The sequence below is a fragment of the Tachyglossus aculeatus genome, chromosome 11 (genome assembly GCF_015852505.1).
Source record: "Tachyglossus aculeatus isolate mTacAcu1 chromosome 11, mTacAcu1.pri, whole genome shotgun sequence".
Taxonomy (NCBI): Eukaryota; Metazoa; Chordata; class Mammalia; order Monotremata; family Tachyglossidae; genus Tachyglossus; species Tachyglossus aculeatus.
In genome coordinates, this window is record NC_052076.1 from 27655861 (window position 1) to 27799194 (window position 143334).

General features: G+C 48.9%; 4 protein-coding genes and 2 non-coding genes across 6 annotated transcripts; 4 read left to right on the forward strand and 2 right to left on the reverse strand.

Moving 5' to 3' along the window:
• The first annotated feature begins 16272 nt into the window (after nt 1-16272).
• On the forward strand, nt 16273-36827 carry PHOSPHO1 (phosphoethanolamine/phosphocholine phosphatase 1). Its single transcript, XM_038754161.1, has 3 exons — nt 16273-16425; nt 33181-33278; nt 35095-36827. The coding sequence occupies exons 2-3, from the start codon at nt 33234-33236 to the stop codon at nt 35851-35853; spliced, it is 804 nt and encodes a 267-aa protein (XP_038610089.1). The 5' UTR covers nt 16273-16425; nt 33181-33233; the 3' UTR covers nt 35854-36827.
• Nucleotides 36828-38971: 2144 nt separating this feature from the next.
• ABI3 (ABI family member 3) lies at nt 38972-56886 on the reverse strand. Its single transcript, XM_038754047.1, has 8 exons — nt 56770-56886; nt 49065-49232; nt 46590-46766; nt 44383-44468; nt 43119-43214; nt 42659-42846; nt 40817-40984; nt 38972-39312 (listed from the first exon to the last, which is right to left on the reverse strand). The coding sequence occupies exons 1-8, from the start codon at nt 56884-56886 to the stop codon at nt 39152-39154; spliced, it is 1161 nt and encodes a 386-aa protein (XP_038609975.1). The 3' UTR covers nt 38972-39151.
• Nucleotides 56887-57437: 551 nt separating this feature from the next.
• Nucleotides 57438-68741, forward strand: GNGT2 (G protein subunit gamma transducin 2). Its single transcript, XM_038754723.1, has 3 exons — nt 57438-57461; nt 63597-63686; nt 68439-68741. Exons 2-3 carry the CDS (start codon nt 63603-63605, stop codon nt 68562-68564), a joined length of 210 nt encoding a protein of 69 aa, XP_038610651.1. The 5' UTR covers nt 57438-57461; nt 63597-63602; the 3' UTR covers nt 68565-68741.
• A 10077-nt stretch (nt 68742-78818) lies between these two features.
• Nucleotides 78819-78890, reverse strand: TRNAQ-UUG. The gene has a single exon. It is a non-coding gene; the product is annotated as a tRNA-Gln (tRNA).
• Nucleotides 78891-80239: 1349 nt separating this feature from the next.
• Nucleotides 80240-133575, forward strand: B4GALNT2 (beta-1,4-N-acetyl-galactosaminyltransferase 2). Its single transcript, XM_038754226.1, has 12 exons — nt 80240-80281; nt 91764-91882; nt 116431-116667; nt 117644-117781; nt 119040-119146; nt 119642-119679; nt 122957-123137; nt 124210-124296; nt 126576-126763; nt 127981-128121; nt 128674-128893; nt 132794-133575. Exons 2-12 carry the CDS (start codon nt 91833-91835, stop codon nt 133003-133005), a joined length of 1599 nt encoding a protein of 532 aa, XP_038610154.1. The 5' UTR covers nt 80240-80281; nt 91764-91832; the 3' UTR covers nt 133006-133575.
• Nucleotides 133576-139126: 5551 nt separating this feature from the next.
• LOC119935289 lies at nt 139127-139264 on the forward strand. The gene has a single exon (XR_005453175.1). It is a non-coding gene; the product is annotated as a small nucleolar RNA SNORA7 (small nucleolar RNA).
• Nucleotides 139265-143334: the final 4070 nt, after the last annotated feature.

Genomic DNA, 143334 nt, shown 5'->3' on the forward strand with positions numbered 1-143334 from the left:
CCCTTGCACCTCTGTCTGGACAGAAGCAGAGCAGGAGTTCAGAGGAGGCCTATCGGTCCAGCCTGCCCCGTGGGGCTCTTCATTCAATCGTATTTATTGAGCGCCTACCGTCATAATAATAATTGTTAGATTTAAGCACTTCCTATGGGTCAGACACTGCTCTAGATACAAGCAAAATGGATTGGATACAGTCCCTTTCCCATGTGGGGCTCACCGTCTCAATCCCCATTTTACAGATGACGGAACTGAGGCCCAGAGAATAATAATAAAAATGATTATATTTGTTAAGTGCTTACTCTGTGCCAAGCACTGTTCTAAGCATAAGGGTAGGTAACAAGGTAATCAGGTCGGACACAGTCCCTGTCCCACATGAGGCTCACACTCTCGAGCCCCATTTTACAGATGAGGGAACTGAGGCCCAGAGAATAATAATAAAAATGATTATATGTGTTAAGTGCTTACTCTGTGCCAAGCACTGTTCTAAGCATAAGGGTAGGTAACAAGGTAATCAGGTCGGACACAGTCCCTGTCCCACATGAGGCTCACACTCTCGATCCCCATTTTACAGATGAGAGAACTGAGGCCCAGAGAAGTGAAGCGACTTGCCCAAGGTCACACAGCAGACATGTGGCTGAGCTGGAATTGGAACCCATGATCTTCTGACTCCCAGCCTGGTGCTCTATTCTCTACGTCATGCTGCTCCTCATCCGCTACTGTGTTCAGAGCACTGTACTGAGCGCTTGAGAGAGTATAATGCAACAGTAGACAGATTCCCTGCCCACGACAAGCTTCCAGTCCAGAGGGGGAGAGTGGCCAAGCTCTACTTGTTTCTCCAAGAAGGTCCCAGAGCCTCGGGCACAGCCCCCAGCCCTGAGTTGAGACCTTGCAGATGCCAAGCTGGGATTGGGGCTGGGCTGAGTTAGGGCTTGGGTTAATTGGGGTTGGGCTGGAGCTGGTCAGAGCTCGTGGGAGAAGCAGCATGGCTCAGTGGATAGAGCATGAGTCTGGGAGTCGGAAGGTCCTGGGTTCTAATTCCGGCTCCACCACTAGTCTGCTGTGTGACCTTGGGCAAGTTACTTCACTTCTCTGGGCCTCAGTGACCTCATCGATCAAATGGGGATGAAGACTGCGAGCCCTTTGTGGGAAGGGACTGTGTCCAACTTGATTACCTTCTATCTACCCCAGCGCTTAGAACGGTGCCTGGCACATAGTAAGCGCTTAACAAATACCATTATTATTGTTATTATTATTATTATTATTAAATTGGGGTTGGGCTGGGCTGGACTGGCTTAAGGTTTGGGTTAAACTGGGGTTGGGTCAGGGCTTGGGTTAAATTGGGGTTGGGATGTACTGAACAGCATGGCTCAGTGGAAAGAGCCTGGGCTTTGGAGTCAGAAGTCATTTTAGACTGTGAGCCCACTGTTGGGTAGGGACTGTCTCTATATGTTGCCAATTTGTACTTCCCAAGCGCTTAGTACAGTGCTCTGCACCCAGTAAGCGCTCAATAAATACAATTGATGATGATGATGATGGGTTCACATCCCGGCTCTGCCACATGTCAGCTGTGTGACTTTGGGCAAGTCACTTCACTTCTCTGGGCCTCAATTCCCTCATCTGTCAAACGGGGATTAGGACTGTGAGCCGCCCAGTGGGACAACCCGATCAGCTTGCAACCTCCCCAGCGCTTAGAGCAGTGCTTTGCACATAGTAAGCGCTTAATAAATGCCATTATTATTATTATTATCATTACTGGCCTGGCCTGGGCTGGGGCTGTACCCTCCTCTGGCCCCGGTTCCCCCCGGTTAAGGCCACCCAGCCCCAGCCAGCGAGGTCAATGAGGGACAGGCTGGTTTACGGATGCCGGCAGTGCCCGCCGGGGCCTGGATCGGGCTCCTCGGGTCCCGGGGGGACGTGCGGCCACCGCTTGGCTCTTCCTGCTAAACAAACACGGAAACCGGGCACGGCATCCCCCCGGGGCTGCCAGGCGACGGGCCGAGGAGCACGGATGGTCTCCCGGCTCAGGCTGGGTCACGGCAGCGGGGAGCGTGTGGGCGTGGGCATTGTGTACCCCTGAGTGGCAGGATGTTGTGTGTGCCTGCTTGTCTGACTGTGCTCATGTGTGCGCGTGAGGAGCAGCGTGGTCTGGTGGATAGCACAAGAGTCTGGGAATCAGAAGGACCTGGGTTCTAATCCTGGCCCCGCCACTTGTCTGCTGTGTGACCTTGGGCAAATCACTTCACTTCCCTGTGCCTCATTTACCTCATCTGCAAAATGGGGATTGAGACTGTGAGCCCCCTGTGGGACTTGGACTGTGTCCAACCAGCTTTGCAGGGAAGCGGCGTGGCTCTGTGGAAAGAGAGCCTTTTAGACTGTGAGCCCGCTGTTGGGTAGGGACTGTCTCTATATGTTGCCAACTTGGACTTCCCGAGCGCTTAGTACAGTGCTCTGCACACAGTAAGTGCTCAATAAATATGATTGATGATGATGATGATGCAAGAGCCCGGGCTTGGGAGTCGGAGGTCATGGGTTCTAATCCCGGCTCCGCCACATGTCTGTTGTGTGAGCTTGGGTGAATCACTTAACTTCTCTGAGCCTCAGTTACCTCATCTGGTTAAGACTGTGATCCCCACGTGGGACAACCTGATCACCTTGTATCCCCCCAGCACTTAGAACAGTGCTTCACACATAGTAAGCGCTTAACAAATGCCATCATTATTATCATTATCTGCCCCAGTGCTTAGTGCAGTGCCTGGCACATAGTAAGCACTTAACAAATACCACAATTATTGTTATTACTCTTATGTGCTTGAGTGTATGCCTGCTTATGTGTGTGTGCTTAGGTGCATGAAAAGCAGTGTGGTCTAGGAGACAGACCCCAGATCTGCAATCAATCAATCAATCAATTGTATTTATTGAGCGCTTACTGTATGCAGAGCACTGTTCTAAGCACTTGGGAAGTACAAGCGCTCTATATGTTTGGCAACATATAGAGACAGTCCCTACCCAACAGTGGGCTCACAGTCTAGAAGGGGGAGACAGAGAACAAAACCAAACATACTAACAAAATAAAATAAATAGAATAGATATGTGCAAGTGAAATAAATAAATAACTAGAGTAATAAATATGTACAAACATGTATACATATATACAGGTGCTGTGGGGAAGGGAAGGAGGTAAGATGGGGGGATGGAGAGGGGGACGAGGGAGAGAGGAAGGAAGGGGCTCAGTCTGGGAAGGCCTCCTGGAGGAGGTGAGCTCAGTAAATCAGAAGGATCTGGGTTCTAATCCCAGCTCCACCACTTGTCTGCTGAGAGACCTTGGTCGAGTCATTTCAGTTCTCTGGGCCTCACTTACCTCATCTGCAAAATGGAGATTAAGACTAGGAGCCCCACGTGGAACATGTCTTGGGTCCAACCTGATTAGCTCGTTTCTACCCCGGGAACATAGTAAACCCTTAACAAATACCATGAAAAAAAGAAAAACGTGCTTGTGGGTGTGTTTGCTCGTTTGTGTGCCTGGGGCACTGAGTGCATATTTACATGTCTGTGAGTCAGGTGTATGCGTGTATGGGTGTCGGTCAGCCTGCGTGTACCTGTGAGTGTTGGTTGTGTTGTGTGTGTGCGCGCATGCATTTGCATTCCCCTCCCGACAGCACCTATATATATGTATATATGTTTGTATGTATTTATTACTCTATTTAATTTGTATGTATTTATTATATTTATTTTATTTTGTTAATTGTTTTGTTGTCTGTCTCCCCCTTCTAGACTGTGAGCCCACTGTTGGGTAGGGACCGTCTCTATATGTTGCCAACTTGTACTTCCCAAGCCCTTAGTACAGTTCTCTGCACACAGTAAGCGCTCAATAAATACGATTGATGATGATGTGAGCCAACTGTTGGGTAGGGACCGTCTCTATATGTTGCCAACTTGTACTTCCCAAGCGCTTAGTACAGTGCCCTGCACACAGTAAGTGCTCAATAAATATGATTGAATGAATAGTGTGTATATATAGGCCTGTTTGTGGGGAGTGTGTATTTAGGACATGTGTGCATATGTGGCACACAAATGTGCATGCCTGTGTGCGTTCATACCCAACTGTGTATGCATGCTTGTGTGTTTGCTGTTATAGTGTACTCTCCCAAGAGTTTAGTTCAGAATTTTGCACACAATAAGCGCTCAATAAATACAGTTGAATGAAATGAATGCCTCTTAGACTGTGAGCGCACTGTTGGGTAGGGACTGTCTCTATGTGTTGCCAACTTGTACTTCCCAAGTGCTTAGTACAGTGCTCTGCACACAGTAAGCCCTCAATAAATACGATTGATGATTGATGATGATGAGTGCGTATCCAAATACAACGGCCATTTTTTCATTTGTTTTCCTCCAGTACAAACATCTGCTGTTCTTGGCCCCGGGGGCCGGCAGCCCGGCCCAGTCTGGGCCGGGAGTTCAGACGGTTGGTGGCCGAGCAGACTTATCTCTTCAGCTCCACTTTCTGACTGCCTGGGGGGGCCTCCCACCCACAGGCCATCCTTCCTTGTGCTTCAGCCCTCCATCCAGGATGCCCTCCCCTCCTTCCCCCCTGACCAAGGAAGTGACAGAGATCCTCACTCTTGGGAACCCATCTCATAATAACAACAACAACAACAATAATAAGAATAATAAGAATAATAATAATAATAATAGTATTTCTTAAGCAGGAACCCATCTCATAATAATAATAATAATAATAATAATAGTATTTCTTAAGCACTTACTGTGTGCCAGACACTACTGAGCACTGCGGTGGATACAAACAAATCAGGCTGGACACAGTCCCTGTTCATTCATTCATTCATTCAATCGTATTTATTGAGTGCTTACTGTGTGCACAGCGCTTGGGAAGTACACGTTGGCAACGTATAGAGACGGTCCCTACCCTGTTCCACGTAGGGCCCGCAGTCACAATCCCCATTTTGCAGATGAGGAAACTGGGGCCCGGAGAAGCGAAGTGAATGGTCCAAGGTCTGCACACAGTCAGCGCTTAATAAATACGATTGAATAAGGTCAAACAGCAGACAATCAATCAATCAATCAATCGTATTAAGCGCTTACTGTGTGCAGAGCACTGTACTAAGCGCTTGGGAAGTACAAGTTGGCAACATATAGAGACAGTCCCTACCCAACAGTGGGCTCACAGACAAGTGGCAGAGTCAGGATTAGAACCCAAGATGTTCCAACTCCCAGGCCCGTGCTCCATCCGCTAAGCCATGCTGCTTCTCAGGGAGGCTCTGAGTTGTGGTACGGTCCCCCCAGCCTGGGATAAACTTGGGGGTCCCGGGACTCTCTTGCCACCACTCCGGTGGGGCCACCTCACCTTGCCCCGGTGGAGAGTCAGGGGCTGGAGATGTGGGGAAGGGGTGGGGGCAGGGGGGCAGCTGGGCACGGCTGCTGGGCCTCAGGGCTCGGGCCTCTCCCCGCTCTCCCCGGGCTCAGAACCACCAGCTCCAAGATAGCCATCTGCGGCTGCAGAAAATGACCAGCTGGAGCAGCCCCTCCCTCGCCCACACCCACAGCCTTCTCATCTCCGTCCCGGCTCCCTTTCTATCTCAGGCAACCGGGCACCAATTACAGGGTCCTGCAGCCCCACAGATACCAATTAGGCCCCTGCCTCGGCCCGAAACCAAGATACACCTAAACGGGGGCCGAGTCCTTCCCAGACTGAGCCCCTTCCTTCCTCTCCCCCTCGTCCCCGTCTCCACCCCCCCCATCTTACCTCCTTCCCTTCCCCACAGCACCTGTATATATGTATATATGTTTGTACATATTTATTACTCTATTTATTTATTTTACTTGTACATATCTATTCTATTTATTTTATTTTGTTAGTATGTTTGGTTTTGTTCTCTGTCTCCCCCTTTTAGACTGTGAGCCCACTGTTGGGTAGGGACTGTCTCTATATGTTGCCAACTTGGACTTCCCAAGTGCTTAGTACAGTGCTCTGCACACAGTAAGTGCTCAATGAATACAATTGATTGATTGACTGACCCTGCACAGACGATCCAACACCCCGGTCTCTCCCCTCTCCATCCCTGACTTTCCCCCAGTGACTCAGCAAGGACCATCCAATACCCCTGACTCTCCCCTCTCCAACCCTCAGTTTCCCCCCCGTGACTCAACACGGGCCATCCCACACCCCAGATTCTCCCTTTCCCATCCCTGACTCTCCCCCAGTGACCTAACATGGATCATTCAACACCCCTAACTCTTCCCTTACCATCTCTGACTCTCCCCCACAGTGACCCAGCATGGATCTCTCTACCCACCCCATACCCTTCTAGTGTTCCCAGTTGCCCAGCTTCCCGTGGGCATAGACTCCCTGTGCTCCCACCCCACTGGAGGAAGACATATTTCCTGCTGCTTACATTGAACCTGCCACTCTCCATCCCCAGTGGGGGCCCACATGCCATGGTGGGTAGAATTTGGGGAGCAGCAATTCCCCACTCAATCCTGCCCATCCCCTTCCTGGATCAGGAATCTCCAACTCCATCAATCAATCAATTGGTCAGTAAAATTTATTGAGTACTCACTGTGTGCAGAACACTGTATTTAGCATTTGGGAGAGTACAGTATAACAGAATTGGTAGCCACGTTCTGTGCCCACAAGGGGCTTACAGTCTAAAAGGGGAGACATTATTATTACTAATAATATTAATGATATTTAAGTGCTTACTATAGTAATAATAATTACGGTACTTCTTAAGCACTTACTATGTGCCAAGCACTGTTCTAAATGCTGGGGTACCTCATCTGTAAAATGGGGATTAAGACTGAGCCCCACGTGGGTCAACCTGATCACCTTGTATCCTCCCCGGCGCTTAGAACAGTGCTTGGCATATTGTAAGCGCTTAATAAATGCCATCATCATCATCATTATTATTACAAGCACTGAGAAGCAGCGTGGCTCAGTGGAAAGAGCACGGGCTTTGGAGTCAGAGGTCATGGGTTTGAATCCTGGCTCTGCCACATGTCTGCTGTGTGACCTTGGGCAAGTCACTTCACTTCTCTGAGCCTCAGTTCCCTCATCTGTAAAAATGGGGATTAGGACTGTGAGCCCCACGTGGGACAACTTGATCACATTGTATCCTCCCCAGTGCTTAGAACAGTGCTTTGCACATAGTAAGCGCTTAACAAATGCCATCATTACTATTACAAACATCGCTGAAGAGAGAGGGAGCTGGGGAAAAGGGGACTTAATCAGGGAAGGCCTCTTGGAGGAGGTGTGCTTTTAATCAATCCATCCATCGTATTTATTGACTGCTTACTGGGTGCAGAACACTGTACTAAGCCCTTGGGAGAGTACAACGCAACAGTATAACAGTACAACACATTCCCTGCCCACAACAAGCTTACAGTCTAGAGGGGGATATTGCTCTTTGACCTTAGGCAAATCACTTCACTTCTCCGTGCCTCGGTTTCCTCCATTGTAAAATGGGGATTCCAGGCCTGGTCCCCCATCCTATTTTGACTGTGAGCCCCAAGTGGCAGAGGGACTGGGCCCCACTCATTCATTCATTCAATCGTATTTATTGAGTGCTTACTGTGTGCCGAGCACTGTACTAAGCGCTTGGGAAGTGCAAGTTGGCAACATATAAAGACGGTCCCTTCTCAAAAAAGGGTTCACAGTCTAGAAGGGGGAGACAGACAACAGAACAAACCAAGTAGACAGGTGTCAAAAGTCGTCAGAACAAATAGAATTAAAGCTACATGCATATCATTAACAAAATTAATCGAATAGTAAATATGTACAAGCGGGAATCAAGTCTCCCAGCCGGGTCCATGCCCCCGGGCCTGTCCAGGGACCTTGGACTGACTCGATTCCAGCTCTGCTGGGTGGCTTTGGGCAAATCACTCAGCCTCTGGGAATCCGGTAGGCGAGCGGGGAAGGGGAGGATGGTTGTAAGCAGGGAGGCCCAAGGGACCCAGGAATGTTCCCGATCTGTTCCGAACGTGCTCAAAGACAAAGGGGCTTTTGGATTGTCTGCACGATCCTCGATCCCCCGTTTCTCTCCTGCCCCAGACAAGTCACATTTTTGGCAGCTGTGATCATGTCTGGGCTGTCTTCGCCTCTAATCTCAGCCAAGAGCTGCAGATTTCTTCTCTCCCTCCTCCTCCCCCCACCTCCTCCATCCGGTCCCCTCTCAGGGCTCCTGGGCTTTTTTTTAAAAAAATGGCATTTATTAAGCGCTTACTATGTGCAAAGCACTGTTCTAAGAGCTGGGGAGGTTACAAGGTGGTCAGGTTGTCCCACGGGGGGGGCTCACAGTCTTCATCCCCATTTTACAGATGAGGTAACTGAGGCCCAGAGAAGTTAAGTGACTTGCCCAAAGTCACACAGCTGACAATTGGCGGAGCCGGGGTTTGAACCCATGACCTCTGACTCCAAATCCCATGCTCTTTCCACTGATTCCAGTGCCTTCCCCCAGGTTCCCTTAACTGGGCCTTGCAGGTATGTATCATTTAAATATCCTCCCCAATCAGGACACAGGGAACACCGGATTATTATTATTATTAATAATAATAATAATAATGGCATTTATTAAGCGCTTACTATGTGCAAAACACTGTTCTAAGAGCTGGGGAGGTTACAAGGTGATCAGGTTGTCCCACGGCGGGCTCACAGTCTTCATCCCCATTTTACAGATGAGGTAACTGAGGCACAGAGAAGTGAAGTGACTTGCCCAAAGTCACACAGCTAACAATTGGCGGAGCCAAGGTTTGAACCCATGACCTCTGACTCCAAATCCTGTGCTCTTTCCACTGATTCCAGTGCCTTCCCCCAGGTTCCCTTAACTGGGCCTTGCAGAAATATATCATTTAAATATCCTCCCCAGTCAGGGCACAGGGAACACCAGATTATTATTAATAATAATTATAATTGTATTAAGTGCTTACTGTGTACCAGGCACCATACTAAGCGCTGTGGTGGATACAAGCAAACCGGGTTGGACACGGTCCCTGTCCCGCATGGGACTCACAGTCTCCATCCCCATTTTGCAGAAGAGTTAACTGAGGCCCAGAGAAGTGAAGTGACTTGCCCAAGATCAGCCGGCAGACAAGTGGTGGAGCTGGGATTAGAATTTATGACCTTCTACTTCCCAGGCCTGTGCTCTGACCACTATGCCACACTGCTTCTGATATCTCCTGCCAAGCGGCCAAGGGACTTTGAGTAGAGCTGGACAGCCGCAAAGTTGCCCCCAGGCCTGAGCTCCGACCCCCACTAGACTGTAAACTCGTTGTGGGCAGGGGATTGTCACACTGTACTCTCCCAAGCGCTTAGTACAGCACTCTGCACACAGTAAGCGCTCATAAATACGACTGTCTGACTGACTCCGGCCAGATTCTGTCCCCGGGGATAGGGTCACTCTCTTGTTCCTGTGGGTGGACAGGAAGGCGTGGCAGGCCAAAGTTTCCAAGCCATAATCCCAGAAGGCCAGACCGGAAGTGCAGCAGGGTGGATTTAGGTGAGTCACGAGGAAGAACTGCCCAGCACAGCCCGGGCTTTGGAGTCAGAGGTCATGGGTTCAAATCCCGGCTCCACCAACTGTCAGCTGTGTGACTTTGGGCAAGTCACTTACCTCAACTGCGAAATGGGGATTAAAATTGTGAGCCCCTCACGGGACAACCTGATCACCTTGTAACCTCCCCAGTGCTTAGAACAGTGCTTTGCACATAGTAAGCGCTTAACAAATACCACCACCATCATCATTATTATTATTATTATTATTATTATCCAGGGGTGTGCCCCAGGGAAGGTAGTGCCCCTCTTTTCCCATGGGCAGGCAGGGGGATGGATCATCATCATCAATTGTATTTATTGAGCGCTTACTATGTGCAGAGCACTGTACTAAGCGCTTGGGAAGTACAAATTGGCAACATATAGAGACAGTCCCTACCCAACAGTGGGCTCACAGTCTAAAAGGGGGAGACAGAGAACAAAACCAAACATGCTAACAAAATAAAAGAAATAGAATAGATATGTACAAGTAAAATAAATAAATAAATAGAGTAATAAATATGTACAAACATATATACATATATACAGGTGCTGTGGGGAAGGGAAGGAGGTAAGATGGGGGGGATGAGTTGGCAGTGATGGCACAGAGTCCGGGGTTTACGCAGTTGGCACCTGACTGGCACTGGCCTCACTCCTCTCCTCCAGGGCAGGAGGCCCACTGCCGGGCCTCCCATTCATTCATTCATTCATTCATTCATTCATTCATTCATTCAATCGTATTTAATGAGCACTTACTGTGTGTCGAACACTGTCTTAAACACTTGGGAGAGTTGAATACAACAACAAACCAACACATTCCCTAGACTGTGAGCTCGTTGTGGGTTTATCGCTGTATTACACTTTCCCAAGCGCTTAGTCCAGTGCTCTGCACACAGTAAGCGCTCAATAAATACTATTGAATGAATTCCCTAACTACTACAAGTTTACAGTCTAGAGGGGGAGACAGATATTAACATAAGTACATAAATGATAGATCTGGACATAAGTGCTGTGGGGCTGGGAGGGGGGCATGAATAAAGGGAGCGAGTCAGGGAGATGCAGGAGGGAGTGGGAGAAGAGGAAGGGAGGGCTTTCATTCATTCAGTCGTATTTATTGAGCACTTACCGTGTGCCAATCCCTGTACTAAATGCTCCGGAGAGTAGAATTCAACAACAGACACATTCCCTGCCCACAACAAGCGCGGGTAAGCCCCTGGCTCATTCATTCGTTCAGTTATATTTATTGAGAAGCAGCATGGCGTAGTTGATAAAACACAGTCCTGGGAGTCAAAGGTCATGGGTTCTAATCCCAGCTCCACCACCTGTCTGCTGCATGACCTTGGGTAAGTCCCTTCACTTCTCTGGGCTTCAGTTCCCTCATCTGGAAAAATGGGGATTGGCCCTGTGAGCCCCATCTGTATATATGTTTGTACATATTTATTACTCTATTTATTTTACCTGTACATATCTATTCTATTTATTTTATTTTGTTAGTATGTTTGGTTTTGTTGTCTGTCTCCCCCTTTTAGACTGTGAGCCCACTGTTGGGTAGGGACTGTATATGTTGCCAACTTGGACTTCCCAAGCGCTTGGTACAGTGCTCTGCACACAGTAAGCGCTCAATAAATACGATTGATTGATTGATTGATTGGGACAGGCACTGTAACTCAGATCTATCCTAGCTTTCAGAACAGTGCTTGGCACATAGCGCTAAACAAGGACCAGAATTATTACGATTATTATTGAGCGCTTACTGCGTGCCAAGCACTGTACTGCTTGTTTTGATGTCCTGCACTAGACTGTAAGTAAGTTGTGGGGAGGGACTGTCTCTCTTTATTGCTGGATTGTACTTTCGAAGCACTTAATCCAGTGTTCTTCACGCAGTAAGCGCTCAATAAATACGATCGAAAACGAAGCAGCGTGGCTCAGTGGCAAGAGCCCGGGCTTGGGAGTCAGAGGTCATGGGTTCTAATCCCGGCCCTGCCACATCAGCTGTGTGACTTTGAGCAAGTCACTTAACTTCCCTGTACCTCAGTGACCTCATATCAGTGCTTAGAACAGTGCTTGGCACACAGTAAGCGCTTAATAAATGCCATCATCGTCATTATTATTATTATCTGTAAAATGGGATAATCTGTAAAATTATCTCATTTTAAAAAATTGAGAAGCATTTGCAAAATTGAGAAGCAGCATGGCTTAATGGAAAGAGCCTGGACTTGGGAGTCGGAGAACTCTCTGGGTTCTAATCCCGGGTCTGCCACTTGTGAGCTGTGTGACTTTGGGCAAGCCACTTAACTTCTCTGTGCCTCAGTTCCCTCATTTGTAAAATGGGGATTAAGACTGTGAGCCCCATGTGGGACAACCTGATTACCTTGTATCTCCCCCAGTGCTTAGAACAGTGCTTGGCACATAGTAAGCGCTTAACAAATATTATTATTATTATTAATACAATGGGGATTAAGACTGCGAGCCCCTTGTCGGCCAACCTTATAACCTCGTATGTATCCCAGCGCTTAGAAGAGTGCTTGGCACATAGTAAGCGCTTAACAAATACCATCATTAGGATTATTATGAGGTTGGAATGAATAAATGGGGGTATAAGCAGCGTGGCTCAGTGGAAAGAGCACGGGCTTTGGAGTCAGAGGTCATGGGTTCGAACCCCGGCTCCACCATGTGTCTGCTGTGTGACCTTGGGCAAGTCACTTAACTTCTCAGAGCCTCAGTTACCTCATCTGTAAAATGGGGATGAAGCCTGTGAGCCCCATGCGGGACAACCCGATCACCTTGTACCCCCCCCCAGCGCTTAGAACAGTGCTTTGCACATAGTAAGCGCTTAACAAATGCCATTATTATTATTATTATTATAAGTACAATAATATAGAAAAGCTGTATGGCTCAGTGGAAAGAGCTTGGGCTTGGGAGTCAGAGGTCGTGGGTTCTAATCCTGGCTCCACCACTTGTCAGCTGTGTGACTTTGGGCAACTTACTTCACTTCTCTGTGCCTCGGTTACCTCATCTGCAATAAGGGAATTAAGACTGTGAGCCCAGTGTGGGACAACCTGATTACCTTGTATCTCCCCCAGTGTTTAAAACACTAGTTGGCACATAGTAAACAAATCCCATCATTATTATTATTATTATTATTATCATTAAAATTGTGTTAAGACTGCAAACCCCACGTGGGCCAACCTCATAACCTTGTATGTATCCCAGTGCTTAGAAGAGTGCTTGGCACATATTAAGCGCTTAACAAATGCCATCATTATTATTATTATTAAAATGGGGATTAAGACTGCAAGCCCCTCATGGGTCAACCTCGTGGCTCTGTGGAAAGAGCACGGGTTTGGGAGTCAGAGGTCATGGGTTCTAATCCCGGCTCTGCCACTTGTCAGCTGTGTGACTTTGGGCAAGTCACTCAACTTCTCTGTGCCTCAATTCCCTCATCTGTAAAATGGGGATTAAGACTGTGAGCCCCACGTGGCACAACCTGATCACCTTGTTATCCCCCCAGCGCTTAGAACAGTGCTTTGCACAAAGCGCTTAACAAATACCATCATCATCAACAGTGCTTTGCATGTAGTAAGCACTTAACAAATGCCATTATTATTATTATTATTATAACCTTGCATGTATCCCAGTGCTTAGAAGAGTGCTTGGCACATAATAAGTGCTTAACAAATATCATTATTATTATTATTATTATTATCAAAATGGGGATTAAGACTGTGAGCCCCACGTGGGCCAACCTCATAACCTTGCATGTATCCCAGTGCTTAGAAGAGTGCTTGGCACATAGTGCTTAACAAATATCATTATTATTATTATGATGATGATTAAAATGGGGATTAAGACTGCGAGCCCCAGGTGGGTCAACCTCACAACCTTGCATATATCCCAGCGCTTCGAAGAGTGCTTGGCACATAGTAAGCGCTTAACAAATAGCATCATTATTGTTATTGAAATGGGGATTAAGACAGAGAAGCAGCGTGGCTCAGTGGAAAGACCCTGGACTTTGGAGTCAGAGGTCATGGGTTCAAATTCTGGCTCCGCCACTTGTCAGCTGTGTGACTTTGGGCAAGTCACTTCACTTCTCTGGGCCTCAGTTACCTCATCTGGAAAATGGGGATGAAGACTGTGAACCCCATGTGGGACAACCTGATCACCTTGTATCCCCCCCAGCGCTTAGAACAGTGCTTTGTACATAGTAAGCGCTTAATAAACGCCATTATTATTATTTTTATTATTATTATTGTTAAGGCTGCGAGCCCCACGTGGGCCAACCTCACAACCTCGCATGTAGCCCAGTGCTTAGAAGAGTGCTTGGCACATGGTAAGCGCTTAACAAATGTCGTCATTACTGTTATTGAAAATGGGGCGTGGCTCAGTGGAAAGAGCCTGGACTTTGGAGTCAGAGGTCATGGGTTCAAATTCCGGCTCCGCCACTTGCCAGTTGTGTGACTTTGGGCAAGTCACTTAACTTCTCTGGGCCTCAGTTACCTCCTCTGGAAAATGGGGATGAAGACTGTGAGCCCCCTGTGGGACAACCTGATGACCTTGTATCCCCCACCCCCACCAGTGCTTAGAAGAGTGCTTGGCACATAGTAAGTGCTTAACAAATATCATCATTATTGTTATTGAAATGGGGATCAAGACTGCGAGCCCCACGTGGGCCCTCCTCACAACCTCGATCAATCAATCAATCGTATTTATTGAGCGCTTACTGTGTGCAGAGCACTGTACTAAGCGCTTGGGAAGTCCAAGTTGGCAACATATAGAGACAGTCCCTACCCAACAGTGGGCTCCCAGTCTAAAATGGGGAGACAGAGAACAAAACCAAACATACTAACAAAATAAAATAAATAGAATAGATATGTACAAGTTAAATAAATAAATAGAGTAATAAATATGTACAAACATATATACATATATCCAGGTGCTGTGGGGAAGGGAAGGAGGTAAGATGGGGGGGATGGAGAGGGGGACGAGGGGGAGAGGAAGGAAGGGGCTCAGTCTGGGAAGGCCTCCTACGATTGAATGAATGAACGAAGGGACGACGAATACGATCTGTCATCATCATCATCATCAATCGTATTTATTGAGCGCTTACCATGTGCAGAGCACTGTACTAAGCGCATGGGAAGTACAAATCATCATCATCATCAATCGTATTGAGCGCTTACTATGTGCAGAGCACTGTACTAAGCGCTTGGGAAGTACAAATTGGCAACACACAGAGACAGTCCCTACCCAACAGTGGGCTTGCAGTCTAAAAGGGGGAGACAGAGAACAAGACCAAACATACTAACAAAATAAAAGAAATAGAATAGATATGTACAAGTAAAATAGAGTAATGAATATGTACAAACATATATCCATATATACAGGTGCTGTGGGGAAGGGAAGGAGGTAAGATGGGGGGGATGGGGAGGGGGACGAGGGGGAGAGGAGGGAAGGGGCTCAGTCTGGGAAGGCCTGCTACGATTGAATGAATGAATGAATGAAGGGACGATGAATACGATCTGTCATCATCATCATCATCAATCGTATTTATTGAGCGCTTACTATGTGCAGAGCACTGTACTAAGCGCTTGGGAAGTACAAATTGGCAACACATAGAGACAGTCCCTACCCAACAGTGGGCTCCCAGTCTAAAAGGGGGAGACAGAGAACAAGACCAAATATACTAACAAAATAAAAGAAATAGAATAGATATGTACAAGTAAAATAGAGTAATGAATCTGTACAAACATATATCCATATATACAGGTGCTGTGGGGAAGGGAAGGAGGTAAGATGGGGGGGATGGGGAGGGGGACGAGGGGGAGAGGAGGGAAGGGGCTCAGTCTGGGAAGGCCTGCTACGATTGAATGAATGAATGAATGAAGGGACGATGAATACGATCTGTCATCATCATCATCATCAATCGTATTTATTGAGCGCTTACTATGTGCAGAGCACTGTACTAAGCGCTTGGGAAGTACAAATTGGCAACACATAGAGACAGTCCCTACCCAACAGTGGGCTCCCAGTCTAAAAGGGGGAGACAGAGAACAAGACCAAATATACTAACAAAATAAAAGAAATAGAATAGATATGTACAAGTAAAATAGAGTAATGAATCTGTACAAACATATATCCATATGTACAGGTGCTGTGGGGAAGGGAAGGAGGTAAGATGGGGGGGATGGGGGGGGGGGCCGCGGGGGAGAGGAGGGAAGGGGCTCAGTCTGGGAAGGCCTGCTACGATTGAATGAATGAATGAATGAAGGGACGACGAATACGATCTGTCATCATCATCATCATCAATCGTATTTATTGAGCGCTTACTATGTGCAGAGCACTGTACTAGGCGCTTGGGAAGTACAAACTGGCAACACATAGAGACAGTCCCTACCCAACAGTGGGCTCCCAGTCTAAAAGGGGGAGACAGAGAACAAGACCAAACATACTAACAAAATAAATAAATAAATCAATAGAGTAATAAATATGTACAAACACATATCCATATATACAGGTGCTGTGGGGAAGGGAAGGAGGTAAGATGGGGGGGGGGGGACGGAGAGGGGTGGGGGTCCCCCGGGGGTGGGTCCCGGGGGTGGGGGGTCCCCCGGGGGGCGGGTCCTGCGGGCCCGGGATTGGCTGCGGCCCTTGTGACGTGCGGACACTGCGGTGGCTCTGGTGCAGCGGCCGCTGCAGCCCCGGCCCATGCTCCGGGCTCCCGGACACCGGGCTCCCCCGGCCTCCCCGGGCTCCGGACACCTGGAGGAGGGGACGCAGCCGGGCGGGGCCCGGGGGTCGCCCAGGCCGGGGCTCACCCCCCCCCCCCTCAGACCCCCGGCTCCTCCACCGTCCCCAAGCCCCCCAGAGCCTTCGCACCCGAGCCGCATGTGAGTGGGGGGGACTGGGGGGCGGCTGGGGGGGGCTCCAGGGACGGACAGTTGCGTAGGGACTGGCTCTATGTGTTGCCAACTTGTACTTCCCAAGCGCTTGCTGCACACAGTAAGCGCTCAATCAATACGATTGATTGATTGATTGATGGATGAGCCCACTATTGGGTAGGGACTGTCTCTCTATGTTGCCAATTTGTACTACCCAAGCGCTTAGTACAGTGCTCTGCACACAGTAAGCGCTCAATCAATACAATTGATGATGATGATGATGATGTGTTGCCAACTTGTACTTCCCAAGCGCTTAGTACAGTGCTCTACACACAGTAAGCGCTCAATCAATACGACTGATGATGATGATGATGATGATGTGTTGCCAACTTGTACTTCCCAAGCGCTTAGTACAGTGCTCTGCACACGGTAAGCGCTCAATCAATACGATTGATGATGCTGATGTGTTGCCAACTTGTACTTCCCAAGCGCTTAGTACAGTGCTCTGCACACGGTAAGCGCTCAATCAATACGATTGATGATGATGATGATGATGTGTTGCCAACTTGTACTTCCCAAGCGCTTAGTACAGTGCTCTGCACACAGTAAGCGCTCAATCAATACGATTGATGATGATGATGATGATGATGGGTTGCCAACTTGGACTTCCCAAGTGCTTAGTACAGTGCTCTGCACACAGTAGGCGCTCAATCAATACAATTGATGATGATGATGATGATGATGTGCTGCTAACTTGTACTTCCCAAGCGCTTAGTACAGTGCTCTGCACACAGTAAGCACTCAATCAATACGACTGATGATGATGATGATGATGATGTGTTGCCAACTTGTACTTCCCAAGCGCTTAGTACAGTGCTCTACACACAGTAAGCGCTCAATAAATACGATTGATGATGATGATGATGATGTGTTGCCAACTTGTACTTCCCAAGCGCTTAGTACAGTGCCCTGCACACAGTAAGCGCTCAATCAATACGATTGATGATGATGATGATGTGTTGCCAACTTGTACTTCCCAAGCTCTTAGTACAGTGCTCTGCACACAGTAGGCGCTCAATCAATACGATTGATGATGATGATGATGATGTGTTGCCAACTTGTACTTCCCAAGCGCTTAGTACAGTGCTCTACACACAGTAAGCGCTCAATCAATACGACTGATGATGATGATGATGATGATGTGTTGCCAACTTGTACTTCCCAAGCGCTTAGTACAGTGCTCTGCACACGGTAAGCGCTCAATCAATACGATTGATGATGCTGATGTGTTGCCAACTTGTACTTCCCAAGCGCTTAGTACAGTGCTCTGCACACGGTAAGCGCTCAATCAATACGATTGATGATGATGATGATGATGTGTTGCCAACTTGTACTTCCCAAGCGCTTAGTACAGTGCTCTACACACAGTAAGCGCTCAATCAATACGACTGATGATGATGATGATGATGATGTGTTGCCAACTTGTACTTCCCAAGCGCTTAGTAGAGTGCTCTGCACACGGTAAGCGCTCAATCAATACGATTGATGATGCTGATGTGTTGCCAACTTGTACTTCCCAAGCGCTTAGTACAGTGCTCTGCACACGGTAAGCGCTCAATCAATACGATTGATGATGATGATGATGATGTGTTGCCAACTTGTACTTCCCAAGCGCTTAGTACAGTGCTCTGCACACAGTAAGCGCTCAATCAATACGATTGATGATGATGATGATGATGATGTGTTGCCAACTTGGACTTCCCAAGTGCTTAGTACAGTGCTCTGCACACAATAGGCGCTCAATCAATACAATTGATGATGATGATGATGATGATGTGCTGCTAACTTGTACTTCCCAAGCGCTTAGTACAGTGCTCTGCACACAGTAAGCGCTCAATCAATACGACTGATGATGATGATGATGATGATGTGTTGCCAACTTGTACTTCCCAAGCGCTTAGTACAGTGCTCTACACATAGTAAGCGCTCAATAAATACGATTGATGATGATGATGATGATGTGTTGCCAACTTGTACTTCCCAAGCGCTTAGTACAGTGCTCTGCACACAGTAAGCGCTCAATCAATACGATTGATGATGATGATGATGATGATGTGTTGCCAACTTGGACTTCCCAAGTGCTTAGTACAGTGCTCTGCACACAGTAGGCGCTCAATCAATAATTGATGATGATGATGATGATGATGTGCTGCTAACTTGTACTTCCCAAGCGCTTAGTACAGTGCTCTGCACACAGTAAGCGCTCAATCAATACGACTGATGATGATGATGATGATGATGTGTTGCCAACTTGTACTTCCCAAGCGCTTAGTACAGTGCTCTACACATAGTAAGCGCTCAATAAATACGATTGATGATGATGATGATGATGTGTTGCCAACTTGTACTTCCCAAGCGCTTAGTACAGTGCCCTGCACACAGTAAGCGCTCAATCAATACGATTGATGATGATGATGATGATGATGTGTTGCCAACTTGTACTTCCCAAGCTCTTAGTACAGTGCTCTGCACACAGTAGGCGCTCAATCAATACGATTGATGATGATGATGATGATGTGTTGCCAACTTGTACTTCCCAAGCGCTTAGTACAGTGCTCTGCACACAGTAAGCGCTCAATCAATACGATTGATGATGATGATGCATTGCCAACTTGTACTTCCCAAGCGCTTAGTACAGTGCTCTGCACACAGTAAGCGCTCAATCAGTACGATTGATGATGATGATTGATTGATTGACAGCACCCTAAGAGGTCAGCACGGGGCTGAGGACCGGCGTCCGGTCCTTCCGACGCCCCCTCCCCTCCCCGACCCCCGGCCCACTTTGTAAATCAGGGGTCGGTGCCCGTCATCATCATCATGATGGTATTGGTGAAGCGCTTACTCTGTGCCGAGCACTGTTCGGAGCGCTGGGGGAGATGCAAGGTCATCAGGTTGGCCCACGCGGGGCTCGCGGTCTTCATCCCCATTTGACAGATGAGGTAGTTGAGGCCCCGAGGTAATAATAATGCTGGTATTTGTGAAGCGCTTACTATGTGCCAAACACTGTTCTAAGCGCTGGGGGAGATGCAAGGTCATCAGGTTGGCCCACGTGGGGCTCGCGGTCTTCATCCCCATTTGACAGACGAGGTAGTTGAGGCCCCGAGGTAAGAGTAATGATGGTATTTGTGAAGCGCTTACTGTGTACCAAGCACTGTTCTAAGCGCTGGGGAAGATAGAAGCAAATCAGGTTGGCCCACGTGGGGCTCACGGTCTTCATCCCCATTTGACAGACGAGGTAGTTGAGGCCCCGAGGTAATAATAATGGTGGTATTTGTGAAGCGCTTACTATGTGCAAAGCACTGTTCTAGGCACTGGGGAAGATAGAAGCAAATCAGAGTGGCCAACGTGGGACTCACAGTCTTCATCCCCATTTGACAGATGAGGTAGTTGAGACCCCGAGGTAATAATAATGATGGTATTTGTGAAGCTCTTACTATGTGCCAGACACTGTACTAAGCACTGGGGAGGAGACAAGCAAATCCAGTTGGACGCAGTCCCTGTCCTGCATAGGGCTCACAGTCTTAATCCCCATTTTCCAGATGAGGGAACTGAGGCCCAGAGAAGCGAAACGACTTGCCCAAGGCCACACAGCAGACCAGGGATGGGGTCGGGATTAGAACCCATGACCTTCTGACTCCCAGGCCCACTCTCTGTCCACTCTGTCAGTGGCTTGCCCAAGGTCACGCAGCAGACAAGTGGCGGGGTCGGAATTAGAACCCGGAATTAAGAGAAGCGGCGTGGCGCAGTGGAAAGAGCTCGGGCTTTGGAGTCAGAGGTCATGGGTTCAAATCCCGGCTCCACCAATTGTCAGCTGTGTGACTTTGGGGATGTCACTTCACTTCTCTGGGCCTCAGTTACCACATCTGTAAAATGGGGATTAAGACTGCAAGCCCCCCCACGGGACAACCTGATGACCTTGTAACTTCCCCCCCTTCTAGACTGTGAGCCCACTGTTGAGTATATGTTGCCAGCTTGTACTTCCCAAGTGCCTAGTACAGTGCTCAGCACACAGTAAGCGCTCAATAAATACGAATGATTGATTCCCCAGTGCTTAGTACAGTGCTTTGCGCATAGTAAGCGCTTAACAAATGCCACTATTATTATTATTATTATTATTATTAACCCATATCCTCCGACTCCCAAGGCGGGGCTCTTGCCACTAGGCCAAGCTGCTTGATGTCCTTCTGGGCTGGGCCCGCTCCAGAAACTCTCCAGTTCAGCCGCAGCTAAAAATACTCCCCGTTCCGCCCGCCTCGACCTCCCTGATCCCACTGCAGACGTCCTGGCCTGACCCGGCCCGGCCCGGCCCGGCCCGGCCCGGCCCTGTCCACCCGGGCCCGGCCTGCTGCTGCCAGGGACGGGGAGAGGGGAGAGGGGGCACACAGAGGGGATACTGGTAGTTCCCACATCATCATCATCATCACCATCAGTCGTATTTATTGAGCGCTTACTATGTGCAAAGCACTGTACTAAGCGCTTGGGAAGTACAAGTTGGCACCACATAGAGACAGTCCCTACCCAACAGTGGGCTCACAGTCTAAAAGGGGGAGACAGAGAACAAAACCAAACATATTAACAAAATAAAATCAATAGAATAGATATGTATAAGTAAATAAATGAATAAATAGAGTAATAAATATGTACAAACATATATACATATATACAGGTGCTGTGGGGAAGGGAAGGAGGTAAGAAGGGTCCTCACCTTGCACAAAGTGGGTGGCGGGTGGGCTCTGGCTCTTCCGGACCTTCAGGAGAAGCAGCGTGGCATAGTGCACAGGCTTGAGAGCCAGAAAGTCATGGGTTCCTAATCCCGACCCCGCCACTTTTTTTTTAATGACATTTATTAAGCGCTTACTATGTTCAAAGTTCTAAGCGCTGGGCAGGTTACAAGGTGATCAGGTTGTCGGCTCACAGTCTTAAATCCCCATTTTCCAGATGGGGTCACTGAGGCACAGAGAATCAATCAATCAATCAATCGTATTTATTGAGCGCTTACTGTGTGCAGAGCACTGTACTAAGTGCTTGGGAAGTACAAGTTGGCAACATATAGAGACAGTCCCTACCCAACAGTGGGCTCACAGTCTAGAAGGGGGAGACAGAGGACAAAACCAAACATACTAACAAAATGAAATAAATAGAATAGATATGTACAAGTAAAATAAATAAATAAATAGAGTAATAAATATGTACAAACATATATGCATATATACAGGTGCTGGGGGGAAGGGAAGGAGGTAAGATGGGGGGACGGAGAGGGGGACGAGGGGGAGAGGAAGGAAGGGGCTCAGTCTGGGAAGGCCTCCTGCTGACTTGCCTTAAATCACACAGCTGACACGTGGCAGAGCCGGGATTTGAACCTGTGACCTCTGCCTCCAAAGCCCTTTGGCTCAATGGAAAGAGCCCGGGCTTTGGAGGCAGAGGTCATGGGTTCGAATGCCGACTCCCCCACGTGTCTGCCGTGTGACCTTGGGCAAGTCACTTAACTTCTCTGAGCCTCAGTGACCTCATCTGGAAAATGGGGATTAAGACTGTGAGCCCCACGTGGGACAATTTAATCACCTTGTTTCCCCCCCCAGCGCTTAGAACAGTGCTCTGCACATAGTAAGCGCTTAACAAATGCCATTATTATTATTATTATTATTATTATTTCCACTGAGCCACTCTGTTTCACCTGTCTGCTGGGTGATCTTGGGCAAGTCGCTTCACTTCTCTGGGCCTCAGTTACCCCTTCTGGAAAATGGAGATTGGGACAGGGACTATGTCCAACTCGATTGGCTTGTGTCCAACCCAGCTCTTAGTGCAGTGCCTGGTACATAGTAAGCGCTTAACAAATACCGTCATTACTATTATTAGGAGACCATCCCCCCCGACCTCCTGCCACCTGGCTCGGCTCCAGCATCCTCCTGGATCCCGAGGTCCCGAGGCAGCAGCTGGGAATTTCCCACAAGACCCTGGGGAGCGGGCCAGGAGGGACATCATTCATTCAATCATATTTATTGAGCACTTACTGTGTGCAGAGCACTGTACTAAGCACTTGGAAAGTACAATTTGGCAACAAATAGAGACAATCCCTACCCAACAATGGGCTCGCGATCTAGACGCTGTACTAAGCGCTGGGGTGGATACAAGCAAATCGGGTTGGACACAGGGGGTTGGGCGTGGAGGGGCTAGACTATAGAGAGGGCTGGGCTGCAGCAGACCTGGATTCTGGCCCCAACGCTGCTCCTGATGTGCTGGGTGACCTAGAGTCACTCACCTGACCTATCTGGGCCTCACTGTCATCATTCATCCAGTGTCCTGGGGCTCACTTCTAGACTATGAGCCCGCTGTTGGGTAGGGACTGTCTCTATGTGTTGCCGACTTGTATTTCCCAAGCGCTTAGTACAGTGCTCTGCACACAGTAAGCGCTCAATAAATACGATTGATTGAGAATCAAAGAGGCGGGGGTGGGAAGAAATTTGAACTCCTGGGGAAAGAGGAGGGGGGAAAGGTAGGTAGCAGCAGAGAGGCAAGAAGCCGGAGTCGGGGGAAGGAAGGTATTTCCTTCCTTCATTCATTTAGTCGTATTTATTGAGCGCTTACTGTGTGCGGAGCACTGTACTAAGTGCTTGGAAAGTACGATTTGGCAACAGATGGAGACAATCCCTGCCCAACAACGGGCTCACAGTCTAGAAGGGAGAAAAAGGATTTCCTGGCAGAGAGAATCCGCCCCACGCCTAGGCGCTTAGCACAGTGTTCTGCACACAGTAAGCGCACAATAAATATGATTGAATGAATGAATGACAGATCCGGACTTAAATCTGGGGTTGATTCCGGCCAACAACCGACCGGCTCTACCCCATCCCGTGGCCGAGACCCCCAGGGATCTGCTGGATCTCGGATTGGAATTGGGAAGGTGGAGATTTGGGGGGCGAAGGGTACCTCCCGGCTCTCCCTCCCCAGGGGGAAACACTGGCACAGAGGAATTAGAACTCAGAGCCCCGTCTGCCTCCAGGTGAGGAGCCTAGTTCAGAGGGTCAGCCTGGGGGACGGGGAGGGTAAACCGAGGGAGTGGTTACCAAGCGTGTCCTATTTGCCTGTCTAGACACCTAACTGTTTTGTTTTGTTGTCTGTCTCCCCCTTCTAGACTGTGAGCCCGTTGTTGGGTAGGGACTGTCTCCATACGTTGCGGAGTTGGACTTCCCAAGCGCTTAGTACAGTGCTCTTCACACAGTAAGCGCTCAATAAATACGATTGAATGAATGAATGAAAGTGTCCCACCTACTCAGGAAAGGGGCTGAGGGTCCTGCCCAGCCTCTTGGGTTGGGGGAGGGGGAAAGGGGGTCACAGAGGCCCCCAGGAAGTGTCACTAGGACCCGACTTCTTCAAGGACTCCTGTTGCCTTGTGGCCAGCCAGAATAATAATAATAATAATAATAATAATAATAATAATAATAATAATAATATTTGTTAAGTGCTTACTATGTGCCAAGCACTGTTCTAAGCACTGGGGTGGATACAAGCCACCTGATGTCCCTTCGGCCTCACCCGGCCACCCGCAGAGAATCCCCCCCACCCCCAAGTGACATCCCGAGAGGGCAGGGACTGTCTCTCTTTATTGCTGTATTGCACTTTCCCAAGCGCTTAGTCCAGTGATCTGCACACAGTAAGCGCTCAATAAGTAGGATTCATTCATTCAGTCGTATTTATTGAGCGCTTACTGTGTGCAGAGCACTGGACTTAGCGCTTGGGAAGTACAAGTCGGCGACATATAGAGACGGCCCCTACCCAACAACGGGCTCACAGTCTAGAAGGGGGAGACAGACAACAAAAAAACATGTAGACAGGTGTCAAAATCGTCAGAACAAATAGAATTAAAGCTATATGCACATCATTAACAAAATAAATACATATGTACAAGTAAAATAGAGTAATAAATCTGTACAAATACATCAATCAATCAATCAATCGTATTTATTGAGCGCTTACTGTGTGCAGAGCACTGGACTATGCGCTTGGGAAGTACAAGTCGGCGACATATAGAGACGGCCCCTACCCAACAACGGGCTCACAGTCTAGAAGGGGGAGACAAAAGACAAAACAAAACATGTAGACAGGTGTCAAAATCGTCAGAACAAATAGAATTAAAGCTATATGCACATCATTAACAAAATATATAGTAAATATGTACAAGTAAAATAGAGTAATAAATCTATACAAATATATATACAGGTGCTGTGGGGAGGGGAAGGAGGTAGGGCGGGGGGGATGGGGGAGGAGAGGAAAAAGGGGGCTCAGTGTGGGAAGGCCTCCTGGAGGAGGTGAGCTCTCAGTAGGGCTTTGAAGGGGGGAAGAGAGCTAGCTTGGCGGATGGGCAGAGGGAGGGCATTCGAGAACGAGGTACAGTGAGGATGGAATGAATTGAATGATTGAAGGAATGAGACCCTTCCTGCAGCGCTTCTCTGTGCGGGCGGATGGCCCCTGTCCAGAGCCTGGGGGCTGCGGGAGGAGGATTCGAACTCAGGACTCCCCCCTCCCGCCCGGCCTCTCACCCCAGTAGGCCTGGCGCTTCAGCTGGGCCGGAGCGACTTGGCGAGGGCGGTGGGGCAGGGAGCCTGGATTCCGGAGGTTGGGAATTTCACTCATTCATTCAATCGTATTTATTGAGCGCTTACTGTGTGCAGAGCACTGTACTAAGCGCTTGGGAAGTACAAGTTGGCAACATATGGAGACGGTCCCTACCCAACAGTGGGCTCTGGGCTCTGGGTTCTGGCGGCCTCTGGGCCTCGGTTTCCCCGCCTGGACCAGAAAGGCGCTGGGAGAGCCTCCTCCTTGAAGCCTTCCGGATTAGACCGATGTGGGGGCTCGGGTTTGCTTTTTCAACGGGACAGTTCCTCCCCTGACCTTTCTCCCTGATTCGCCCTGGCCTCCTGGATCTTCCAGGTCTTTCCTGGCCCTTCCCGGTCTTTCCCGGCCCTTCCCGGTCTTTCCCGGCCCTTCCCGGCCCTTCAGCAAGGCTTAGTGGCAAGAACAAGGCCTTGGAAGCCAGAGGACAGGACTCCTAATCCCAACTCCGCCACTTATCTGCTGGGTGGCCTTGGGCGAGCCACTTCACTTCTCTGCGCCTCAGTTCCCCCATCTGGAAAATGGGGATTAAGAGTGTGAGCCCCACGTGGGACAACCTGATGACCTTGTATCTACCCCAGCGCTTAGAACAGTGCTTGGCACATATTAAGCACTTAACAAATAATAATAATAATGTTGGTCTTTGTTAAGCGCTTATTATGTGCAAAGCACTGTTCTAAGCGCTGGGGGGAACACAAGGAGATGAGGTTGTCCCACGTGGGGCTCACAGTCTTAATCCCCATTTTACAGATGAGGGAACTGAGGCACAGAGAAGTGAAGTGACCTGCCCAAGGTCACACAGCAGACATGTGGGGGAGGCGGGATTCGAACCCATGACCTCTGACTCCCAAGCCTGCGCTCTTTCCACTGAGCCACGCTGCTTCTCTAATAATAACAATTATAATAATAATAAGACTGTGAACCCCACGTGGGACAACCTGATTACCTTGTATCTCCCCCAGCGCTTAGAACTGTGCTTGGCACATAGTAAGAGCTTAGCAAATATAATAATAATAAATAAGACTGAGCCCCACGTGGGACAACCTGATTACCTTGTATCTCCCCCAGCGCTTAGAACTGTGCTTGGCACATAGTAAGAGCTTAGCAAATACAATAATAATAATAATAATAAATAAGACTGAGCCCCACGTGGGACAACCTGCTTACCTTGTATCTTCCCCAGTGCTTAGAACTGTGCTTGGCACATAGTAAGAGCTTAGCAAATATAAGAATAATAATAATAATAAATAAGACTGAGCCCCACGTGGGACAACCTGATTACCTTGTATCTCCCCCAGCACTTAGAACTGTGCTTGGCACATAGTAAGAGCTTAGCAAATATAATAATAATAATAATAAATAAGACTGAGCCCCACGTGGGACAACCTGATTACCTTGTATCTCCCCCAGTACTTAGAACTGTGCTTGGCACATAGTAAGTGCTTGGCAAATATAATAATAATAAATAATAATATAATAATGTAATATAATAATAATAATGATAATAATAAATATATATAAATATAATAATAATAAATAAGACTAAGCCCCACGTGGGACAACCTGATTACCTTGTATCTCCCCCAGCGCTTAGAACTGTGCTTGGCCCATAGTAAGTGCTTGGCAAATATAATAATAATAAATAATAATATAATAATAATATAATAAATATATATAAATATAATAATAATAAATAAGACTAAGCCCCACGTGGGACAACCTGATTACCTTGTATCTCCCCCAGCGCTTAGAACTCTGCTTGGCACATAGTAAGCGCTTAACAAATACCATCATTATTATTATTATCCCTTCCCTTCCCTGTCCGGGAAAGGCTCTCCCGGCGCTGACCCAGGCGTCGCCAGGAGAGCCAGGAACGTGTCGGCTCCGGTCCTGGTGCCCCCCAGGGCGACCCCCCAAGTCATTCAGCAGTCAATCAATCAATCAATCAATCGTATTTATTGAGTGCTTACTGTGTGCAGAGCACTGTACTAAGCGCTTGGGAAGTACAAGTTGGCAACATATAGAGACAGTCCCTACCCAACAGTGGGCTCACAGTCTAAAAGGGGGAGAAGCTGAGAAGCAGCGTGGCTCAGTGGAAAGAGCACGGGCTTTGGAGTCAGAGGTCATGGGTTCGAATCCCGGATCCGCCACTTGTCAGCTGTGGGACCTTGGGCAAGCCACTTAGCTTCTCTGTGCCTCAGTTACCTCATCTGAAAAATGGGATTAAGACTGTGAGCCCCACGTGGGACAACCTGATCACCATGTATCCCCCAGCGCTTAGAACAGTGCCTTGCACATAGTAAGCGCTTAATAAATGCCATTATTATTATTATAAAAGGGGAGACAGAGAACAAAACCAAACATACGAAAGCCCCCCTTTCCCTCTGTTCCTCCTCCCCTCCCCATCGACCGACTTGCTCCCTCTGCTCTACCCCCGCTCCCCACCCCACAGCACTTGTGTAAATATCTGTACATATAATTCCATTTATTAATGATGTGTATGTATTTCTAATTCTACTTATTTATATTGATGCTATTGATGCCTCTCTACTTGTTTTGTTGTCTGTCTCCCCCCTTCTAGACTGTGAGCCCGTAGTTGGGTAGGGATTGTCTGTCTCTGTTGCCGAATTGTACTTTCCAAACGCTTAGCACAGTGCTCTGCACATAGTAGGCATTCAGTAAATACGATTGAATGAATGAATGAATGAATGAATGAATGAATGAATGAATGAATAACCCACCCTCCCCCAACCTCCCTCTCCCCCTCCTCCCTTTGCTTCCTGAACTGTAGAGAAGCAGCGTGGCTCAGTGGAAAGAGCATGGGCTTTGGAGTCAGAGGTCATGGGTTCAAATCCCGGCTTTGCCAATTGTCAGCTGTGTGATTTTGGGCAAGTCACAACTTCTCTGTGCCTCAGTTACCTCAGTCCCCTGGGACAACCTGATCACCTTGTAACCTCCCCAGCGCTTAGAACAGTGCTTTACACATAGTAAGCGCTTAATAAACACCATCATTATTATGACTTCCCAAGTGCTTAATACAGTGCTCTGCACACAGGAAGCGCTCAGTACATAAGATTGAATGATTGAGAAGCAGCGTGGCTCAGTGGAAAGAGCCCGGGCTTTGGAGTCAGAGGTCATGGGTTCAAATCCCGGCTCCACCACTTGTCAGCTGTGTGACTTTGGGCAAGCCACTTCACTTCTCTGGGCTTCAGTTGCCTCATCTGTAAAATGGGGATCAAGACTGTGAGCCCCCCCTTGGAACAACCTGATCACCTTGTAACCTCCCTTAGAACAGTGCTTTGCAATCAATCAATCAATCAATCGTATTTATTGAGCACTTACTGTGTACACGGTACTGTACTAAGCGCTTGGGAAGTACAAGTTGGCAACATATAGAGACAGTCCCTACCGAACAGTGGGCTCACAGTCTAGAAGGGGGAGAGAGAATGAAACCAAACTTATTAACAAAATAAAATAAATAGCACATAGTAAGTGCTTAATAAATGCTATCAAAAAAACCCTGAATGAATAATAATGATGACATTTGTTAAGCGCTTACTATGTGCCAAGCACTGCTGTAAGCGCTGGGGGGGGTGTTACAAGGTAATTGGGTTGTCCCACGTGGGGCTCCCAGTCTTCATCCCCATTTTCCAGATGAGGGAACTGAGGCCCGGAGAAGTGAAGTGACACAAAGTCACCCAGCAGACAATTGGCAGAGGGGGGATTAGAGAAGCAGCGTGGCTCAGTGGAAAGGGGCCGGGCTTTGGAGTCAGAGGTCATGGGTTCAAATCCCGCCTCCGCCAATTGTCAGCTGGGTGACTTTGGGCAAGTCGCTTGACTTCTCTGGGCCTCAGTTACCTCATCTGTAAAATGGGGATTGAGACTGGGAGCCCCCCGTGGGACAACCTGATCACCTTGTAACCGCCCCAGCGCTTAGAACAGTGCTTTGCACATAGTAAGCGCTTAATAAATGCCATAAAAAATAATTCATGACCTCTGACTCCCAAACCCGGGCTGTTTCCACTGAGCTACTCTGCTCCTCTGCTTCCGTCCCCGCTCCCCGGGCCCCCTGCTGCCCTGTTCCTTTTCTTGTCCTGCACACAGTAAGCGCTCAATAAATTACGATTCATTGATTGATTGATTAATTGATTGACTGATTGATTGATTGATTGTCCTTCCCTTCTCACCTCTGGGGCCGTCGGAGCCCAGCGGGCGGCGCCGGCACCTTCCCGGCCGCCACCAGCAGAGGGCAGTCGCCGCCAAGGCTTCCCCTGCTCCCGGACTCACTCATTCATTCACTCACTCTTCATTCATTCATTCATTCATTCATTCATTCATTCATTCATTCGTTCGTTCGTTCGTTCGCTCGCTCGTTCATTCGTTCGTTCATCATTCATTCAATCGTATTTCATTCATTCATTCGTTCGTTCAATCACATTTCCTTCATCATTCACTCAATCGTATTTCATTCATTCACTCGTTCAATCACATTTCATTCGGCGTGGCTCAGTGGAAAGAGCCCGGGCTTTGGAGTCAGAGGTCATGGGTTCAAATCCCGGCTCCGCCACTTGTCAGCTGTGTGACTTTGGGCAAGTCACTTCACTTCTCTGGGCCTCAGTTCCCTCATCTGTAAAATGGGAATTAAGACTGTGAGCCCCCCGTGGGACAACCTGATCACCTTGTAAACTTCCCAGCGCTTAGAACAGTGCTTTGCACATAGTAAGGGATTAATAAATGTTATCATTATTATCATTATTATTCATCATTCACCTCCTCCAGGAGTCCTTCCCAGACTGACCCCCTTCTTTCCTCTCCCCCTTGTCCCCCTCTCCATCCCCCATCTTACCTCCATCCCTTCCCCACAGCACCTGTATATCTGTATATATGTTTGTACATATTTATTACTCTATTTATTTTACTCGTACATATCTATTCTATTTATTTTATTTTGTTAGTATGTTTGCTTTTGTTCTCTGTCTCCCCCTTCTAGACTGTGAGCCCACTGTTGGGTAGGGACTGTCTCTATATGTTGCCAACTTGTCATCATCATCATCAATCGTATTTATTGAGCGCTTACTGTGTGCAGAGCACTGTACTAAGCGCTTGGGAAGTACAACTTGTACTTCCCAAGCGCTTAGTACAGTGCTCTGCACACAGTAAGCGCTCAATAAGTACAAGTGATTGATTGATTGATTCATTCATTCAATCGTATTTCCTTCATTCATTCATTCAATCTTATTTCATTCACTCATCTTTCAATCGTAACTTCTAGACTGTGAGCCCACTGTTGGGTAGGGACCGTCTCTATATGTTGCCAACTTGTACTTCCCAAGCGCTTAGTACAGTGCTCTGCACACAGTAAGCACTCAATAAATAGGGACCGTCTCTATATGTTGCCAACTTGTACTTCCCAAGCGCTTAGTACAGTGCTCTGCACACAGTAAGTTCTCAATAAATAGGGACCGTCTCTATATGTTGCCAACTTGTACTTCCCAAGCGCTTAGTACAGTGCTCTGCACACAGTAAGTGCTCAATAAATAGGGACTGTCTCTATATGTTGCCAACTTGTACTTCCCAAGCGCTTAGTACAGTGCTCTGCACACAGTAAGCGCTCAATAAATAGGGACCGTCTCTATATGTTGCCAACTTGTACTTCCCAAGCGCTCACTACAGTGCTCTGCACATAGTAAGCGCTCAATAAATACGATTGATTGATTGATTGATAGAAGGGGGAGACAGACAACAAAACAAAACATATAAACCAAATAAAATAAATAGAATAAATATGTACAAGTAAAATAAATAAATAAATAGAGTAATAAATATGTACAAACATATATACATATATACAGGTGCTGGGAGGGGAAGGAGGTAAGGCGGGGGGATGGGGAGCGGGATTCATTCGTTCAATCGTATTTTTCTTTCATTCATTCATTCGGTCATTCGTTCGTTCAATCCTATTTCATTCATTCATTCATCCATTCAATCGCATTTCATTCATTCATCCGCTCATTCATTCATTCATTTACTCGTTCGTTCAATCCTATTTCATTCATTCATTCAATCCTATTTCATTCGTTCGTTCAATCCTATTTCATTCATTCATTCGTTCGTTCAATCCTATTTCATTCATGCATTCACGCATCAATTCATTCATTCGTATTTCATGAATCGTATTTCATTCATTCATTCAATCCTATTTCATTCATTCGTTCGTTCAATCTTATTTCATTCATTCATTCATTCATTTGTTCGTTCAATCCTATTTCATTCATTCGTTTGTTCGTTCAATCTTATTTCACAGTCTAGAAGAGGGAGATAGACATCAAAACAAGTAATAATTATGGTATTTGTTAAGCGCTTACTATGTTCCAAGCACTGTTCTAAGAGCTGGGGTAGACACAAGGTAATCAGGTTGTCCCATGTGGGGCTCTCAGTCTTAATTCCCATTTTACAGATGAGGTAACTGAGGCACAGAAAAGCTAAGAGACTTGCCCAAAGTCACCCGGCTGACAAGTGGTGGAGCCGGGATTAGAACCCATGTCCTCTGACTCCCAAACCTGAGCTCTTTCTACTGAGCCATGCTGCTTCTCATGGATGGGGAGAGAAGATGGGGAAAGATAGGGAAGGGAAGGAGGATGGGGATGGGAGGAGGACGGGGATGGGAGAAGGATGGGGATGGGAGAAGGATCAGAATGGGAGGATGGGGAAAGGGAAGGAAGGACCAGGATGGGAGGAGAAAAGGGAAGGGAGGGAGGGAGGAAGTATGGGGAGAGAGGACGGGGAAGGAAAGATAGGGAAGGGAGGGAGGATGAGGATGGGAGAAGGATGGGAGAAGGGAAGGAAGGATGAGGATGGGTGGAGGGAAAGAGGATAGGGAGGAGAGGAGGGAAGAGGGAGGATGAGGATGGGAGGGGGACGATGATGGGAGGAGGAAGGATGGGGAGGAGGATGGGAGAAGGGAACAGAAGGAGGACAGGGATGGGAAGAGGAAGGATGGGGGCAGGAGGATGGGAATGGAGGATGAGGACGGGAGAAGGAAAGGGAGAGAGGATGGGGATGGGAGGAGGACGGGGGAAGGGAAGGAAGAACAGGGATGGGAGGATGGGAGAAGGGATGATGGGTAGAGGAGGAGGGAAGGGTGGGATGATAGGGAAGAGAGGGGAGAATGGGGATGGGAGGAGGGAAGGGAGGATGCGGAGAGGAGAATGTGGAGAGGAGGAGGGCAGGGATGGGAGGATGGGGAAGCAGGGAGGGAAGGAGGATGGAGATGGGAGGATAGGAGGAGGAGGGCAATGATGGAAGGAGGGAAGGGAGGGGAGGAAGCAGATGGGAGAAGGATGGGAGAAGAGAAGAAAGAACGGGGGGAGGGAAGGGAGGATGGGTAGAAGAAGAGGGAAGGGAAGAAGGACAGGGAGGAGAGGATGGGGAAGGATGGAGGGAGGGAGATGGGAGGATGGGGATGGGAGGAGGGAAGGGAGGGAGGGCAAACAGGCATCATTGGTATCAATATAAATAAATAGAATTAGAGATATATACACATCATTAATACAATAGAATTATAAGTACGTTCAATCGTATGTATTGAGCGCTTTGCAGAGCACTGTACTAACTGCTTGGGAGAGCACAGTGCAACAGTTAACAGTCACATGCCCTGCCCACAACGAGCGCAGGGAATCCTGGGCCCCAGCTTCCAGCTCACTCGGATTTGGGCCATTTCTACCAGGTTTGACATCACCCACCGACCTGCCAGGGGAGCAACAAAACCGAGACCCCCTCCCCCGCAGGGGTTCCCCTCCCCTCCTCCCTCCTCTCCCCATCCGCAGCTCTGTCGTCAGTCAATCAAGGGTATTTATTGAGCATTCACTGTGTGCAGAGCAGTGCAGTCGGTGATTACAAGAGTACAGTTAATAGAATCGGTAGACACCACTCTGGCCCCCAAGGAGCTAGCAACCAGAGGCCCCGAGAGAAGGCTGGAACCTAATAATAATATTGATAATAATAATAGTGTTTGTTAAGCATTATGTGCCAGGCACTGTACAAAGCGCTGGGGAAGGGGAAGTGGGGGTTCACCCTGTGACTTTGTGCCATCTGCAGGAACACCATCCAGCCAGGATCCAGGGAGCAGGAGTGCAGGTGATACGCTAACCATGAATGGGTGCTGCCCAGCCGTCAGCCTGCGCTGTGTCTCCAGGGTGAGCAGCCTCTCTAGCTCGGCCGCCCCCCGTCCCCTCCCCACAGAACCACCATCCTCGCTCTCACCCGTCCCAGCCTGGGAAATTTCCCGTTGGACTTTGGTTCTGGTGTCAGGGGAGAGCCCCAGAAGCCCCCGGTGCTGCCCTGATCCCGCCAGACCCGGGTTCTAATCCCACAGGAGTGTGGCCTTGGGGAATTCATACACCTTCTCTAGGATTCCATTTCCCCCTCTGTTAAATGGAGCAAATAACCTCTGCCTGCCCCTCTCTGCCTGGAAAGGACTTGGGGTTCGTGTTCAGGGAACACCTAATAATAAGAGTAATTATAGAATTTGTTATGCTCTTACTATGTGCCAAGCACTGTACTAAGCACCGGGTAAATACAAGGGAGTCAGGTCTGATACAGTCCCTGTCCCTCATGGGCTTCAGAGTCGATATAGGATGAAGAATACGTATTGAATTCCTATTTACAGACGGGGAATGGAGTCACAAGGAAGTGAAGTGACTTGCCCAAGGTCACACAGCAGGCAAGAGGCAGAGCCCGGTTTAGAACTCGGGTCCGCTGACTCCCAGGCCTGTGCTCTTTCCACTAGGCCGCATTGCTTCCCCAGTGAGAGATGCCAGTGAAGCCAGGGGCAGAATCGAGCTGTGCACCAAGGAGTGGGAAAAGTGACCTGGTCCCAGGCTTTGTGGGATGTTCAGTTTCAGAGTCATCTGGGTCATATGGGGATAAAAAGAATAATAATAATAATGATGATGATGACAATAATAACCAGGGTATTTCTTAAGCGCTTACTATGTTTCAAGCGCCGTGCAAAGTGCTGGGGTAAATACTCTCAGAGTCACAGTTCCTGTCCCACATGGGGGGTGGGGGGCCGGGGCTCCCAATTTAAGGGTCACCTGGTCAACCCAGACGATTGTCACAATGATATCCCAGTGGAGATAGCCGTGGATTGGCCATCTCCTCATCTCCTCCTTCTGCATCCCTCCCGTGGGTCTCCCCCTGTGAGGACTGTCCCTCTCTCCCAAACACATTCCCTCCCCATGTCTCCCCTCCGTGGGCCACTCTCTCCCTCTCCATCCCCCTGTGGATCTCCCCCTCTGAAGACCATCCCTCTCTCCCACACTCCCTCCCCTGGTCTCGCCTCCTTGGATCACTCCCTCCTTCTCCATCCCCCAGTGAGTCCCCCCCAAGGAAGGCCATCCCTTTATCCTACACCCCCTCCCCATGTTTCCTCTCTATGGACCACCCTCTCCCTCTCCATCCCCCAGTGGGTCTCCCCCACGGAGGGCCATCCCTCTCTCCCACACCCACTTCCCTGGTCTCCCCTCCGTGGACAACATTCTCATTCATTCATTCATTCATTCAATCATATTTATTGAGCTCTTACTGTGTGCAGAGCACTGCACTAAGTGCTTGAAAAGTACAATTCGGCAACAGATAGAGACAGTCCCTACCCAACGACGTGCTCACAGTCTAGAAGGGGGAGACAGACAACAAAACAAAACATGGAGACAGGTGTCAATACCATCAAAATAGATGCATAGAATTATAGATTCCTCTCCATCCCCCCCCGTGGATCTCCCCTGTGAGGGCCATCCCTCTCTCCCAAACCCCCTCCCTGGTCTCCCCTCCGTGGACCACCCCCTCCCTCTCCATCCCCCGTGTGGATCTCCCTGACCAAGGAGATCCAAGGCCACCCTTCCTTCCCCGTGGGTGGGCCCTCCTCCCCTCCCGCGTGGATCACCTCCCGGCGGCGATGACCCCGTCTCCTCCTGTCCTTCCCCCCTCACCCCCCACCCCGGCCCTCCCCAGGACAGCACGATGTCCGCGCCCAAGGGCCCCCGCTTCCTCCTGACCTTTGACTTCGACGAGACCATCGTCAACGAGAACAGCGACGACTCGATCGTGCGGGCGGCGCCGGGCCAGCGGCTCCCGGACAGCCTGCGGGCCACCTACCGCGACGGCTTCTACAACGAGTACATGCAGCGGGTCTTCTCCTACCTGGGCGAGCAGGGCGTGGCGCCGTCGGACCTGTGCGCCATCTACGAGGCCATCCCCCTGTCCCCGGGCATGCCCGACCTCTTCCAGTTCCTGGAGTGTCACCGCGAGGCCTTCGAGGTCATCCTCATCTCGGACGCCAACACGTTTGGCGTCGAGTGCTCCCTGAGGGCGGCCGGGCACCTCGACCTCTTCCGCCGGGTCTTCAGCAACCCGGCGGGCCCGGACGGGCACGGGGGGCTGGTCCTGCGCCCCTTCCACCAGCACGGCTGCGCCCGCTGTCCAGCCAATATGTGCAAGCACAAGGTTCTGGGTGACTACCTAAGGGAGCGGGCCCAGGCCGGCGTGCAGTTCGAGAGGCTCTTCTACGTGGGCGACGGCGCCAACGACTTCTGCCCGTCGGAGCTGCTGGCGGGCCCGGATGTGGCCTTCCCCCGGCGTGGCTACCCCATGCACCGGCTGATCCAGGAGACCGAGAAGCAGCGGCCGGGCTCCTTCCGCGCCGCCGTGGTGCCATGGGAGTCGGCCGTCGAGGTGCGGCTGCATCTTCAGGGAGCGCTGCGCGCGTGCTGAGCAGGGGACCCGGCCACAAGTGACCGAGCGAGGGATCGAGGCCCTCTCCGGCCTGTACGACCCCCACCACCCCCAGGGACTGGGTGACCCATCTGACCTTCACGGCCTCCAAGGGTCAGGCTGGCCCTCTCCGGCCTGTCCGGCCCCCATGACCCCCGGGGACCGGGCGGACTGTCTGACCCCCTCGACCCCTGGGGACAGGATGATCTTCCCTGGCCAGTCCGACCCCCGGGGACAGGATGACCCTCACCAGCCCGTCCTACCTCCACGACTCCTGGGGTCAGGCTGCCCCTCCCCGGGCCATCTGACCCCCAGTGAATCCGAGGCCGGCTCGGCCACCTTTTCTATGCAGTTTTAGCCCAGGGGTCGATCCGGGGAGGGGGCACCAATCCGGGGTGTGGGGCGGGGACGGCGGGGGCATCACCAGCGCTTCCAACACCTCCCCTGCCCCCGTTGAGGTCGCCACTCTCAGCCCTGTTGGCCAAGGCCCGGCCTGGTTGGGATTACCTGCTTTTTGCCCCATGTGGGGGATCAGGGGAGGGGGCTCTGGGGAGACGGTACCCCCCCACCTTGGGAAGGGAACGGACTGGGGTCATGTCCCCCACCCCCTGACACCTCCCTCCACCCGCCTAACTGCCTAGCCTGGCCACAACCCCCGCCCCACCTCACCGAGGGGTTCGTGGTGACCCCGACTCTGGTGATATCAGGTACTGCCCGGCACCCACCTGGACCTCCCCCCCCAGGGGAATTGCAGCCGAAAATCTCCCCTCTTCTGCCCCCCTCAAATTCTGGGGGGCGGGGGCGGGCGAGATTCAACAAGGTCTTCCCCACCCTCCCTCGCCTGCAGAGGCCTGCAGTGAGAGACCAGCAACATAACCAAAGCGGCCCCCGCCCCCCAACCTCGACCCCTGTCCCCCACCCCATCTGACTGTGGAAGCGAAGCCATGCTCTCCTCGGCCCCGCAGTAAAGGAGTCGGTCTGAGACCCCCGTCTGGCTGCAGTTTGCTTTGTCTAGGGCTAAGGGGCCGGGACCGCCGGGGCGACTGCACATTCACTGTGTGCAGGGCGCTGTGCCCAGAGCTGGGGAAAGTGGCAGGGATGGAGAGTGTCTTCCTGCGCACTTACATACCCCTGCCAGGCCTGGGGCACTGGTAGTAATAAGAATAATTATGGTATTTGCTAAACACTTACAATGTGCCAGTCACTGTAGTAAGCTCTGGGATGAATACAAGCAAAGCGGGTTGGACACAGTCCCTGTCCCACATGGGGCTCACAGTCTCAATCCCCATTTTCCAGATGAGGGGACTGAGGCCCAGAGAAGCGAAGTGACTTACCCAAGGTCACACAGCAGACAAGTGTCAGAGCTGGGACTAGGACCCATGACCTTCTGACTCTAGCCACTATGTCATTCTGCTTCTCCTTAGTAATAATAATAATGATGGTATTTGTTAAGCGCTTCCTATGTGCCAAGCACTGTTCTAAGCACTGGGGTATATACAAGGTGATCTGGTTGTCCTCTGTGGGGGCGCATAGTCTTTAATCCCCATTTTACAGATGAGGGAACTGAGGCCCAGATAAGTGAAGTGACTTGCCCAAGATCACACAGCAGACAAATGGCAGAGTCTGGATTAGAACCCATGTCCTCTAAGCCCGTGCCCTTTCCTCTAAGCCATGCTGTTTACTTACTTTAGTAAAGTAGTAAAGTAGTAGTAACAAAGGCATTTAAGGAGCACCCGCTGAGTGCAATATACCAATATACTAAGCGCTTGAGAAAGCCCAAAAGAAGCACGAAATACTACCTACCCACAAAGAGCTTTCCTACTCAGAAAACCCCGACCCCTCAATCAATCCACCAGGGTTGGTTGCTGAACAACTACTGTGTGCAGAGTATAAATCTTTAAAAATAATGATAATAATAATGGCATTTGTTAAGCACTTACTTTGTGCAAAGCACTGTTCTAAGCACTGGGGAGGTTACAAGGTGGCCAGGTTGGCCCACGGGGGGGCTCACAGTTTTAATCCCCATTTTACAGATGAGGTAACTGAGGCCCAGAGAAGTTAAGTGACTTGCCCAAAGTCACACAGCTGACAGTTGGCGGAGCTGGGATTTGAACCCATGACCTCTGACTCCAAAGCCTGCTGCTTTTGACAGCTTCGAATGAATCTGTTTGAATCCCTACTTTGTGCGGGGCATTCACCGTACGGGCAGCCTACTATATGCAGGGCACTGTATTGGCTACCTACTGTCCTACTGGGTGCAGGGTACTGTATCAGCTGCTTCCTGTGTGTGCAGAGCCCTGTACAAGTGCTTGGGAGAATACATCAGAGAGAAAAACCAAGGTCTTTGCCCTCAAGGGGCTTTACAATCACACTGATCAGACCTGCTGTCTGGTTTCTTTGCGGCTTGAGACCCACAGTGTTATTTATTTATTGAATTGGCTGCACGCTCATTGTGTGCAAAGCGCTGTGCTCAGAGCTGGGGAAAGGCAGAGATGTGGGAAGCAGCGTGGCTTAGTGGAAACAGCACAGGCTAGGATCCCACCTGTGCCACTTGTCTGTTGTGTGACCTTGGGCAAGCCACTTTTAACTTCTCCGTGCCTCAGTTTCCTCATCTGTAAAACGGGAATTAAGACTGTGAGCCCCACGTGGGACAACCTGATTACCTTGTATCCACCCTAACGCTTAGAACAGTGCTCGGCACATAGTAAGCGCTTAACAAATGCCATCATTTCGAGATGCAGCGTGGCTCAGTGGAAAGAGCCTGGGCTTGGGAGTCAGAGGTCATGGGTTCGAATACCAGCTCCGCCGCATGTCTCCTATGTGACCTTGGGCAAGTCACTTAACTGCTCTGAGCCTCAGTTCCCTCATCTGTAAAATGGGGATTAAGACTGTGAGCCCTACGTGGGACAACGTGATCATCTTGTATCCTCCCCAGCGCTTAGAACAGTGCTTCGTACATAGTAAGCGCTTAACAAATGCCATTATTATTATGTACACACACACACACACACTCTCTCTCTCTCTCGCTCTCTCTCTCTCTCTCTCCTTCCCCAGCTTTGGAGTTAGCTGCATCTTCCCAGAGGAATAAGGGTTGTCCTTCCTTCCTTCCTTCATTCAATTGTATTTATTGAGCACTGGAGAGGACAATACAACAACAAACAGACCCGTTCTCTAACCTGCAGTTACATGGAGGGCAGAAGGGCAGAGTGGAGGAGAGCCCCTGAGTAAGGGCGTGAGCTCTGGGGGTCTTCAGAGGGGTGGGGTGCTGAGGGGAGTAGGAGGGGCAGATGGGGGGCACTCAGTAAGGCTCCACGTAGTTCCCCGGGAAGAAGCCAGCAGCCTCGGCAGTGACCCCCTCACACCAGCCATCAGAGTAGCGGCGGGTGACACAGATGATGGTCCCGGGGTCAAATGAGAGCTCGTTGTCCTTCTGCCGGGTGTAGGGGTACAGCGTCACCACTGTGGAGGATCAGGAGGGGATTGGTGAGGACCTTGCCAGTAGCCTGGCCTCACCCCGGTCACCCGGGGACAACACCGTGGCTGCAACTCATTCATTCATTCAATTGTATTTATTGAGCACTTACTGTGTGCTGAGCACTGTACAAAGCGCTTGGGAAGTACAAGTCAGTAACACATAGAGACAGTCCCTACTCAACAATGGGCTCACAGTCTAGAAGGGGGAGACAGACAATAAAATAAAACATGTAGACAGGTGTCAAAATAGAACAAATAGAATTAAAGCTCTATACACATAATAATAATAATAGTGTTGGTATTTGTTAGGCGCTTACTATGTGCCAAGCACTGTTCTAAGTGCTGGGGGGATACAAGGTAATCAAGTTTGTCCCACGTGGGGCTCACAGTCTTAATCCCCATTTTACAGATGAGGTAACTGAGGCGGAGAGAAGTTAAGTGATTTGCCCAAAGTCACCCAGCTAAGTGGCAGAGCCACTATTTACTATTTAACAAAATAAATAGTAAATATGTACCAGTAATAAATAGAGTAATAAATCTGTACAACTATGTATAGTTCATGGTGAGGTCAGCAAGGTAAATGACAGCACAGCGGGTAGTTAACAATTAGCATGCAGTAGCAATAATGCACTAGCCATAATAAAATAAGTAGGAGATGACATCACAGAGAGTAGTTAACAATTAACATGAGATGACAATAATAAAATAAGCAGATGATAACACAGAGCACAGTTAGCAATTAATATACAATGGCAAAGAAATAAGCAGATGACATCACAGAGAGCAGTTAACAATTAACATGCGATGGCAGCTCAGCTTTCAAAATGCTGCTGAGAAAGTGCTCCCAAGCGCCCAAGCCTGATTCTGGAAAAAGTGCTCCCACGCATCTAGGACTGCATACTGAGAACGGTCTCCGTCAACTAGTGATTTCCCAGTGATTCCTTTAGCACTAAAGCAGGGTCCAGTCTCATACATGATGTCTGCATGGGCTGGTTTGTTCATGCTTAGTCCTCGAGTGGAAAGTTAGCATGCTGGGCCCCCTGAGGGGGATGAAACAAGGGAAGCAGCATGGCTCAGTGGAAAGAGCACGGGCTTTGGAGTCAGAGGTCAGAGGTTCAAATCCCCACTCTGCCAATTGTCAGCTGTGTAACTTGGGGCAAGTCACTTAACTTCTCTGTGCTTCAGTTACCTCATCTGTAAAATGGGGATGAAGACTGTGAGCCCCGCGTGGGACAACCTGATCACCTTGTAACCTCCCCAGTGCTTAGAACAGTGCTTTGCACATAGTAAGCGCTTAATAAATGCCATTATTAGACTGTGAGCCCACTGTTGGGTAGGGACTGTCTCTATATGTTGCCAACTTGTACTTCCCAAGCGCTTAGTACAGTGCTCTGCACACAATAAGCGCTCAATAAATTCGATTGATTGATTGATTGACCCCGGTACCCCATCTCCCAGCCTCCTGGTCCCCACCTGGGACGATCCATACCTTTCTCCAGATAGTGGTCTGGCTCCCAGGCCGTTTCTTCGGGGCCGAAGCTGGGGGGTGGAGGGGGTGGCAGGTCTAGGATCTCCGGCTCAGGAGGGGGCAGCAGGTCCAGAGGAAGAGGGACAACCAGCTCTGGCAGCGGCGGAGGCGGGGGAGGGATGAACTCTGCTGAAGATGGAAAGGAAAGGGTCAGAGCTACAACCTCCTGCCTCCTGGGTTGACCACCCCCCGCCCCCATGTATCCCCCATTCCTCCTCTTCCCCCTCTTCCTTCTCCTCTCCCCACCACCGCAGATGCAGCTGGCTTTGGGGCAGAACACAGCCAGCCCCCACGAGGTTGGGGAGAGACCCAGGGTGGAAAGGTTGTCAATCAACCAATCAATCAATCGTATTTATTGAGCGCTTACTGTGTGCAGAACACTGTACTAAGCGCTTGGGAAGTACAAGTTGGCAACATATAGAGACAGCCCCTACCCAACAGTGGGCTCACAGTCTAAAAGGGGGAGACAGAGAACCAAACCAAACATACTAACAAAATAAAATAAATAGAATAGATATGTACAAGTAAAATAAATAAATAGAGTAATAAATATGTACAAACATATATACATATGTACAGGTGCTGTGGGGAAGGGAAGGAGGTAAGATGAGGGGGAGTCAGTCAGTCACTGGTATGTAGAATTTATAATCGTGATAGTAATTGTGGTACTGGTTAAGCGCTTACGATTTGCCGAGCACTGTACTCAGAGCGGGGGTGGAGACAAGTCAATCAGGTCAGCCCCGCCGTGGGGCTCACGGTTTTAGCAGGAGGGAGGACAGGGACTGAATCCTCATTAACAGATGAGGAAACTGAGGCAGAGAGAAGCGAAGTGAAGTTCACACAGCAGGCAAGCGACAGAGCCGGAATTAGAACTCAGGTCCTCTGACTCCTAGGCCAGGGCTCTTTCCACTGAGCCACAGTGTGCTTTCTGAGCATGTATCAAGAGTGTATTGGGTGCATGAAGAGTGTATGAATAATAATAATGGTATTTGTTAAGTGCTTAACTATGTACCAGGCACTGTACTAAGCGCTGGGTATGAAGAGAGGCAGAATGGTCTCGTGGATAGAGCAAAGGCCTGGGAATCAGAAAGACCTGAGTTATAATCCCAGCTCCACCACTTGTCTGCTGCGTGACTTTGGGCAAGTCACTTCACTTCTCTGGACCTCAGTTACCTCATCTGTAAAATGGGGATTGAGTCAGTGAGCCCCTTGTGGAACATGGACTGTGTCCAACCTGATTGTCTTCTATCTACCCCAGTGCTTAGTTCAGTGCCTGGCACATAGTAAGTGTTTAACAAATACCACAATTATTATTAATAAAAGAGCTTGGGAGAGTACAGAGAAGAGAGGAAGAGGAGCAGCGTGGCTCAGTGGAAAGAGCACAGGCTTTGGAGTCAGAGGTCACGGGTTCAAATCCCAACTCCGCCAATTGTCAGCTGTGTGACTTTGGGCAAGTCACTTCACTTCTCTGGGCCTCAGTTACCTCATCTGTAAAATGGGGATGAAGGCTGTGAGCCCCCCATGGGACAACCTGATCACCTTATACCTCCCCAGTGCTTAGAACAGTGCTTTGCACATAGTAAGCACTTAATAAATATTATTATTATTACAATAAGTTGGTAGACACGACTGTTGCCTTCTGTGTCCTGGGGGCTTCAGTGGTGTCTGACCTCAGAGTTTCAGCAGCCTTAGTGGGGGTGCCTTTTTGTGGCTACTCCCCCTTTTTATCCTGTTGTGGGGGCGATGGGAGGCAAGGGGAAGGGCCCGGCAGGGAGCAGAGTGGGCCCAGGGAGGGTTGCTTACCTGGGTTGAGTGAGGAGGGGTCTCCCAGTGGGGGAGGGGGTGGAGGCAAGGGGAGCTGCTCCAAGACCTCTGGGACCGGAGGTGGCAGAGAGTTGCAGTCAGAGGGACGAGCCGGGGGCACGAAAGGTGGGGGCGGAGGGTCAGTAAACCCTTTGGCCGAGTGACCACTGCAGGCTCCCTCGATGCTGCTGGAGAGCAGAAGAGAGCCAGGGGAATGGGGAGATGCGGCTGAGAGCCCAGCTGGCCACAGGACCCCAACCAGCTTTCCCCCATCCCACTTATTCCTCCCCCCGACCCCCAGAAGCAGGCTGGTCTGGATTCCACCATCCTCAGTCCAGCTCCCTTTCCCGCCCCGTGGTCCACAATGGCCTTGGGCTCCCCTGGGCCAAGGCAACCCCTCCTGAGTGGCAGGTGTCAAGGCCTGTCTTGGTCTTCCCCACTTGCCCCTTGGCGGTCTCACCTGCCAGAGGTCAGTGAGGAGGGAGAGGAGGTGGCTGAGAGCTTCCCCTCGGGCACGATGGGCAACTGGACCGGCTCAGGGACCCGGGCCGCCCGCCTGGGGAGGGCAAGAGGGAGAGAGCCAGTGAGAGGGGGGACATGGAGGCTTGGAGATTCCAGGGGGCAAAGGGAGGGGAGATGGGGTGGAACTTCAGGGGCTGGGCTTCCATGGATTTCTGGAGATTGTGGGCAAGGGAATGTGTTTATTGTTGTACTGTACTCTCCCAAGCGCTTAGTACAGTGCTCTGAACGAAGTAAGTGCTCAATAAGTATGATCAAATGAATGAATGGGGGTCCCCATGACATCAGGAAGTGGTCTGGGCAGGCTGAGGTGCCTCTATCCTCACCCTCAGGGAGGGGCCACACCCCTTGTGGGAAGGAGAGGAGTGGAGGGGAGGGAGTAGGAGGTGTCAGTCAATCATATTTACGGAGCACTTACTGTGTACAGAGCACTATACTAAGCGATTGTGAGAGTATAATATAACAATATAACAGGCACAGTCTCTGCCCACAGTGAGCTTACTGTCTGGAGGGGGAGACAAACATGAATAGAAATAAATAAATTACAGATGTGGACATAAGTGCAGTAGGGCTGGGTGGGAGGATAAATAATGGGAGCAAGTCAGGGAGACGCAGAAGGAAGTGGGAGAAGAGGAAAGGAGGGCTTCATCGGGGAAGGCCTCTTGGAGGAGAGGCGCCTTCCATAAGGCCTTGAAGGAGGGGAGATTAATTGTCGGATATGAGGAAGGAGGGCGTTCCCGGCCAGAGGCAAGACGTGGGCCAGAGGTCGGCAGCGAGATAGACAAGATCAAAGTACAGTGAGTAGGTTGGTTTTAGAGGACCAAGAGTGTGCAGGCTGGGTTGGAGTTCCCCCACTCTAGACTGTGAGCTTGTTGTGGGCAGGAAATGTGTCCGTTCATGGTTGTATTGTTCTTTCCCAAGCACTTAGTACAGTTCTCTGTACATGGTAAGTGCTCAATAAATACAATTGAAAGAATGAAGAGAGCAGCGGGGTGAGGTAGGAGAGGGCAAGGTGATTGTCAAGGTCAAGGATCCAAGTCCAAAGGTGGGAGAGGGAAAGGGGGGAGAGGGGAAGTGTGGGTTGGTGGGAGGCAGGAGGAGGTGGAGATGGGGAAAGGGGAAAGGGAGAGAGGCCAGGGAGTGTGGAGTGGGGGTGAGGAGTGGGGAAGTGGGGACCACAAGGGACCCAACCCTAACCATCTCACCCCAGAGTGCCTGAGCCGGGGGCTGCTCCGGCCTTGCCACTTTTGCGAGACAGAGTTCCCGTCCGGGACAGCCGAGTGCTCAGATCCTGCCGGAAGAGAGGGGGCAATGGACGGGCTTGTAATAATCAATCGGTGGTCAATCAGTGGCATTTACTGAGTGCGTATTATGTGCAGACCACATTGTAATACTGGTCATTTTCTTTTAAATGTTTTTGTTTAGTGCTTACTATGTGCCAGGCAACTGTACTAAGCGCTGGAGTAGATACAGGACACAGTCCATGTCCCGCATGGGGCTTAGTTGAGGTAAATGAGATTCAGAGAAGTGAAGCGACTTGCCCAAGGTCACATAAGACCTCTGTGCTCTGTGCAAAGAAGTCTTGATCTGGCTCAAACTGCAGTGGGCCCCCCTCCCCTGCCCCCTCTCCCTTTAGTGCCCTCTCTGAGGGCGGCCCAACCGCGGCGGCGGGCCCCGAAAGCGCTGAGGCGCCCAAAGCTCTGCGGTTTCTCAGAGCCAGAGGAAGTCAGGGTTAGGGCTGTTCTCACACACCCCGGCTCTCCCTCCCCCCACCTTTCCCTCCTTCTCCTCCTCCCTCCTCCACTCTCCCCTGCCCTCTCCTCTTCTCTCCATCCCGCTTTTGAGGGTATTTGTTTAATCCTTACTATGCACCAGGTACTGTACTAAGCGCTGGGGTAGATACAAGCTAATCAGGTTGGACACAGTCCCTGTCCCACATGGGGCTCACAGTCTTAATCCTCATGGTACAGATGAGGGAACTGAATCCAGGAAAGTGAAGCGACTTGCCCAAAGTCACATAGCAGACTTGTGGCAGAGCCGGAATTGGAACGCCCTTCTGACTCCCAAGTCCCTACTCTATCCACCAGGCCATGCTGCTCCCTTCTCTCCGCCCTTCTTCCCTACTTTCTCTTCTCCCCCTCCCTTCCCTTCCCTTTCTCTTCACCTTCTCTTTCCTTTCTCTTCACCCTCCCTTTCCCCTTCCCCCTCTCTTCCTCTTCTCCCCTTCCCTCTTCTCCTCTTCCCACCCTCTTTCCCTATGCACTCCTCTCCCCATCCTTTCCCCTTCTCTCCCTTCCTCCTTCTCCCCCTCGCTTCTCCCTTTTCCCCCTTGTCCCCCTCCCTCCCCCTCTTTTCCTCTTCCCACCCTCCTTCCCTACACTCTCTTCACTCCATCCCTTCCCCTTCTCTCCCGTCCTCCTTCTCCCCCTCCCTTCTCCCTTTTTCCATCTCTTCTTCTCCTTTCCCCACTCCCTTCCCCTCCTTCTTCTCCCTGCCCCCTCCGTTTTCCTCCTTATCTTCCCCCTACTCTCTTCTCCCTCGCCCCCTCTCCCCACCTCTATCCCCTTCCGGCAGATGCACAGTGGCAGGGAGGAAGAAAAATTAATTTCTAAAAGCAAAATGGCCAAGGCTGGGGGAGTCACTGGAGGAGGTGTTGGCCCTGGGGGCCAAACAGGTGGGGGTTATGGTGGGGCTGGGAGGCTGTGCTGGGGTGCGGACTGAGAGGGGAAGCAGTGTGGCTTAGTGGCTACAGCCCAGTCCTGGGAGTCAGAAGAACCTGGGTTCTAACTCTCCTCTGCCACATGTGGCTCAGTGGAAAGAGGCCGGGCTTTGGAGTCAGAGGTCATGGGTTCAAATCCCGGCTCCGCCACTTGTCAGCTGGGTGACTTTGGGCAAGTCACTTAACTTCTCTGTGCCTCCGTTATCTCGTCTGTAAAATGGGGATGAACACTGTGAGCGCCCTGTTGGACAACCTGATCACCTTGTAACCTTCCCAGTCCTTAGAACAGTGCTGTGCACATAGTAAGCGCTTAATAAATGCCATCATTATTATTCTTATGTCTGCTGTGTGACCTTGGGCAAGTCATTTCACTCCTCTGGGCCCAGTTACCTCATCTGTAAATAGGAGATTAAGACCGCCAGCCCCATGTGGGACAGGGATTGTATCCAACCTGATGAACTCATATCTATCCCAGTACTTAGAACAGTGCTTGGCCCATAGTAAGTGCTCAACAAGTACCATCATAATAATTGACAGGGGTGTGAAAGATTCTGGGCAGGGGCTGGGAGCCAGGGACAGGGCTGGGGAGGAGGAGTGTAGGGGAGGAGTGTGGCTGGCTGTGCCAGGAGGGGATTGTCCAGGGGCACCATGGATGGGGTCTGGGGAAGGGACTCGGCCTCGGTGTAGACCCACCTTGATCCCGTGTCCAACGTGGTCCAGGCTGCCGAAGTTGATGGGTTTCCGGTAGTAGGGCCCCCGGGTGGGCAAGGTTTCTGGGGAAGCGATTTTCTTGTGCGATGCCGGTCTCTGCACGGCGGCCAAAGTGCCTATGTCCCGGCGGGCGACCTTCTCTATGTGCATGCCCACCGTCTGCAGAGACCACGAGGGAGAGGGTGCCCCTTGGCCCCGAGGCGGGGGGATGGAAAAAGAGGCCCACAGGCGGTCAGCCCCTCCCAGCCTGGGACCCTGTGGGCAGCTCTGATGTCCCGGCCTGGGGACTGGGGGCTGGGGGCTCACTGAGGCTCAGAGAGGCTAAGGGAATTCCCAGGGTCACACAGCCGGCGAGCAGGGCGTGGGCCATCCCGGACGGATCAAGGGAGGCTCAGGGGTTGGAGGGATGTCGCTGTCCTTTCCGGCTGCGTGTTCCCGGCTGTTATTATTAGACCGACAGGAACGGGCAGTCCCGAGCCAGAGGGAAGGGCGTGGGTCTGGGGGTGACTCCTGTGCCCCCTCCCAGGGGAGGGGAGGGGATAAGGTCTGGGCCGGCAGAGACCCAACTGATTCATTCATTCAATTTATTGAGCTCTTAATGTGTGCAGGGCATTGGAGAACAGTGCTTTGTACATAGTAAGTGCTTAATAAATGCCATTATTATCATTATTATTATTATTATTGAACTAAGCTCTTGGGAGAGGATGATGCAATAATAAACAGACACATTCCCTGCCCACAACGAGCTTGCAGTCTAGAGGGGAGGAGACAGAAATAAATAGAAATAAATAAATGACAGATATGGTCATTAGTGCTGTGGGGCTGGGAGGGGGGATGAATGAAGGGAACAAGTCAGGGCGATGCAGAAGGGAGTGGGAGAAGAGGAAAGGAGGGCTTAGTCAGGAAAGGCCTCTTGGAGGAGATGGGCCTTCAATAAGGCTTTGAAGGAGGGGAGAGGAATTGTCTGTCGGATATGAGGAGGGAGGGTTTTCCAGGCCAGAGGCAGGACGTGGACAAGGAGTCGGTGGCGAGATAGACAAGATCAAGGTACAGTGAAGAGGTTGGCATTAGAGGAGCCAAGTCTGTGGGCTGGGTTGGAGTAGGAGAGCAGAAAGGTGAGGTAGGAGGGGGCGATGTTCCTGCCCCGGTCCCTACGCTGGGACCTCCAGGGCCGTGCCCACCGCTATGCCCAGCGATTGGCATGGACCAGTTGGCAAGGGAGGGACTGCCCACTCCCAGACTCTGGGGCGAGTCCCAAGCAGGTTGGGCCGGTGTTTGCGTGTGGGCACCAGGGCGCTCTGGGCTCCGACAGGAGAGAGGAAGCAGTATGCCCCATGCGGTGCTATGTGTGGTTGTGAGTGCGATGACTGTGGGCAGGGAATGTGTCTGTTACATTGTTTTACTGTTATATTGCACTCTCCCAAATGCTTAATACAGTGCTCTGCACACAGCGAGTGCTCAATAAATACGATTGACTGACTGTAATCTCCCCTCTAGACTGTAAACTCATTGTGGGAGGGGAATGCATCTGCTATTTTGTTATATTGCACTCTCCCAAGAGCTTAGCACAGTGCTCTGCCCACAGTGATCGATCAATAAATTCATTTGACTGACTGTAAGTACCTCTCTAGATTGTAAGCTCCCTTCTAGTCACTTAACTTCTCTGTGCCTCAGTTACCTCATCTGTAAAATGAGGATTAAAACTGTGAGCTCCCCCACCCCCGGGACAAGCTGATCACCTTGTAACCTCCCCAGCGCTTAGAAGTGCTTTGCACATAGTAAGTGCTTAATCAATCAATCAATCAATCAATAGTATTTATTGAGTGCTTACTGTGTGCAGAGCACTGTACTAAGCGCTTGGGAAGTACAAGTTGGCAACATATAGAGACAGTCCCTACCCAACAGTGGGCTCACAGTCTAGAAGGGGGAGACAGAGAACAAAACCAAACATACTAACAAAATAAAATAAATAGAATAGATATGTACAAGTAAGATAAATAAAGAGAGTAATAAATATGTACAAACATATATACATATATACAGGTGTGGGGAAGGGAAGGAGGCAAGATGGGGGGATGGAGAGGGGGGGCGAGGGGGAGAGGAAGGAAGGGGCTCAGTCTGGGAAGGCCTCCTGGAGGAGGTGAGCTCTCAGTAGGGCCTTGAAGGGAGGAAGAGAGATAGCTTGGCGGATGGGCAGAGGGAGGTCATGCCATCATTATTATTATTATTCTAGACTGAACGCTCATTGTGGACAGGGAAAGTGTCTGTTTATTGTTGTACTGTACTCTTCCAAGTACAGTGTTCAGCACACAGTAAGTGCTCAATAAGTACGATTGAATGAATAAATGAATGAATGAATGGCTGAGTGACTTGTTCAGTGCAACTGCAGCCTATCCTCTCCCCCTGCCCCAGGGAGTTGGTTCTGTCCCCCAGGGGGGCTGTCCCGTCCCCCGTCACCTGGGAGAGGGTGCAGACTTCAGCCTCCACCTGGCGAAGCCCGGTGGTCTGCAGGTCCAGCAGGCGCAGAAGTTGTCCGGCCAGGTGGCTTATCTGGTAGGCCACGCTGGCCAGGGATTGAGTGGTGAAGGCCATGGTCTCCTCCAGCGCCTTCCTCTTGTCCTGCGCCTGCAACCCAGAAAGTGCCCACTCAGCTCAATCAATCAATCAATCAATCAATCGTATTTATTGAGGGCGCGGACTCATCCTGAAGCAATGTCGTCTGGGGGTGGATCTTCACCCCAGGTCAAGATGCAGCAGTGATCTCCCCCTTCTAGACGGTGAGCCCGCTGCTGGGTAGGGACCGTCTCTATATGTTGCCAACTTGTGCTTCCCAAGAGCTTAGTACAGTGCTCTGCGCACAGTAAGTGCTCAATAAATACGATTGAATGAATGAATGAATGAAAGTAGTGTGGCCTAGTGGATAGAGCAGAGGCATGGGAGTCAGAAGGACCTAAGTTGTAATCCCGGCTCCGCCACTTGTCTGCTGTGTGACCTTGGGCAAGTCACTTGACTTCTCTGTGCCTCAGTTCCCTCATGTGTAAAATGGGGATTAAGACTGTGAGTACCGTGTTGTTGCTGAATTGTACTCTCCAAATGCTTAGTACAGTGCTCTGCACACAGTAAGCCCTCAATAAATACGATTGAATGAACAAATGAATGAATGAATGACAGGGACTGTGTCCAACCCAATTTGCTTGCATCCATTCATTCATTCAATTGTATTTATTGAGCACTTACTGTGTGCAGAGCACTGTACTAAGCACTTGGAAAGTACAAATCGGCAACATATAGAGGTGGTCCCTACCCAACAACAGGCTCACAGTCCATCCCAGCTCTTATCTTAGTACAGTGCCTGGCCCATAGTAAGTGTTTAACAAATACCACAGTTATTATTAATTATTATTTTATTGCCCCAGGCCAAGATGCAGCATTCATTCATTCATTCAATCATATTTATTGAGCGCTTACTGTGTGCAGAGCACCGTACTAAGTGCTTGGGAAGTGCAAGTTGGCAACATACAGAGATGGTCCCTACCCAGTAACGGGCTCACAGTTTAGAAGGGGGAGACAGACAATAAAACAAAACATGTAGACAGTGAAGTAGTGTTGCCTAGTGGATAGAGCTGGGCCTTGGGTATCAGAAAGACCTGGGTCCTAATCCCAGCTCTGCCACTTATCTGCTGAGTGACCTTGGGTAAGTCACTTCACTTCTCTGTGGCTTAGTTTCCTCATTTATAAAATGGGGCTTGAGACTGGGAGCCCTCTGTGGGACAGGGACTGCGTCCAACCTGATTATCTTGTATCTATCCCCAGTGCTTAGTACAGTGCCTGGCACATAGTAAGTGCTTACCAAATACTATTATTATTATTATTTAGGTGGGGCACCAGGAATAAGCAGCATGGTCCAATGGACAGACCACTGCCAGGGAGCGCAGGCCTGGGAATCAGAAGACCTGAGTTCTAATCCTGACTCCACCACTTGCCAGATGTGTGAACTTGGGCAAGTCACTTAACTTCTTGGTAGAGTGTAAACTCCTTATGGACAGGGATCGCTTCTAACAAGTCTATTATATTAGAGAAGCAGCATGGCTCAGTGGAAAGAGCACGGGCTCTGGAGTCAGAGGTCATGGGTTCAAATCCCAGCTCTGCCAATTGTCAGCTGTGTGACTTTGGGCAAGTCACTTCACTTCTCTGTGCCTCAGTTCCCTCATCTGTCAAATGGGGATTAAGACCGTGAGCCTCCCGTGGGACAACCTGATCACCTTGTGACCGCCCCAGTGCTTAGAACAGTGCTTTGCACATAGTAAGCGCTTAATAAATGCCATTATTATTATTAGTGTTGTTGTTATTATTATTATCTTCCAAGTCCCACATATTAGAAGTGGAGAATGGCCCATTAGACCAAATTAGGTTGATTTCCTTCGAGGCAGGGGGCTGCATGACGTAACCTCTTTGGCTCTCTGATTCAAGGAGAACTGCAGCTCGCCTTCCCCCATCCCGGAGGACAGATTTGGGAGTCAGAGAGGGGTGGGGGGAGGCCCAGACGGCCACAAATTCCGAGAGTCGGCAGTTCTCGGAGGGAACACAGACCAGGCGCTAGCCAGCTGGGCACCGGGGAGTCTGTATCCCATTTCCTTCTGCTTTCTCTGCTTCCTCCTGCCTCACTTATGGAGCCCCTGGCCTTGATTTCCTCCTGGCTCCAGACATGCATCTACCCTCTGAGCACTCCATGGAGAGCCAAACAGGGCCAGCGGATCAGAGCGGGAGAGCAGAGGTGAGAAGCAGAATGGTCTAATGGATAGAGCCCAGGCCTGGGAGTAAGAAGGACCTAACTCCACCAGTTGACCGCTGTGTGACCGTGGGCAAGTCACTTTACTTCTCTGGGCCTCAGTTACCTCATCTGTAAAATGGGGATGAAGTCTGTGAGCCCCTGTGGGACGGTTACTATGTCCAACCTGATTATCTTATAACTACCCCAGTGCTTAGTACAGTGCCTGACACATTGTAAGAGCTTAACAATTATTAGAGATTGAGTGGCTAAGGGTGGGAGTCAGGAAGCCTGGGTCCCACCCTTCCTTGCTCTGTGGACCCCTCTTCAGGAGACAGAGCTCAGTTTCCCCCACCTCCCCACCCATGGGAGGGACCGCGGGGTGGGAATAATAATAATAATAATAATAATAATAATAATAATAATAAAACAGTGCAAAGCACTGTTCTAAGCGCTGGGGGGGATACAATGTGATCAAATTGTCCCACGTGGGGCTCACAGTCTTAATCCCCATTTTTAAAGATGAGGGAACTGAGGCTCAGAGAAGTTAAATGACTTGCCCAAGGTCACACAGCAGACTTGTGGTGGAGCCGGAATTCAAACCCATGACCTCTGACTCCAAAGCTCGGGCTCTTTCCACTGAGCCACACTGCTGTTTTTGGGAAGTAACAATATTCATTTATTCATTCATTCAATCATATTTATTCAGTGCTTACTGTGTGCAAAGCACTGTATTAAGTGCTTGGGAGAGCACAATGCAACAACAGACGCATTTCCTGCCCACAACAAGCTCACGGTCTAACAATGAGGTTTATAATTAGTTGCTTAGCACTGGGGTAGATAGAAGCTGATCAGATTGGACGGACGCAGTCCTTGCCCCACAGGGGCTTGTTGTCAAAGCAGAACGGAGAGTAGGTATTTGACCCCCATTTTACAGATGAGGAAACTGAGGCTCAAAGAAGTTGTGACTCACCCAAGGAGGCTGGGAGAAGGAGAAGAGACTGTCTGCTCCTTGAGGGCTGTGAATGTGTCTAGACTGTAAGCTCCTCTCTAGACTTTAAGCTCCTTGTGGGCAGGGAATATCTACTAACTGTTACATTATACTCTCCCAAGCAGTTAGTACAGTATTCTGCACAAAATAAGCACTCAGTAGATATGACTCAGTGTCCTCTTAAGTAAAATGGAGATTAAATCTTAGCCCTTCCCACCTACACCAAGAACCTCATGTGGGATAGGGACTGTGTCTTACCTGATAACCTGATAACTAGTTACCTTAGTGCTTAGAACAATGCTTGGCACACAGAGGGGTGGTGGTGGGTTGAGGTGGGGAGCCTCATTGGCGTGGCCTAGTGGATAGAGCACAGGCCTAGTAATCTAAAGGGCTTGGGTTCTAATCCAGTCTCAGCCACATGTCTGCTGTGTGACCTTGGGCAAGTCACTTTATTCCTTTATTCCTTTATTTAGAGCCCCTTCTTTCCTCTCCCCCTCGTCCCCCTCTCCATCCCCCCGTCTTACCTCCTTCCCTTCCCCACAGCACCTGTATATATGTATATATGGTTGTACATATTTATTACTCTATTTATTTATTTATTTATTTATTTTACTTGTACATTTCTATCCTACTTATTTTATTTTGTTGGTATGTTTGGTTCTGTTCTCTGTCTCCCCCTTTTAGACTGTGAGCCCACTGTTGGGTAGGGACTGTCTCTATGTGATGCCAATTTGTACTTCCCAAGCGCTTAGTACAGTGCTCTGCACATAGTAAGCGCTCAATAAATACGATTGATTGATTGATTGATTGATTGATTGATCTTCTTCTCTATGCCTCAGTTATCCCACCTGTAAAATGGGGATAAGTGTGTGAGTCCCACGTGGGAAAGGGACTGTGTCCAACCTGATTAGCTTCTAGACTGTGAGCCCGTTGTTGGGCAGGGACCGTCTCTATATGTTGCCGATTTGTACTTCCCAAGTGCTTAGTACAGTGAGTACTCTGCACAAAGTAAGCGCTCCATAAATATGATTGAATGAATGAATGAATGAGCTTGTATCTACCCCAGCGCTTAGAACAGAGAGTGGCACATAGTAAGTGCTTAACAGTACCATAATTATCTTCTAGACTGTAAGCTCATTGTGGACAGGGAATGTCTATTTATTGTTCTATTGTGCTCTCCCAAGAGTTTAGTACAGTGTGCTGCGCACAGTAAGCGCTCAATAAATGCGACGGAATGAATAAATGAATGAATTCAGCCACAGTGTGAGGGTTTAAAGAACCTGAGAAGCCGAGGATGCAGCCTTCCGGGATGGGGAGGATGCTGCGGTTTGGGTGAAGATGGGGGAGTGAGGCTAGGGAGGGGATTTGGAAAGGAAGACTGGAGTTTCGATCTAGTGTTTCAGACAGTGGCAGGACACCCACGGGGGTGGGGGTGGGGATAGGGGTTGTCCTGGAGGCAAGAGGGAATGAAAGACTCGGTTGAATGAGAGCAGTTGGCCTGGAGAGGTAGATTTGGGAGTTATCTGTGTAGTCAGTCAGTCAGTCAGTCGTATTTACTGAACGCTTATGGTGTGCAAAGCACCGTACTAAGCGCTTGGGAGAGGACAATAGAACAATATAATAACCACATTCCCTGCCCACAATGAGCTTATCGTCTAGAGGGGGAGAAGGTCCAGGAATAGGATAAGCCTCATGGAAGAGAGGGTGTTGAGTGAGACCAGGAAGGGAAGGGGTTTAAAGCCAATGAGAAGGAGTGTGGCCTAATGGATAGAGCATGGCCCGGGAGTCTGAAGGACCTGTGTTCTAATTCTGGCTCTTCCACTTATCTGCAGTGTGACCTTGGGCATGTCACTTAACTGCTCTGTGCTTCAATTACCACATCTGTAAAATGGGAATTGAGTGTGAGCCCTATGCAGGAACTGTGTTCCACCTGATTAGTTCATATCTACCCCAGTTCTTAGTTCAGTGCCTGGTACATAGTAAGTGCTTAACAAATGCCTTTTGTTTTAAAAAAAGCAGAGGCTGGACTCAGGCCCTGGGGTGGCCAGCAGGATGGGGACGAGGGGACATGGCCCATCACGAGAGCCTTCTCCTCTGCAGCCTTCTCCCTGTGAAAGAACTGCCCATTTTTCCACTCAGCTGCTTTCCTCTGCAGGCCGATGTTGAGACCCAGAGGTACTAATTAGCTGAAAGTTTTGCATCTCCTTTGCATTCACTTCCTTGCTAGTCAAGATGTTTCTAAAACCATTCTCCCCTGGCAGCTCCTTTTTTTTTTTAAATCACATCTGTTAAGCACTTATTATGAGCCAGGCTCTGTACTAAGAGCTGGGGTAGATAGAAGATGATTAGATTTTACACATTCCACAGTCCGAATCCCTATTTTTCAGATGAGGTAACTGAGGCACAGAGAAGTTAGGTGACTTGCCCAAGGCCACACAGCAGGCAAGTGGCAGAGCCGGGATTAGAAGACTCCCAGACCTCTGCTCTTTCCTAAAGGCCATGCTGCTTCTCATTCATTCAGTCCTATTTATTGACCACTTACTGTGTGCAGAGCACTGCACTAAGCACCTGGGAGAGTACAATGCCACAATAAACAGACACATTCTCTGCCCATAACAAGTTTACAGTCTAGAGGCGGGGGAGACCGACATTAATATAAATTTTACAGATTTGTACATAAGTGCTGCTGGGCTGTGGGGGTGGAGTGGGGGGGATGAACAAAGGGAGTAAGTCAAGGCACTGCAGAAGGGAGTGGGGGAAGAGGAAAGGGGAATTTAGTCAGGGAAGGCTTCTTGGAGGAGATGGGCCTTTAATAAGGCTTTGAAGCTGGGGAGAGTATTTGTCGGTGGCCTTCCTAGTTTCCCTCCTTTCCCTATTCCTGCTGGCTCCTTGCCCCTGGTCCCTGCTAGCCCAGCAGGGAGAAACAGCTGGTTAAGGGAGTGTGGGGTCCAGGCCCCCTTGACCCCTGGTCCCACCCCCCTTCTAAAGGGGCGCAAATCTGTGAGCCCACTGTTGGGTAGGGACTGTCTCTATATGTTGCTAACTTGTACTTCCCAAGCGCTTAGTACAGTGCTCTGCACACAGTAAGCACTCAATAAATATGATTGATGATGATGATGATGATTGGACATTTTTTCATCTTTGAGCTTGCAGAGATGCTGGATCTCTGAGGCTCCCCACCAACCACCTCTGCCTCCTTGACATCCTGCCACCTGACTGTGGGGGCAAGTGGGGGTTGGTTAATAGTAATAATTGTGGTATTTGTTAAGCGCTTGCTATGTGCCAGACAATGTACTAAACACCGGGGTAGATACAAGATAATCGGGTTGGACACAATCCATGTCCTGCACGGGGCTCAAAGACTCAATCCCCATTTTACAGATGAGGTAACAGTGAGAAATTAAGTGACTTACCCAAGGTTACACAGTGGACAAACATCAGAGCCAGGATTATTCATTCATTCTTCATTCAGTCGTATTTATTATGAGCTTATTGTGTGCAGAGCACTGTACTTGGGAAAGTACAATGCAACAAGAAACAGTGACAATCCCTGCCCACAATGAACATTGGAATTATCAATCAATCATCATGGGGATGGAAATTGAATGGGGTAATAATAATAACAATAACTGTTGTATTTGTTAAGCGCTTACTAGGTACCAGGCGCTGTTCTAAGCACTGGGGTAGATAATAATAATAATAATAATAATGGCATTTATTAAGCGCTTACTATGTGCAAAGCGCAGTTCTAAGCGCTGGGGGGGTTACAAGGTGATCAGGTTGTCCCACCGGGGGCTCACAGTCAATCCCCATTTAACAGATGAGGTAACTGAGGCACAGAGAAGTTGAGTGACTTGCCCAAAGTCACACAGCTGACAATTAGCAGAGCCGGGATTTGAACTCATGCCCTCTGACTCCAAAACCCGTGCTCCAGGTTGGCCACAGTCCCTGTCCTACGTGGGGCTCACACTCTTAACACTTGTAAAGCAGCATGGCTTAGTGGAAAGAGCACAGGCTTGGGAGTCAGGGGACATGGGTTCTAATCCCGCCCCCGCCACTTGTCTGCTGTGTGACCTTGGGCAAGTCACTTAACTTCTCTGTGCCTCAGTTACCTCATCTGTAAAATGGGGATTTAAAGTGTGAACCCCACGTGGGACAACCTGATTACCCTGTATCCACCCCAGTGCTTAGAACACTGCTTGGCACATAGTAAGGGCTTAACAAATACCATAATTATTATTAATAACCATTTTACAGATGAAGGAACTGAGGTAGGGGGGCTGGGGAGTTGGAGGGGTGGAGAGGGACAGGGAGATAGGGAGGGGGTGGTCAGGGGGCTGGAAGGTTAGGGGGGCCGGGAAGCCAGGATCTACAGTTGAGGGGGTCAGGGGCTGGCTCCCTACCTGGAGGTAGTTATCCTCACAGTAGTCAGCCACTTTATGGAGGCTGCTTTCGTTGTCCTTCAGGGCCTTCCGAGCAGCAGGGATCTCCTGCTCCCTGAGCCGCTGTAGTTCAGCCATTCTGCAGCTCCCCACTCCCACTTCCTCCCCTTCCACCCCCACTCACAGGGGGTTTTGATCCCCACAGGGGCCCCGCCTTCCTCCCTGTCACCCCCTTCGTCCCCACAACCACCTTTTCCCCTTTTGCGTCCAGACACCTCCGGTGGCTGAAAGCAAGGGGCGGCTCCGGGCTGAGAGGAAGTTTACTAGAGCATTTCCCCCACCGCAGCCACTGCCCCCGCTTCCCACATCGCCCCCACCTCCCCCCCATTCCCCGGTCCCTCTGGGAACCCCCTCCCCGCATTTAGGCCCAGAAGCAGAGCATCACTAGGCACAGGCCAGGGCACAGGCCAGGGCACAAGCCAGGGGCCAAGGAAGCCATTTCAGGGGTGGTGGGCTCTAGGGCCTGGCTTGCAGGGGTCAGGGGCGGCGGGCCCTGGAGGGAAGAGGAAAAGAGCCCGTTGCTAGGAACTGGCAGATCGTTTGCGGGCAGACAGGCGTGTGCGTGTGTGGGGCGGATGTGTGCAAGTACATGCGTGTGCGTGCAGTGGGGAGGTGTGGTGGTCTGGGCCTCGCAGGAGACGGAGTTACGGAAAGTGAGTCACTGAGGGGGCTCATGGGGGATGGGGCTGGCTTCCTTGCCAAGGGCTTCTTCTACTCTCCCCTCCCCTGGCCTGGAGTAGGGAGAGACAGGAGGGAGGGAGATCAGCAAGGAAGCTGATACAGTAATCAAGGAGGGGTAGGATAATTGTCTGTATATATAACCATGGTAGCAGTTTGGATGGAGAGGAAAAAAGGGCGGATTTTAGCAATGCTGTGAAGGTGGAAAAAATAGGATTTAGTGATTGAATATGTGGATCTAATAAAAATAATAATAATGGTATTTGTTAAGTGCTTACTATGTGTGAAGCACTGTTCTAAGCGCTGGGGGGATACAATGTGATCAGATTGTCCCACGTGGGGCTCACAGTCTTAATCCCCATTTTACAGATGTATCAAATGAGAGAAAGGAGTAAAGGATCAGGCCAAATTTATGGGCTCGTGAGACAGGAAGGTTGGCGGTGCTGTCTACAGTGATGGGAAAGTGAGGGGGAGGACATGGTTTGGGTGGGAAGATAAGAAGTTCTGTTTCAGACATGTTAAGTTTGAGGTGACGGGAGGACATCCAAACAGAGATGCCTTGAAGGCGGGAGGAAATGTGAGACTGCAGAGAGGGAAGAGATCGGGGCTGGAGGTGGAGATTTGGGTATTATCTGCATTGAAGTGGTAATGGAAGCCATGAGAGTGGATGAGTTTTCCAGGGAGCGGGTGTAGTAGGAGAATAGAAGAACGGAAACATAAGGCACCCCCGCACTTAGAGGCTGGGAGAAAAAGGAGTGGCCAGAGAGATATGAGGAGAACCAGGAGAGGACAATGTCCGTGAAGCTGAGGTTAGCTAATAATAATAACAATAATAATGGCATTTGTAAAACACTTACTGTATGTGAAGCAATAAATCAATCATATTTATTGAGCACTTACTGTGTGCAGAGCACTGTACTAAGCCCTTGGGAAGTACAAGTTGGCAACATATAGAGACAGTCCCTACCGAACAGTGGGCTCACAGTCTAAAAGGGGGAGAAGCACTGTTCTAAGCACTGGGGTGGATACAAGGTGATCAGGTTGTTCCACGTGGGGCTCACAGTCTTAATCCCCACTTTACAGATTAGGTAACTGAGGCACAGAGAAGCGAAGTGACTTGCCCAAAGTCACACAGCTGACAAGCAGCGGAGCCGGGATTAGGACCCATGACTGACTCCCAAGCCTGTGCTCTTTCCACTGAGCCACGCTGCTCCAGGAGAAAACATGATTAGCTAGACTGATTAGCTTGTCTCCAACTCAGTGCTTAGTATAGTGCCTGGCACATAATAAGAGCTTAACAAATATTTAAAAAAAAATCCCCCTGAAAAGACAACTTCAGTCCCACCTTGAGCCCCTGGAGGAGGAAGAGGAGGAATGGCATTTGCTGAATACCCACTGGGTGCAGTGCACTATATTAAGTTCTTGGGGAGAGTGGTCTTATCTAAATCCTTCCTGCTGCAGGGCCACTGGTTTTCTCCCTGCTTACCCTCAGGGCAGCAGCAAGCACTCAACTGGGTGCTTCCCTCAGTCTCCCTTTAATAATAATAATAATCATAATGGTATTTGTTCATTCATTCATTCAATCGTATGTATTGAGTGCTTACTGTGTGCAGAGCACTGTACTAAGCGCTTGGAAAGTACAATTCAGTGACAGAGACAGTCTAGGAGTGTGAAGATGAAGCAGAGAAGTAACACAGCGTAGTGGAGAGACTATGGGATGGGAAGTCAGAAGGGCCTGGGTTCTAATTCTGCTTCTGCCTCTATGAGCACCACATGGGATAGGGACTGTGTGGAACCTGATTTGCTTGTATCCACCCCACTGCTTAGTGCAGTGCCTGGCACATAGTAAGCACTTAACAAATACCATAATAGTAATCATAATAACAATAATTATTATTATTAAGATGGCTGCCCCAGAGCATTGCCACTCTGCTGACTAACAGGGAGACAGGGGGAGGGATCAATCAATCAATCAATCGTATTTATTGAGCGCTTACTGTGTGCAGAGCACTGTTCTAAGCACTTGGGAAGTACAAGTTGGCAACACATTGAGACAGTCCCTACCCAACAGCGGGCTCACAGTCTAGAAGGGGGAGACAGAGAGCAAAACCAAACATACTAACAAAATAAAATAAATAGAATAGAATAGGGATGAGTTGACCTCTGAGGACCCTTGTGGCCGAGGAGTCCTTAGTGCTGAGACAGGATGGTATCTAGTGAAAGATGCTCTGTGTTTTCTTAATGGCAGTGGACAAGACTGCAGCAGGAGGGATGACTGCAGCAGGAGGGATCGAGGGCAGATTGAGAAGAAGCATGGCTTAGTGGAGAAAATACTGGCCTGGGAGTCAGAAGGACCTGGGTTCTAATCTCGTCTCTGCCACTTTCCTGCTGTGTGACCTTGAACAACTCACTTCACTTCTCTGTGCCTGTTACCTCATCTGTAAAATGGAGATTACCACTGTGAGTCTTTCGTGGGTCAGGGACTGTGTCTAACCTGATTATCTTGTATTTACCCCAGTGATTAATACAGTGCCCAGCACATAGTCAGCACTCAATAAAATACTATTATTGTTATTACTATGCTCAGCTGACCACCCGGCCACCTTCAGCCAGATTTCCTGGTTGATGTCTTGCCCTCTGCCCTGTTTATGGGCTGAGCCTATTAGCAGCTTAGCGAGCCACACTCTGTGACCATCTGCTCCCTGAGAGAGGAACGGGGCAAGTGGGGTCCGTTTCCACAGGAGCTGAAGTCCATGTGCGACTGAGGGTGCAGGAAGTGTCCTAACTGGTGAGCTGGAGGGAGGGGAGGCTGGAGGGATGGCTGGAGGGGAGGCTGGTGTGGTGACTGTGGTGTGTGTGGGGGGGGGGGGAGGCTGGAGGGATGCCTGGAGGGGAGGCTGGTGGGGTGATTGGGGGGAGGTTGGAGGGGTAACTAGAGGGGAAGCTGGAGGGATGACTGGAGGGGAGGCTGGCAGAGTGGATGGAGGGGAGGCTGGCAGCGTGGATGGAGGGGAGGCTGGAAGGGAATCTGTAGGAGTGACTAGAGGGGAAGCTGAAGGGACGGCTGAAGAGGAGGCTGGCGGAGTGGGAGGAGGGGAGGCTGGCAGTGTGGCTAGCAGGGTGGCCGTGGGGGGCAGGTATGGGGGTCAGGCCATCTGGGACCCCAGGGTCCTTTATCCCCTGAACTCTAGCCCCAAGCCGGTAGCATACACGGGACCTGGTTCTAATTGGAAGCCCGACCAGAGGTCCAGGGGCAGGCGCAGACTAGGTTTGGAAGGGGGCTTTTCACTGAATGGTTCTGGGTGTAGCGGGGATGGGGCAGAGGGGGAACTGGCTCTTCTCATTCTCAGCCCCCTGGCATCTTTGTGATGGGGTGGGGGGGCAACTCTCAAGGAGAAAGTCTCCAGCCCCCAGTTACCTTCAGGGGAGCCCCAAACCCCCAGGTCTTGGCAGTCTTCCCCACCAATGTCCACCCTGACTTCTAGGTGGAGACCCAGACTCTCCACCTGGTAGTTGGCACCTGGCACCCCAGGCACCTGGGGGTCTCGGGCAGGTTCTGGGGTCGGGGAAAGGGGGAGCCTTTCACAGATCATGAAGGCAAGGGGGAGAGCCCTTATTCACAGGGACAGATCATGAGTTGGATGGGCCAATAATAAGACCCCAGAAGGACATAGTGCTTGGCACATAGTAAGCACTTAAAAATAACAACGTTATTATTATTATTATTATGGCCTCTATTTTACATCCTTTAGGAGGGTCCTGAGCCCCAATCTTGCCCCTACATTTTTGCCCTGCTCCTCTCTGTTAGCCCCTCATCCTCTTCCTGCCCCTCCCCTCCATCCCAGCCTTAGGCAGAAAGCCCGTAGCCTGGGGAGACCTTGAGACCACAAGCACATTAAAGAGGTGCCTCTCCTCTTCCTCCTCCTCCCCCCTTCCCTCCCTCCCTCCTCCCTTCCTCCTTCTCTTCCCATGGGTTGGAGAAGGGAGTGGGGGGAGAGGACAGGGATAGAGAGGAGATTGGACAGGAAGGAAGGGAAGGGGAGAGTGTCCAGTTCGGGCAACAGGCAATATTGAGAGGTCTGGGGGATTTAGGAGTCTGGAGGGAAGGTACAGCTTATGCTCTCCTGTATATACACACACACAGACATACTCACACCCCCCCCAACACAAACACACAGATATACAGCCTCTCCCATACTCACATACACATATACATTCACACACATTCATTCACTCATTCAATTATACTTATTGAACACTTGCAGTGTGCTGACCCCTTGACAGCCTTCCAGAACCACTGTCCATTGCACTGTACTAAGCATTGGGGGAATACAATATAACAATAAACAGACATATTTCCTGCCCACATTGAGTTTACAGACACCCACAATTATGCACACCCAAGCAATCACACACACCCCCACTCAGGCACACACATCCATATACACTTTCATTCATTCATCCATTCGTATTTATTGAGCGCTTACTGTGTGCAAAACACTGTACTAGAGAAGCAGTGTGGCTCAGTGGAAAGAGCACGGGCTTGGGAGTCAGAGGTCAAGGGTTCTAATCCCGGCTCCCCCATGTGTCTGCTGTGTGACCTTGGGCAAGTCACTTAACTTCTCTGAGCCTCAGTTACCTCATCTGTAAAATGGGGATTAAGACTGTGAGCCTGTAAGACTGTGGGACAACGTGATCACCTTGTATCCCCCCCAGCTCTTAGAGCAGTGCTTTGCACATAGTAAGCACTTAACAAATGCCAATATTATTATTATTATTATTACTATGCACTTGGGAGAATACAATACAACAACAAATGCATTCCTTGCGCACAACGAGCTCACAATCTAGAGGGGGAGACAGATATTAATATACATAAATAAGTAAAAACACTCATATACAAACACACACTCCCTCACATATACACGTACTCATGCATAAACACACACACACTCTCTCATCCACACACACACACACACACACACACACACACACACACACACACACACACACACACTCCATTCCCATGAAAAAATTTCACCAGAGCTGAACCAGTCCCGGAGACAGTGAGATGGAAAATAACCTTATTTAATTAAACTCCTCCAACTTCCCATCACCTCCGCCAGCATCCAAACTGCAGAGAGACTTTCCAGCGCTGACCTCTCCCGGCTTCCAGGGGGTCACTCTCATTAGCCCCCCTAGTTTCCATAACACCCTAAATCCCATCCCTCATCTCCCAAGTCCTCACGTTCCTCCCTGGAGGCAAGCGTGATTCTCCCAAGCTCTAGGGGGGAGCCTCTGAAGCCCAGAGAGGTTAAGAGACCTTCTTGAATGTTGGGGCTGACCATTCATTCATTCAATCGTATTTATTGAGCGCTTACTGTGTGCAGAGCACTGTACTAAGCGCTTGGGAAGTACAAGTTGGCAACGTATAAAGACGGTCCCTACCCAACAGTGGGCTCACAGTCTAGAAGGGGGAGACAGACAACAAAACAAAACATATTAACAAAATAAAATAAATATGTACAAATAAAATAGAGTAATAAATACGTACAAATATATATACATATATACAGGTGCTGTGGGGAGGGGAAGGAGGTAAGGGGGGGGATTCATTCAATTGTATTTATTGAGCGTTTACTATATGCTGTGCACTGGACTAAGCGCTTGGGAAGTCCAAGTTGGCAACATCTAGAGACGGTCCCTACCCGACAGCGGGTTCACAGTCTAGAAGGGGGAGACAGAGAACAAAACCAAACATATTAACAAAATAAAATAAATAGAATAAATATGTATAAATAAATACAAATTACAAAGTACAAATAAATGTACAAAGAAACAAATGTACAAATAAATATGAACAAGCATGTACAAATAAAATAGAGGAATAAATCCGTCCAAACATATATACATATGTAGAGGGGCTGAGGGGAAGGAGGTAAGGGGGGGATGGGGAGGAGGGGGAGAGGAAGGAGGGGGCTGAGTGTGGGAAGGCCTCCTGGAGGAGGTGAGCTCTCAGACCAGCACTGGAGGAAGAGTTGGGGGAGGATGGAGGGGCAGGTTCTGACAGATGATGGATGTTCGTGGTTCTTGGCTCTCACCTCTCCCAGCCCAGGATGGCCCAGGACCTCACGGAGAAGGAGCTGCTCAAGATGGAGTTGGCCCAGCTCAAGAAAGAAGTGAAGAATGAGAGAGCCCTAGTGAGACTTAACCCATGCTCCCCGCCCTCATCCACATCCCATCCCTCCCTCCTCCCTTGGCCTTCTCCCTCCTTTACCAGGCTCTTCCCTGGGCTTCTCTGGGAGTCCTTTGCCATCTGAAGTGACTGCAATGGACAGTGGTTCTGAAAGTCTCTCAAGGGGTCTCCATGCCTCAGAAGGGTCAAAGGAGCAGCCTGGCCTAGTGGAAAGAGCCTGGGCTAGGGAGTTAGAGGACCTAGGTTCTAATCCCAGCTCCACCACTGCCCACTGTGTGACCTTAGGCACGTCACTTAACTTCTCTGTGCCGCAGTTTCCCATCTGTAAAATGGGAATTCAGTGCCTGTTGTCCCTCCTACTTAGAGTGTGAGCCACAGATGGGATAAGGACCGTGTCTGACCTGATTAATTGGATCTACCCCAGGATCAGATCTGTGCTTGACACATGAAAGCAGGGTGGCTTCGTGGAAAGGGCACAGGCTTGGGAGTCAGAGGACGTGGGTTCTAATCCCATCTCTGCCACTTGTCTGCTGTGTGACTTTGGGCAAGTCACTTAACTTCTCTGTGCCTCGGTTACTTCATCTGTAAAATGGAGATTAAGACTATAAACCCCACGTTGGAATATCTGATTCCAGCTCTATTTGTTGCCAACTTGTACTTCCCAAGCGCTTAGTACAGTGTTCTGCATACAGTAAGCACTCAATAAATACGATTGAATGAATGAATGAGTGGTATCCACCCCAGTGCTTAGAACAGTGCTTGACATTTAGAAAGCACTTAACAAATACCATTATAATTAAAAGCATTTAACAAATTAATAATAATAATAGTGGCAAATAGACAGGCTGGTAAGCGGCTCATTCTCAGTCTCCAGTAAACACGGGAATTGAAACTACAGCAGGAGGGATTGAGGTCAGATTGCAGGTAGGAGTTAAACATGGGGGCAGGTGAATCAGGGGTGGGAGTAAGTGGAGCCTCCATCATCAGGGCAGAAACAGAGGGCTGGACTCAATCAATCAATCAATCAATCGTATTTATTGAGCACTTACTGTGTGCAGAGCACTGTACTAAGCGCTTGGGAAGTACAAGTTGGCAACATATAGAGACTGTCCCTACCCAACAGTGGGCTCACAGTCTAAAAGGGGGAGACAGAGAACAAAACGAAACATACTAACAAAATAAAATAAATAGAATAGATATGTACAAGTAAAATAAATAAATAAATAACTAGAGTAATAAATATGTACAAACATATATACATATAAACAGGTGCTGTGGGGAAGGGAAGGCAGTAAGATGGGGGGGATGGAGAGGGGGACGAGGGGGAGAGGAAGGAAGGGGCTCAGTCTGGGAAGGCCTCCTGGAGAAGGTGAGCTCTCAGTAGGGCCTTGAAGGGAGGAAGAGAGCTAGCTTGGCGGATGGGCAGAGGGATTGGGGGCATTCCAGGCCCGGGGGAGGACGTGGGCCGGGGGTCGATGGCGGGACAGGCGAGAACGAGGCCTAACGGTGAGGACGTTAGCGGCAGAGGAGCGGAGGGTGCGGGCTGGGCTGGAGAAGGAGAGAAGGGAGGTGAGGTAGGAGGGGGTGAGGGGATGGACAGCCTTGAAGCCCAGGGTGAGGAGTTTCTGCCTGATGTGCAGATTGATTGGTAGCCACTGGAGATTTTTGAGGAGGGGAGTAACATACCCAGAGCGTTTCTGAACAAAGACAACCCGGGCAGAGGCATGAAGTGTGGATTGAAGTGGGGAGAGACACAAGGATGGGAGATCAGAGAGGAGGCTGATGCAGTAGTCCAGACGGGATAGGATGAGAGCTTGAACGAGTAGGGTAGTGGATTGGATGGAGAGGAAAGGGCGGATCTTGGCAATGTTGCGGAGCTAAGACCAGCAGGTTTTGGTGACGGCTTGGATGTGAGGGGTGAATGAGAGAGCGGAGTCGAGGATGACACCAAGGTTGCGGGCTTGTGAGATGGGAAGGATGGTAGTGCCGTCAACAGAGATGGGAAGACTCATTGAAGCCCCACTTTTCCTCATCTCCCACTCCCTTCTGTGTCACCTGACTTGCTCCCTTTGCTCTTCACCCCACTTCCAGCCCACAATATTTAGAGACACAGCGTGCCTCAGTGGAAAGAGCACAGGCTTGGGAGTCAGAGGTCACGGGTTCTAATCCTAACTCTGCCACTAGTCAGCTGTATGACTTTGGGCAAGTCACTTAACTTCTCTGATCCTCAGTTACCTCATCTGTAAAATGGGGATTAAGACCTTGAGCCCCACGTGGGACAACCTGGTCACTTTGTATTCCCCCTTCCAGCGCTTAACAAATGTCGACATTATTATCATTATGTAGATAACTGTTTTATTTATTTGTATTGATGTCTGTCTCCTCCTCTCTAGACTATGAGCTCGTTGTGGGCAGATTGTCGCTCTTTAGGGTTGTATTGTACTTTCCCGAGCACTTAATACAGTGCTCTGTGTCCAGGAAGCGCTTAATAAATATTATTGAATGAATGAATGAACTCTGGGTCTTAAATAACTTGTCACAAGAAACCAGTGAAGAAAGCAGGAAGGGGTGGGAGAAGAACCCCCCACGTATGGAAGAGGGGCCCTCTGGGCTCCTCAACCTAAGCCCCTAAAAAGCCAATCGTTCTTTCTGTAGCCAGCGACCCTCTAGCACATTCACTCATTCATTCATTCATTCATTCATTCATTCATTCATTCGTATTTATTGAGCTCTTACTGTGTGCAGAACACTCTACTAAGTGCTTGGGAGAGTACAATATAACAATAAAGAGACACATTCCCTGCCCACAATGAGCTTACTGTGGGGTTAGCAGGCCTATCAATAATAATTTGGGTATTTGCTAAGTGCTTATTATGTGCCATGCACTGTACTAAGCGCTGGGATGGATACAAGATAAGCAATCTGGATTCATTGAATAATAATTTATTTATTGAGTATTTATTTACTGTGCGCACAGTGCTGTACTAAGCGCTGGGGTAGATACAAGGTATTCTGGTAGGACACAGTCCCTGTCCCACATGGGGCTCACAGTCTTCATCCCCATTTCACAGACGAGGGAAATGAGGCACAGAGAAATGAAATGACTTGCAATCAAGCCAGACATAGTTCTTGTCCCACACTGAACTTTCAGTCTAAGGGGGAGGAAAAACAGGTATTTAATCCTCATTTTACAGATGAGAAAAGTGAAGTGACTTAACCAAGGCCACACAGCAGGAAAAGTGGTAGACCCGCGATTAGAACCCAGGTCCCCTGACACTCTAGCTCTTTCTGGGGCGCTCCGGGGGGGTGGGTGGGGGGTTGATGGGGAGTAACCCCAATTCCTTCTGTTCGAGGAGAAATCCTTTTTGCCCAGGTGTACTGGACCGCCCTACCTGAAAGTGGCAGGAGGGGCCAGATGCCCCCCAGAAGTCCAGTTAATAATTATAATAATAATGATGGTATTTCATTCAATCAAATTTATTGAGCACTTATTGTGTGCAGAGCACTGTACTAAGCACTTGGGAGAGTACAATACAGGAATACTTGTTAAACGCTTACAATGGAAAAGCAATGTGGCTCAGGGGAAATCAATCAATCAATCAATCATATTTATTGAGCGCCTACTGTGTGCAGAGCACTGTACTAAGCGCTTGGGAAGTATATGTTGGCAATGGAAAGAGCAGGGGCTTTGGAGTCAGAGGTCATGGGTTCAAATCCCAGCTCCGCCACTTGTCAGCTGTGTCACTGAACTTCTCCGTGCCTCTGTTACCTCATCTGTAAAATGGGGATTAAGATTGTGAGCCCCACGTGGGACAACCTGATTACCTTGTAACCTCCCCGGCGTTTAGAACAATGCTTTGCACATAGTAAGCGCTTAATAAATGCCATTATTATTATTATTATTATTATATGCCATGTGGGTTGTCCCACATGGGGCTCACAGTCTTAATCCCCATTTTACAGATGAGGGAACTGAGGCACAGAGAAGTTAAGTGACTTGCCCAAGGTCACACAGCAGACAAGTAGCAAAGCAGCGTGGCTCAGTGGGAAAAGAACCCGGGCTTTGGAGTCAGAGGTCATGGGTTCAAATCCCGGCTCCGCCAATTGTCAGCTGTGTAACTTTGGGCAAGTCACTTCACTTCTCTGGGCCTCAGTTACCTCATCTGTAAAATGGGGATTAAGACTGTGAGCCCCCCGTGGGACAACCTGATCACCTTGTAACCTCCCCAGCGCTTTGCACATAGTAAGCGCTTAATAAATGCCACCATTATTATTCTTAAGTGGTGGAGCTAGGATTAGAACCCATGTCCTCTGAATTCCAAGCCCGTGCTTTTTCCACTAAGCCACGTTGCTCGCCCCAGGCCCGTTGCCCGGAGTGACACCCCTTCCCCACCTCTTGCTACTTGTAGTCTGGAGATGGAGGGACTTGGAGAGAAAGGGCCGACCCTCCCTCCTACTGGGGAGAATCCTCCAGCCCGGAGTGGTGGAGGGGGTGGGGTTATTCATTCAATCGTATTTATTGAGCACTTACTGTGTGCAGAGCACCGGACTAAGCGCTTGGGAAGTACAAGTTGGCAACATATAGACATGGTCCCTACCCAACAACGGGCTCACAGTCAAGAAGGGGGAGACAGACAACAAAATAAAACAAAACGTGGACAGGTGTCAAGTCGTCAGAACAACAGAATAGGGTAGTGGTTGATGGGGGGCATGGGAGGGGTCACGCCCAAGACAGCACCCCCTTGTCTCCATGCAGATCTCCAAGACCGGAAAAGAGATCAAGGAGTTCGTGGAGGCCCAGGCGGCCGAAGACGCCCTCCTGAAAGGGGTCCCTGAAGACAAGAACCCCTTCAAGGAGAAGGGGGGCTGCTCTGTCAGCTGATTTTATCCGGGCCAGACCTCACCCTCGCAGGAGCCCCAGCCCCTCGAACCCCATCCTGCCCCAGATGCCCCTCCCCGGTTACTCTACCTCCCCAGCTAACTCCAGCCTCTCCAGCCCCTTGAATGCCAGTCTCCCCTAATCCAACCTGTACTTCCCAAGCGCTTAGTACAGTGCTCTGCACACAGTAAGCGCTCAATAAATACGATTGAATGAATGAATGAATAATCAGCCAATGGTATTGAGTGCTAACTCTATATCCACTTGCTGTCACCTTCCTCCCTCCGAAGCCCCGTCCCCTTCAACAACCCTGTCCTTCATTCAGTCGGTCAGTCAATCACTCATATTTATTATTATTATTATTATTATTATTAATAATAATAATAATGGCATTTGTTAAGCGCTTACTGTGTGCAAAGCACTGTTCTAAGCGCTGGGGTGGGATACAATGTGATCAAGTTGTCCCATGTAGGGCTCACAGTCTTAATCCCCATTTTTACAGATGAGGGAACTGAGGCTCAGAGAAGTTAAGTGACTTGCCCAAGGTCACACAGCAGACTTGTGGCGGAGCCGGGATTCGAACCCACGACGTCTGACTCCAAAGCCCGGGCTCTTTCCACTGAGCTATGCTGCTTCCCCTTAAGCACTTACTGTGTGCAGAGCACTGTACTAAATGCTTGGAAAAGTACAATACAACAAGAAACGAGGAAGGAGCTTGGCCCAGTGGCAAAAAGCACAGGCTTGGGAATCAGAGGACATAGGTTCTCATTCTGGCTCCACCACTTGTCTGCTGTGTGACCCTGGGCAAATCATTTCATTTAGAGAAGCAGCGTGGCTCAGTGGAAAGAGCACAGACTTTGGAGTCAGAGGTCATGGGTTCAAATACCGGCTCCACCACTTGTCAGCTGTGTGACTTCGGGCAAGTCACTTCACTTCTCTGAGCCTCAGTTCCCTCATCTGTAAAATGGGGATGAAGACTGTGAGTCCCACGCAGGACAGCCTGATTACCTTGTATCCCCCCAGCGCTTAGAACAGTTCTTTGCACATAGTAAGTGCTTAATAAATGCCATTATTATTATTATTATTCTCTGGGCCTCAGTTACCTAATCTTAAAATGGGGATTAAGACGGTGAGCCCCATGTGGGACAATCTGATTACCTTGTATCTACCCCAGAGCTTTGAATAGTGCTTAGCACACAGTAAGCGCTCAACAAATGCTATTATTATTTTAATTATTAATAAACAGTGACACTCCCAGCCCACAATCATATTTATTGAACACTTTCTGTGTGCAGAGCACTGCACTAAGCGCTTGGCAGAGTACAATATAACAATATAACAGACACACTCCCTGTCCCCAGTGAGACTACAATCCCCTCCCCTTCCTCCCCTCCCAGAGTTCATTCATTCATTCATTCATTCAAAAGTATTTATTGAGCACTTATTGTGTGCAGGGCATCGTACTAAGTGCTTGGAAAGAGTTCCACTCCCCATAGCAAGAGAGCAGCCCACCCTGTCTTCCCTTCTGGGTCCCCAAAACTAAATGAATCTCCCCACCCCTCGAGAGAGTGCCCTCCCCTACCTTACTGGCCAAATAGACCCCAGACTCTGGGTGATGGGATGCGGAGTGATAGAGTGTGGGATGAAAGGGTACTCACTGATGGGGCGCTGGGTGATAGATAACTAGATGCTGGGTATTGGGATGCTGGGTGATAGGGTATTGGGTGTTGGGTGATGGGGTGCTGGGTGTTGGGATACTGGGTGATGGGGTGCTGGGTGACAGGGCACAGGGTGATGGGGTGCTAGGGTAATGGGGTGCTGCAGTGCTGGGTGACAGGATGTAGATGACTAGTTGTCGGGCAACGGGGTGCTTGGTGGTGGGGTACTGGGTGATGAATGACTCGATGCTGGGTGCTGGGGTGCAGGGGTGCTGGGGGACTAGATGTTGGGTGCCGGGATGCCAGGTGAGGAGCCACCGGGCTGACCCCAAGAGAGAGGGAGGCTGGCGGCAGAGGCGATCAGTAGGGTGCCTCTTCCACACTGACCCCAATCACCAACCCCCTTCGTCCTCACCACCTCTAAGACGCCCAGGCCACTGGATGCCTGGGCCCAGCAGCTGGTGAGGCCAGGGGGCACAGTGGAGGGAGACCCTTCCTCCGCCGGGCAGATTGCCTCTCTCCCCTTTCCCCTCCCTCCATGTCAAGGTCAAGCTGACCAAGCTGGGTACTCTCCAACAACAGAATCCCGCAGTGCCCACCTCCCACTAGCCCTCTTCTCGCCCTACCCCCTCCCACCTCCCCACCAAACCCACTCCCCAGGATCCCATCCGATCTCTGGAACAATAAACAACTTAGAAAATCAAGCTCTCTCTGCCTGTGCACCCGACAGAGCAGGGGTTGGGAGGGAGCCTGGAACAAAGGACAACCCCCCCACCTCACCCACCTCCCCCCCGGTTCTGTCACCCCGGCTTGTTGCCCCTCATCGTCTCCCTCCTCCACCGCACCTGCTCTGCTCCCTCCAAACCCTGGAACAGAATAATAATTATAATTATAATAATTAATAATAATTATGGTATTTGTTAAGCACTTACTATGTGCCAAGCACTATTATTAATAACGATGGCATTTAGTAAGTGCTTACTATGTGCAAAGCACTGTTCTAAGCTCTAGGGAGGTTACAAGGTGATCAGGTTCTCCCACAGAGGGCTCACAGTCTTAATCCTCATTTTACAGATGAGGTCACTGGGGCAGAGAGAAGTTAAGTGACTTGCCCAAAGTCACACAGCTGACAATAGCCAGAGCTGAGATTTGAACCCATGACCTCTGACTCCAAAGCCCGGGCTCTTTCCATTTCCACTGTTCTAAGCACTGGGGTAGATACGAGGTAATCTGGTAGTCCCACGTGGGGCTCACAGTCTTAAGCCCCTTTTACAGATGAGGTAACTGAGTCACAGAGAAGTGAAGCAAGGTCACACAGCTGACAAGTGGAGGAGCCGGGATTAGAACCCACATCCTCTGACTCCCAAGCCCGGGCTCCTTCCACTATGCCACGCTGCTTCTCCTAGGCCATGCTGCCTAGTGGCCAGAGCCCAGGACTGGGAGTCAGAAGGATCTGGGTTCTACTCCCGGCTCGGCCACCTGTCTGCCGTGTCATCTTGGGCAAGTCACTTTACTTAAGTCACTTTACAGGCCCTACTGAGAGCTCACCTCCTCCAGGAGGCCTTCCCAGACTGAGCCCCTTCCTTCCTCTCCCCCCTCCATCCCCCATCTTACCACCTTCCCTTCCCCACAGCACCTGTATATATGTATATATGTTTGTACATATTTATTACTCTATTTATTTATCTTACTTGTACATATCTATTCTATTTATTTTATTTTGTTAGTATGTTTGGTTTTGTTCTCTGTCTCCCCCTTTTAGACTGTGAGCCCACTGTTGGGTAGGGACCGTCTCTACATGTTGCCAACTTGTACTTCCCAAGCGCTTAGTACAGTGCTCTGCACACAGCAAGCGCTCAATAAATACGATTGATGATTCTCTGGGCCTCAGGGACCTCATCTGTAAAATGGGGATTAAGACTGTGAGCCCTGTGCATCCAACTTGATTAGCTTGTATCCACCGCGGGGCTTAGTTCAGGGCCTGGCATGTAGCAAGTGCTTAAGGAATAGCAAAACCAACAACAACAACAAAACAACAGCGTTGTTGTTGAGAAGCAGCGTGGCTCAATGGAAAGAGCACGGGCTTTGGAGTCGGAGGTCGTGCGTTCGAATCCCAGCTCTGACAGTTGTCAGCTGTGTGACTTTGGGCAAGTCACTTAACTTCTCTGGGCCTCAGTGACCTCATCTGTTAAATGGTGATTAAGACTGTGAGCCGCCCGAGGGACAACCTGATCACAAAGTAACCTCCCCAGCGCTTAGAACAGTGCTCTGCACATAGTAAGTGCTTAATAAATGCCATCATTATTATTATTATTATTAAAACAACAGCCAACTGCCACCCGTCTGCATTTCCCTCCGGCCTGGGGAGAAGCTGGGGAACGGGGGAACCTGAGGTCCCCATGGCGGGCAGGCCTGGGTCTCGCCCTGAACCACCCAGGACTGAGAAGAGGGGGAAGCAGGCGGGCCACGCCTTCTCCCTTCTGTCCCTGTGGCTCATCTGGAGCAGAACTATATAATCTCTTCCTCTATTCCCCCTGGACATCACCCTTCTCCGGCCCCAGGCAATGGGGGTCAGGGAGGAGGAACCTGACCAGCCGGAACCAGCCCTGTGGGAAGACCCAGGCCTTCCCACGCCCGCAGTCGGATCTGGGGCTCCCCGGGTGAGGAAGCTCCCCAAAGCAGATGGTCACATGCTCCCCGAGTTTCGATGTCACAGCAGATTCTCAGCCCCCAGGGAGCTCCCTCTCAGAGATTCTCAGTGGGGGTCACTCCCAGACCTGCCTCTTGCCAATCTTTAGGAGGAGGCAAAACTCCCTCAAGCCTAAGCAGTGTGGCTCAGTGGAAAGTCAGAGGTCGTGGGTTCGAATCCAGGCTCTGCCATGTGTCTGCTGGGTGACCTTGGGCAAGTCACTTCACTTCTCTGAGCCTCCGTTACCTCATCTGTAAAATGGGGATTAAGACTGTGAGCCCCATAGGGGACAACCTGATACCTTGTATTTACCCCAGCGCTTAGGACAGTGCTTTGCACATAGTAAGTGCTTAACAAATGCCATTATTATTATTATTATTACCTCCGACCAGCATTCAACCACCCCAAAGCCCAGCCCAGACATGGACAGTTCATTCATTCATTCAATCGTATTTATTGAGTCAATTATATTTATTGAGCAATGAACTAAGTGCTTGGAAAGTCCAAGTCGGCAACATAATAATAATAATGGCATTTATTAAGCACTTACTATGTGCAAAGCACTGTTCTAAGCACTGGGGAGGTTACAAGGTGATCAGGTTGTCCCATGGAGGGCTCACGGTCTTCATCCCCATTTTACAGATGAGGCAACTGAGGCACAGAGAAGTGACGTGACTTGCCCAAAGTCACACAGCTAACAATTGGCAGAGCTGGGATTTGAACCCATGACCTCCAACTCCAAAGCCCGGGCTCTTTCCACTGAGCCACACTGCGAGATGCTCTCTACCCACCAATGGGCTCACAGTCTAGAAGGGGGAGACAGACAACAAAGCAAAACGTGTAGACAGGTGTCAAAATCGTCAGAACAAATAGAATAGTAATAATAGGTTATTAATGATAATTATGGTATTCGTTAATTGCTTAGTATGTGCCAGGCTCTGTAGTAGGTGCTGGGGTGGATATAAGCAAATCATGTTGGACCCAGTCCCTGTCCCACGTGGGGCTCACAGTCTTAATCCCCATTTTACAGATGAGGTAACTGAGGCCCAGAGAAATGAAGTGACTTGCCCAACAGACAAGTGGAAGAGCCGGGATTAGTATGCAGGTCCTTCTGACTCTCAGACCAGTGCTCTATCCACTAGGCCAAACAGCATCTCTGGGTTCGGTGTCCTCTCGAGAGATTGACCAGGTTAGCCAAGAGCTAAGCTCCTTGGCTTCTGCGTCAGCTCCGCTCCGTAATCTTCCCTAAAGAGCTTTCTCTGCCTTGGCTTATCCTCCCTCGCTGTCCTCCTCTCCGGTCTCCCCCTGGCCTTCAGTGAGGGCCTGTAGGGCTGGGGGCCAAGCTGGTCACCTCCGTCTGCCCCCTTCGAGCCCAGAGCCGCTGACCTCAAACTAGCCTCGACTGCTGGGGGACACAGAAGCGGGGCATTCATTCATTCATTCATTCAATTGTATTTATTGAGCACTTACTGCGTGCAAAGCACTGTACTAAGCACTTGGGAAGTACAAGTCGGCAACATATAGAGACGGTCCCTACCTAACAACAGGCTCACAGTCTTCCCTCCCAAACCCTGCCCTCTCCCTGACTTTCCCATCTCTGTTGACGGCACTACCATCCTTCCCGTCTCACAAGCCCGCAACCTTGGTGTCATCCTCGACTCCGCTCTCTCATTCATCCCTCACATCCAAGCCATCACCAAAAACTGCCGGTCTCAGCTCCGCAACATTGCCAAGATCTGCCCTTTCCTCTCCATCCATACCACTACCCTGCTCGTTCAAGCTCTCATCCTATCCCGTCTGGACTTCTGCATCAGCCTTCTCTCTGATCTCCCATCCTCACGTCTCTCCCCACTTCAATCCATACTTCATGCTGCTGCCCGGATTGTCTTTGTCCAGAAATGCTCTGGGCATGTTACTCCCCTCCTCAAAAATCTCCAGTGGCTACCAATCAATCTGCACATCAGGCAGAAACTCCTCACCCTGGGCTTCAAGGCTGTCCATCACCTCGTCCCCTCCTACCTCACCTCCCTTCTCTCCTTCTCCAGGCCACCCCGCACTCTCCGCTCCTCCGCCGCTAATCTCCTCACCGTTAGGCCTCGTTCTCACCTGTCCCACCATCGCCACCCGGCCCACATCATCCCCCGGGCCTGGAATGCCCTCCCTCCCCACATCCGCCAAGCTAGCTCTTTTCCTCCCTTCAAGGCCCTACTGAGAGCTCACCTCCTCCAGGAGGCCTTCCCAGACTGAGCCCCTTCCTTCCTCTCCCCCTCGTCCTCCTCTCCATCCCCCCCATCTTACCTCCTTCCCTTCCCCACAGCACCTGTATATATGTATATATGTTTGTACATATTTATTACTCTATTTAATTATTTATTTATTTTACTTGTACATATCTATTCTATTTATTTTATTTTGTTAGTATGTTTGGTTTTGTTCTCTGTCTCCCCCCTTTTAAACTGTGAGCCCACTGTTGGGTAGGGACTGTCTCTATATGTTGCCAACTTGTACTTCCCAAGCGCTTAGTACAGTGCTCTGCACACAGTAAGCGCTCAATAAATACGATTGATTGATTGATTGATTGATTATCCTCCCTCACTGTCCTTCTCCGGTCTCCCCCTGGCCTCCAGTGGGGGCCCGTGGGGCTGGGGGCCATGCTGGCCACCTCCGTCTGCCCCCTTCGAGCCCAGAGCCGCTGACCTCAAACTAGCCTCGACTGCTGGGGGACACAGGAGTGGGGCATTCATTCATTCCTTCATTCAATCGTATTTATTGAGCACTTACTGTGTGCAGAACACTGTACTAAGCACTTGGGAAGTACAAGTTGGCAACATATAGAGACAGTCCCTACCCAACAGTGGGCTCACAGCCTAGAAGGGGAAGACAGACAACAGCATGGGGCAGTGGATAGAGCCCAGATTTGGGAGTCCAAGGGTGGTGGGTTCTAATACTGACCTTGCCACTTGTCTGCTGTGTGACCTTGGGCAAGTCAGTTCACTTCTGTGGGCCTCACTTATCTCATCTGGAAAATGGGGATTAAGACGGTGAGCCCCCTGTGGGACATGGACTGTGTCCAGTGTGATTTGCTTGTATTTACCCCAGTGCTTAGTACAGTGCCTGGTACATGGTAAGTGCTTAACAAGTACGGTTATTATTATCATTATCATTAGTGATAATAATGATAATAATAAGTCCAGGGGTGTCCAAACAGCAGCCTAGGAACATTCACACAAGACTTCAGGCTGCGGGCAGTGGATACCGACTGACCACGGTCACGGCAGGGTGGTTCTCTGTCTCCCTCAAGGGGAAATCGAGTCAAACTGCAATCAATCAATGATATTGAATGATGTCAATCGTATTTATTAATAATAATAATTGTGGTATTTGTTAAGCGGTTACTATTCATTCATTCATTCACTCAATTGCATTTATTAAGTGTTTACTGAGAAGCAGCGTGGCTCAGTGGAAAGAGCGCGGGCTTTGGAGTCAGAGGTCATGGGTTCAAATCCCAACTGTCAGCTGTATGACTTTGGGCAAGTCACTTAACTTCTCTGGGCCTCAGTTACCTCATCTGTAAAATGGGGATTAAAACTGTGAGCCCCCCGTGGGACAACCTGACCAGCTATAAAATGGGGATTAAGACTGTGAGCCCCATGTGGGGCAGGGACTATGTTCAACCCAATTTGTTTGTATCTACTCCAGTGCTTAGTACAGTGTCTGACAAATAGTAAGCACCTAACAAGTATCCCAAGTATTATTATTACTTCTCTGTGCCTCAGTTCCTGCATCTGCCAAATGGGGAGCAAGACTGAGTACCCCGTGTGGGACAGGGACTGTGTCTAATCCGATTTACTTTTTATTTACCCCCTCACTTAGTACAGTGGCTGGCACACAGTAATAATTAGAGCATTTGTTAAATGATTACTATATTATAATAATAATAATTTTGGTATTTGTTAAGTGCTTACTATGTGCCAAGCACTGGGTGAGATACAAGGTAATCAGGTTGTCCCACATGAGGCTCACAGTCTCAATCCCCATTTTACAGATGAGGCTACTGAGGCACAGAGAAGTGAAGTGACTTGCCCAAGGTCACACAGCAGACAGGTGGCAGAGTCGGGATTAGAACCCTTGACCTTCTATCTCCCAGGCCCTGGCTCTATCCACTATACCATGCTGCTTCTCCCTGCCCCACGATTCTTATGTATATATCTGTAATTTTATTGATTTATATCGATGTCTGTTTATTTGTATTGACGTCTGTCTCTCCCCCTCTAGACTATAAACTCATTTTGGGCAGGGATTGTCACCCTGGATTGCTGTATTGTACTTTCCCAAGAGCTCAGTACAGTGCTCGGCACACAGTAGTAATAATAATAACGGTGGTATTTGTTAAGCACTTACTATGTGCAAAGCACTGTGCTAAGCGCTGGGGAGGTTACAAGGTTGGGAAAAAATAAAATAAATAAATAAATAAATAGAGTAATAAATATGTTCAAACATATATACAGGTGCTGTGGGGAAGGGAAGGAGGTAAGATGGGGGGATGGAGAGGGGGACGAGGGGGAGAGGAAGGAAGGGGCTCAGTCTGGGAAGGCCTCCTGGAGGAGGTGAGCTCTCAGCAGGGCCTTGAAGGGAGGAAGAGAGCCAGCTTGGCGGATGGGCAGAGGGATTGGGGGCATTCCAGGCCCGGGGGAGGACGGGGGCCGGGGGTCGATGGCGGGACAGGCGAGAACGAGGTACGGTGAGGAGATTAGCGGCGGAGGAGCGGAGGGTGCGGGCTGGGCTGGAGAAGGAGAGAAGGGAGGTGAGGGAGGAGGGGGCCAGGGGATGGATGGACAGCCTGGAAGCCCAGGGTGAGGAGTTTCTGCCTGATGCGCAGATTGATTGGTAGCCACTGGAGATTTTTGAGGAGGGGAGTAATATGCTCAGAGCGTTTCTGGACAAAGACAATCCGGGCAGCAGCATGAAGTATGGATTGAAGTGGAGAGAGACACGAGGATGGGAGATCAGAGAGAAGGCTGATGCAGCAGTCCAGACGGGACAGGATGAGAGGTTGAATGAGCAGGGTAGCGGTTGGGATGGAGAGGAAAGGGCGGATCTTGGCAATGTTGTGGAGCTGAGACCGGCAGGTTTTGGTCAATCAATCAATCGTATTTATTGAACGCTTACTGTGTGCAGAGCCCTGTATTAAGCGCTTGGGAAGTACAAGTTGGCAACACATAGAGACAGTCCCTACCCAACAGTGGGCTCACAGTCTAAAAGGGGGAGAGAGAAGAGAAGAGAAGAGAGAGAAGAGAAGGGGGAAAGAGTGGAGGAAGAGAAGGAAGGAAGAGGAGAAAGAGGAGGAGGGGGACGAAGCGCTTAGTTCAGTGCTCTGCACACAGTAAGCGCTCAATAAATACGATTGAATGAATGCAAGGAGATCGGGTCCCTGCTGGAAGAGCTTAGTACAGTGCAAGCGCTTAGTACACTGCTAAGCGCTTAGTTCAGTGCTCTGCACAGTCAGCGCTCAATAAATACGATTGAGTGAGTGAATGAATGAATGAACGGGGCGCGACCCTGCACCAATCAGCGTTGCGTTCTCCCGCCCCCCTGGGCGCTAGCCAATAAGCGTCAGAGAGCCACTGTAACCAATCACCGCTGCGCTCGGGCGAGGGCGGGGTTACCCTCCGCCAATGAGCGCGCCCCTCCCGGCCCGAGCCATCCTCGGGACCTTTCGGATGCAGTCGGGTGCGTCCGCGGCTGGTCCCCGGCGCATGCGCAGAGGGCTCCCCAGCGGCGCGGAAGGGGAGAATACGGGGGAAGGGGCGTCCTCTAAAGCGTCGGACTGGGGGGGGGGGTCGGGGCCGCCGAGGGGTCGGCTGCCCACGGGGGCCCCAAAACTTTATTAAGAGCCCAAAAAGGTTGGTGAGGTCCCACCGAGATTTGAACTCGGATCGCTGGATTCAAAGTCCAGAGTGCTAACCATTACACCATGGGACCCGCTCCGTCGCCTAAGCGAGCGGGAGTCTTGTCAACCCGCTGCTCGGTTGGGCGTGCTGTTTCTGCAGCTCTGTGTGTGTCATCAGCATCATCAATCGTATTTATTGAGCGCTTACTCTGTGCAGAGCACTGTACTAAGCGCTTGGGAAGGACTAATTGGCAACATATAGAGACGGCCCCTACCCAACAGGGGGCTCACAGTCTAAAAGGGGGAGACAGAGAACAAAACCAAACATACTAACAAAATAAAATAGAATAGATCTGTACAAGTAAAATAAATAGAGTAATAAATATGTACAAACATATATACAGGTGCTGTGGGGAGGGGAAGGAGGTAAGATGGGGGATCATCATCATCATCATCATCATCATCAATCGTATTTATTGAGCCCTTACTATATGCAGAGCACTGTACTAAGCGCTTGGGAAGTACAAATTGGCAACATATAGAGACAGTCCCTACCCAACAGTGGGCTCACAGTCTAAAAGAGGGAGACAGAGAACAAAACCAAACATACTAACAAAATAAAATAAATAGAATAGATCTGTACGAGTAAAATAAATAGAGTAATAAATATGTACAAACATATATACATATATACAGGTGCTGTGGGGAGGGGAAGGAGGTAAGATGGGGGGATCATCATCATCATCATCAATCGTATTTATTGAGCGCTTACTGTGTGCAGAGCACTGTACTAAGCGCTTGGGAAGTACAAATTGGCAACATACAGAGACAGTCCCTACCCAACAGTGGGCTCACAGTCTAAAAGGGGGAGACAGAGAACAAAACCGAACATACTAACAAAATACAATAAATAGAATAGATAGGTACAAGTAAAATAAATAAATAGAGTAATAAATATGTACAAACATATAGACATATATACAGGTGCTGTGGGGAAGGGAAGGAGGTAAGATGGGGGGATGGAGAGGGGGACGAGGGGGAGAGTAAGGAAGGGGCTCAGTCTGGGAAGGAAATGTGTGTGTGTGTGTCTGTGTCTGTGTGTGTTTGTGCCTGTGTGTCGGTGAGTGTGTGTGTGTGCACGCGGAACTCCTTCGAGCAACAAATGCATTGACTGTACTGGACTTTCCCAAGCGCTCAGCCCAGTGCTCTGCACGCAGTAAGCGCTCAATAAATACGGTTGGATTGCATTGAAAGAGAAGCAGCGTGGCTCAGTGGAAAGAACCCGGGCTTTGGAGGCAGAGGTCATGGGTTCAAATCCCAGCTCTGTCAGTTGTCAGCTGTGTGACTTTGGACAGCTCACTTCACTTCTCTGGGCCTCAGTTACCTCCTCTGTCAAATGGGGATGAAGACTGAGAGCCCCCCCGTGGGACAACCTGATCACCTTGTTAACCTCCCCGGCTTTTAGAACAGTGCTTTGCACATGGTAAGCGCTTAATAAATGCTATCATTATTATTGAAATGTGCACGGAGTCGGGTCTAGACTGGGGGCCCGCTGTTGAGTCGGGCCCGTCTCTATCTGTTGCCGATTTGGACTTCCCAAGCGCTTAGTACAGAGCTCTGCGCACAGTAAGCGCCCAATATATACGATAGAATGTGTATATAGGTTTGTACATATTTATTACTCTATTTATTTATTTTACTTGTACATATCTATTCTATTTATTTTATTTTGTTAGTATGTTTGGTTTTGTTCTCTGTCTCCCCCTTTTAGACTGTGAGCCCACTGTTGGGTAGGGACCGTCTCTAGATGTTGCCAACTTGGACTTCCCAAGCGCTTAGTACAGTGCTCTGCACACAGTAAGCGCTCAATAAATACGATTGATTGATTGATTGTTAAACCCCTTCCTTCCTCTCCCCCTCGTCCCCCTCTCCATCCCCCATCTTACCTCTTTCCCTTCTCCACAGCACCTGTATATATGTATATATGTTTGTACATATTTATTACTCCATTTATTTTATTTGTACATATCTATTCTATTTATTTTATTTTGTTAGTGTGTTTGGTTTTGTTCTCTGTCTCCCCCTTTTAGACTGTGAGCCCACTGTTGGGTAGGGACTGTCTCTATATGTTGCCAACTTGTACTTCCCAAGCGCTTAGTACAGTGCTCTGCACACAGTAAGCGCTCAATAAATACGATTGATTGATTGATTGATTGACTGTGAGCCCCAACTGCCAACTTGGACTTCCCAAGCGCTTAGTACAGTGCTCTGCACACAGTAAGTGCTCAATAAATACGATTGATTGATTGATTGATTGACTGTGAGCCCGCTGTTGGGTAGGGGCCGTCTCTATATGTTGCCAACTTGTATCCATTCATTCAATCGTATTTATTGAGCGCTTACTGTGTGCAGAGCACTGTACTAAGCGCTTGGGAAGTACAAGTTGGTACAAGACAGTCCCTACCCTACCCTACCCAACTTGTACTTCCCAAGCGCTTAGTACAGTGCTCTGCACACAGTAAACTTGTACTTCCCAAGCGCTTAGTACAGTGCCCTGCACACAGTAAGCGCTCAATAAATACGATTGAATGAATGTTGCCGATTTGGACTTCCCAAGCGCTTAGTACAGTGCTCTGCACACAGTAAGCGCTCAATAAATACGATTGAATGAATTGAATGAATGAATGAACCCCTGGGGCTGCGGGGAGGGTCCGGCGGCTGACAGAGTTCACTCATTCATTCATTCAATCATAATCATTGAGCACTTACTGTGTGCAGAACACTGTACTAAGCGCTTGGGAAGTACAAGTTGGCAACATATAGAGACGATCCCTCCCCAACAACGGGCTCAGAGTCTAGAAGGGGGAGACAGACAGCAAAACAAAACAAGTAGACAGGTGTCAATACCATCAAAATAAATAGAATTATAGCTATATACACATCATTAATAAAATAAATAGATTTGCATAAAAGCTTCCGAGCTCCAAGAGGAAGGTTCTTTCCTGGTTCTTTCCTCCCAGAACCCCGCTCCGTTCTCTTTTTTGTGGTATTTGTGAAGCGCTTACTACGTGCCAGTAGTAATATTACTCTATTTATTTATTTATTTATTCATTTATTCATTCATTTATTTATCTATTTATCTATTTATTTATCTATTTATTTATTTATTTATTTATTTATTTGTTTGTTCATTTTACTTGTACATATCTATTCTATTTATTTTATTTTGTTAGTGTGTTTGGTTTCGTTCCCTGTCTCCCCCTTTTAGACTGTGAGCCCACTGTTGGGTAGGGACTGTCTCTATATGTTGCCAATTTGTACTTCCCAAGCGCTTAGTACAGTGCTCTGCACATAGTATGCGCTCAATAAATACGATTGATGATGATGATGATGATGCCAGGCACTGTGCTAAACTCTGGGTCGGGGGCGGGGGGCGGGGGAATGCAAGCAGATTGGATTTCTGTCCCACGTTGGGTTCACAGTCTCAATTCTCATTTTACAGATGAGGTAACTTGCCCGGGATAATAATAATAATAGTATTTGTTAAGCATTTATGATGTGCCAGGTGCTGTACTAAGCGCTGGGGTAGATGATGATGATGATGATGATGGCATTTGTTAAGCGCTTACTATGTGCAAAGCACTGTTCTAAGCGCTGGGGAGGTTACAAGGTGATCAGGTTGTCCCTCAAGGGGCTCACAGTCTTCATCCCCATTTTACAGATGAGGGAACTGAGGCTTAGAGAAGTGAAGCGACTTGCCCAAAGTCACACAGCTGACAAGTGGCAGAGCCGGGATTTGAACCCATGACCTCTGACTAGGAAATGAAGGTGGTCACAGTCCCTGTCCCGCTTAGGGCTCACAGTCTCCATCCCCATTTTATAGATGAGGTAACTTGCCTGGGATAATAATAATAATAATAGTATTTGTTAAGCGTTTAATATGTGCCAGGTGCTGTACTAAGCGCTGGGGTGGATACAAGGAAATGGAGGTGGTCACAGTCCCTGGCCCACTTAGGGCTCAAAGTCTCACTCCCCATTTTACAGATGAGGTAACTTGCCTGGGATAGTAATAATAATAATAATAATAATAATAATGTTTGTTAAGCATTTACTATGTGCCAGGCACTGTACTAAGCGCTGGGTGGGAGGGATATAAGCAAATTGGAGTGCACATAGTTACTGTCCCTCATCAGGCTCACAGTCTGAATCCCCATTTTACAGATGAGGTAACTTGCCTAGAATAATAATAATAAAAATGGTATTTGGTAAGCGTTTACTATGTGTCAGGCACTGTATTAAGCGCTGGGTGGGAGGAAGATAAGCAAATTGAGTTGGACACAGTTCCTGACCCACATCAGGTTCACAGTCTCAATCCCCATTTTACAGATGAGGTAACTTGCCTAGGATAATAATAATAGAATTTGTTAAGTGTTTGTTATGTGCCAGGCACTGTACTAAGCGCTGGGGTGGATAGAAGCATATCAAGGTGACTCAGTCCCCGTCCCACTTATGGCTCACAGTCTCAATCCCCCTTTTACAGATGAAGTAACTTGCTGGGATAATAATAATAATACTAGTAATAGTATTTGTTAAGCATTTATTATGTGCCAGCCACTGTACTAAGCGTTGGGGTGGATACAAGCAAATCCAGGTGGACACAGTCCCTGTCCCACTTAGGGCTCACAGTCTCAATCCCCATTTTATGGATGAGATAACTTGCCTGGGATAATAATACTAATTATGGTATTTGTTAAGTGTTTATTATAATAATAATAATATTTGTTAAGCGTTTACTATGTGCCAAGCACCGTTCTAAGCACTGGGGTTATTATTATTATGGTATTTGTTAAGCACTTACTATGTTCTAAGCACTGGGGTTGATACAAGGTAATCAGGCTGTCCCACATGAGGCTCACAGTCTTAATTCCCATTTTACAGATAAGGTAACTGAGGCCCAGAGAAGTTAAATGACTTGACCAAAGTCACACAGCTGACAAGAGGTGGAGCTGGGATTTGAACCCACGACCTCTGGCTCCCAAGCCTGGGCTCTTTCTGCTAAGCCATGCTTATTATGTGCCAGCCACTGTACTAAATGCTGGGATGGATACAAGCAAATCAAGGTGGTCACCGTCTCTGTCCCACTTAGGGATCATAGTCTCAATCCCCATTTTACAGATGAGGTAACTGAGGCCCAGAGAAGTGAAGTGTCTTGCCCAAGGTCAGGCCTTCCCAGACTGAGCCCTCTCCTTCCTCTCCCCCTCCTCCCCATCCCCCCTGCCTTACCTCCTTCCCCTCCCCACAGCACCTGTATATATGTATATATGTTTGTATGTATTTATTACTCTATTTATTTATTTTACCTGTACATATTTATTCTATTTATTTTACTTTGTTTACATGTTTTGTTTTGTTCTCTGTCTCCCCCTTCCAGACTGTGAGCCCGCTGTTGGGTAGGGACCGTCTCTATTTGTTGCCAACTTGTACTTCCCAAGCGCTTAGTACAGTGCTCTGCACACAGTAAGCGCTCAATAAATACGATTGAATGAATTGAATGAATGAATGAAAAGGTCACAGAGCAGACAAGTGACAGAGTCGGAATTAGAACCCACGTCCTCTGACTCATTCATTCATTCAATCGTATTTATTGAGCACTTACTGTGTGCAGAGCACTGTACTAAGCGCTTGAAAAGTACAATTCGGCAACAGAGACAATCCCTACCCATGTTCTACCCACTACACCATGCTGCTTCTTCACTCCAGGGATGAGGACTAGGGGGGAGTTGTGGCACACACCCAAACGGGAATGTGTCTATTTATTGTTATATTGCATTATTGTACTCTCCCAAGCACTTAGTGCAGTGCTTTGCATACAGTAAGTGCTCAACAAATGCTTTAATTCATTAATTAATGAAACCTGCCCCCATCAAAGCCCCAGGCAGAAGGATTTGGCATTCATTCATCCATTCACTCATTCAATCGTATTTATTGAGCGCTTACTGTGTGCAGAGCACTGTACTAAGCGCTTGGGAAGTACAAGTTGGCAACATATAGAGATGGTCCCTACCCAACAGTGGGCTCACAGTCTAGAAGGGGGGAGACAGACAGCAAAACATGTAACAGGCATCATTCATTCATTCTATCATATTTATTGAGCGCTTACTGTGTGCAGAGCACTGTACTAAGCGCTTGGGACGGACAATTCAGCAACAAAGAGAGACCATCCCTGCCCACAACGGGCTCACAGTCTAGAAGGGGAGAGACAGCAAAACATGTAACAGGAATCATTCATTCATTTAATCTTATTTATTGAGCGCTTACTGTGTGCAGAGCACTGTACTAAACGCTTGGGAAGGACAGTTCAGCAACAAAGAGAGACCCTCCCTGCCCACAGCGGGCTCACAGTCTAGAAGGGGGGAGACAGATGGCAAAACAGGCATTAGAGAAGCAGCGTGGCTCAGTGGAAAGAGCCCGGGCTTTGGAGTCAGAGGTCATGGGTTCTAATCCTGACTCCGCCAATTGAATCCTGACTCCGGCATCCACAGGAAGCGCTGACATTCCACGAGATGGAGTGACCATTCACGTATTTGTTTCAAGGAGGAAGGCAGGGCTTAGGCAGTGTGGTTTACTGGCTAGGGTGTTGAGGTGGGAAGCTGGGGATCTGGGTTCAGGTCCCTCCACGGCCGCCTTCTCTCCTCAGCGGGGCCGAGCACACCTGGCTCACAAGCGAGATGAGCAGGCATGAGGCTTCATCCTCATCATTGGGGGTGTTTATTGAGAACTTAGTCCATGCAGAGCACTGAATTAAGACCTTGGGAGAGTACAATATAACAGTTGTGGACACGTTCCCTGCCCACAATGAGCTTACAGTCAAGAGGGGGAAATAGACATTAATAGAAATAATAATGATTGTATCTGTTAAGCACTTACTATGTATCCAGCACTTTTCTAAGCGCTGGGTTAGATACAAGCTAATTCATTCATTCATTCAATCGTATTTATTAAGCGCTTACTGTGTGCAGAGCACTGTACTAAGCGCTTGGGAAGTCCAAGTTGGCAACATATAGAGACGGTCCCTACCCAACAGCGGGCGCACAGTCTAGAAGGGGGAGACAGACAACAAAACAAAACATATTAACAAAATAAAATAAATAGAAGAGTAAATATGTACAAGTAAAATAAAGAAAGTAATAAATATATACAAACAATGGTCCTGGGAGTCAGAGGATCTGGGTTCTAATCCCGGCTTGGCCAAGTGCTTTCTGTGTAACCTAGGGCAAGTCGCTTCGCTTGTTTGTGCCTCAGTTTTGTCAACTGTAAAATGGGGATTCAATATCTGTTCTCCTTCTACCTAGACTGTGAATCCCATGTAGAAAAGGGACTGCGTCCAACTGATTAACTTGCCTCTGCCCCAGTGCGAAGAACAATACATGACGCATAATAAGGGCTTAACAAATAACATCATAATAACAGAGAAACATGGACACAGTCCCTGTCCCACATGGGGCTCCCTGTCTTAATCCCCATTTTACAGGTGAGGTACAGAGAAGTGAAGTGACTTGCCTGAGGTCACACAACAAAGTGCCAGAGCCAGAATTTGAACCCAGGTCCTTCTAACTCCCAGGCCTATAATAATAATAATGATGGTATTTGTTAAGCTCTTACTATGTGTCAAGCACTGGTCTAAGTCCTGGGGAAGACGCAAGGTTATCAGGTTGTCCTACATGGGGCTCACAGTCTTAATCCCCATTTTACAGATGAGGTAACTGAGGCACAGAGAAGTGAAGTGACTGCCCAAGGTCACACAGCTGACAAGTGGCAGAGCTGGGATTAGAACCCACGACTTCTGACTCCCAAGCCTGAGCTCTTTCCACCAAGGCACGCTGCTTCTCTGCCCTATCCACTAGGCCATGCTGCTTCCTTAAGTAAATAATTTATGGCTCAGTGGAATGAGCCCGGGCTTTGGAGTCAGAGGTCATGGGTTCAAATCCCAGCTCTGCCAATTGTCAGCTGTGAGACTTTGGGCAAGTCACTTAACTTCTCTGGGCCTCAGTTACCTCATCTATAAAATGGGGATTAAGACTGTGAGCTCCCTGTGGGCCAACCTGATCACCTTGTATCCTCCTCAGCGCTTAGAACAGTGCTTTGCACCTAGTAACTGCTTAATAAATGCCATTATTGTTATTGTTATTGTTGTTATGCAGACTCACTCTCGGCTTCAAGGCTGTCCATCACCTCACCCCCTCCTACCTCACCTCCCCTCTCTCCTTCTCCAGCCCAGCTCGCACCCTCCGCTCCTCTGCCGCTAGCCTCCTTACCGTGCCTCGTTCTCGCCTGTCCCACCGTCGACCCCCGGCCCACGTCCTCCCCCTGGCCCGGAATGCCCTCCCTCCACACATCCGCCAAGCTAGCTCTCTTCCTCCCTTCAAAGCCCTACTGAGAGCTCACCTCCTCCAGGAGGCCTTCCCAGACTGAGCCCCCTTTTCCTCTCCTCCTCCCCATACCCCGCCTCTGCCATACCCCCTTCCCCTCCCCACAGCACTTGTATATTTATTTGTACAGATTTATTACTTTATATTACTTGTACATATTTACTATTCTATTTTATTAATGATGTGCATATAGCTATAATTCTATTTATTCTGATGGTTTTGACACCAGTCTACATGTTTTGTTTTGTTGTCTGTCTCCCCCTTCTAGACTGTGAGACCGTTGTTGGGTAGGGACCGTTTCTATATGTTGCCGACTTGTACTTCCCAAGCACTTAGTACAGTGCTCTGCACACTGTAAGCGCTCGATAAATATGACTGAATGAATGAATGAATTAAGAGTAGGAAGGGGAGCAGAAAGGAAGAAGTGCTCACATCCTGGTAGCTTTGCATACACTCTCAGGACAAGGAACTTGACTGCACATAAATGAAAGTAGATTACCATCTGTCACACTGATGGTTGCATGGTAGCAAAGCCCTCCTTAATGCTGTTTTCCACCTGACAAAAGAAAGACACTCTCGATACCAGGAGGCTCTCTCAGAGGGTTTCCTACCTCTACTGCTTGTTTCCCACGCTCCTGGTCTTCAATTAATCATCTTAATGTACCTTACTCTCAATTCTCCTGTCTCCTATCCACAGCTGTAATAACAACTGGGGTATTTGTTAAGGGCTTAGTACTTGCTAAGCACTGTACAGAGCTCTGAAGTAGATATAAAAAAAAAATCAGGTCAGATGCAATCTCTGACCCACCAAGAACTCACAGTTTAAGTAGGAGGGAAAACTGATGTTTAATCTCCCTTTTACAGATGAGAAAACTGAGGTATAGAGAAGTTCAGTGATTTGGCCAATGTCGTGCAGGGAATGGTAGAGCTGGGAAGTTCCTCGTAGGTAGGGATTCTGTGTTGCATTCTCCTAAGCACTTAGTATAGTCTCTGCACATAGTAAGTGCTCAATAAATAACACTGATAATTGACTGGGATTAGAAACCAGTTCCCCTGGTTCCCAAACCCGTGTTCTTTCCACTGGGCTCTGTTACTTATTATTGTTATTATTATTATGATTGTATTTGTTAAGCGCTTTTACTGTGTGCCAAGCACTGTTCTAAGCACTGGGGTAGACACAAGGTAATCAGGTTGTTCCTCGTGGAGCTCATAGTATTAATACCCATTTTACAGGTGAGGTACCTGAGAAGATAAGTGGCTTACCCAAGGTCACACAGCAGACAAGTGGCGAAGCTGGGATTAGAACCCACTTCCTCTGATTCCCAAGCCCGGGCTCTTTTTTCCATGACTCCCTCCTGTCACTCTCAGCTTGGAACTCCTTCTCCCGTCAAATGCACTAGACACATAAGAAAAGCAGCATGGCTCAGTGGAAAGAGCACGGGCTTGGGAGTCAGAGGTCATGGGTTCTAATTCCTGTTCCACCACTTGTCTGAGGTGTGACTTTGGGTAAGTCACTTAACTTCTCTGTGCCTCAGTTCCCTCATCTGTAAAGTGGGAATTAAGACTGTGAGCCCCAAGTGGGACAACCTTGTATCCCCCCCCCCAGCGCTTAGAACAGTGCTTGGCACATACTAAGCGCTTAACAAATGCCGTCATTATAATAATAATAATAATAATAATAATAATAATGGCATTTGTTAAGCACTTACTATGTACCAAGCACTGTTCTAAGCGCTGGGGGGATACAAGGTGATCAGGTTGTCCCACGCAGGGCTCACAGTCCTAATCCTCATTTTACAGATGAGGTAACTGAGGCTCAGAGAAGTGAAGTGACTTGCCGAAGGTCACACAGCAGGCATGTGGTGGAGCCGGGATTATAGTAAGCACTCAATAAATATGGCTGATTGACTGATTGATTATAATCTGCACCTCTCCCTCCCACAAGCCGTGATTGGCCTGAAATGATTTTCTGTTAGCTATGGCACCCTACTGATTTTTGTTTTAATTTTGTGCATTTATCCTCAGGCTTTATGTGTTTTAGTATTTTACTGTTTCATCACTCCCATTAAGAGTTCAGTAAATACCGTTACTACTAAACTACTACATTAGACTGCACACTCCTTCAATCATTGGTATTTACTGAGCACTTAATAATAATAATGGTATTTGTTAAGCGCTTACTTTGTGCCAAGCACTGTTCTAAGCACTGGGGTAGATACAAGGTAATCAGGTTGTCCCGCGGGGTGCTCACAATCTTCATCCCCATTTGACAGATGAGGGAACTGAGGCACAGAGAAGTGAAGTGGCTTGCCCAAGGTCACACAGCTGACAAGTGCTGGAGCCGGGATGAGAACCCACAACCTCAGACTCCCTCTTTCCACTAAGCCAGTGATTTGCTTGTAACCACCCCAAGGCTTAGTATAGTGCCTGGCACATAGTAAGCATTTAACAAATACCATAATTATTGTTTATTATTGTTACCACTCCCGGTGAGGTGTGGCGGTAAAGAACACAAAGGCCGCAGCACACTCCAAGTCAGACATCTTTAACCTTTAGGGGAGGTTAACACATCCTTGCTTTTGCATAATCCTGCCCCTTGACCCTCCTGAAGTCGCTTCCACAGAAGTGAACTTTCACTGGTCCCCACACTGTCCGTTGGCCTCCGTGGCTTCTTGCTGGCCATTGAGCACGACGTTGGCGTCCCTCATTCTCCAACGGTCCCTGTTCGTCGCCCTTAATCCCACCTCCAATGGTCCATTGCTCTCCACCTCGTGGCCTGAGACACCATCTTAGAGCTATGTGGCCTTCGAATGGGGCGAAGGGGATAGGGACCCCCCAGAATACCAAGAAGTCGGGGAAACACGGGGTGCTAGGGTCCATCCCAAGTTGTGATAGGGTCCAAAGTGTCCTGCAGCAGAAAGGGCTTCAGGCTTTGGCGTTGGGGTGTGTATGTGTATGGAGGGCACCACAGGCGATAGAGGGATGGGAGATGGGTAGTGTCAGCAGGCCACAACCCACCTTTAGCACTTTTTTTTTTATAATGGCATTTATTAAGCGCTCACTTCTGGGCCACCTTGGACAGCAAGAGTCAACAAGGCGCCTTAAATCTCCCTCCCTACACCGTGGTTTGCAGCCGGGGAGGGGAAGGGACCGTAAGGGGAAAAAACACCGTGGCTGCCAAGGCTCTCTGGGAGAGGCTCGGTGTTAGGAGCGTTCATTCATTCACTCACTTGTAGTTATTGAGCGCTTACTGTGTGCAGAGTACTGTACTGAGTGCTTGGGAGAGTACAATGTAACAATAAACGGACACATTCCCTGCCCACAGCACGCTTACAATCTGATCATTCAATCGTATTTATTGAGCGCTTACTGTGGGCAAAGTACTGTACTAAGCGCTTGAGAAAGTACAGTACAACAATAAACAGACACATTCCCTGCCCTGGAGTCCAAGGCTGAAGAAGATAAGGGGAGCGCTTATCATCAGCTTTAAAGCACTCAATCAGTTCTCTCTCTCCTATTTCACCTCTCTAATCTCCTACTACAACCCAACCCTCCAACTTCCCTCCTTTAATGCCAACTCGCTGTTTCTCAATGCCATCTTTCTCAGTGCCAATCCCTTGCCCACATTCTGCCTCTGGCCTGAAATTCTCTCTCCCTTCATATCCAACAGACCGACACTCTCCACCTTCCAAGACTTATTAAATCACATCTCCTCCAAGAGTCCTTTCCCTACAGCCCTCATTTCCTATACTCCCTCTCCCTTCTGTCGCTCTTGCAATTTGATTTATACCCTTTAAATACGCAATATTCACCCTGCCTTCAGTCCCACAGCACTTGTGTACATATTTGTAACTTATTTTAATGCCTGTCTCTCCCTCTAGACTGTAACCTCCTTGTGGGCAGGGAACATGTCTACCAACTCTTTATACTTTAACAGGATAGAAAGAACATGGATTCATTTGAAATATGGTATTGGAGGAGGCTTTTGCAAATACCATGGACTGCCCAAAAAGCAAACAAATGGATTTTAGAGTAAATTAAACCCAATTTGAAAGGCCAAATGAATCATCTTAAATTAGCATATTTTGGACACATAATCAGGAAGACTATCTGGAGAAGACACTAATGCTAGGAAAAGTCCAGGGAAAATGTGGAAGAGGCAGACAGGCAGCTAGATGGATAGACTGTGAGCCTCTTGTTGTTGGGTAGGGACCCTCTCTATATGTTGCCAACTTTTACATCCAAAGCGCTTAGTACAGTGCTCTGCACTCAGTAATAACTCAATAAATGCGATTGAATGAATAAATGAATGAATGAATAGAGGCCATAACAACAATAACGGAAGAACCGTTAGAAAGGTTGTGGATTATGGCAGAGGACAGGATGTTCTGGAGAAAGGATATGCCTGGAGTCACTATGAATCGAAAATGACTTGATGGCACTTAATAGTAAAAAACAGTACAATTGCTCTGCATGTGGTAAACCTCAATAAATATGACTGATTGATTGATTTTTTTTTTATCCTTGATCTGCCAGTGCCATTCCCACAGACTTCAGTTTCCTCACTGAGGAGAATCAATTCTGCACCTTTTACCTTCCCTGAGGATGCTGGAGCAAAGGACAAGGAGAAGGTCCTTGAAGTTCTTCAGGAAACGGTATCATTGTTATTACAAGCACCATTGACGGTATTTACAAAACACTATGTGTCGCTAAACTACAAAAAAATTAGATTGGACACAGTCCATGACCTTCACGGGGATTACAGCCTAAGAAGGAGGGAGAACAGGCCTTTTATCATCACTTTATGAATGAGGAAATTGAGGCTAAGTGAAGTTGAGTGATTTGCCCAGGAGGAAACAACAGGCGAGTGGCCTTTCTGAAATCACTTCTTCTCCAGGAAGCCTACCCTGATTAACTTCTTTCACCACGTTATATTTCCCCAGCTGCTGCTTCTGCACTTTCAAATAACCTAAGCACTTGGAGGGTACTCATTCTCCCCATGTCCCCCACCCGCTGAAGCAATTATGTCTATGTCTTTATGCTCACTTTAATGCTTCCTCCTACTTGTAATTGATTTCTGTCTGTCTTCCCCTTTATATTATGAGCTTCTTGAGGAAAGGAGCAGCACGGCCTAGTGGCAAGAGTACAGGCTTGAGAGTCAGGGGTCATGGGTTCTAATGCTGGCTCCGCCACTTGTCTGCTGTGTGACCACGGGCAAAGCACTTAACTTCTCTGTGCCTCAGTTACCTCATCTGTAAAATGGGGATTGAAACTGTGAGCCCTACGTGGGGCAACCTGATCACCTAGTATCCCCCCAGAGCTTAGAACAGTGCTTCGCACATAGTAAGCGCTTAACAAATGCCATTATTATTATTATTATTATTATTATTATTATAAACTGCTCTGCCTAATGTGAATGGTCAATAAATACCTCTAATCAATTGATAGAAGGGGAATCTCCAGACATCATCGCCAAGTGGCCTGTAGAGCGAGCTCGGGAGCCAGGGAGGAGCCGCGGTCGCCCAGACAGCAATGTTAATAATAATAATAATAATAATAATAATAATAATAATAATAGTGGTTTTTGTTAAACGCTCAGTATGTGACAGGAACTGTTTTAAGCTCTGGGGTAGATACAAGCTAATCAGTTGGACACATTCCCTGTCATTCATTCATTCATTCAATTGTATTTATAGAGCACTTTGTGCAGAGCACTGTATTTAGCGCTTAGGAAAGTACAATTCAGCAATGAAGAGAGATAATGCCTGCCCACAACGAGTTCACAGTCTAGAGGCGGGAAGTCAGACATCACCACAGTCTTCATCCCCATTTTACAGATGAGGGAACTGAGGCCCAGAGAAGTGAAGTGATTTGCCCAAGGTCACCCAGCAGACAAGTGGAGGAGCCAGGATTAGAACCCAGGTCCTTCTGACTCCTGGGCCCGTGCGCTCTCCACTAGGCAACGCTGCCATCTGTCCCTGACCTTTCCCACTGGGCTATCCTCCTGAGGGCAGGAAAGGGGATCAGTCTCTCTCTCTCTCTCTCTCTCTCTCTCTGGCTCATGGCCTCAATCCACATTTTACAGCTGAGGTAACTGAGGCCCAGAGAAGGGAAGTGACTTGCCCAAGGTCACACAGCAGACAAGTGGCAAAGCTGGGTTTAGAAGCCATGACCTCCTGTCTCCTAGGCCCCTGCTCTATCCACTATGCTGTGCTGGTTCTTATTGAGCGCTTGCTGTTCTGATGGTGTTAGCATCTCCAAATCTTCCCCTGTCCCCATCCTCCCTCCCTCTCTGCCCCGGCAACGTCCCCGGTTCGGTGGAACACAGGTTGGGTCCTTTGGTTCAGTGAAGAATTTTGGGTGGGTGACCTTAGGGAATCCCTCTCATTTCAGCCCAGCGAAGCATTGCCCTCTCCGTCTTCAAAGCCCTGCTGAAATTCAGCTCCCCTAGTAGGCCTTCCCTGATTGATCTATCATCTCCCCTCTTTATAGCCTCTTTTTTTATCCCCTCTTTTTTTAAACTCAATTTATTTATTTATTTATTTATTTTATTTGTACATATCTATTCTATTTATTTTATTTTGTTAGTATGTTTGGTTTTGTTCTCTGTCTCCCCCATTTAGACTGTGAGCCCACTGTTGGGTAGGGACTGTCTCTATATGTTGCCAATTTGTACTTCCCAAGCGCTTAGTACAGTGCTCTGCACATAGTAAGCGCTCAATAAATACGATTGATGATGATGATGATAGCCCCCCAACCCTGCACCCACAACCCCCCTCTCCGTAGCCCAAGTGCGTATGTCTTTATTATTTTCTCCTTCCTTGTTATTTTTGTGTCTGTCTTCCCCACTGTGCTGCAAACTCTTTGAGGGAGCTAACTCAACTGTACCCTCCTAGGCATTTAGTATGGTGTTTCTCACATTATAAGCGCTCAGTAGGTTACTGAGGTTACTGATTAGGTTACTATTACTAATAATAATAAATGTGATATTTGTTAATTCATTCATTCAATCATATTTATTGAGCACATACTTTGCGCAGAGCACTGTAGTAAGCGCTTGGGAAGTACAAATTGGCAACATATAGAGACGATCCCTACCCAACAATGGGCTCACAGTCTACAAGGGGGAGACAGACAACAAAACAAAACATATTAACAAAATAAAATAAATAGAATAGTAAATATGTACAAGTAAAATAGAATAATAAATCTGTACAAACATGAATACAGGTGCTGTGGGGAGGGGAAGGTGATAGGGCAGGGGGGTGGGGAGGGGAAGAGGAAGGAGGGGGCTCAGTGGGGGAAGGCCTCCTGGAGGAGGTGAGCTCTCAGTAGGGCTTTGAAGAGAGGAAGAGAGCTAGCTTGGCAGATGTGCGGAGGGAGGGCATTCCAGGCCAGGGGGAGGATGTGGGCCGGGGGTCGACGGCGGGGCAGGCGAGAATGAGGCACAGTGAGGAGGTTTTATTTTATTCATACATGTTTATTCTATTTATTTTATTTTGTTAATATGTTCTGTTTTGTTCTCTGTCATTCCTCCTTCTAGACTGTGAGCCCACTGTTGGGTAGGGACCATCTCTATATGTTGCCAACTTGTACTTCCCAAGCGCTTAGTACAGTGCTCTGCACACAGTAAGCGCTCAATAAATATGATTGAATGAATGAATGAATACTATGTGCCAGGCACAGTACTAAGTGCTGGGGTGGACCCAAGCTAATCAGATTGGACACAGTCCCACAAGGAGCTCACAGTCTCAATTCACATTTTACAGATGAGGGAACTGCTACTACCACTACTACTATTCATTCATTCAGTCAGTCAATCGTATTTATTGAGCGCTTACTGTGTGCAGAGCACTGTACTAAGCGCTTGGGAAGTACAAGTTGGCAACATATAGAGACGGTTCCTACCCAACAACGGGCTCACAGTCTAGTCTTACTACTACTACTACTACTACTACTACTACTACTACTACTACTACTACTACTACTACTACTATCAGTACCAATAAAAATGATACTAATAATAATAATTGTGGTATTTGTTAAATGCTTACTAAGTGCCAGGCACTGTACTAAGCACTGAGGTGGGGGGGGGGAGGAAATACAAGCAAATTGTCCTGTCCTACATGGGGCTCATAGCCTTAACCCCCATTTTACAGATGAGTTAACTGAAGCCCAGAGAAGTGAAGTGACTTGCCCAAGGTCACAAAGCGGACAAGTGACAGGGGTGGGATTAGAACCCATGACCTTCTGACTCCAAGACCCATGCTCTTACTATTGGAGAAGCAGCATGGCTCAGTGAAAAGAGCACGGGCTTTGGAGTCAGAGGTCATGGGTTCAAATCCCGGCTCCGCCAACTGTCAGCTGTGTGACTTTGGGTGAGTCACTTAACTTCTCTGTGCCTCCCTTACCTCATCTGTAAAATGGGGATTTAAACTGTGAACTCCCCGTGGGACAACCTGATCACCTTGTAACCTCCCCAGTGCTTAGAACAGTGCTTTGCACATAGTAAGCACTTAACAAATACCATTATTATTATTACTATGTTGCTTAATAACAATAATTGTGGTATTTGTGAAGTGCTTACTATATGCCAAGCACTTTTCTAAATGGTGGCGTAGCTACAACGTCTCATTTAGGGCTCACAGTCTGAGTAGGATGAGCAGTACTATTGATTAAATGTTTGATTGAGGAGAGTTCAAGAAGGGTTCAGGTCATCCCCGGCTCTGATTTGCCATCTCATTTTTGCCCTGGATGGAGCTGGGAGTGGGTGGGCTTGGCTGTCTTTCCTGCCCCTCCGACTGCAGGCATCTTGGACTGTTTCCCCTGAGACTGTCAGGAGCAGATTGGGGATGCAAGGAGAAAGAGAGCATAGGCTTTGAAGTCAGAGGTGAGGGGTTCAAATCCCGGCGCCGCCACTTGTCAGCTGTGTGAATTTGGGCACGTCATTTCACTTCTCTGGGCCTCAGTTCCTTCATCTGTAAAATGGGGATGAAGACTGTGAGCCCCTCATGGGACAACCTCATCACCTTGTATGCCCCCAGTGCTTAGAACAGTACTTTGCACATAGTCAGCGCTTAATAAATGCCATTATTATTATTTATTATTATTAATGATCTGGGCTGCCCAGACTTTCCACCCCCTCCAGACCATCTCCGTCTTCCCTTCGCCCTCCAGCCACAACTGGAACCGGATCCAAGGTGGGAGGAGATGGAGGAGGAGGAGGAGGAAGGCCTCCTGGAGGCCTGGAGGCCTCTTTTAGACTGTGAGCCCACTGTTGGGTAGGGACTGTCTCTATATGTTGCCAATTTGTACTTCCCAAGTGCTTAGTACAGTGCTCTGCACACAGTAAGCGCTCAATAAATATGATTGATTGATTGATTGAGGAAGAAGGTCTTCGTGGTTGGGGACCGTGGCCCGGAGCAATCCAGAGCGTGGGGGCACCGTTCCCAAACCCAAAAAAGCGCAGGTCCCCAATGTCTCTCTGTCCGTCTCTTATCTCTCCGGTCGTTCATTCTCAGTCTCTTTTGCAGGCTCCTCCTCCCCCTCCCATCCCCTTACTGTAGGGGTTCCCCAAGGTTCAGTTCTTGGTACCCTTCTGTTCTCGATCTACACTCACTCCCTTGGTGACCTCATTCGCTCCCACGGCTTCAACTATCATCTCTACGCTGATGACACCCAAATCTACATCTCTGCCCCTGCTCTCTCTCCCTCCCTCCAGGCTCGCATCTCCTCCTGCCTTCAGGACATCTCCATCTGGATGTCTGCCCGCCACCTAAAACTCAACATGTCCAAGACTGAACTCCTTGTCTTCCCTCCCAGACACTGCCTTCTCCCTGACTTTCCCATCACTGTTGACGGCACTACCACCCTTCCCGTCTCACAAGCCCGCAACCTTGGTGTCATCCTCGACTCCGCTCTCTCGTTCACCCCACACATCCAAGCCGTCACCAAAACCTGCCGGTCTCAGCTCCGCAACATTGCCAAGATCCGCCCTTTCCTCTCCATCCAAACCGCTACCCTGCTCGTTCAAGCTCTCATCCTATCCCGTCTGGATTACTGTATCAGCCTCCTCTCCGATCTCCCATCCTCCTGTCTCTCCCCTCTGCAAACCATACTTCACGCCGCTGCCCGGATTGTCTTTGTCCAGAAATTCTCTGGGCATGTTACTCCCCTCCTCAAAAATCTCCAGCGACTACCAATCAACCTACACTTCAGGCAGAAACTCCTCACCCTGGGCTTCAAGGCTGTCCATCACCTGGCCCCCTCCTACCTCACCTCCCTTCTCTCCTTCTCCAGCCCAGCCCGCACCCTCCGCTCCTCTGCCGCTCATCTCCTCACCGGGCCTCGTTCTCGTCTGTCCCGCCGTCGACCGCCGGCCCACGTCATCCCCCTGGCCTGGAATGCCCTCCCTCTGCCCATCCGCCAAGCTAGCCCTCTTCCTCCCTTCAAGGCCCTACTGAGAGCTCACCTCCTCCAGGAGGCCTTCCCAGACTGAGCCCCCTCCTTCCTCTCCCCCTCCTTCCTCTCTCCATCTCCCCGCCTTACCTCCTTCCCTTCCCCACAGCACCTGTATATGTGTATATATGTTTGTACGTATTTATTACTCTATTTATTTTACTTGTACATATTTATTCTACTTATTTTATTTTGTTAATTTGTTTTGTTCTCTGCCTCCCCCTTCTAGATTGTGAGCCCACTGTTGGGTAGGGACCGTCTCAATATGCTGCCAACATGTACTTCCCAAGCGCTTAGTACAGTGCTCTGCACACAGTAAGCGCTCAATAAATACAATAGATTGAATGATTGATTGACCGCAATCTTTCCCTGCTTCCTCCCACTGAGCGAATCGGGCGCGTTGCGGGGAGGAGGAGGAGGATCGGGAGTGTGCGCTCCAGTGTATCATCATCATCATCATCAATCGTATTTACTGAGCGCTTACTATGTGCAGAGCACTGTACTAAGCGCTTGGGAAGTCCAAGTTGGCAACACATAGAGACGGTCCCTACCCAGCAGCGGGCTCACAGTCTAGAAGGGGGAGACAGACAACAAAACAAAAAAGAGAAGCGGCGTGGCTCAGTGGAAACCTGTATATATGTTTGTACGTATTTATTGCTCCATTTTATTTGTACATATTTATTCCATTCATTTTATTTTGTTAATATGCTTTGTTTTGTTCTCTGTCTCCCCCTTCTAGACTGTGAGCCCGCTGTTGGGTAGGGACCGTCTCTATGTGTTGCCAGCTTGTACTTCCCAAGCGCTTAGTACAGTGCTCTGCACACAGTAAGCGCTCAATAAATACGAATGAATGTTCTATTTATTTTATTTTGTTAATATGTTTTGTTTTGTTCTCTGTCTCCCCCTTCTAGACTGTGAGCCCGCTGTTGGGTAAGTACTGTCTCTATATGTTGCCAACTTGTACTTCCCAAGCGCTTAGTACCGTGCTCTGCACACAGTAAGCGCTCAATAAATACGATTGAATGAATGAATGAATATTCTATTTATTTTATTTTGTTAATGTGTTTAGTTTTGTTCTCTGTCTCCCCCTTCTAGACTGTGAGCCCACTGTTGGGTAGGGACTGTCTCTATGTGTTGCCAACTTGTACTTCCCAAGCGCTTAGTACAGTGCTCTGCACACAGTAAGTGCTCAATAAATATGAATGAATGAATTAATATTCTATTTATTTCATTTTGTTAATATGTTTTGTTTTGTTCTCTGTCTCCCCCTTCTAGACTGTGAGCCCGCTGTTGGGTAGGTACTGTATATGTTGCCAACTTGTACTTCCCAAGGGCTTAGTACAGTGCTCTGCACACTGTAAGCGTTCAATAAATACGATTGAATGAATTAAATGAATAAATGAATGAATGACAGCCAGCTTCCTCCCCACCCAAGCCCTGCCCTCTCCCAGGCCTGAGCTGGGTGGCCTCAGTCTTTAATTTCTCTGTCAATCTGTGGACTATGAAACTGGAATTGCCAGGCCCGGTTGAGATTGTCCTGGCCCAAAGTCCTGCCCTCCTTTAGCCTCTTCCTGGTACCTGTTTATGCCACCCCCATCTGGTGACCAACAAGCCCGGACTTTCCCTCCATGCCTGGTCAACCTCACCCATCGAGGAGTGGTCTTCTTCCATTCCAAGGGGTTTTCTCCCCTCCCCTCGCCCCTCTCTCCCTCCCTTTCTATCCAGGGCAGGTGGCAGATGATTAAGTTGGCACTGAGCACATACCTGGGAGACCAGGCCTCTGGCAAAACAGAGCCCGCTAAACTGGATCAGGGCTGCGGCAAGTAGGGCCATTCAGCAGGGTGCCCAACATTAGCGTTAAGTACAGTGCTCTGCACACAGTAAGTACTCAGTGAATATGAATGAATTGAATATTAAGGCTCTTCTTCTTTTCCCTAATAATAATAATAATGGTATTTGTTAAGTGCTTTCTATTTGCTAGGCACTGTACTGAGCACAGGGGTAGGGACCAGTTTATCAGTTCAGACACAGTCCATGTCCTACATGGGACTCCCAGTTTCTCCCCATTTTACAGATGAGGTAATTGAGGCTCAGAGAACTGAAAGGAATTGCCCAATGTCACACAACAGACAAGTGGCGGAGTTAGAATTAGAACCCTTGTCCTTCTGACTCCCAGGATCGTACCGTCTCCATTACACCATGCTGCTTCTCCCTGACTCCCCACTTCCTGACTCTCCAAGAGGTCATTTCCAGTCTGGGAAGTCAGGGTTATCCTTCACGTCAGTAGGAATCGGATTGAAAGGGTTTCTCTAGTGCCCAAGGGGAGTGTGCCCTTCTAGTGCCCTTCTAGACTGGGAGCCTGTTGTTTGGTAGGGACCGTCTCTATATGTTGCCGATTTGTACTTCCCAAGAGCTTAGTACAGTGCTCTGCACACAGTGAGCACTCAATATATACGATTGAATCAATGAATGAATGAGTGTCTGGTGGCCCCTCTCCCCACCCCGCCCTCTGATCCCTGTCAGAGAGAGCCAGGAGCCTGCCCACCCTACATTTCAGAGAGCTCTGCCAGCTGGGAGAAGCCTCTCTGGGGTCAGGAACCGGGGGTGGGTCAGAAAACTAGGAATCTGGGAGGTGGGGTGGGTCCATGGACCCCTCAGAGACCAGAAGTCAGTGAAGGGAAAGGCAGAAGCAGTGTGGCTTAGTGGCTAGAGCATGAGCCTGGGAGTCAGAAGTGCCTGAGTTCTAATCCCGGCTCTGCCACTTGTCTGCTGTGTGACCTTGGGCAAGTCACTTAACTTCTCTGTGCTTCAACTACCTCATCTGCAAAATGAGGATGAGTGTGAGCCCCAGGTAGGACAGGGACTGTGTCCAACTTGATCTGCTTGTGTCCACCCAGCGCTTAGTACAGTGTCTGGCACGCAGTAAGTGTTTAACAAATTCCACAATTATCATCATCATTATTATTATAGTAATCGCTTAACAAATACCATAATTATTATTGGTAGAAGATAATGGGTTGGCACAGGGTCACATTGTGCACAGGGAATGAGTCTACCAACTCCGTTATATTGTCTTCTCCCAAGCGCTTAGTACGGTGTTCTACACAGAGTAAATAAATCAAATAAATCAATAAATACCATTGATTGATTCACCCCGCTGTCCTGTCCTGCCTAGGCCCTTCTGGGGTCTCCTTGGCTTCACAGACTCCATCCTCTCCTGGTTCTCCTCTTATCTCTCCAGGTGTTCATTCTCAGTCTCCTTTGAGGGCTTCTCCTCCCCCTCCCATCCCCTTACTGTAAGGGTTCCTCAAGGTTCAGTTCTTGGTCCCCTTCTGCTCTCCATCAACATTCACTCCCTTGGTGTACTCATTCGCTCCCACGGCTTCTACTGTCATCTCTACACTGATGACAACACCCATACCCTTGTACACTCATGTAATACACACAGTCACTTTCCCCACTGTGCTTCCATCTCTTACCACAGAGAGGATGGTATAAATGTTTGCCCAGATACAGCTGGACTGAGCTTTAAACCGTGGAAATAATAGGAGGCTTCTGATGCAAATGGTGACCTATAGTCACAAGAAGGGAGGACAGGCTTGGTTGGTGGGGGTAGGGGAGAGAAGCAGCAGCAGCAGGTGGGGGGGGAAGAGGAAGAGAGTAATAGTAATAGGATTTATTATCTACTTTGTGCAAAGCACTGTACTAAGCCCTGAGAAAAAAGTATACAGAGGAGATCTGCTTATTGTTATCTGCTTATCTGCCCTACTGAGAGCTCACCTCCTCCATGAGGCCTTCCCAGACTGAGCCCCTTCCTTCCTCTCCCCTTCGTCCCCCTTTCCATCCCCCATCTTACCTCCTTCCCTTCCCCACAGCACCTGAATATATGTATATATGTTTGTACATATTTATTACTCCATTTATTTATTTATTTTACTTGTACATATCTATTCTATTTATTTTATTTTGTTAGTATGTTTGGTTTTGTTCTCTGTCTCCCCCTTCCAGACTGTGAGCCCGGTGTTGGGTAGGGACTGTCTCTATATGTTGCCGACTTGTACTTCCCAAGCGCTTAGTACAGTGCTCTGCACACAGTAAGCGCTCAATAAATGCGATTGATTGATTGATTGGTTGATTATTGTTGTATTGTACTTTCCCAAGCTCTGCACACAGTAATTGCTCACCCCCTCCTCCCCCTCTCCACCCCCCCCCCCGCCGCCTTACCTCCTTCCCTTCCCCACAGCACCTGTATATATGTATATATGTTTGTACATATATATTACTCTATTTATTTATTTATTTATTTATTTATTTATTTTATTTGTACATATCTATTCTATTTATTTTATTTTGTTAATACGTTTGGTTTTGTTCTCTGTCTCCCACTTCTAGACTGTGAGCCCACTGTTGGGTAGGGACTGTCTCTATATGTTGCCAACTTGTACTTCCCAAGTGCTTAGTACAGTGCTTTGCACACAGTAAGCGCTCAATAAATACGACTGATTGATTGATTGATTGATTGACACCCAAATCTACATCTGTGACCCTGCTCTCTCCCCCTCCCTCCAGGCTCTGCCTGCCTTCAGGATAAGTCCATCTGGATGTCTGCCTGCCATCTAATGTTAATTGTTAACTGTTAATTGCATGTTAATTGTTAACTACCTGCTGTGCTGTCCTTTACCTTGCTGACCTCACCATGAACTATCAATTCCCCTGCTTCCAACTGCCCTTCCCATTCCTCACCTTCCCCTTCCCCTCTACCACCCAGCTCTTTCCCTTCTTTTTCCCACCTCCACCCCTCCCACTCACCCCCTTCCCAGAACCCCTCTGTACCAGCACCAACCCTCAACTCCTCCCTTCCAGCCCGCTACCCCCACCATCCCAGTTCTCCTTTCTCATTGCCACCCCTCTTCCCCCTCTCCCCGGCCAGGCCCCCACCAACTCATCCCAATCCCAAACCCTCCCCACCCCTTGAACACTTCCCCCTCCTTCCCCTCCCTCCACAGCTGCTGCCAAGTGTGGACTTTGGAACCCCCACTCCATTATGGGTAAGCTCTCTTTCATCCTGGACCTATTCCTTTCCAGCTCTCTACTCCTCCTCCTTACCCTAAAAGAAACATGGCTCTCTCCGGGTGACACTGTCTCTTCTGTTGCTCTCTCCAGCGGAGGCATCTTCTTCTCCCACTCCCCCAGACTCACCAGAAGAGGAGGAGGTGTCAGTTTCCTTCTCACTCCCCAATGTCGCTTTCGTACTATCCCTCCTCCCCCTTCCCTTTCCTTCCCTTCCTTCGAAGCCCACATTATTCGCCTCTACCACTCCCTCCAGATTCTTGTAGCCATCATCTACTGCCACCTCCCCGGCCCCACCTCCAATTTCTTTAACGATTTTGACCCCTTTCTCACCTTCTTTCTCTCCTTTTCCATGCCCACTCTGATCCTCGGAGACTTCCACATGGATGCCCTCGGTGACTCCTCTGCCCACCTTCTATCTCTCCTTGACACTGCCAACCTCCTATTCCACCCCACCTCGCCCACTCACCAACTTGGTCACATCCTCGACCTCATCATCTCCTACCGCTGCACTATCTCCACCTTCACCAACTCTGAAATCCCTCTCTGTTCATAACCTTCTCACCTGCCTCCTTACTCACACTCCTTTCCCCTGTAAATCTATATTACTACCTCACAGAGACCTCCGCTCTCTTGACCCCATCCATCTTTCTCAGTGCATCACACCCCATCTCACCTCCCTTTCCTCTCTACCCAATCTTGATGATCAGATTACTGCTCTCAACTCTACCCTCTCTACTCAAGTCAACTCGCTCACTCCCGTTTCCCCTTGCCGCTCTCGTAGCACTAACCCACAGCCTTGGATCACTGCCACTGTCCGGCTCCTTCACTCTTAAGCTCGAGCTGCCGAATGCTGCTGGCGAAAGTCTAAACACCAAGCCAACCTTGTTCACTTCAAGTTTATCCTTTCCTGCCTTAACTCTGTCCTCTCCTCTGCCAGGCAAAACTATTTCTCCTCCCTCATTGACATCTATACCCATCAACCCCGTCAGCTCTTCCATACATTTTACTGCCTTCTCAGACCCCCTTTTCCTCCCCCTCCTCCATTCCTCACCCCCAACGATCTGGCCTCCTACTTCACTAGTAAAATTAACTCCATCAGGTCTGAGCTCCCCAAAGTCACTCCTCCCCCATCTGCCGCTAATCTCCTCACTGTTAGGCCTCATTCTCGCCTGTCCTGCCATCGACCCCCAGCCCACGTCATCCCCCGGGCCTGGAATGCCCTCCCTCTGCCCATCTGCCAAGCTAGCTCTCTTCCTCCCTTCAAGAACCTACTGAGAGCTCACCTCCTCCAGGAGGCCTTCCCAGACTGAGCCCCTTCCTTCCTCTCAATCAATCAATCAACCAATCGTATTTATTGAGCGCTTACTATGTGCAGAGCACTGTACTAAGCGCTTGGGAAGTACAAATTGGCAACATATAGAGACAGTCCCTACCCAACAGTGGGCTCACAGTCTAAAAGGGGGAGACAGAGAACAGAACCAAACATACCAACAAAATAAGATAAATAGGATAGAAACGTACAAGTAAAATAAATAAATAAATAAATAAATAAATAAATAAATAAAGTAATAAATATGTACAACCATATATACATATATACAGGTGCTGTGGGGAAGGGAAGGAGGTAAGATGGGGGATGGAGAGGGGGACGAGGGGGAGAGGAAGGAAGGGGCTCAGTCTGGGAAGGCCTCCTGAAGGAGGTGAGCTCTCAGCAGGGCCTTGAAGGGAGGAAGAGAGCTAGCTTGGCGGAGGGGCAGAGGGAGGGCATTCCAGGCCCGGGGGATGACGTGGGCCGGGGGTCGACGGCGGGACAGGCGAGAACGAGGTACAGTGAGGAGATTAGCGGCGGAGGAGCGGAGGTTGCGGGCTGGGCAGTAGAAGGAGAGAAGGGAGGTGAGGTAGGAGGGGGCGAGGTGATGGACAGCCTTGAAGCCCAGGGTGAGGAGTTTCTGCCTGATGCGCAGATTGATTGGTAGCCACTGGAGATTTTTGAGGAGGGGAGTAATATGCCCAGAGCGTTTCTGGACAAAGATAATCCGGGCAGCAGCATGAAGTATGGATTGAAGTGGAGAGAGACACGAGGATGGGAGATCAGAGAGAAGGCTGATGCAGTAGTCCAGACGGGATAGGGTGAGAGCTTGAATGAGCAGGGTAGCAGTTTGGATGGAGAGGAAAGGGCGGATCTTGGCAATGTTGCGGAGCTGAGACCGGCAGGTTTTGGTGACGGCTTGGATGTGAGGGGTGAATGAGAGAGCGGAGTCGAGGATGACACCAAGGTTGCGGGCTTGTGAGACGGGAAGGATGGTAGTGCCATCAGCAGAGATGGGAAAGTCAGGGAGAGGACAAGGTTTGGGAGGGAAGACAAGGAGCTCAGTCTTCGACATGTTGAGCTTTAGGTGGCGGGTGGACATCCAGATGGAGATGTCCTGAAGGCAGGAGGAGATGCGAGCCTGGAGGGAGGGGGAGAGAGCAGGGGCAGAGATGTAGATCTGGGTGTCATCAGCGTAGAGATGATAGTTGAAGCCGTGGGAGCGAATGAGGTCACCAAGGGAGTGAGTGTAGATTGAGAACAGAAGGGGACCAAGCACTGAACCTTGGGGAACCCCCACAGTAAGAGGATGGGAGGGGGAGGAGGAGCCTGCAAAAGAGACTGAGAAAGAACGACCGGAGAGATAAGAGGAGAACCAGGAGAGGACGGAGTCTGTGAAGCCAAGGTCAGATAGCGTGTTGAGGAGAAGGGGGTGGTCCACAGTGTCAAAGGCAGCTGAGAGGTCGAGGAGGATTAGGACAGAATATGAGCCGTTGGATTTGGCAAGCAGGAGGTCATTGGTGACCTCTCCCCCTCGCCCCCCTCTCCATCCCCCCCATCTTACCTCCTTCCCTTCCCCACAGCACCTGTATATATGTATATATGTTTGTACATATTTATTACTCTATTTATTTATTTATATATTTATTTATTTTACTTGTACATATCTATTCTATTTATTTTATTCTGTTAGTATGTTTGGCCTTGTTCTCTGTCTCCCCCTTTTAGACTGTGAGCCCACTGTTGGGTAGGGACTGTCTCTATATGTTGCCAACTTGTACTTCCCAAGTTCTTAGTACAGTGCTCTGCACACAGTAAGCGCTCAATAAATACGATTGATTGATTGATTGATTGATTGATCTTCAACTGCTCACTCTCCACTGGTTCCTTCCCCTCTGCCTTCAAACATGCCTATGTCTCTCCCATCCTAAAATACCCTCTCTTGACCCCACCTCACCTTCTAGTTATCACCCCATATCCCTCCTACCATTCCTTTCCAAACTCCTTGAACGAGTTGTCTACACGCTCTGCCTCAAATTCCTCAACACCAACTCTCTCCTCGACCCCCTCCAGTCTGGCTTCCGTCCCCTACATTCCACGGAGACTGCCCTCTCAGAGGTCACCAATGACCTCCTGCTTGCCAAATCCAACGGCTCATACTCTATCCTAATCCTCCTCGACCTCTCAGCTGCCTTCGACACAGTGGACCACCCCCTTCTCCTCAACACGCTATCCGACCTTGGCTTCACAGACTCCGTCCTCTCCTGGTTCTCCTCTTATCTCTCCAGTCGTTCATTCTCAGTCTCTTTTGCAGGCTCCTCCTCCCCGTCCCATCCCCTTACCGTGGGGGTTCCCCAAGGTTCAGTTCCTGGTCCCCTTCTGTTCTCGATCTACACTCACTCCCTTGGTGACCTCATTCGCTCCCACGGCTTCAACTATCATCTCTACGCTGATGACACCCAGATCTACATCTCTGCCCCTGCTCTCTCCCCCTCCCTCCAGGCTCGCATCTCCTCCTGCCTTCAGGACATCTCCATCTGGATGTCTGCCTGCCACCTAAAACTCAACATGTCCAAGACTGAACTCCTTGTCTTCCCTCCCAAACCCTGCCATCTCCCTGACTTTCCCATCACTGTTGACGGCACTACCATCCTTCCCGTCTCACAAGCCCGCAGCCTTGGTGTCATTCTCGACTCCGCTCTCTCATTCACCCCTCACATCCAAGCTGTCACCAAAACCTGCCGGTCTCAGCTCTGCAACATTGCCAAGATCCGCCCTTTCCTCTCCATCCAAACTGCTACCCTGCTCGTTAAAGCTCTCATCCTATCCCGTCTGGACTACTGCATCAGCCTCCTCTCTGATCTCCCATCCTCGTGTCTCTCCCCACTTCAATCCACACTTCATGCCACTGCCTGAGTTGTCTTTGTTCAGAAACGCTCTGGGCATGCTACTCCCCTCCTCAAAAATCTCCAGTGGCTACCAATCAATTTGCGCATCAGGCAGAAACTCCTCACCCTCGGCTTCAAGGCTGTCCATCACCTCTCCCCCTCCTACCTCACCTCCCTTCTCTCCTTCTCCAGCCCAGCCCGCACCCTCCGCTCCTCTGCCACTAGCCTCCTCACTGTGCCTCGTTCTAGCCTGTCCCACCGTCAACCCCCGGCCCACATCATCCCCCTGGCCTGGAATGCCCTCCCTCCCCACATCCGCCAAGCTAGTTCTCTTCATCCCTTTAAGGCCCTACTGAGAGCTCACCTCCTCCAGGAGGCCTTCCCAGACTGAGCCCCCTCCTTCTTCTCCCCCTCGTCCCCCTCTCCATCCCCCCCTTCTTACCTCCTTCCCTTCCCCACAGCACCTGTATATACGTATATATGTTTGTGCATATTTATTACTCTATTTATTTATTTATTTTACTTGTACATATGTATTCTATTTATTTTATTTTGTTAATATGTTTGGTTTTGTTCTCTGTCTCCCCCTTCTAGACTGTGAGCCCACTGTTGGGTAGGGAATGTCTCTATATGTTGCCAACTTGTACTTCCCAAGCTCTTAGTACAGTGCTCTGCACACAGTAAGCGCTCAATAAATACGATTGATTGATTGATTGATTGATTGATTGATTGATTGATGTTATGAAATCTCTCACCCCTTCCCTCCTCCCCTCCTTAACTTCCATCTTCAACCGCTCACTCTCCACTGGTTCCTTCCCTTCTGCTTTCAAACATGCCCACATCTCCCCCATCCTAAAAAAAACCCTTTCTTGACCCCACTTCCCATTCTAGTTATCACCCTATCTCCTTCCTACCATTCCTTTCCAAACTCCTAAAACTAATCGTCTACACCCGCTGCCTCAAATTCCTCAACGCCAACTCTCTCCTTGACCCCCTCCAATCTGGCTTCCATCCCCTTCACTCCACCAAAACTGCCCTCTCAAAGGTCACCAATGACCTTCTTCTTGCCAAATCCAATGGCTCCTACTCTATCCTAATCCTCCTCGGCCTCTCAGCTGCCTTCGACACTGTGGACCACCCCCTTCTCCTCAACACGCTATCCAACCTTGACTTCACCGACTCCGTCCGCTCCCCGTTCTCCTCTTATCTCTCTGGCCATTCATTCTCAGTCTTCTTTGTGGGCTCCTCCTCTCCTTCCCATCCCCTTACTGTAGGGGTTCCTCAAGGGTCAGTTCTTGGTCCCCTTCTGTTCTCTAACTACACTCACTCCATTGGTGAACTCATTCGCTCCCATGGCTTCAACTATCATCTCTACGCTGATGACACCCAAATCTACATCTCTGCCCCTGCTCTCTCTCCCTCCCTTCAGGCTCGTGTCTCTGCCTGCCTTCAGGACATCTCCATCTGGATGTCTACCCGCCATCTAAAACTCAGTATGTCCAAGACTGAACTCCTTATCTTCCCTCCCAAACCCTGCCTTCTCCCTGACTTTCCCGTCACTGTAGACAGTACTACCATCCTTCCCATCTCACAAGCTCGCAACCTTGGGGTCATCCTCGACTCCACTCTCTCCTTCACCCCTCACATCCAATCCATGATCAAAACTTGCCTGTCTCACCTCCACAACATTGCCAAGAACTGTCCTTTCCTCTCCATCCAAACCACTACCTTGCTGGTTCAATCTCTCATCCTATCCTGACTGGATTACTGCATCAGCCTCCTCTCTGATCTCCCATCTTCCTGTCTCTCCCCACTTCAGTCTATACTTCACTCTGCTGCCCAAATCATCTTTGTGCAGAAATGCTCTGGGCATGTTACTCCCCTCCTGAAAAATCTCCAGTGGCTGCCTGTCAACCTATGAGTCAAGCAAAAACTCTCACTCTCGGCTTCAAGGCTCTCCATCACCTTGCCCCCTCCTACCTCACCTCCCTTCTCTCCTTCTCCAGCCCAGCCCACATCCTCCACTCCTCCACCACTAACCTCTTCACTTTACCTCGTTCTCGCCTGTCCCACTGTCGACCCCCAGCCCACGTCCTACCCCTGAACTGGAATGCCCTCCCTCCACACAGCACCGAGCTAGCTCTCTTCCTCCCTTCAAAGCCCTACTGAGAGCTCACCTCCTCCAGGAGGCCTTCCCAGAATGAGCCCCCCTTTTCCTCTCCTCCTCCCATCCCCCCACCCTACCCCCTTCTCCTTCCCACAGCACCTGTATATATATTTGTACAGATTTATTACTCTATTTTACTTGTACATATTTACTATTATATTTATTTTGTTAATGATGTGCATATAGCTGTAATTGTATTTGTTCTGACGATTTTGACACCTGTCTGCATGTTTTGTTTTGTCATCTGTCTCCCCCTTCTAGACTGTGAGCCTGTTGTCGGGTAGGGACCATCTCTATATGTTTCCAACTTGTACTTCCCTACTTGTGAGCCCCATGTAGGACAGGGATCGTATCCAACCTGATTAACATGTATCTGTCCCAGCACTTAGAAAAGTGCTTGGCACATTGTGAGAAGCAGCATGATATAGTGGATAGAGCATGGGCTTGGGAGTCAGGGGTCGTGGGTTCTAATCCCATCTCCACTACTTATCTGCTGTGTGACTTTGAGCAGGTCACTTTACTTCTCTGTACCTCAGCTACCTCATCTGTAAAATGGAGAATGAGACTGCGAGCCCCAGGTGGGACAGTGACTGTGCCCACCTGATTTGCTTGTTCCATCCCAGTGCTTAGTACAGTGCCTGGCACACAGTAAGTGCTTAACAAATTCCGCAATTATCATCATCATCATTATTATAGTAAGCGCTTAACAAATACCTTAATTATTATTAGTAGAAGATCATGGGTTGGCACAGGGGCACATTGTGCACAGGGAATGAGTCTACCAACTCCGTTATATTGTCCTCTCCCAAGTGCTTAGTACAGTGCTCTGTACACAGTAAGCGCTCAATAAATACGATTGAATGAATGAATAAATAGAAGCAGTCCCTGCCCATAATGAACTTATTTGTCCTGGGTCCATCCCAAAACGTACACCTTCCTGTTCACCCAGGTTTTCCGCTCATACCTGGCTTTCTCCAATCCCAGCTCATTAACCCAAGCCACCCAGGGGCCCCGGGGAGTGGAGTAGGCGTAGTCCCCAAGGAGGTGGGGCCGAGTCTATGAGCTTCTCTCCCCCAGGAGCTCAGAGCTGGCAGCCCTGGTAGACAGGATGGATGGATGCCGGTGAGTGGGGTCCCTAGGGGCATGGACCTGGCAGGGTCCCGGTGATCTATTTGGATTGAATTTTTTCTCTGCCAAATGTGCAGGTGGGGGTCATGTCGTGGACCCCTAGGCTGTAGTCGCTTTTGCGTCAATCAATCGATCTATTGGATTTATTACTATTCGTAATAATAATAATGGTATTTGATAAGCGCTTACTCTGTGCCAGGCACTGTACTAAGCACTGGGGTGGGTACAAGCAAATTGGGTAGGACAGAGTGTGGGGCTCACGGTCTCAATCCCCATTTTACAGCTGAGGTAGCTGAGGCCCAGAGAAGTGAAGTGACTTGGCCAAGTTCACACAGCAGACAAGTGGCGGAGCCAGGGTTAGAAGCCATGACCTCCTGTCTCCTAGGCCCCTGCTCTAACCACTGTGCTGTGCTGGTTCTTATTGAATACTTGCTGTTCTGATAGTGTTAGCATCTCCAAATCTTCCCCTGTCCCCATCCTCCCTTCCTCTCTGCCCCGGCAATGTCCCTGGTTCAGTGGAACACAGGTCGATCCTTTGGTTCAGTGAAGAATCTTGGGTGGGTGCCCTTAGGGAATCCCTCTTGCTTCAGCCCAGCAAAGCGCTGCCCTCTCCGTCTTCAAAGCCCTGCTGAAATCGCAGATCCTTCAGGAGGCCTTCCCTGATTGATCTACCATCTCCCCTCTTTATAGCCCCTGTCCCTCCAACTGTGGGCACCTTGGACTGTTTCCCCTGAGACTGTCAGGAGCAGATTGGGGATGCACGGAGAAAGATCTGGGCTGCCCGGATTTTCCACCCCCTCCAGACCGCCTCCCTCTCCCCTTTGCCCTCCAGCCACACGGAACAGGATCCAAGGTGGGAGGAGTTGGAGAAGGAGGAGGAGGAGGAAGAAGAAGGTCTTCGTGTTTGGGGACCCTGGCCCGGAGCGATCCAGAGCGCGGGGGCACCATTCCCAAACCCAAAAAATCACAGGTCCCTACTGTCCGTCTGTCGGTCTGCCCATTTGTCCATCCAGCCTGGGACAACCAGCTTCCTCCTTCCCCTAGCCCTGCCCTCTCCCAGGCCTGAGCTGGGCGGCCTCAATCTTTAATTTCTCTGTCAATCTGTGGACTATGAAACTGGAATTGCCAGGCCCGGGTGAGATTGTCCTGGCCCGAAGCCCTACCCTCCTTTAGCCTCTTCCTGGTACCTGTTTATGCCACCCCCATCTGGTGACCAACAAGCCCGGACTTCCCCTCCATGCCTGGTCAACCTCACCCATCAAGGAGTGGTTTTCTTCCATTCCAAGGGGTTTTCTCCCCTCCCCTCGCCCCTCTCTCTCTCCCTTCCTATCCAGGGCAGGTGGCAGATGATTAACTTGGCACTGGGAACATACCTGGGAGACCAGGCCCCTGGCAAAACAGAGCCCGCTAAACTGGATCAGGGCTGGGGCATGTAGGGTCACTCAGCAGGGTGCCCAATGTTAGTGTTAAGTACAGTGTTCTGCACACAGTAAGTACTCAGTGAATATGAATGAACTGAATATTAAGGCTCTTCCTCTTCTCCCTAACAATAATAATAATAATGGTATTTGTTAAGTGCTTTCTATTTGCTAGGCACTGTACTGAGCACAGGGGTAGGGACCAGTTTATCAGTTCAGACACAGTCCATGTCCTACATGAGACTCCCAGTCTCTCCCCATTTTACAGATGAGGTAATTGAGGCTCAGAGAACTGAAAGGACTTGCCCAAGGTCACACAGCAGACAAGTGGCAGAGTCAGAGTTAGAACCCAGGTCCTTCTGACTCCCAGGATCGGACCATCTTCATTACCCCTGACTCCCCACTTCCTGACTCTCCAAGAGGTCATTTCCAGTCTGGGAAGTCAGGGTTATCCTTCACGTCAGTAGGAATTGAATTGAAAGGGTTTCTCTAGTGCCCAAGGGGAGTGTGCCCTTCTAGTGCCCTTCTAGACTGGGAGTCTGTTGTTCGGTAGGGGCCGTCTCTATATGTTGCCGATTTGTACTTCCCAAGAGCTTAGTACAGTGCTCTGCACACAGTGAGCACTCAATATATACGATTGAATCAATGAATGAATGAGTGTCTGGTGGCCCCTGTCCCCACCCCACCCTCTGATCCCTGTCAGAGGGAGCTAGGAGCCTGCCCACCCTACATTTCAGAGAGCTCTGCCAGCTGGGAGAAGCCTCACTAGGGTCAGGAACAGGGTGTGGGTCAGAAAATTAGGAATCTGGGAGGTGGGGTGGGTCCATGGACCCCTCAGAGACCAGTAGTCGGTGAAGGGAAAGGCAGAAGCAGTGTGGCTTAGTGGCTAGAGCATGGGCCTGGGCCAGGAAGCACCTGAGTTCTAATTCCGGTTCTGCCACTTGTCTGCTGTGTGACCTTGGGCAAGTCACTTAACTTCTCTGTGCCTCAGCTACCTGTAAAATGAGGATAAGAGTGTAAGCCCCAGGTAGGACAGGGACTGTGTCCAACCTGATTTGCTTGTGTCCACCCCAGTGCTTAGTACAGTGCCTGGCACACAGTAAGTGCTTAACAAATTCCACAATTATCATCATCATTATTATTATAGTAAGAGCTTGACAAATACCATAATTATTATTAGTAGAAGATTAGTAGAAGTCACCAAAACCTGCTGGTCTCACCTCCGCAACATCACCAAGATCCGCCCTTTCCTCTCCATCCAAACCACTACCTTGCTGGTTCAATCTCTTGTCCTATCCTGACTAGATTACTGCATTAACCTCCTCTCTGATCTCCCATCCTCCTGTCTCTCAGTCTATACTTCACACTGCTGCTCGGATCATCTTTGTGCAGAAACGCTCTGGGCATGTTACTCCCCTCCTCAAAAATCTCCAGTGGCTACCAGTCAACCTACGCATCAAGCAAAAACTGCTCACTCTCGGCTTCAAGGCTGTCCATCACCTCACCCTCTCCTACCTCACCTCCCTTCTCTCCTTCTATAGCCCAGCCCGCACCCTCAGAGAAGCAGCGTGGCTCAGTGGAAAGAGCCTGGGCTTTGGAGTCAGAGGTCATGGGTTTAAATCCCAGCTCCGCCACTTGTCAGCTGTGTGACTTTGGGCAAGTCACTTCACTTCTCGGTGCCTCAGTTACCTCATCTATAAAATGGGGATTAAGACTGTGAGCCCCCCGTGGGACAACCTGATTACCTTGTAACCTCCCCCGCACTTAGAACAGTGCTTTGCACATAATAAGCGCTTAATAAATACCATCATTATTATTATTATTATTATTATTATTATTATTATTATTACCCTCCGCTCCTCTGCCACAGCTAACCTCCTCACTGTGCCTCGTTCTCGCCTGTCCCGCCGTCGACCCCCGGCCCACGTCCTCCCCCTGGCCTGGAATGCCCTCCCGCTGCATAGCCGCCAAGCTAGCTCTCTTCCTCCCTTCAAAGCCCTACTGAGAGCTCACCTCCTCCAGGAGGCCTTCCCACACTGAGCCCCCTTTTTCCTCTCCCCCTCCCCATCTCCCCCGCCCTACCTCTTTCCCCTCCCCACAGCACCTGCATATATATTTGTACAGATTTATTAGTCTATTTATTTTACTTGTACATATTTACTATTCTATTTATTTTGTTGATGCTGTGCATCTAGCTTTAATTCTATTTGTTCTGACGATTTTGACACCTGTCTACATGTTTTGTTTCGTTGCCTGTCTCCCCCTTCTAGACTGTGAGCCCGTTGTTGGGCTCTGTATATTGCCGACTTGTACTTCCCAAGTGCTTAGTACGGCACTCTGCACACAGTAAGCACTCAATAAATAGCATTGATCGATTGAACTGCCCTTCAAGCCAGTCAGTCAATCAATCATATTTACTGAGCATTTACTGTGTGCAAAGCACTGTATTAAGCACTTGGGAGAGTACAATACAACAATATAACGGACACATTCCCTGCCCACAGTGAGCTTACAGTCTGGAGGGGGAGATAGGCATTAATATAAATACATAAATTACAGATATGGACAGAAGAGCTGTGGGGCGGGGAGGGGGATGAATAAAGGGAGCAAGTCAGGGAGATGTAGAAGGGAGTGGGAGAAGAGGAAAGGAGGCTTAGACAGGGTATTTTTTTTGTCATGTTCTTTCTTGTTATTGTTGTTATTATTATCAAATGCTGTCAAGTCGTTTCCAATTCATAGCGACTCTACGCATATATATATATGTGTAGACTCTACGCATATATATATTTCCCCCTTTTAAACTGTGAGCCCACTGTTGGGTAGGGACTGTCTCTATATGTTGCCAATTTGTACTTCCCAAGCGCTTAGTACAGTGCTCTGCACATAGTAAGCGCTCAATAAATACGATTGATGATGATGATGATATTCTCTCCAGAACTTCCTATCTTGGCCCTAATCCCTAACGTTGCTAATGGTTCTTTCATTATCATTGTTATTCTCGGGGTAGCCTCGGGGGGTATGGCTGGATGGTAGAGCATTTGAATGCAGACTGTTGTGTTGTTGTTGTATTATACTTTCCCAAGTGCTTAGTACAGTGCTTTGCACGCAGCAAGCACTCAATAAATACGATTGACTGAATGAATGACTGCAGATCAAGAGGTACCCGATTCGAATCCTAATGCCCCATTCCAGTCATTCTTTTTTTTAGGACGACTATTTTATTGTACATATCAATCCATAAGAGCGGGAGGAGGGGAACTGAGAGCTGGAATTCTTGTTTTCCGAGTTGTGTCCAGTGTTAATCAATCAATCAATCAATCGTATTTATTGAGCGCTTACTATGTGCAGAGCACTGTACTAAGCGCTTGGGAAGTACAAATTGGCAACACATAGAGACAGTCCCTACCCAACAGTGGGCTCACAGTTTAAAAGGGGGAGACAGAGAACAGAACCAAACATACCAACAAAATAAAATAAATAGGATAGAAATGTACAAGCAAAATAAATAAATAAATAAATAAATAAATAGAGTAATAAATATGTACAACCATATATACATATATACAGGTGCTGTGGGGAAGGGAAGGAGGTAAGATGGGGGGATGGAGAGGGGGACGAGGGGGAGAGGAGGGAAGGGGCTCAGTCTGGGAAGGCCTCCTGGAGGAGGTGAGCTCTCAGCAGGGCCTTGAAGGGAGGAAGAGAGCTAGCTTGGCGGAGGGGCAGAGGGAGGGCATTCCAGGCCCGGGGGATGACGTGGGCCGGGGGTCGACGGTGGGACAGGAGAGAACGAGGTACAGTGAGGATGTTAAATGTTAAACATTCAGGTGAGGAGGAAGATGGAAAAGAGACCTTAAGTGGCCCTGTGGTGAACAGGGCTGAATGGGGGAAAGGTCAGGAAGGAAAAGAAAAAAACAGAAATGGAGGAGGGTCACGGTTTGGGAGACCAGAAGAGGCAGCATCTGTAGACTATAAGCTCGTTGAGAGCTGGGAACAAATCTACCAACTCTGTTATATTGTACTGGGCTTGGAAGTCAGAAGGACCTGGGTTCTAATCCTGGCTCCTCCACTTGTCTGCTGTGTGACCTTGGGCAAGTCACTTCACCTCTCTGGGCCTCAGCTACCTCAGCCATAAAATGGGGATTAAGAATGTGAACCCCAGGTGGGACAAGGACTGTGTCCAACCCGATTTGCTTTTATTCATCCCAGTGCTTAGTACAGTGCCTGGCAAATGATAAATGCTTAATAAATGTTACTATTCTTCTTCTTATCATTATTATTATTACAAATGTCACCATTCTTATTCTTCTTATTATTATTACTGCTCTCCCAAGTGCTTCGTATGGTGCACTGCACACAGTAAGTCCTGAATCAGTACCATGGATCATTTGATTAATTGAGTGAAGGTCAGAGGTCAGAGTGCTGTGGTTGCTTGGGATGCAGCATGGTGTAATGGACAGAGCCCGGGCCTGGGAGTCAGAGGTCATGGGTTCTAATCCTGCCTCTGCCACTTGTCTGCTGTGTGATCCTGGGCAAGTCACTTCTCTGAGCCTCAGTTCCCTCTTCTGCAAAACGGGGATTGAGACTGTAAGCCCCACATGGGACAGGGTCTGTGTCCATTTTGATTTTCCTGTGTCCACTCCAGCACTTAGTATGGTTCCTGGCACATAGTAATCACTTAACAAATACCACTACTATAATAGATAATTGTAATATAATAATCATCATGATAAAAAATTCTCCATCATCCCCTCCCCTCCGGCAGCTTGAGACCCCCGTGGCTATTGAACAGCCCCGTGAGAACCACAGCTCTAGTCTTGGCCGTCGTGTCTGTCGGATTCCTCCTCTGGATCAGCTGGGAGTCACAGGATTTTGAGCGTCCCCAGCCCAGGATCGACTCCTCCAGGAGGCCCTTCGCCCCGACCCAGGCCCTTGATCCTTCTCGTCTGAGGCTTCTGCCCAAAGAGAAACACAGCCAGCTCTTCCGTTACAACGGCCTCTGGTGAGTCCTGTCTCCCACCCATTCTTATCTCCAGATGTCTGCTCTTTCCTGCACCGGCTCAGACAGGTGCTACCCTACCCCTGGTATCCATCCAGGCCCATCCTCCTCATTCCCTTAGCCCTGCTCTGCTTTCACTTTCAGGCATTCATTCATTCAGTTGTATTTATTGAGTGCTTACTGTGTGCAGAGCATGGCGCTTGCAAAGTACAAATCAGCAACATATAGAGACGGTCCCCACCCAACAACGGGCCCACAGTCTAGAAGGGTAGCGAGCACCGTTTAGAAGGGAAGGTGCATTCAAGGACTCCAGAGCAACGGAAAGAGGCTGTGGGTCTAGTTCAAATCCCCCTTGCTGCAATCCAGAGCAACGGAAAGAGGCTGCGGGTCTAGTTCAAATCCCCCTTGCTGCTGGAGAAGTTCCTGTTCTTGGCCGGATGCTCAGGCTGCAAAATGAAAGCCAGGAGGTAGGTCTGGCTCGCCGGTCCTTTGACGCAATGTCAGTTTGGATCTGGATTCCAGTACCTTCTCGCCCCCGGCTTCGTCCGCCTTCTTCTGGAATCTTGTCTCCGCCAGATCCACCTTCTGCCAGCTTGCCATGCATCCTGCTTCTGGCTAAGTTTCTGGCAGAAAGGGTGGAGCCAGGTTGGAGAGGATGTTGTGGAGCAGGGGCTGGGCACATCCAGGAGGGCACAGAAAGACAGCAGTAATGTGGGTGGGAGGTGGTTCTATGCAGTGGGTTGGCTTATACAGAGCTACAGGGCTAGAGGCGGGGATCCACGGAGTCACAGGGAGTCCAGAGGACCTCTGTCTCCTGGACCAGCCCCCTGGGCACTGGGCAAATGGAAACTGGGTCTCATCACCATCTGGTTCACACACACCCTGGACTCCAAGAATTTCTCCTGGGGACAGCTGTGCCCTCCCCTTTGGGCGGGGGAGGGGTTCACTGTCCCATATCCTGACTGTGCGTCTGTTTCAGGCTGTTCCCAAAGAAGCAGTGCGAATGTCAAAATGTCAACCATCCAGGCAACTACAATTACCAGGATGCTTACAACCCGAGCGACGTGGAGGCGGTGAAAGCCCGGAGGCAGAGAGAGTTCTGGCACTTCCAGAGACGGTGAGGGGCTGCTACCTGGGGGATAAATTAATAATAATAATAATAATAATAACGATATTTATTGAACACTTACTATGTTCCAAGCACTGCTCTAAACACTGGGATAGATACAAGGTTACAATAATAATAATGGTATTTGTTAAGTGCTTACTATGTGGAAAGCATAAGCACTGGGGGGGATACAAGGTGATCAGGTTGTCCCACGTGGGGCTCACAGTCTTAATCCCCATTTTACAGATGAGGTAACTGAGGCCCAGAGAAGTGAAGTGATTTGCCCTAAGTCACACAGCTAAGCGGTGGAGTTGGGATTAGAACCCATGACCTCTGACTCCCAAGCCCGTGCTCTTTCCACCGACGCTGCTTCTCAGGTTGTCCCAGTTGGGGCTCACAGTCTTGATCCCCATTTTACAGATGAGGCAACTGAGGCCCAGAGAAGTGAAGTGACTTGCCCAAAGTCACACAGCTGACAAGTGGCAGAGTCGGGATTAGAACCCACGAACTCTGAGTCCCAAGCCTGTGTCCTTTCCACTAAGCCACACTACTTCTCAGTTCCCTTCAGCCTGGTCCCACTCAGTCTGGCCCGGCCCAGTTCTGCCTGGCCTGGTCTGATGAGGGAGTAGGTGCAGACCACCCCAAGACAGACCCCACCCATACTGACCCACAGATACAGGGGTGGAGGGAACTAAGCTGGGGCCCAGGGTGGGTGGCGGCAATCAGGGCAGGCTTCCCGGAGAAGGGGGCCTAGAAATGGGACTGCGAGGGCCAGGGAATTGTGCCCTTTTGTGCCTCCTTTTCTGGGAGCACTGCCCAAAGCCCACATGCTCCCTCCCCTCACCCAGCAGATCCCGAGTGCCCCAACTTGGCACTCCTGGTTACTTGGGTCTGCCAGATTCTCCGGGCCACCACCCCCCTGAGTTCCTGCTGGTTCTAAGGGCAAGGAATGACAATTGAGAAGCAGCGTGGCTCAGTGGAAAGAGCACGGGCTTTGGAGTCAGAGGTCATGGGTTCAAATCCCGGCTCCAACATGTGTCAGCCATATGACTTTGGTCAAGTCACTTCACTTCTCTGGGCCTCAGTGACCTCATCTGTAAAATGGGGATTAAGACTATGAGCCCCCCATAAGACAACCTGATCACCTTGTAACCTCCCAGTGCTTAGAACAGTGCTTTGCACGTAGTAAGCGCTTAATCGATGCCATCATTATTATTATTTTATGCAAATAATATCCAAATGTGGCCCCGATCTGTCTCTTTTCCAGAGAGGGCTTGCCCCGCCCTCCCATGCTGGTGGCCCAGCCCAACCTGCCCTTCAGTTATCCCATCCTTGGCGTGGAGGTAATGCCCCTGCACACTGTACAAATCCCAGGTGGGTGTCCGCAGCCCCCAGCCCCATTTCCCGTCCCCGGGGTTCACAATGGATCTGCCTCTCTTAGGTCCCAGAGCCCCTCCCCACCTCTCAGGCTCGCAGGAGACAGGAGCCCGGTCTGTCCTTCACTTCCACTAGGATCTCAAAGCACCAAGCGGCAGAGCTGGGACTGGGATTCCACTAGTTCTGGGAATCCCACAGCCACATCCAGAGGGCAAGAGCTGCTGGGTGGCCGGATCCTATGGGTCCAGGGATTGTGGCCAGATCCCCGGCTTCCGGTCCTGTCCAGGACCAGCCAGTCAGCCTGCCTCGTGTGGTCTGGAGCTGACCGCTTGAACTTCATTGCCCTTTCTGGCTGGATCAATAAAGACCTCCCCCGCCCAACATCATCAAGTGGTACCCAGTGTCTATCACCTCCGTGTCCCTGCCATGGATGGTACAGACCACCCCCACATCTCCGAACTCCTCACCCACTTCCATTTCCTCCCATCTCAGGTCTCGCTCTTTCCGGATCAGGAGCATCAACGAACCAGGCAGGTACCTTGGGGGTGGGAGGGTGCAGGGAGGTCAAAATTGGAGCTGGGGCTCTGGACTCCTTGCTCCCACCCTCGTAGCCCATCCTCTGCCCCTTCTGGTCCTCAGCCCCACCTCGGCTCCTGCCCCATTTCATTCATTTAATCAATCATATTTATTAAGCACTTACTGTGTGCAGAGCACTATTCTAAGCGCTTGGGAAAGTACAGCACTGAACAGTGACATTCCCTGTCCACAATGAGATCACAGGCTAGAGTGGGGGAGACAGACATCAATACGAATAAACAAAATTACAGCCATGTACATAAGAGTTGTAGGGCTGGGACAAGGGGAAGAGCAAAGGGAGCAAGTCAGGGTGATGCAGAAGGGAGTGGGAGATGGGGAAAAGTGGGGTTTAGTCTGGGAAGGCCTCTTGGAGGAGATGTACCTTCAATAGGGCTTTGAAGGGGGCGAATTTGAGGAGGAAGGGTGGTCCAGGCCAAATGCAGGATGTGGGCCAGGGGTCAGTGGCAAGTCAGGTGAGATTGGGGCACAGTGAGAAGGTTGGCACTAGAGGAGAAAAGTATCCGACATCTGGGGAAGTTGGCAAGGAGGTCACGAAAGTCAGGTACTGGTCTCCCATCTTAGAGATGGGGAAAATGAGGCCCAAACAAGGTATCTGATCACCTGAAAGTCACCGTGAGCACTGAAGTAGAGCTGGAAAGTCTTTGTGACTGGAATAGTAATTGTGGCATTTTTTAAGCTCCCTCTGTTTACTAAGCAGTCGGGGAGATACAAGTTTATCCAGTCAGGCACAGTAACTGTCCAAACTGGGGCTCATGGTATGTGACCCATGTTTCCTTCATAACATCTTTGTCATCATTGTCATCATCATCTCTTCTTTGCTAAATGTCATTTTCACTGTAATATGTCAAACTTTGAAAGTAGCCCAACTAACCATACAGATCATGGGCAGATGTGTATGTTTATGAGTTCAGAGCACAGCGTCCTTCTTGGGGAGTGAGAAGAGAAATATCATGACTTGGTTTACTGCTTTCATCTCTCAATCAATTGATGGTGAGCTTGTTGTGGGCAGGAAACAGTGTCTGCTTATTGTTGCATTGTATTCTCCCAAGTGCTTAGGACAGCACTTTTGTTTTTGTTTTGTGTTTGTTTTTTTTGTTTTGTTTTGTTTGTTTTGTTTTTCTTTTGTTCTCTGTCTCCCCCTTCTAGACTGTGACCCCACTGTTGGGTAGGGACTGTCTCTCTACGTTGCCAACTTGTACTTCCCAAGCGCTTAGTACAGTGCTCTGCACACAGTAAGCGCTCAATAAATACGATTGATTGATTGACAGTGCTCTGCACCCAGAAAGCTCTCAATAACTACAATTGAATGAATGAATTTATCTAGTAGTTGTTCTGTACAGAACACTGTGCTAAGCACTAGGGAGGGTTGACTGTAAGCAGGGATTATGCCTATTAAATCTTTTGAATTCTTTCCCAAAGCTTTGGTTCACTGCTGTGTATACAGCAAACACTCAGTAAATTCCACTGATTGACTGATTACCATACAACAGAATAGTAGGCAGAATAATGAAAGAATTTGTTAAGCGTTTACTATTTCCCAAATCAAAGTGCATAAGTGGCAAATAAGGAAGTGAGGGCTAATCAGGGGAGGCTTCTTGGAGGAGATGTGATTTTAATAAAGCTTTGAATAATTATTATTCATTCATTCAATCAATCATTCGTATTTATTGAGCGCTTGCTGTGTGCAGAGTACTGTACTAAGCACTTGGAAAGTGCAATTCATTATTAAGATGGGGAGAGTGGTGGTCTGAATGTGAATGGGGAGAGAGTTCCAGACAAGAGAGAAGATGTGGGCATTACCTACCTTAGTCAACCCATGGTTTTTATTATAATGATAGCATTTATTAAGTGCTTACTATGTGCAAAGCACTGTTCTAAGCACTAGGAGGTTACAAGGTGATCAGGTTGTCCCACAGGGGGCTCACAGTCTTAATCCCCATTTTACAGATGAGGTAACTGAGGCGTAGAGAAGTGAAGTGACTTGCCCAAAGTCACACAGCTGGCAATTGGTGGAGCCGGGATTTGAACCCATAATCTCTGACTCCAAAGCCTGTGCTCTTTCCACTGAGCCATGTTGCTTCTCTGAGAGCTTACTATGTGGAGAGCACTGTACTAAGCGCTTGGAAGAGTATAATGCATTAGATCTGGTAGATAGGATTCCTAACCTCAAGGCACTTGCTATGTGCTCCTTACTTCCAGGGGAGGTAAGGAGATGCAGGGATTATTACTATTAATTTAGCAATGAAGAAACAGGCTCAGAGACGGCAAGTGACATGCCTGAAGCCACACAGCAGGCCAGTAATAGAGCTGGGATTAGAATCTGTGTCCCCTGACTCACGGGCCTGTACTCTGTCCATTAGACCATGCCAAACTTTTTCTCATCTCCCACTCCCTTCTGCATCGCTGTGATTTGCTCTCTTTGCTCTCCCCCTCCCAGCCCCACAGCACTTACGTCCATATCTGTCATTTTATTTATTTGTATTGATGTCTGTCTCCCCGGCTCTAGACTGTAAGTTCATTTGGGGCAGGGAATGTCACTGTTTATTGTTGTATTGTACTTTCCCAGGTGTTTAGTACAGTGCTCAGCACACAGTAAGTGCTCAGTAAATACAATTGAATACCTTCATTCATTCATTCAATCATATTTATTGAGCGCTTACTATGTGCAGAGCACTGGACTAAACGCTTGGGAAGTACAAGTTGGCAACATATAGAGACGATCCCTACCCAACAGCGGGCTCACAGACTAGAAGGGGGAGACAGACAACAAAACCAAACATGTAGACAGGTGTCAAAATCATCAGAACAAATAGAATTATAGCTATATGCACATCATTAAAAAATAAATAGAATAGTAAATATGTACAAGTCAAATAAATAGAGTATTAAATCTGTACAAATATATACAAGTACAGTGGGGAGGGGAAGGAGGTCGGGGGGGGGGGATGGGGAGGAGGAGAGGAAAAGGAAGGCTCAGTCTGGGAAGGCCTCCTGGAAGAGTGAACCCCAGCCTAGGGCGTGGCAGCAGATGCCACAGCCTGAAATCACCTTAATAATAGTGGTGTTGGTTAAGCGCTTAACATGTGCTAAGCACTGTGCTGAATACTGGCTTAGATACAAGATAATCAGATCAGGTATTGGCAGAGTGTCCCGGGCTCTGATGTCATCCTTGCTTCACTGTTCCCCCTCCTCCGGACACCGACCCCGCAGATCATCTTAAAGGCCTCGCTCGGGACCCTCAACAGCTTGGCGGACACCCCAGATGACGTGGTCCAAGGAAGAGGTGGGAATAGTTTGATCATTTCCACCAATGACCTGGAACTGCTGAATTTCATCCTGCAGCACGTGACCTATACCAGCACGGTCTTCCGGCTCAGCGCTGTGGACATTGGTGAGGCTTTACCCAGAACGGTCTGCTTTTCACCACCTCAAAGCATGTCTGTCGCCAAAGGGCGCCCATCTGGGGAGCTCACCCTATTTCACCTCCTTCAGGAAATTCTCCCTGATTGAGGAGGACTGGGGAAGGGGTGAGCCCTTCCTTGTAAACCACTGTGAAGGATAGGTGCCTCTCAGTGCCAACTCTACTGCTTCCTCCTGGGGCACTAGGAAACGCGGTGACAAGGTTGTCTTGCTAGAGCTCTTTCCTGGAAGGATCATCAAATAATTATTATTAGTAGTACTACTAGTAATAATAATAACAAGAGAGGCATTTGTCAACCACTTACTAGATCAGTCACAATCACTTGCCCTCATGGAACCCACAGTCTAAGGTGGAGGGAGAACAGATTTTTAATCCCCATTTAGAGAAGCAGTGTGGCTCAGTGAAAAAAGCACAGGCTTTGGAGTCAGAGGTCATGGGTTCTAATCCCGGCTCCACCACTTGTCAATTGTGTGACTTTGGGCAAGTAACTTCTCTGTGCCTCAGTTACCTCATCTGTAAAATGGGGATTAAGCCTGTGAGCCCCAACGTGGGACAACCTGATCACCTTGTAACATCCCCAGTGCGTAGAACAGTGCTTTGCACATAGTAAACACTTAATAAATGCCATTACTATTATTATTATTTGGTGAGGAAACTGAGGAACTGAAAAGTTAAGTGGCCTGCACAAGGTCACCCAGCAGGCAAAGGGTGGAACTGGGATTAGAACCCAGATCTCTTGCTTTCCCAGTCCTGCAGTCTTCACATCAAGACGTGCTGCTTCTCTTGCCCTTCTGTTACTTCACTGACCCTCACCTGGGCTGAAGAACAATTCTCCCTGGTTTGCAGCTGGGGAAACTGAGTCTCAGAGAGGTTGAGTGAGCGTCACAAGATCTCAGAGCAAGTTGGGAGCCGAGTGGGGGATGGAGAGGGTTCAGGGCTCCCTCCCCAAGACCCCACTCCCTGTCCCCACCCAACAGAGGAGAGCTGAGGGCAGGTGGGAAGGTGGGCAGTTACTCAAGGCCCAAGGCTTCTCTCCCTCCAGTGAGCATGGAGCTGGGAAATCAGGTAGCGAGGTTTCCTGTGACCATCCGGCATCCCATCACTCCCATTCTGTACGATCCAGGTCCAGGTAAGACTCTTTTTTTATGGAATTTTTTTAAGCATTTACTATGTGTCAAGAACTGTTCTAAGTGCTGGGGTAGATACAAGTTAATTAGGCCAGTTCCAGATCCACGTGGCGCTTACAGTCTGAGTAGGAGGGAAAACAAATATTGAATCCCCATTTCACAGTTGAGGAAACTAGGGAACAGAGAAATTACGTGACTTGCCCAAGGTCTCCCTGTCTAGGCTTTTAGCTCATTGTGGGCAGGGAATATGTCTGTTTATTGTTATATTTTACTCTCCCAAGCACTTAGTTCAGTGCTCAGCACACGGCAAATGATCAATAAATATGATTGAATGAATTAATGAATAGTCATAATAGTGATGGTATTTGTTAAGCGCTTTCTATGTACCAAGCACTGTTCTAAGCACCGGGGTATTCATTCATTCATTCCATTATATTTATTGAGCTTACTGTGGCAGAGCACTGTACTAAGCGCTTGGGAAGTACAGGTTGGCAACATATTGAGACAGTCCCTACCCAACAACAGGCTCACAGTATAAAAGGGGGAGACAGACAACAAAACAAAACATGTGGACAGGTGTCAAGTTGTCAGAACAAATAGAATGAAAGCTAAATGCACATCATGAACAAAATAAATAGAATAGTAAAGATGTACAAGTAAAATAAATAGAGTAATAAATCTGTACAAACATATATACAGGTGCTGTAGGGAGGGGAAGGAGGTAGGGCAGGGGCGATGGGGAGGAGGAGAGGGTAGATACAGGTAATCGGGTTGCCCCACATGGGGCTCACAGTTTTAATCCCCATTTTACAGATGAGGGAATTGAGGCACAGAGAAGTGAAGTGACTTGCCCAAGGCCGCACAGCGGACAAGTGGCGGAGCAGGGATTAGAACTCAGGTCCTCTGGCTCGTAAGCCCCTGCTTTATCCACTAGGCCAGGCTGCTAGGAACTCTTCATACCCCAGCCCAGGTGGGCTGTTGGGGAGTGGGATGGGGGTGAAACGTACCCAAAGACTTTAGAGTCAATATGTGGAGTTTTCCATAGAAAGAGGCTATCCGTACCGGCCACACATCCATCCTGCCTTGAGCTCACTCCATAAAAATGAGTGGTTGGATCATATTTGAGTAATTATGGTACCTTGCACAATTTATTCATTCAATCATATTTATTGAGCACTTACTATAATAATAATAATGATGGCATTTATTAAGCGCTTACTATGTGCAAAGCACTGTTCTAAGTGCTGGAGATGTTACAAGGTGATCAGGTTGTCCCACGTGGGGCTCACAGTCTCAATCCCCATTTTACAGATGAGGTAACTGAGGCACAGAGAAGTTAAGTGACTTGCCCAAAGTCACACAGCTGACAATTGGCGTAGCTGGGGTTTGAACCCATGACCTCTGACTCCAAAGCCCGTGCTCTTCTCCACTGAGCCACGCTGCTTCTCAACACTTACTGTGTGCAGAGCACTGTACTAAGCACTTGCGAAGTACAAGTCGACACCACATGTGTGGCTTTCTTAGAGAAGCAGCGTGGCTCAGTGAGAAAAGCATGGGCTTGGGAGTCAGAGGTCATGGGTTCTAATCCTGGCTTCACCACTTGTCAACTGTGTGACTTTGGGCAAGTCACTTAACTTCTCTGTGCCTCAGTTACCTCATCTGTAAAATGGGGATTCAAAGTGTGAGCCTCACCTGGAACAACCTGACTACCTTGTACCCCCATCAGCGCTTAGAAAAGTGATTGGCACATAGTAAGCGCTTAACAAATGCCGTCATTATTATTATTATTCATTGGCCTCAGACTGTAAATTTGTTGTGGACAGGGAGTGTGTCTGTCTATTGTTATATTGTACTCTCCCAAGCACTTAGTTCAGTGCTGTGCACACAGTAAGTGCTCAATAAATACGATTGACTCCGCCTAAGAAAAGCCTTGGGGCCGAATTGTGCGTGGGGGAGAGAATTAGAAGCAGCGTGGCACAATGGAAAGAGCCCGGGCTTTGGAGTCAGAGGTCATGGGTTCAAATCCCGGCTCCACCACTTGTCAGCTGTGTGACTTTGGGCAAGTCACTTAACTTCTCTGGGCCTCAGTTACCTCATCTGTAAAGTGGGGATGAAGACTGTGAGCCCCCCATGGGACAACCTGATCACCTTGTAACCTCCCCAGTGCTTAGAACAGTGCTCTGCACATAGTAAGCGCTTAATAAATGCTATCATCATTAAGTTGAGGACCCCTCCACACCCTCTCTCTCACAAGCCTGTTTTAACCCCTTTCCTGCCACAGAGAGGAAAATCAGCTCCCTGGTCACTGTGGCCACCAAGACCTTCCTGCGCTACCACAAGCTGCAGATCCTCCTCCGGAGCATCCGCGACCACTACCCGGACCTGAGGGTGATTGTTGCGGATGACAACGCGCAGCCGGAGAAGATCGACGACCCCCTCGTGGAGCAATACACCATGCCCTTTGGGAAGGTCCGGCCGGCCTGCCCCAAGCCAGGCCTGCGGCACTGGGGTTGGGGCGGGGGGTGGGGGCAGAAGGTCCCAGAGTAGGGAGAGCTCTGGACAGGACACTGGTTGCAGCCCCGCCCCTCTTACTCTATTCCATTGTATTTATTGAGCACTTACTGTGTGCAGAGCACTGTGCTAAGCGCTTGGGAAGTACAAGTTGGCAACACATAGAGACGATCCCTACCCAAAAACGGGCTCTCCATCTTTCTTCCTTTCTTCCTTCCTTCCTTCCTTCCTTTCTTTCTCTCTTTCTTCCTTCCTTTCTCGCTTTCTCACTTCCTTTCTTTCTCGCTTTCTCTCTTTCTTTCTTTCTTCCTTTCTTTCTCACTTTCTCTCTTCCTTTCTTCCTTCCTTTCTCTCTCTCTCCCTCCTTTCTTTCTTTCTCATTTTTCTTTCTTTCTTTTTCATTTTTCTCTTTCTTTCTTTTTCTTTCTTTTTCTTTCTTTCTTTTTCTATCTTTTTCTTTCTTTCTTTTTCTTTCTTCCTTCCTTTCTCCCTTCCTTTCTTTTTCTTTCTTTCTCTCTTTCTTTCTTTTTTCTTTCTTACTTTCTTTTTCTTTCTCTTTTCCTTTCTCTCTTCCTTTCTTCCTTTCTCCCTTTCTCCCTTTCTTTCTCCTTTTTCCCTTTTCTTTCTTTTCTTTTCTTTCTCTCTCTTTCTTTCTTTCTCTCTTTCTTTCTTTTCTTTCTCTCTCTCTTTCCTTCTTTCCTTCCTTCCTTCCATCTCTATGTGTTGCCAGCTTGTACTTCCCAAGCGCTTAGTACAGTGCTCTGCACACAGTAAGCCCTCAATAAATACGATTGAATGAATGAATGAAAGCTTTACAGCCAATGGTGAGGAGTTTCTGTTAGATGTGGAGGTGGATGGGGAACCACTGGAGTTTCTTGAGGAGTGGGGAAACAGGGCCTGACCATTTTTGTAGGAAATTGATCTGGGCAGCAGAGTGAAGTATGGACTGGAGTGGGGAGATACGGGAGGCGGGGAGGTCAGCCAGAAGACTGATACAGTACAGTATAGTGAGTGACTAAACCTCTCTGGCTTCAGTTTCTCCTGCTTTGCCTGAGGGGGTGTGAGAGGTGAAAGGACTTTAATTCTTTCTGTCCAGACTCTTGGAGAAACAGGAGGTAGGTTTTGGGAAACCAACATCACTACAGTCCTCGTTCTTGCGGCCTTCCTCTTGTCAGGGCTGGTTTGCGGGCAGGAACCTGGCCGTGTCTCAGGTCACCACCAAGTACATCCTCTGGGTGGATGATGACTACATCTTCACCAACGACACCAGGATCGACCGGCTGGTGGACGTACTGGAGAAGACAGATCTGGACGTGGTGAGGGAGGGACTGCATGGAAAGTGGGAGGGGGGCAGCTGGGGGGACAGTGAAGACTGGGGCCGGATTCCTGGACTGGATCCAGAGCCTGATGGGAAGACTGACTTCTTCCCATTATCATGGATGGGTGTTTCCGCATGGAAACCCTGAGGTTGCTTCCCAATCAATCAATCCCAGCAGATTTACCCTTCACTCTCTTGACCCTAGGAGCCATGGATTCTGGGGAGGGCAGGTCAGGGCCACCCTCTTTTCTGGCCAGCCCAGGATAGAGGTGAGGGGAGGCAGAGAGGCAAAGAGCAGGTGTGACGTGCCTTGGGGTGTGGGGTACGGCTATCAGCTAGGGGTGTGTGCTGCTAGCAGACATAATAATAATAATGGCATTTATTAAGTGCTTACTATGTGCAAAGCACTGTTCTTCTGTGACTTCCCCCGCAAAGAGCCACTGGCATCAGCGGCTGAATCTGGAAGTCTTCCTGGAGGAAGTGGGGGGTTGCTGATGGATACAACGAGGTTGTTCACCCCTGGTCCTCCTCTTTCCGCCCCGTGGACCAGGTGGGAGGCAGAGTGGGAGGAAACCTGTTCCAGTTTAAGCTCCTGCTGGAGCCAGGAGAAGATGGAGACTGCATCCACTGGAGGGCCGGCTCCTTCCACCCTCTGCCCGACTTCCCCAGCTGTGTGGTGACCAGTGGTGTGGTCAACTTCTTCCTGGCCCACACGCACAAGCTCCTGAGTGTCGGCTTCGACCCCAAGCTTCAGCGAGTGGCCCACTCAGGTAACGCCTGGACTCCCTCTCTATTCTTCCCGGAGGTGGGGAAGGACTGGGGCAGCTCTGAGCCCAAGCAGATCTTTGAAAGATCTCCTTCTCCTCTCCCAACCAATCAATCATATTTATTGATTGGTTGAATCAATCATTCAAGGCCCTACTGAGAGGTCACCTCCTCTAGGAGGCCTTCCCAGACTGAGCCCCCTCCTTCCTCTCAATCAATCAATCAATCAATCGTATTTATTGAGCGCTTACTATGTGCAGAGCCCTGTACTAAGCGCTTGGGAAGTACAAATTGGCATCACATAGAGACAGTCCCTACCCAACAGTGGACTCACAGTCTAAAAGGGGGAGACAGAGAACAGAACCAAACATACCAACAAAATAAAATAAGTAGGATAGAAATGTACAAGTAAAATGAATAAATAAATAAATAAATAGAGTAATAAATATATACAACCATATATACATATATACAGGTGCTGTGGGGAAGGGAAGGAGGTAAGACGGGGGGATGGAGAGGGGGACGAGGGGGAGAGGAAAGAAGGGGCTCAGTCTGGGAAGGCCTCCTGGAGGAGGTGAGCTCTCAGCAGGGCCTTGAAGGGAGGAAGAGAGCTAGCTTGGCGGATGGGCAGAGGGAGGGCATTCCAGGCCCGGGGGATGACGTGGGCCGGGGGTCGATGGCGGGACAGGCGAGAGCGAGGTACGGTGAGGAGATTAGTGGTGGAGGAGCGGAGGGTGCGGGCTGGGCAGTAGAAGGAGAGAAGGGAGGTGAGGTAGGAGGGGGCGAGGGGATGGACAGCCTTGAAGCCCAGGGTGAGGAGTTTCTGCCTGATGCGCAGATTGATCGGTAGCCATTGGAGGTTTTTGAGGAGGGGAGTAATATGTCCAGAGCGTTTCTGGACAAAGATAATCCGGGCAGCAGCATGAAGTATGGATTGAAGTGGAGAGAGACACGAGGATGGGAGATCAGAGAGAAGGCTAGTGCAGTAGTCCAGACGGGATAGGATGAGAGCTTGAATGAGCAGGGTAGCAGTTTGGATGGAGAGGAAAGGGCGGATCTTGGCAATGTTGCGGAGCTGAGACCGGCAGGTTTTGGTGACGGTGACGGCTTGGATGACGGCCTCTCTCCCTCCTCCCCCTCTCCACCCCCCCGCCTTACCTCCTTGCCCTCCCCACAGCACCTGTATATATGTATATATGTTTGTACATATTTATTACTCTATTTATTTATTTATTTTATTTATGCATATTTATTCTATTCATTTCATTTTGTTAATATGTTTTGTTTTGTTCTCTGTCTCCCCCTTCTAGACTGTGAGCCCACTGTTGGGTAGGGACCGTCTCTATGTGTTGCAACTTGTACTTCCCAAGCACTTAGTACAGTGCTCTGCACACAGTAAGCGCTCAATAAATACGATTGAATGAATGAATGAATGAATGAATATTGGGTGCGTACTGTGTTCACAGTACTATAGTAAGCGCTTGGGAGAGTCCAATATAACCGATTTCATCATCATCATCACCCAGGGTATTTTTTGAGCACTTGTAGACAAGAAAAGGGCCTACCAACTCTATTACATTATGTTCTTCCAAACGCTTATTACAGTGCCCAGCACATGGTAAGCACTCAATATACAACTGATTGATTGATAGATTGATTGATGAAGGAGTTGAGGCCCCAGGAGCCAGTAGCCTTGAGGACAGACTGGGAGTTGAGAAGAAAATCTGTTGCATCTTCTGTGGCAAATATGGTAATCTTGGGAGTAGCCAAGATACCTGTGAGATTGAACTCATGTCTGTTTAGACACAAAGGTGAACTAAACTTGGGGTCTACACAGCATGATTCTTGGCCTGTGGTGTTCCTAGCTACATGCAGATTCATTCATTCAATCGTATTTATTGAGCGTTTACTGTGTGCAGAGCACTGTACTAAGCAGAATGTAAGACACCACAGGCAATGAGGTGGGAACTGTCTGAACTGGATCTGGTTTAAAATGTACCTCCCTGTATAGTGCACTGCCTTTGCCCCAATAGGGAAGCAGTACAGCATAGTGGCTGGAGCACGGGCCTAGGAGTCCGAAGGTCATGGGTTCTAATCCTGCCTCTGTCACTTGTCTGCTGTGTGGCCTTGGGCAAGTCACGTCACTTCTCTGGGCCTCAGTTCCCTCATCTGTAAAATGGGGATTGAGACTGTGAGTCCCACATGGGACAGGAACTGTGTCCAATCCGATTTACTTGTTATCCACCCTAGTGCTCAGTTATTATTATTGTTAGATAACCCACTTAGGATTCTGGGACTCCAAGATGGGGGAACAGGAGAGAGATAATAATAATAATAATGGCATTTGTTAAGCACTTACTATGTGTAAAGCACTGTTCTAAGCATTGGGGAGATACAAAGTGATCAGGTTGTCCCGCGTGGGGCTCACAGTCATCATCCCCATTTTACAGATGAGGTAACTGAGGCTCCAAGAAGTGACTTGCCCAAGGTCACACAGCAGACATGTGGTGGAGCCCAGATTCAAACCCATGACCTCTGACTCCAAAGCCCGGGCTCTTTCCATTGAGCCACACTGCTTAAGAGATGGGAACTTCCTTCCTTCGCTTCACTCAGAAGAGAGAAAAAGAGAAGCAGCTTGACCTAGTGGAAAGAATACAAGCCTGGGAATCAGAGGACCTGGATTCTAATTCCAGCTTTGCCAATGCTTGTTGTATGACCTTGGGCAGATCACTTAACTTCTCTGTGCCTCAGTTCTCCTGTTCTCTCTCCTACTTAGACTGCGAGCCCCATGTGGTTCAGGGGCTGGGTCCAATCTAATTCACTTATATCTAGCCCAGCACTTTAGAACAGTGTTTGATGCATAGTTAGCATTTAACAAATACCATTTTAAAAAAAGAGTGGAGAGGAGAGGAAGGGGACAGGAGAAGAGGAGGAAGAGGGATGAGAAAAGGAGAGGACATTTCCTTTTTTCCCCACGAGGACTTCAATCACCAGAGCCCCAGAGATCAGGGCCCAGGGAAGCTTCATAACCCCTTGAGGATTCACACCCTATAAGCTCCTTCTCCCTCTGTTTCCCTGGCCTGAGATGATCTTTCCTGAGGAGAATAAGAACGAATAATAACAATTATGGTACTTGTTAAGAGCTTGCTATATGCCAAGACCTGTTCTAAGCACTGGAGTAGATACAAGTCAATCAGGTTGGACACAGTCCCTGTCCAACGTGGGGCTCGCAGTCTTAATCCCCATTTTACAGATGAAGTAACTGAGGCCCAGAGAAGTGAACTGACTTCATCATCATCATCAATCATATTTATTGAATGCTTACTATGTGCAGAGCACTGTACTAAGCGCTTGGGAAGTACAAATTGGCAACATTGGCAACTGACTTGCCCAGGGTCACACAGCAGACACGTCGTGGAGCCGGAATTGGAACCCAGGTCCTCTGACTCACTAGCCCGTGCTCTAGAGAAGCAGCGTGGCTCAGTGGAAAGAGCATGGGCTTTGGAGTCAGAGGTCAAGGCTTCAAATCCCAGCTCCACCAATTGTCAGCTTTGTGACCTTGGGCGAGTCACTGAACTTCTCTGTGCCTCAGTTACCTCATCTGTAAAATGGGGATTAAGACTGTGAGCCCCCTGTGGGACAACCTGATCACCTTGTAACCTCCCCAGTGCTTGGAACAGTACTTTGCACATAGTAAGTGCTTAATAAATGCCATCATTGTCATTATTATTATTATCCACTAAGTTATGCTGCTTCTCCGAGAGCTGTTGCAGCATTGGCTCCAACAGTGGCTGGCCAGGCGGGGCAGGGGGTCACAGCTCGTCCTGAGGTGCAGAATCCGTCCCTTGGACTGTGCCCTGCCTCGTTGGCCCCACAGTTCCTCCTTTTCCTGCTTCTCCCATCAGAGTTTTTCATCGACGGCCTGGGCAGCCTGCTGGTGGGCTCCTGCTCTGATGTTGGCATAGGACACCAGCCCAAGTCCCCGATCTCCGACCCCAAGGAGGCCACCGCTGAGAGGAGCTACAGGGGTTTCCGGGCCAACACCCAGGAGCAGGTCCGGTTCAAACTGGCCCTGCACTTCTTCAAGAACCACCTCAAGTGCTTCACCCGTGGCTAAGGGGGGAGAAACCCGGCCTACCTCCCCAGGGGTCCCAGGGCAAGGGAGAGGGAGGGACGGCCGGGGAGAGATGCATCATGCCAATGATTGATTGATTGATTGACTGATTGGTCTGCGGTGGAATGTGAGCTCCGGGTCATCTTCAGGAGGACCGATTGAGATGAACAAAGAGTCTACAGTGTTGGGTGAGGAGTGTCTGAGAAGGAGGTTGGAAATGGACCAATCTAGGCCAGGGGCTGACTGGCACAAACCAATCCAGAGATAGGATGATTGGGAAGGGATCAAACTACTTTAAGACCAGAACAAACCAGTATGTACAGAGGGTTGGGCAGTGGGAAAACCCGAATGGGCCAGAGTCAAAAGGATTGATTCAGGGCCAAGGTTACTTGGGGTAGACTAATCCATGGGTGGAAGGAAGTGGCTTTCATCTGCTTTTCCTGGCAGCTGGAAAATTTGACTGCTTTGGCCAGGGCAGAAGCTCAGTTCCTTGATCCCTCTCCGCCTCTACAGTCTCACATTTCCTCCTGCCTTCAAGGCATCTCTTCTTGGATGTCCTCCTGTCACCTTAAACTTAACATGTCCAAAACAGAGCTCCTTATCTTCCCACCCAAACCCTGTCCTCCCCCAGACTTTCCCTTCACTTTAGACAGCTCCCCCATCCTTCCAGTCTCCCCTTGCCGACCTCCCTGCCTCCTGTCTCTCTCACTCTGCTGCCCGGATGATTTTTCTACAAAAGCCATTTTTCCCCACTCCTCAAGAACCTCCAGTGGTTGCCCATCCACCTCTGCATCAAACAGAAACACCTCACCATTGGCTTTAAGGCCCTCAATCACCTTGCCTCCTCCCAGCTCACCTCACAACTCTCCTGCTACAGTCCAGCCCACACACTTCAGTCCTCTAATGCCAATCTTCTCACTGTACCTCCATCTCAACCATCTCGCTGCTGACCTCTAGGCCGCACCCTGCCTCTGACCTGGAGTGCCCTCCCTCCTCATATCCGACACATATTTACTCCCCTCTTTCAAAGCCTTATTGAAGGCCCATCTCCTCCAAGAGGCCTTCCTGACTAAGCCCTCCTTTCCTCTTCTCCCACTCCCTTCAGCGTCACCTTGACTTGCTCCCTTTATTCATCCCCCCTCCCAGTCCCACAGCACTTACGTACAACACTGTAATTTATTTATTTATATTAATATCTGTCTCCCCCTCTAATCTGTAAGCTCTATGTGGGCAGGGAATGTGTCTGTTTATTGTTACACTGTACCCTCCCAAGTGCTTAGTACAGTGTTCTGCAAAAGTAAGCACTCAATAAATACGATTGACTGACTGAATTTCAAACTTCCCTTGGCCAACACCCCCAAGTCATCCCAAGTTAGCAAAGGTCCTTTCTGCCTCCTCCTCTGCAGGGGGATCAACAGCAGAGTGGCCCATATAAAAAGAATAATAATTGTGGTATTTGTTAAGTGCTTACTGTGTGAAAAATACTGTTCTAAGTGCCGGGGAGGATACAAGGTAATCAGGTTGTCCCACGGAGGGGCTCACAATCCTAATCTCCATTTTACAGATGAGGCACAGAGAAGTGAAGTGACTTGCCCAAAGTCACCCAGCTGACAAGCGGTGGAGCTGGGATTTGAACCCATGACCTCTGACTCCCAAGCCCGGGTTCTACTGGGTACTCCTTGTGTGCAGGGCACTGTACTGGGTGTCTACTGTGTGAGGAATACTGTATTGGACACAGATTGTAGGAAGAGCAGCCTATTGGGCAGCAACTGTGTCCAGCCTGCTGTACTGGGTACCTACTGGGTCCAGAGAGTTGTACTAGGTGCCTACTATGTATAGAACTCTGTTTTGAGCACTGTGTGCAGAGCAATCCAGAGCTTTGAGGCAGGGAGCAGTGTGGAACAGACAATCGACAAGGGGGAGGAGCTAGATGGAGCTGATCAAACTCATCTCCCTTCCTTTCCCATCCCCTCTCAGGAAGGTACAAGTAGAGACCCCCCCAGAGACCTTCTTCAGCCCCCCAACGTGGCTGAGGTGTTGTGAGTGGGTGTCTTGCCTACAGTGAGGATGGGTTGGGGCTTGCAGGGGCCCAAGATGGCTCCCGGTTTGCCATTCTGTGACCATGGATGGAGCCCGGGGTGCCCAACGTTTCTGGGTTCGGGTCATGGAATGATGGCGGCAAAGGAAAAGAAATAAAATCGAGGAAATGAACCTTACCTCAACATGTCTTTCATCTCTCCCAAGCGCTCAGTACAGTGCTTGGGCACACAGTAAGCGCTCAATAAATACGATCGACTGAGTGAGATGTGGGAGTTTGAAGCCCCAGAAGCAGAGAGACGCGAGACCTTCTCATTTGTCCTGAGGAGGCATTGAGAAGGAGGGGCCGGTGGAGACCAGTGGTGAACTGTAGGAATCTGGACAGCAGAGGAAGGCCGGGGTGGGGAGAGAGTTGAACCATCCCGGACTGGTCATTCCCCAAGAAGGAACTCAATTTCCATTCCAACAGAGAAGGAATTGAGTATAAGAATAAACTTCTGACTGTACAGAGGTTAGAACACTGGAACAAACACCAGTACAATGCTCTGCACAAAGTATGTGCTCATTACAGTGCTCTAAAAATAATAGTGATGGTATTTGTTAAGTGCTTACTATGTGCAAAGCACTGTTCTAAGCGCTGGGGAAGATATAAGGTAATCAGGTTGTTCCACGTGGGGCTTACAGTCTTACCCTTTTCAAGGCCCTGCTGAGAGCTCACCTCCTCCAAGAGGCCTTCCCAGACTGAGCCCCTTCCTTCCTCTCCCCCTCGTCCCCCTCTCCATCCCCCCATCTTACCTCCTTCCCTTCCCCACAGCACCTGTATATATGTATATATGTTTGTACATATCTATTACTCTATTTAATTTACTTGTACATATCTATTCTATTTTATTTTGTTAGTATGTTTGGTTTTGTTCTCTGTCTCCCCCTTTTAGACTGTGAGCCCACTGTTGGGTAGGGACTGTCTCTATATGTTGCCAATTTGTACTTCCCAAGTGCTTAGTACAGTGCTCTGCACATAGTAAGCACTCAATAAATACAATTGATTGATTGATTGATTACTCCCCAGATGAGATTACTGAGGCACAGAGAAGTTGTGACTTGCCCAAAGTCACACAGCTGATAAGTGGAGGAGCTGGAATTAGAACCCATGACCTCTGACTCCCAAGCCCGGGCTCTTTCCACTAAGCCATTCTCTACATATAGTCAGTGCCAAATGTAATAATACGAATAATACGATGGCATTTATTAAGCGCTTACTATGTGCAAAGCACTGTACTAAGCGCTGGGTAGGTTCTACAACCAGTGAGCGCCAGACCAGTGCTCTGCACAAATGTACTCATTTAAAAAAAAATAATTCTGCATCCAGTGATCAGTTAGTATAGCGTTCTGCACACAGTATATTTCCTTCTTGTTAGAACCATCTTTGCTCCTCAGAGGTGCAGGGTTGGGTACAATCAATCAGTGGTATTAACTAAACACTTACAGCATGCAGAGAACTGTACTAAGCGCTTGCACAAGACATATTCCCTGCCCACAAGGGTCTTGGAATATCTTTAACAGTAGGTAGATGGTTGTTTTCTGGAGGTCTGCCTAGCCCTAGCAACTCAAACTAGGTTGTTTTCTCTATTATTATCAACATTTATTAAACATTTACTATGCGCTAAGCACTGTCTCCCTCTCTAGACTAAGCTTCTTGGGGGTAGGGAAAGTACCATACTCTCTAAAGTGCTTAATACAGTACTCCACACAACAGTAAGCACTCAAAAAATACCACTGATTGGAGCAGATACAAGGTTGAGTTCAGACTCATTCCCGGTCCCGCACTGCATGGCGTCATGAATACAGCATGGGCCTGGATATCAGAAGGTCGTGGGTTCTAATCCCGGCTCTGCCACTTGTCTGCTCCGTGACCTTCGGCAAATCACTTCTCTGGGCCTCAGTTACCTCATCTGTGAAATGGGGATTGAGACTGTGAGCCCCACATGAGATGGGGACTATGTCCAACTTGATTTGCTTGTATTCCCCCGTAGCACTTAGTACAGTGCCTGGTACGGTAAGCACTTAACAAATACCACAGTTATTATTATTATTATTTTATCCCCATTTTATGGGGAAGGAAACTGAGGCCCAGAGAAGTTAAGTGACTCGCCCAAAGTCACCAAGCAGGCAGATTCACTCATTCATTCAATCGTATTTATTGAGCGCTTACTGTGTGCAGAGCACTGTACTAAGCAGTTGGGAAGTACAAGTTGGCAACATATAGAGATGGTCCCTACCCAACAGTGGGCTCACAGTCTAGAAGGGGGAGACAGACAACAAAACAAAACAGGCAGATGGCAGAGTTGGGATTAGAACCCAGGGCCCGTGCTCTTTCCACTAGGCCATGCTGCCTCTCTAACTGCCTCTTTCAATGGCCCGTTTTCTGCCTTTCCCCTTTTTTACCCTTTACCTGAGGGTGTCTCACAAGGTTTCATTCTGAATCTGTTTGTCTGGGTCTCTGTTCTGGATCTCACCCTCTAGGCTGTAAGTTTGTTGAGGACAGGGCACGTATCTACCAACTCTGTACCAACTCTGTACTCTCCCAAGAGCTTAGGAGAATGTTCTGTACACAGCAAGAGCTCAATAAATACGATCAATCGATCGATTGATTGGCTTCCCTTCTCTTCTAGTCTACCATATGCAGAACACTGTCTTGAGTGCTTGAGAAAGCACAATAGAGTTATTCACACCCTCAAGGAGGGTCTCCAACCCAAAGTCAATTAATCAATCAATCGTATTCACTGAGTGCTTACTGCATGCAGAGCACTGTACTGTACTAAGCGCTCGGAATTCCTCAGGGTTTCAAATGCTCTGTTACTTTACACCCATGTGGGACGTACTAGCTGCCCGAATAGACCGAACCCGGTCCCCTGTTCCTTCAGGAAGCTCTGAGCGACTCCTGGGTTTGGGCCTACATCTCCAGTTCAGGTAATAATAATAGTAATTACGGTATTTGTCAAGTGCTTACTATTTGCCAAGCACCGTTCTAAGCTCTGGGGTAGATATAAGTCAATCAGGTTGGACACAGACCCTGACCCACATGGGTCTCACATTCTTAATCCCCATTTTACAGATGAGGTAACTGAGGCCCCGAGAAGTGAAGTGAATTGCCCAAGGTCACCCGGGAGACATGTGGCAGACCCGGGATTAGAGCCCAGGTCCTTCTGACTCCCAGGCGCAGGCTCTATCCACTAAGCCACACTGCTTCCATACCTGCATGAGCCAGGAGAGCCCCCTCTAGACTTTACAGCGTCGTCTATACTTGGCTCTGTGGCCTTTGGGCATTTGGTATTCAACCCACTCACAACCCCACTTATGTACATGTCCATAAATTATATATTATAAATTATTTATTTATATTAATGTTTGTCACCCCCTCTAGATTGTAAGCGTGTTATGGGCAGGGAATGTGTCTGCTATATTGTTACAGAGCACTCTCCCAAGCACTTGGAACAGTTCTCTGCACATAGTAAATGCTCAATAAATACGATTGACTGACTGACTATGGCCTTTCAGATCCTGACAACCGGTCCTCTCCAGGGACGGAGCTATGAGCAAGTGGGCTCAACTCTCACTCCAGCCCCACCCTGCCAGCTGTGGGCACCGTGGAGAGTTTCCCCAAAGACTGTTAAGAGCCTTCCACTCCCTAACTGGAAGGTCACAGCCTTGGTGATTTTGAACTCCTCCCTTTCTTTTCTCATCAACCATTAACCTGACTCTAAATCCTACTGGTTTTTCTTCTCCAGTATTTCCTGGGTTCAACCCTTCCTTTCCACTTTCCAAGCCCTCTTCTCCTTGAGCTTTGTTCAGCCTCCTCCCGGTCTCCTCCCTTCAGCCTCTACCCTCTCTCATGTCTCCTCCAAACCACCCCGGGTATCATTTTCTTTAACGCATTTGAAATCTATTGCTCCCCTCAGCAAACATCTCTGATGAACTCGCTTCTTCTCACGTCTAACAGAAACTCCCGATTGTTGGCTTTAATAATAATAATAATGATAGCGTTTGTTAAGCGCTTACTATGTGCAGAGCACTGTTCCACCACCTGACCCTCTCAGGATGGCACTTGGAGAGTTTCCAGTACTCTACCAGTCTCAGCTATGGGAGGGAGAGTCACGCAGAGGTGTGGCCATGCCATTCCTAGCTTGGGCACTGGCTAGAGAGTGGCAGGCAATCTGCTACAAGTCAAAACTCACCTGTGCTGGGCAGCAGCGGCTTGGGAAAGAGTCGAGGCTGGACACTCAAGTTTACTGCGTGGAAGAAGGCAATGGTAAGCCTCTTCCATATTTTTACCAAGAAAACTCTACAGATCCACTACCAGAATGATTGCAGATGGAGGTGGGGCGTTCTGGGAGACATGTGTCCATGGAATCGCCATGTGCTGGACACAACTCAGCAGCATAAGGCAAGTCAAGACCACCACCTGTCTCCCTCTTACCTTCCCACTCACTTCTCTCACTACACCCCAGGTCATACTCTTCTCTTCCTTAGCTCACCTTCAATTGTGCCTCGTTCGCGATTCTCTTGTTTCTAACTCTCACTCGGGTCACTGCAGCTTAGTGGAAAGAAAATGGGTCTGGGTGTCAGGAGACCCAGTGCCACTAGCTTGCTGAGTATCTTAAGTGACTCATCTAACCTCTCTGTACTTCAGTTTCCTCACTTGTGATTCCTGCTGTCCCTACCAGTTGGACTCTGAGCCCTGTGAGGGACAGAGATTGTTCCCAATCTGGTCATCTGGGGTCCACTCCAGCACCTAAACTGGAGTAAGCGTTTAATAAATATCACCATTATCAATGGACACAGTTTTACCTGCAATCACTCAATCAGTCAATCAATGGTATTTATAGATTGCTTATGTGAAGAGCACTGTACTAAGTGCTCATAAGGTGACAGTAGACTCGACTCGTTGTGGGGAGGGGCCATGACTACCCACTCTGTGGTATTATATTTTCCCATGTGCTTAGTACAGTGCTCAGTACACAGAAAGTGCTCAATAATTACCACTAATAATAATATACTACAGCAGAGTTGGTAGACATGGTCTCTATCCACAACAAGCTTAGAGTCCATCACCTGGTTTCTCCTTCCCCCCCAGCTTTAAGGAATCCCACCCCGACCCTTTCAGAGCCTCCTAAAAAGCCATCTTCTCCAGGAGGCCCTCCCTGATTAATCCCCACCTCCTTCATCATGTCTCCCCATTAGTTACCTCAGCCCCCAGGCATTTCACTGCTCGCTGATTTGGTTTTTTTCCATCTGAGATGATACCCTCGTTCTTTAACTATGATGTCTCCATCTAGACTGTAAGCTCACTGTGGGCATTCATTCATTCATTCAATCATATTTATTGAGTGCTTACTGTGTGCAGAGCACTGTACCAAGCGCTTGGGAAGTACAAGTCAGCAGGGAACATGTCGACCAACTCTTGTTTTCTACTCTCCCAAGTGCTTAGTACAGTGCTCAGCATGCAGTAAGCACTCAATAAATAACATTGATTAATTCACCATAAGCATGTGTTTCCTCCTTCCCCCATGTAACTGGAAGTTGTGTCTTCTTTGTCATCTGAATAAACCAGGGTTTGCATTGCTCTGCATTTGTTCAGGCTCCGTAAATTCTGGTAATATAATGTAACACATAATAATTATGGCATTCCATAAGTGCTTATTGTGTGCTAAGTGTTGGGGTAAATATAAGGTTATTAGATTGGACACGGCTCTTGTCCCACATGAGGCTCACAATCTTCCTCCCATTTTGCAGAGGAGGAAATTGAAACCCAGGGAAGTGAAGTGACTTGTCTAAGGTCTCACGGCAGGCCAGGGGTGGGGCTGGGATTAGAACCCGGATCTCCTGACCCCCTCCCTCCCCAGGCCTGTGCTTTGTCCACCAGATTGCCGATGACCTCTTTTCCCATCAGCCTGTTCCCAAGTCCGTCCTGGCACCTCCGTGGGCAGAGACCCTGTGGACCAAGGGTGCTCTGTTTGTTGAGAACAGAGAAGTATCATAACCTTAGTACAGTGCTCTGCACACAGTAAGCGCTCAATAAATACAATTGAAGAATGAATGAATGAATACAGCATCGACCTGGGAGCCAGAAGGCCCTGGTTACCAATCCCGGCTCTGCCACTTGTCTGCCATGTGACGTTGGGCAAATCACTTCACTTCCCTGTGCCTCAGTTACCTAAGCAATAAAATGGAGATTAAGACTGTGAACCCCATGTAGGGCAGAAACTCTGTCCAACTCAGTTTGCTTATATCCACCCCAGCGCTTAGTACAGTGCCTGGCACATAGTAAGCGCTTAACAAACATCACAGTTATTATTACTGTGAGAGAGGCAGGGCAGACCACCATCCAGGTGAACGGACTGATGCTCTCAAGGCAAGACAGAGCTCAGAATACACTGTGTCCCAGAGGGCACCTGTGGGAAGGAGAGAGATTGGGGCCCGGGATTAAAGTGAATATTGACTAAGCCTGAGAGAAGCTGGGAGTGGGGAGAAATGAGGCATTTAATGGAGACTAAGCTTTGCCTGGCCCCAGGGGGAGAAGAAGCGAAGAGACAGCTTTGCAACGCAATATGGCCCAATGGAAAGAGCACAGGCCTGGGAGACAGAGGACCTGGATTCTAGTCCTGACTCCACCACTTGTCTGCTGTGTCACCTCAGGTAAGTCACTTAACTTCTCTGTGCCTCAGTTACCTCATCTGCAAAATGGAGGTTAAAACTGTGAGCCCCCCATAGGACAACCTGATCACCTTGTAACCTCCCTAGCACTTAGAACTGTGCTTTGCACATAGGAAGCGCTTAACAAATACCATTATTATTATTATTATTGTTATTATTAGTCCTCCGCTACAGCAGGCTGAACACAAATGGTGCCCAGGGTACTGCTCTACCCAAAATCTGGGTCCAATACAGTATTCTGCACACAGCAGATGCCCAGTACAGTGCCCTGCAGACAAGGGTCACCCAGTAGCCAGGGACTGGGCTGGGGATATGGGCCACCCTGCTGCAGAAGAGGAGGCAGAAAGCACCTATGCTGAGTTGGGTTGGCTTGGGAAGTCAGCCAAAGGGAAGTTTGGTGTTCCCACTACGTACTCAAGGACCTGAACTTCTGCCCTTGTCACAGCAGTCAAATTTGCTGGATGTCAGCACTTCCTCTGGTTGGGGGGTGGGAAAACTCTGCTCCACTCTTCTGCTGCAACCTCCTGCTCCCTCTTCCCCACCTCCTCCAGCTTCCTGGAACAGCAGGACGTGGGTTCTGCCCCACCTGGTGACCTGGGCACCCCTCGTTGGCAGGGTTTGCAGGCTGAACCAGAGTCTTGCCATCACTGAGGCTGCCAAGGTTTGAAACACCTCCTTAAAATTATCATCATCATCATCATATTCATTCATTCAGTCGTATTTATTGAGCGCTTACTGTGTGCAGAGCACTATACTAAGCACTTGGGAAGTACAAGTCGGCAACATATAGAGACGGTCCCTACCCAACAACAGGCTCACAGTCTAGAAAGGGGAGACAGACAACAAAACAAAACATGGAGACAATCATATTTGTTAGCTCTTAGTATTCACCAGGCCCTGTACTAAGCACTGGGGTAGATACAAGATAATTGGGTTGGACCTAATCCCCGTCCCACACAGGGCTCCCAGACTTAATCCCCATTTTACAGATGGGGGAGCTAAGGCACGGAGAAGTGAAGTGACTTACCCGAGGTGACACAGCAGACAAGTGGCAGAGTCAGGACTAGAATCCAGGTCCTCAGTCATTCACTCAATCGTATTTATTGAGTGTTTACTGTGTGCAGAGCACTGTACTAAGCACTTAGGAGTGCTTAAACAGACACATTCCCTGCCCACAACGATCTTACAGTCTGGAGGGTTGTGGAAGGGAGACAGACATCAATATAAATTTAAAAAATTAGAGATACGTACGTAAGTGCTGTGGGGCTGGGAGGGGGAAGGCAGGGGCAGGAAACATGTCTACCAACTTGGTTGTATTTTACTCTCCCAAGAGCTCAGTACAGTGCTCTGCACAGGTAAATGCTCAACAAATACCACCAAGTGATTGAGTGACAACTCCTGTGGATTTTAAAAAGTGATTTTCACTTTAAGGAGGGTTTGCTTTCATCAGGCTTTACTGATCGCTTTGCCAGAACAGGAGGTGGGGTGCAAGGAGGAGGCCAAACAAACAAAGCTAAATTCATTCAGGCTTCAAAACAGTTTCAAATGTTGTTCATTCACCTTGGATAAACAATATTTAAG

Excerpts from the sequence above, each read along its gene's own strand:
- PHOSPHO1 (XM_038754161.1), top strand. The coding sequence starts at position 33,234 with ATGAATGGGTGCTGCCCAGCCGTCAGCCTGCGCTGTGTCTCCAGG. Across the intron at positions 33,279-35,094 it reads GCCTGCGCTGTGTCTCCAGG|GACAGCACGATGTCCGCGCC; the intron begins GTGAGCAGCCTC and ends GGCCCTCCCCAG.
- ABI3 (XM_038754047.1), bottom strand. The coding sequence starts at position 56,886 with ATGGCTGAACTACAGCGGCTCAGGGAGCAGGAGATCCCTGCTGCTCGG. Across the intron at positions 46,767-49,064 it reads AAGTCTGCACCCTCTCCCAG|ACGGTGGGCATGCACATAGA; the intron begins GTGACGGGGGAC and ends TGGTCTCTGCAG. Across the intron at positions 42,847-43,118 it reads TCCTCACTGACCTCTGGCAG|CAGCATCGAGGGAGCCTGCA; the intron begins GTGAGACCGCCA and ends TCTGCTCTCCAG.
- GNGT2 (XM_038754723.1), top strand. The coding sequence starts at position 63,603 with ATGGCCCAGGACCTCACGGAGAAGGAGCTGCTCAAGATGGAGTTGGCC. Across the intron at positions 63,687-68,438 it reads TGAAGAATGAGAGAGCCCTA|ATCTCCAAGACCGGAAAAGA; the intron begins GTGAGACTTAAC and ends GTCTCCATGCAG.
- B4GALNT2 (XM_038754226.1), top strand. The coding sequence starts at position 91,833 with ATGCTGGAGCAAAGGACAAGGAGAAGGTCCTTGAAGTTCTTCAGGAAA. Across the intron at positions 91,883-116,430 it reads TTGAAGTTCTTCAGGAAACG|CTTGAGACCCCCGTGGCTAT; the intron begins GTATCATTGTTA and ends CCCCTCCGGCAG. Across the intron at positions 128,122-128,673 it reads AGAAGACAGATCTGGACGTG|GTGGGAGGCAGAGTGGGAGG; the intron begins GTGAGGGAGGGA and ends CCCGTGGACCAG.